This window comes from Musca domestica, unplaced genomic scaffold (assembly GCF_030504385.1).
Source record: "Musca domestica strain aabys unplaced genomic scaffold, Musca_domestica.polishedcontigs.V.1.1 13, whole genome shotgun sequence".
NCBI lineage: Eukaryota > Metazoa > Arthropoda > Insecta > Diptera > Muscidae > Musca > Musca domestica.
The window spans coordinates 978,486-1,122,664 of NW_026712172.1; the positions used below are offsets into that span (position 1 = coordinate 978,486).

A 144,179-nucleotide genomic window follows, 5' to 3' on the forward strand; every position below is an offset into this window, starting at 1 on the left:
TCGCTTTTAACTGCTGAAAAGACCTGGAAAAACTGATTTTTGCTTCAAAATTCCAAAATACGTCTTGTTTTTGAATTTTTTTCTGTAAATTTCACACTTCGGTGAATTATTTTTCCTGTTCTGTTGTATACTTGTGAATTTAGCCGCTAGAGGTCGTATTTTCTATAAGAAAACATCATCAAACCACTCGATTTTCCGAATTTCCGTTCATTTTCGTACTTTTTTTCCCAATATTCTCGAGAATTCCAACAATTTCGCTGTTTCTACTGAGTTTCGACTTAAGAAAAGTTCCAATTTTCGTAAGTTCCTCTTCATAACTCCTTCCAACAATGTCGTTAGACGCTTTCATTCGTAATGCTGACCAGCTGGTTGCATTCAATGCTGGTATCGGCGATGGAACTATCCCGGCGACTTCCGCTCAGTTAGTCAAGGTCCATATTTCCGAGTGCACGGGCTTGTGGGAAAAGGCAAAGTCTTCCTTTGATCTTTTCATGATTGAGCAAGCTAATGAAGAAGGTGATGAGGAAGAGGGTGGTGAGGATGTAGCTTCAAATCGAGACACATTCCAGGCTAAGTACAATAGCACATATGTGACTTATTGTACGTGTTTAGCGCGGTTGACAGAACTTTTGGAAAGTTTTCAGCCTCCACCTGTTTCAAAAGATCCGGTTGCTTCTCCAGCGTCAACCGGCGGCAGTCCCATTTCAGACAACCGTGCAGAGCAAAGCTCTAGTCATTCGTTCCACCTTCCTCCGTGCGACACGGAAATCTTTGATGGCGATTATATGTCATGGCCAACATTCCGAGACATGTTCACGGCTGTGTACATCAAAAATTCCAGGCTCAGTCCAGTTGAGCGTTTATTCCACTTGTCTCAGAAGACCAAAGGTGAAGCACGTGATATAGTCCAAAGGTCTCCATTGACTAACCAGGGATTCCAATTGGCTTGGCAGAACTTGTGTTCGAGGTTCGAAAATAAACGAATTCTGGTAAATGGTCAACTGAAGGTTCTTTTCAATCTTCCTTTCATTAAATCTGAATCTGCTTCTGCGCTAAAGGACCTTCAACGCGATATTAATTCCTGTATATCTGCGCTGGCATTATACGATATCGACGTCACAAGTTGGGATCCAGTTTTCGTCTTCCTTTGTTCCAATCGCCTTCCAGACTCAACTCTGACGTTGTGGGAGCAAGGTCTGACAGACAAAACATCACTTCCTAGGTGGGAAGACCTTGATTCCTTCCTCACAAATCGGTATCGTACCCTTGAGTCCGTTTCAGAAATGCGAAACAATTCAAAATCTGAGGACAACAAAGGTAAATCCAATTCCAAACCAAATCCGAAAGGTTCGAAATTCAGTTCTTTCCAGACTAAGGTTTCTGCTCCGAAGTGTCTATTGTGCACCAATTCTTTGCATATTCTTCGGAAGTGTCCTCGATTCATAGCAATGGACATTAAAAATCGTATGTCCGAGGTGAAAAAGCAGGGGTTATGCCTGAATTGTTTCTCCAAAACACATCATGTCCGGAATTGCACTAGCAAAAACAATTGTTTCGAGTGCCAAAAGAGACACAACACAATGCTTCACGATAGTTCAGTGCATTCACGACCATCCAACCCTTCTTCCAACTCAAATAGTAGCGCCAATCTGAACGCCAGCTCTGTTCCATTCACTCCTAATTCCGTACAGTCCACTAGTTCTGGGAACGGAGTTATCCAATCCTGCTTCACGACGAGTTCTAGGGGAGTATTATTGGGGACCGCGCTTGTAAATGTCATGCACTTAGGAGTTTCATATCAAGCACGGGTTCTTCTTGATTCCGGTTCCCAAGGAACATTTGTATCCGAGAAATTCTTCAACAAATTAAAGCTTCCCTATGAACGAACGAACGTTCAGATTTCCGGCCTCAATAATACCACTGCAGCTTCCGTTCGAAAACTTTGCAGTGTTCTTTTATGCTCCAGATTTGACAATTCCATGCAAGTTTCCGTGCAGGCGTTTGTACTTCCCCATTTGTCGGGAGATCTACCATCACAGACTCTGCCGACGTCCTTATTCGCTCGTCTTCCCAACATCAAGCTAGCAGATCCACATTTCTATAAGAGTTCCATTATTGATCTGCTAATTGGAGGTGATTTTATTCCGGAAATAATGAGATCAGGGGTTATGCACAATGTGTGCGATTCCTTAATGGGCCAAGAGACCATCTTCGGATGGATTCTCACTGGTCCAATTCCTATTTCGAGTCCGACTACTTCCACTGTCGTCTCTAACTTCTGTGAGATTTCTCTTGATAAGGATATTTGCCGTTTCTGGGAGGTAGAGAATTGCCCCAGAAAGAAATTTGTTTCTAATTCCGATAAATTCTGTGAAGAATTATTTGCTTCAACTACCGCGAGGAATAAGGATGGCAGGTATGTCGTTCGTCTTCCCTTTAAGGAAGGTTTTCCGAATAGTAAACTCCTAGGACACTCCCGTCCAAGCTCCGTCTCTCAATTCCTTCGCAACGAGAGCCACCTACTCCGAAATCCAAATTTCAAGATAGAGTATGATCAGGTTGTTAAAGAGTACATACAGCTGAACCATATGATTCCGGTTCAGGCTCCGAGTTCCAATAGCGATACCCTCCACTACTATATGCCTCATCATTCCGTTATTAAACCGGAGAGTTCTACCACAAAGGTTCGTGTGGTATTCAATGCGTCTTCTGCTTCATCCAATGGTCAAAGTCTTAACGACATTTTGCATACAGGTCCAGTGTTGCAGAATGATTTGACCACGCTAATTCTCAAATGGCGCTTATTCCGCTACGTGTTCAATGCTGACATCCAAAAAATGTACCGCCAAATTCTCGTCCATTCCGATCATACTCCGTTCCAAAGAATTGTATTCCGCAACCACCCAGGTGAAAGCATCCAAGATTTCGAGCTACAAACTGTCACATTTGGTGTCAATTGTGCTCCGTACTTGGCTATTCGCACACTTCTTCAACTAGCTGATGATGTCCAAGTTAGCCATCCGAAGGCAAGCTCGATTATCCGTAATTATATGTACGTGGATGACGTACTTTCTGGTGCACATTCAATTTCCGAAGCAGTTCAATCCAGAAACGAGCTTAAATCCGCTCTGGCATCGGCTGGTTTCTCCCTTCGAAAATGGACAGCGAACACAAAGGATATTCTAGCGGGTCTTCCAAATGACCATTTGTTGTGTGAAGATTTCCTAAACTTCGACGATAGTAGCACAGCGAAAACGCTAGGAATTCGTTGGAACGCTCGTTCAGATTCATTTTTCTTTGTCACAACGCCTTTTCCGTCTTCATGTTCCTATACCAAGAGGGAAGTTCTTTCTCAGATCTCCAGACTGTTCGATCCTGCAGGCTGGCTTTCCCCATGCATCGTTGTGGCAAAAATTATAATGCAGAGAATATGGTCCGATGGTACGGATTGGGACGAAGTTATCAGTCCGGCCACATTGTCCCAGTGGAAGATATTTCAATCCGACTACTCGAATCTTGATCAAGTTCGAATTCCAAGATGGCTCCATTATGTTCCTTCCGCTGAAGTTCAATTTCATGGGTTTTGCGATGCCTCTGAAAAGGCATACGCGGCCGCTATATATGTGCGAATAGCTCGAGGTACCTCCGTATCCACACACCTGGTGTATTCCAAAACAAGAGTTGCTCCAGTCAAAACGTTATCCATTCCACGTCTAGAGCTTTGTGGGGCTGTCCTCTTAGCAGAGATGATTGATACGTTACTTCCGACTCTCGATCTTCCTAACTATTCCTTGTTCTGCTGGACAGACTCGACAATCGTTCTCTCCTGGCTTTCCAAACCGCCATGCCATTGGTTAACGTTCGTAGCCAATCGTGTTTCCAATGTTGTTCAAGTGGTGGATCCTTCTAAGTTCCATCATGTTCCTTCCGAATCCAACCCAGCAGACTTAGCAAGCCGCGGTCTCTTCCCATCCGATATCATTGATAATGATCTCTGGTGGCACGGACCGGTTTGGTTACGAGAGTCTCCAGATCAGTGGCCAGACTTTTCTACTGAAGAACTGTCCGTAACCAGCGTCGAACGAAAACCCGTTCGTGTTCATTTTTCCTATTTTAAGGCGACGGACGATATTGTGGGGAAGATTTCATCATATCAACGAGCATTGCGAGTTTTTTCATATGTGTATCGTTTCCTTCATCGTTTCCATCCTCGTTACCGTTCTCCTGGTGCACAACCACTCTGTAATTCCGATATCATTGGAGGTCGGAATATTCTTATCCGATGGTATCAAAAGTTCAGTTTTCCAGAGGAGTACAGATCCCTATCGCTCAGGAAACCGATTTCTACGTCCAGTTCCCTTCTATGCTTGAATCCGTACCTTGACTCTAAGGGGATTATCCGTTCATGCGGACGTTTAGAATCGGCTCCTGGCATTCCTGATGATGAGAAGCGTCCAATCATTCTTCCATACAATTGCAAGCTAGCTCGTTTCTACGTTCAATTCATTCACAATATCACTATTCATGGTGGAAATCAGCTTGTTCTTCGATTAATACGATCCCAGTATTGGATTCCTAAAGTCAAGAACCTGATTAAAACAACGATCAATAAGTGTCGCACTTGTCTTCTGTATAAGAAACGATGTCAAAGACAGATCATGGCTGCGCTCCCTCCTGAGCGCACTGAAATTTCTCGTCCTTTCGCTCGCACGGGCCTCGATTTCGCTGGCCCTTTTGAGATCAAGAGCTATTGCGGTCGCGCATGTCGGATCACGAAAGGGTATGCGTGCGTTTTCGTTTGTTTCTCGACCAAAGCGATTCATCTGGAGGCAACATCCGATCTTTCCACTCCCACGTTCTTGGCGGCTTTCCATAGATTTGTTTCACGGCGCGGATGTCCAGCACATCTGTATTCAGATAACGGTACGACCTTCGTGGGGGCGTCCAAAATACTGGCGAGAGAATTTATCCAAGCCTCTCGCACAGCGCTAATAGAAATTTTTTCCGTCCAAAATCTGAGTTGGCACTTCATTCCACCCGGAGCACCTCATATGGGTGGCCTCTGGGAAGCTGGGGTTAAGAGTTTCAAAACCCATTTCCGAAAGTTCGCCGGCTCCTACAAGTTCACGTTTGAAGAGTTTTCGACACTTCTCTCCAGAATTGAGTCCTGTTTAAACTCTCGTCCATTGTCTCCTATTTCCAGCGATCCAACTGATTTTGCTGCGTTGACGCCAGGTCATTTCCTCATCGGGACTCCCATTTTAGCTCCTATTGATCCAAATATTGATGAGAGTCCAATTTCCTTGATAAATCGTTGGAAACGTTTGAAAGCGATCCATCAGAGTTTCTGTGCTCGGTGGAAAACAGAGTATCTCCGTGAGCTTCAAAAGCGCCACAAGTGGCAGACTCCTGAGAAAGATATTGAAGAGAACACACTGGTCGCCATATATGATGAGAATCTTCCGCCAAATTCATGGCGTCTGGGTAGGGTTTCCAAGACGTATCGCGGCTCTGATGGCCATGTTCGTGTCGCAGATCTTGTGACTCAGAAAGGCGTTATCACTCGTCCAATTACAAAACTTGTTGTCCTTTCCGATAACTAAGTTCCGAATTTCTTTTTATTTCTTTCCGTCCTATGTTGTTCTGTCCTTACCTTGTCCTTAGCAACCATGCCCAAACACGTTTCCAACAACAATAAACGCAGTCATTCCAATCCAGCTCCATATAAACGACAGTTTCTATGCCCTCTCTGCCAGCGTCCTCATGCGTTGCGTCGATGCCACAAGTTCCTGGATATGAACATGTCGGAACGCTTAGATACTGTCCGTCAGCACAAATACTGCGTGAATTGCTTGGCAGTAGATCACTCGAATGGGTCGTGCTTCAGTGACAAGGGGTGTCGCCATTGCAAGAAGTTTCACCACACTCTCCTTCACGTCAATCCCAAAGTCCGCGATCAGATTTTACCACGACATGCGCCCTCGGTTAGTTCCGGAGCCAGTTCTCGGTCCCCTTCACCGCAGCCGTCGACTTCTACGGCGGCTCGTCGCCAACCTGCGTCTGCACCGGCACCAGCGAAAAGGGGGTCCCTAACATCTTTGATCCAGCAGAATCGGACCATTTTGTTGCCTACCGTCCTGGTGAGGATTGATGCGAAGAATGTGGCCAGGTGTCTCTTGGATTCCGCTTCGCCGGTCAGCAGAGTTTCGAGAGCGTTTGTGGAGAAGATAAAGTTAAACACGCTGACCCTGAGAGAGGAGACGGTATGCCAACTGACATTATTTTCGAGGTTTGATTCGAAGGTGAAGATTGAGGGCACATTCCGGGTTGACAATCGGATCACGACAAAGACGCCAGCTGAATCGCTCCCGGAGGAGTTCAAAAGGAACTTCCCTCATTTGTTCTTTGCAGACCCCACGTTTTATAAATCTGCAGGGGTCGACATAGTGATTGGAGTAGACCTATATCCGAAGGTCGTGTCTGAAGGGGTATATGCAAGGAGCGGGTTGCCAACGGCTCAGAGCACGGTGTTTGGCTGGGCGATATATGGGCTATGTTCATAATTGGGACATCCCTATTTTTTTCTATTCTCTTTTCTAAACTCAAATGAATTACTAATAAACATGAACTGAAGAATGCACTATTGTTTTCCTTTTCCCCCAAAGCACAAACTTTATCTTTCCAGATGTCCCTCCTGAAGTTACAGATGCGAGTTCGGATTCCTTTCGGCGCTGATGTTAGATGTAATCCTCCCGCTGTTTCATCATTATATTTCTTACTTACTATAATCTCATATCCATTTCATTCATTACTTTACATCGCTTGTATTGTAAGCAGTGGGGACACACACGGGTTTTCCGTTTCATTCTTTTATTGCAGTGATACTGCAAGGGGGCCGGTAATGTTCATGCGAAAGTTTGATGATCTGGTCACCCTAATTCAAAAGTTAAGTTTCGCGCGCACTCGTAAGTTGTGCTTGTGCTGTAGCGCTCAATCACTCAATATGTCCGTTTGTGTCCTCTCTGTGGTTTTTCGATTTTCCTTTGTTCCAAATAAAATCACTTGTTACCTTAACGTCAACCACAACTGTTTGAATTTGGTAAGCGCTATTCAAATCTTCAAATTTGAATTCTAAATAAAGAACCAGAATTGTTCTTTCAAACAAAACTAATACGCTCGTTTTATTTCCTTTCCTTTTTCCTTATCCACATCTGCAAAACGAGAGTAAAATATTTCGAATTCCACGGAATAGTTTTCTGTCCAAAACAGCAGTATAACCAGATTTCTACTCCACAGAAATACCCATATTTGGTAAAAACACAAGTCATTGTTAAATCTATGTCTGAAAATATGCTCAACCTAATACTTGATTAAATTTTTACAATATAAATAACTGTATTAAATATAACTGCCTGAAATATGCTAAAGAATCTACAACAATTATTATAGACGAGTGAACAGCAAAACAAAAACTAATACGAATTAGATCGACGTGAATCCAATTATACTGATCCACCGATTGATGAGACTATCACGAAAACAAAGCTTCCTTCTATCACCCAGTACGTCTGTTTTAACAATCGCGGTAGGTATTCTGACTGGCCACCATAGTATCAGATTACGGACCTCAAGATGCAACAACAGTGTTTCTGAGTATTATAAACTGTACAAGCGATTGAACAAGAACTATGAAGAAACATAGACTATTGGCAGATGGGAGATGGAAACTCTAACGTTATCCTTACACATATATTCCATTATCAATTACAAGTTTGCCAAGGCATTCCCTGAATAGGAAGACCCCCTGTTTCTTCTATTTTCTCGCTTCTATATCTTTTCTATCCCAACAACTTTCTTCTTACTAGTATAAACCCAATGGATTAAAGATCTCCGAGTAAAGCAGTTGTGGAAATAAAACAAGTAAAAAAGGTATAAGTTCACCCGAACTTTGAATGGCTTTCACCATTTGGAACGAATTTGGCAACATTCAAAAAAAAATTATGTTTAAATCTTAAAATTTTCGAATGTAGCCGTTATATTAGGGTCTATACGACGACGTGGACCTGCACAGGCAACTTTTGTCATAAGCCATCACAATATTCAAATACGAAACATGAAAAGAAATTCGGTTAATAATGTAGCTATACCAAAACGTAAACCCGCAGACAATTTTCTGTCATAGGCTGCAGTATACTGTATACATTACGAACTTCAAGTACCAAATTTGAAACAAATCCAGTGAATAATGTCGCTAAAATCATCAAAATAGCAAATATCGGGAGACACCATTTCATGGGAGCTATCGGAGACTTCGACCTGCACAGACAATTTTCTGTCATAGGTTGTAGTATCCATTACGAACTTCAAGTACCAAATTTGAAACAAATCCAGTGAATAATGTCGCTAAAACCATCAAAATAGCAAATATCGGAACACACCATTTCATGGGGCTATCGGAGACTTCGACATGCACAAACAATTTTCTGTCTTAGGCTGTAGTATCCATTACGAATTTAAATACCCAATTTTGAAAAAAAATCTGAATAATGGCGCTAAAATCGCCAAAATACCGAAAATAGGGAGGTACCATTATATGGGGGCTATATAAAAACGTGGACCTACATGGCCCATTTTCGATACCAAAAGTCCTGCAAACAAAATTTACACTTGAGTAAAATTTTATCAACCAACTTTATTTCGTTCAAAAGCTAGAGTGATTTCCACAGACGGACGGGCATCGCTAAATCGACATAGAATTTTATGCTGATCAAGAATATATATACTTTGTGGGGTCTAAAATGTACATTTCGAGGGGTTACAAACGGAATGGCAAACACAACATACCCTCCATATTATGGTGGAGGGTATAAAAAGTAACATCTCTGGAACCAAAATTAGACAATAGTGTAAACTATTGAAAGAAAATCCTACTTGAAACAAGTTAAAAAGCAGTAAGATCGGCCGGGCCGAACTTCGAATACCCTCCACCATTTGGAATGAATTTTGAAATTTTCGAAGAATAAAATCCTTAAAAAATGCTGTTACAATTTTAAAAATAACGAAGATAGTAGTTATATTGGGGTACATACGACGTGGACCTACATAAGCATTGTTTGTTATAAGCCATTACCATATTCAAATTGTAAACTAGAAATAAACGGTCAATAATATAGCTAAAATCATCAAAATATCGTATATAGGGAGGTACCGTTATATCGGAGCTGTGCGAAGACCTGGACCAGCATTGACAATTTTGTGTCACAGGCTGTAGCATCCGTTACGAACTTCAAATACAACATCTCAAACAATTTCGGTGAGTATTGTACCTAAAATCGTCAAAATACCGAATATAGGGAGGTACTGATATATGGGGTCTATACGAAGACCTGGACCTGCACAGACAATTTTCTGTCATTGACTGTAGTTCCCATTACGAACTCTAAATACGTAGTTTGAAACAATTATGGTGAATAATGACGCTAAAATCATCAAAATACCGAATATTGTGGAGTACCGTTATATGGGGGCTATACGAAGACGTGGACCTGCACAGACAATTTTTTATCATAGACTGTATTATCCATTACGAACTTCAAATGCCAAATTTGAAACAGTTCCGGTTAATAATGTCGCTAAAATCATCAAAATACCGAATATAGGGAGGTACAGCCGTACGAAGACGTTGACCTGCACAGACTATTTTTTATCATAGACTTTAGTATCCATTACGAACTTCAAATACCAAATTTGAAACAGTTCCGGTTAATAATGTCGCTAAAATCATCAAAATACCGAATATCGTGAGGTACTTAACCTGCCTACTGGAAAAATATACATGTGTGCAAAATTTAGCCTTCTATCTCAATTCGTTCGAAAAATAGCGTGATTACAACAGACTGACAGACGGACATGGCTAAATCGACTTAGAATTTTACGCTGAACAAGAATATATATACTTTGTTGGGTGCGCCATGAGTATTTCGAGGAGTTACAAACGGAATGACAAAGTTAATATAACCTCCATAGTTTGGTGGAGGGTATAAAAAGTGAATTCATTAAGATTTTTTGCTTAAATACGGGAATGAAATGAATCCTGAATTAGTTAGATATTGTTCCCAATCGATTGATTGAGAAGTAGTATCTGCACCCTTCTATCGATGCACCCTGCCCACTGCAGTATGTAACTGACCACAAAATTACATAAAAGCATTCATACATAAAACAGTACGTTTGCGTTGATTTATCTTACTCTCGATCTCTTGCGCTTGTTGTCGAGTCCTTGATAATGCGCAAATTACACGATTACAAATTAAACGAATCGTGAACAAACCTTTGTATTAAAAAACTAATGAAACTTACCAAAAACCGGAATTTTGACAAGAATTTTGTGTGCCGTTCCATGAACATATGGAATCAAGCATGTCCCAATTATAAGGTCAACTGGAAGGCGAATTCCCCAAAAAATACAACTCTTCAACTACATATATTTTCACACTTGTTATTGGGGCAAAAAATATATATTCGCCTGGACAGAAAAATAGTTCAGCGAATTCCTTTTTGTCAATAACCAACATACAAAAAAACTCAATACAGCTTGAGAATAATATTATAAAAATAGTTTATCACAACAATTTTATAACAATGCTTGAGAAGCGCTTATGTTGCCCAAACTTTTCTCAAACCTGTTCTTTGTTGACAAACTTGTTTTGATTTTTTTAAGAAAACTGTCGGTTTAAAAATATTAATATATAAAAATCACGCGAATTTAGGACGCATTTCCGGACAGAATTCTTAAGGCAATGATGAATAATAAATCTTGAAATCTTTGGTATATATTATTTCAATCTCATTTCAGACAGGAGGCATCAAAAAAGTTGCAGGAATTCAATAGTTTAGTATTAGTAGTGGAGGTGCAGGAGCTCAAATAAGGGAGAGGAAAGTTTTTAGGTATCAAGACCACAGCTGACAGCTGAGATGGCCATCTATGAATAAAATGTGTGAAATCATTAAAAATTTCGCTCAGGACTCGACTGTTTTTTGTTATGGTTTTTGAGAGAAAATATAGGTATCAACTGGGCTTGCTTGTCGACCATATAATTTTTTGTTTATTGTTTAATTTTTATTTGTTTATTGAATCTTTCATATATTTAATGAAAATAACAATAAGGTTTCATATCATATATACTAATTTTTTTATAGGGAGGTTGTCAATACAATCACCCTATATTTTTTCATGCTTTATTATTAATTATTGTTAGTTTTCTTTTTTATGATGTAGATGTGTGTTTTTTTGTGGGCTTGTGGATACTGTTATATCCGTGAATTAATTGAGTAGGTGATGAAGATTAGTTTAGATACAGTTATATCTAAGTGAATCGCGGACTACAGGAATAGTCTTACAGATATAATGCTTTTTTGTTTAGATACAGTTATATCTAATCATCCCGCGGACTACAGTAATAGTCTTATCGATTTCTTCACTAATCTTCCCGCGGACTACAGTAATAGTCTTTTCGATTTCTTCACAGAAGCAGCTTCCAATTGAGCATACTACTAGCTGTAGAAGTATAACAGTGGGCGATGAAAAAAGACGTACAATTGGCTAGACAAGAGCTAAAAATAATGAGAGAGTGGGACAAAAAATAAACTATATGATAGAAAGAGTGTCACGTCTACGCAGTCTATCGTGTTCTCCGAATAGTAGGAGTTGGCGGGCCAAGTTATTTGGGTGCTCGGATAATTTGTTTCATCTTCAACAGTAAGTATATTAAGGCCCTTGTGAATGTTTGCGTTCCTTATGTACCATGGTGCACTTATAATAGATCGAAGAATATTCGATTGTCTTCTTTGTAGTTTACTTACGTTAGAGGCACTAGCTGTGCCCCAGAGCTGTATGCCATAAGTCCAAATTGGCTTTATTACAGCCTTATATAATAGGATTTTGTATTCTAATTTAATAGAAGAACGTATACCAATTAACCACTCAAGATTGGCCTTTTTTAGTTTAATTTGCGTGATTTTTGCATCGATGTGCTGCTTCCACGTAAGCCTTCGGACCAGGTGCATTCCGAGATGTTTTACGGTATTTTTCTGTCGAACTTGAGTATTAAAAATTTTATCGTGGGCAAAGTTCACGTCTTAGAGCAAGAGTAACGTGTATGCACTTGCTTGCATTTACCGATATCTCCATGGGATATAGACATTTCCCAAGCGTTTGACAGAGTCTGGCATCTTGGAATTCTATACAAAATTTGTGAAACTCTACCTAAAACACTCATAAACTTTTTTGTAACCTTTTTTAATACGCGGAGCAGTATTCCTTCCTTTCGAATGCCATTCTAATGTTTGCGACTATGCGGTGCACTTGCTCAATAGTACTGTGGTTCTTACGGAAGCCGAATTGGTGGTCGGGGGATAATATTGCTACTTGTAATATGGGGAGTTAACTTTCTTAGTAATGTTGTTTCGAACAGCTTTGAGAGTATAGATAGAAGACTGATAGGTCTATACCATTTTACCTGCGTTGGATCTTTTCCAGGTTTCGGAATCATTACTATTTCAGATTATTTCCCTACAGACGGGAAGTACCCTACTCGAAGAATGCTGTTAAATATAAATGACAATAGTTTAACGGCCGGTGTTGGTAATTTCTTGATCATGTTTGGAGTAATTCTATCTTTACCCGGGGATTTTTTTAGTTTCATCGAGGCTATAGAACTTTCGATTTCTTTTAGAGAAAATCGTATTGGATTCGGAAAAATGTCGTCAATTAAAGGTTGAACAACTGTCGATGGTCCGGGATTTGGGGTAAATACAAATTTAAGGTGTTCGGCAAATGTGTTCACTTTTTCTTCTGTAGTTCTTGCCCAACTCCCATTTTCTAGGCGAATTGGAGATTCGTGGGATCCAGGTTATTTAGGAATATTTTTAGGTTTCGCCCTTCATTTAATCTGAGTGCTTGTTTTAAGAGTTTTTCACATTCTTTTAGTTTTTCCTGAAACCTAGGTGAGCGGTGCTTCTGCCATTCTCTTCTGGCCTTCCTTTTATCAGACACGAGTTTTCGAATGGTCGATGGATTGTAGGAATTATTTTCTGGTTTAGAAAATTTAGTGGGAGTGGCAACATTGACAGCGGTGTTTACTATCGAAGTAAATATTTTAACTGCAATTTCATCTCCGGACTTTAGAGAAGTGTTAGAATTCACATGTGTACTGACATATTTTTTGTACTTCATCCAGTTTGTATATTTATTTGGTCGATAATCCGGGGAAGTGCGAGTTGAACATCATTTAATGTCATTATAGTTGGGGAATGGTCTGACGACAAGTCAAACGAGGGTACCACGGACATTTGTTCCCTCTTAATATTCTTTGATACCGCAAAGTCAATTAAGTCAGGACGTTTTTACAGGTCGGAAGGCCAGTAAGTAGGCTGGCCAGTAGATAACACGTCCAGTTTAGCGGACGAAATGGAGTTTAAAAGCTGTCTACCTCTGGGTGTAATAAGTCTAGATCCCCAGAAGTTGTGTTTGCCATTATAATCTCCAGCAGCAATGAATCTACTACCAAGAGATGAGAAAAAGTGTGCGAATTCGTCTTTGCTTATATTTTGTCTCGGAGAACAATATATTGCGGATATAGCTCTATTCGTTGAAGATAGTGTAACTATTGTAGCTTGTAGGTGGTCAAACCTATATTCTGGAATGTGGTAATGCTGAATTTTATTAGAAATTATCACCGCGGTGCCACCGCAAGCCCTCCCACTAGGGTGTTTACTGTCGTATGTACTGTAACCGTTTATTCTAAAACAGTTTCTAGAAGTTAAATGAGTTTCAGATACCAGTAAAATGTGTATGTTGAGTTTTCGACCTCGTGTTTATGTTGGCTTAAGCCGTTTGCGTTTTAAAAACTGATTCGAATTTTATCTATTTCTGTTTTAAAACTATTTGCATAATCATAGAATGATTTCTCACAATTTCTTGCATCATGCTTTGCATACTTGTTTTTCGTTCTTTTTTTATTTTTCGTTCGTTCCCACGCCTCTCACACCCGCCGCTGCCGACCTGGGGGGCCACCTCCCTATACGTAGAGAGCGCGTACACACCAAAGTCCGGACTAAGGCGGGTTAGCAATGGTTTCACACCGGCTATAGAAACTACATCAGCCAGTAAATAAAATAATAAAAATAACAGACACACACAGATTAGTAAACATAATTTAAACAAATTTTTAAAATCGCTGCTCATTGGCTGTGTCTACTGTACCGCAAAGGGAAATGTAGATCAAGTGCCAGATAATCAAGCAGCTTAGTAATTTATAACAGAATTTCAATTTACTATTTACAACTATTACTCAAAGGCGAGTTCTACTACTTCCGCTTGGGGAGATGTAGATAAGATGCCGTAAAATGAGTTTGGAGAGTTAAGAACAAAAACATGAAACAATTAACGAATACTCATTAAACAAACATAAAATTACATATGTAGAATATAGTTCTTTATTGTATTTAATGGATTACTTAAGCAAATAGTGTTAAACAAACTGTTATAAATAACACAAAGTGACCTCATAGGGTTGTTAAGTTCATAGTTAGTTCAAGCAAACGATAATTTTAAGGGTTCGAAATTACGAGTTCTGCGAGAAGGAGCATTATGGTATATTTCACCTATAAGAAATGGAGAATCAATGAGACCGAGTACTAGTTTAATGACAAATAGTGTTCTTAACATAAAACGTCTTCTTTCAAATGATGGAAGGTCAATTAACAATAACAGACTCTGATAAGGAGGAAGAGGTTCGGAAACCTTCCAGTTTAAACCACGTAAAGCGAAAATTAAAAACTGAATTTGTACTGATTCAATTTTATCAGAGTAAAATTTATAAAATGGACTCCACAATATACAGCCATATTCTAATACTGGACGCACCAAGCTAACAAATAATCTTTTAGTTACATAAGGATCATCAAACTCTTTAGACCAGCGCTTGATGAATCCTAATAAAGATTTCGCTTTATTAACGCAAGAATCAATATGCAAATGAAACCGAAGCTTAGGATCTAATATTATATTATTTTGGAAAAACGAACTACGTTTGGAAGGTCATTTAGGTAAAGAACAAACAGTAATGGGCCCAAGTGACTTCCCTGGGGTACACCTGATGAAACAATGATATTCTTCGAAGAGACATCATTAAAAATAACTCTTTGTGTACGATTATATAAGTAGGAGGATGTCCAGTTTAAAAGTGATGCTGGGAAACCCATTAAGTCTAATTTATGAAGCAAGAGCTTATGAACTACGTATCAAAATCTTTGCTAAAATCAGTGTAAATAACATCAGTCTGTTGCTTATTCACTTTTTTGAACATAACAAACAAATTCTAATAGATTTGTAATTGTAGATCTTCCTTTCATGAAACCGTGTTGACAAGGTGAAACTATGCTTTTTATGTAGTGTAATATTCTTCGTGATACCAAAAGTTCGAAGAGTTTAGGAATGGCGCTTAATTTAGCTATACACCTATAATTATTGATGACACTCCTATTTCCTGATTTATGCAGGGGAAAAAAAGCTCGATCGCCAAAATCATGGGAAATATCCTTTAGATAGGGAGAAATTAAAAACTTTAGTGAGAGGTACAGAAATTTCACTAGCGCAGGATTTTAAAATGTACGTTGGAACGCCGTCAGGGCCTGGAGAGAAGGAGCGTAGTGTTCTTAACCCATAGAAAACTTCGTCATCTGTCAGGATAATACGGGGAAAATGATTTTATTTCTCAATATTGTAGCTGTAAGAACCATTAAAAGTATTCTGGGTATAAGAAAATTGAAAAAACTCAGCAAATAAATTAGCAATCACTAAGTTGTCAGAAGATTCACTATTGCCAAGTTTCATACTACTGGGAAGTTTATGTGCCTTCCTTTTGGAATTTACAAATTTAAAAAAGTTTTTGGGTTTATGTAGCAGGTTTTTTTTTCATTTTTATTAAATATTGGGAATAACATTTGCAGTTTTCAGTGCAGTAGGTACAGAACTAGATAATAGTCAGAGGTATGAATCTAGAATATTGTCACCTGAGGTCCAAGATACCCATGGAAGGTTAAAATCCACAAATTAATGCAGAATTATCTGTAATCAACGAAGACACCTTTGCAAATAAATCTGCATGGCTAAGATAAATTTCAAGTTCAGAATTAGGTGAAATATATGAACCAGTTAAGAAAATAGTATTACCAATAATATTTAATTTTGCGCAATTAAATTCGATATTAGGATCCGCTGAGACATCAATCATTTCTGAAGGAATCGAGTTATGAACTGCTATTAGAACTCCGTCACCTTTTTTCGATAATCTATCTTTTCTGTAGACTTGATAATTATCAGAGAATAACTCAGTTTCCAGGACATCAGGTTTTAACCACGTTTCAGTGAAAGCAATTATTTATTATAGAAAAGAAACATCTCTAAGCTTAGGGTTTAATCCTCTTACATTTTGATAAAGAATCGGACAGACGTCATTTAGTTTTTTGGCGCAGTTACGATGTTTACAAACTTATCTACATTTGAGCGTTCTCTAAAAACAAATTCTTTTACCAATATATCATCGGACCAAAACGAACTACTAACAACAGTGTTAGACTTAGACTTTTCTATTAGGAGCTGTTATTTTAAACGACAAAATGTCGCGCTCCTGAGACAAGCTAAATTTAAAGATGTTTAAATCATTATCGCTTACGTCACGTAACTTAGATTTCATATAATTACGGATATTAACGATAAAAGTTTCAGGATGAAGTCTGGATATAAAAACTGTTTTGCGACGTGCGACAACAACAAGCTGATTAGAAGTTGATGGATCATCAACATTTACAGCAGCCGAAGGGTTTGGAGGAGCTTGCACCACAATTGTAGGTGGGTTAGAAAATTCTCTTTTGGAATTCGAGATTGAGGTTGAAGCGTTGGATGTAACATCCGAGTCTTTACGATTATCATGAAAAACTAATTTATTACTATTAGGAGAAGGATTTGGCGAAATCGGAGAATTTAAGGTGATTAAATTATCGAGACCTAAATTTTTTGTTTCGATATTATTAACAACACCTGAAGCTTTTTTCCTCTTTGGAGAACCATCAGATAATTCAAACCTGTTAACCAATTTTTCAATTTTATCAAATTTTTTAAAAGTTAAATGAAAAAATGTTTTTAGCTTATCGATTTCAGCCTTAGTTTCTTTAAAAAGGCAATGATAATCAACTTGAAGATCTCTACAAACAAAACAAAGGGGAATCAGCTACAAACGTCAACACAAACAAAACACGACGAAAATAAAACAAAAATGTAAGTACAAAAAAAAACAACTGATGTTTTACGCGGAAAATATTAAATAAACTTATTAAGCAAGAAAAAAACACTTTATTCACAAAAACTACACACTTTTGGAAAAAAGATAAATGGTGTTAATTTAAATATCACAATTTAACACTTTTATTGACTCTTTAAACACACAAAAAATTAATTTTTATTTCGTTAGACGAAGACTCAGAAAGTAAACACTTTCAATCAAGCAGAGTTGCCAATGAATGTCATAAAAGAATTCATGGGCACGATTAGTTTTTCGATAGATGATTCTATATTTGAATTTTTATGATTGGATGAGTCATTTCTCAAAGTATCCGAATATAAGTATTGCATATTCTGTGAGGGGAGATTGTAATTAGGAGCGGTGGTTTCATTCCTCTTGTTTAGTTCAGGGAACTCAGCTGTTTTGATATTGATTGTGGATTTCCCGTACCCGGTAGCTTGCAGGCTTTTTTGTGGCTAGATTTTGGTGAGTGGATATATACAGGACATCCTCTGTAGTTTGCAGTATGATTTCCGCCGCAATTGCTGCACTTTTTGACGCTTGGGTCAGTTTTGGGATGTGGATATTCTGATGATTTGTGGAGGTCACCACAAGTAACACATACATATAACAATTTGCAATACGTTTTGGTATGCCCATATTCTTGGCAGTTTGTACATTAAGGTTGGCCTTTTCTTTTTTGAGGTTCTTTAATTTTCACACCGCGATTACAAAGAAGCCTAAGGCTATAAATTGGATGAAATTGTCCTTTTTTCTTTAGTTACGAAGATTCGTATGTTAGTTCTACTTTAAACATAGGTTGCGGAACTTTATCTTTATCGAAAATGTTGATGATAGACAACTAGTCCTTTTGAGCTCTTGATCTGATAGCTCTAATAATTCTTCTTTTCAGAATCCAGAGCACGAACTAGGTCCTTATAATGCGACTCAGTATAAGTTTGTATTTTCGTCTCTTGGAGATTTCCTCTCTTTCCTCTTAAGAGATACCACGTGAAAATTAGGTTTACCCAATATTTGGGAGAGTGTATTCACAAGATTGTTTGTAGTTTCTTCGCGAAGATATAGTGGGGGAGGTTTTTGGGATCTAACCAGTTGTATCTTATCATCAGTCTTCTTATTCGAGCCGAGAATTGAGAATATGTTGTTGCGGTCATTATTTATAGACTTTTGGGTTGCTTGGGATATCATGCTTATTTGAAGCGATAGTTTCTTTGGGGTTTAGCTGTAAAATGCCCTGGAGACGTTCAAATTTTTTCATCAAGCCAGTGCGTATGTATTAGTGTGTAACTTCGTGTTTTGCCCGCAAACGTACAAACGAGTTTGTCAAACATTCATTTTGTAATTATTTTCGTTGAATGCAGTCATGTCGTCGTCGGAAGATGAGTGGCTTTTCGTGACAGAGTTGTGTTAAATAAAACCTTTTGAAGGAGCTGCGAATGAGTAGTGTTGATGACTACAGAAATTTTCTAGGATATTTATTTTTAATATATTTATTTTTTTAACATCTTCAACAGTACCATCGGGGTGCTGTTCCTTATAAAAATCAAGGAGTATATTATATTGTTTTTTCTTCTCATCCCTATTACTGTACGCGTCTGTCCGCACATTCCACAACGCATCAAGGCATTGGTACATTTCAATAAATTTTATTGTGATTTTTTTTCGTTCGCGCACTTACTATGCATGTTTACTCCTCAACGTTACAACACAAATGGCATTTTGTTTGACGAACACTAATGGAGACGTTCAAATAGATTTGCGCAAATAAAAATATCTAAATATTTTGATTTTCCATCAAGCAGAGCCGACAACAAATGTGTGTAGGCGACGAAAGCCGATTAGACTCACATGGACACACACATATAAGCTGCTTGACGAAAAAATTTGAACGTCTCCAGGGCACTTAAGATACCAGCTTTCGTGGCGTTTTGGCGCGATTGAGCTGAATCTGTAGACGTCAACTTAAGGTATACGTTTTGTCCGTTCTCACTTACATTTCTATCTTCCGTATGAGAAAGTGACATGCACTTGTTGTTAACACTATAACAAACAGATTTATGTGCTTGGGGGAAAAGAGGATAAAGTAGAAAAAAAAAAAAACTATTTTGCAAGAATTCTTAATAAAAAAAAAATTTTAGCAGGTTTTTCTTTAGATACTATTTCCTGAGTTTTTTGTAATAGCGTCCAGTTTGCTTTTATATTATTTATTTTGCTTTACTTATGAAAAGACACCTTTCATTAGCAACAAAAAATAAACGCGTCCGGGCTAGGCAGAGCATGTCTAAATTATTTTGTGATTGTTTGCGATTTTAAATAAAGAATATTGCATTTTTTCTTTACCTCTCTATAAACACAGAGAAATATTTTGTTAGTTTCTGTCTTAAAATATCTGTTTTCAAAAAAACATTATTGTCTTGTTCCAGTATCTGCAAGAATCTACAAGTTTTGCTTTTTATAAAGGGAAAAGCGGTTACCGCAGTAAAAACATTTACATTCTTGCAGTTATGGAACAGTCCATATAACGGTGTTTGAAAATAAGGATTTATATACATTGATGACCTTCTGCAAAAAAAAAAAAAAAAAACAAAAAAAAAATCATCTTCCAATGTATTATCATGAGGAAATGAAAATTTATGTTTTTTATTGCTCCAAAACAAAATGTAAAGAACGTCTTGAAGGAAACATTTGCGACTTTCTGAGTGTCCCATAATATGCTTATTTTCGAAGTAAGGAATTTTTTACTTAATCAATTAAATGGACGAATGAATTAGTATTGGGGAACAACTTGAGTTAAGCTCCAGCTAGCGGAAAATTCTAAACATTTTGGGGTTCCTAAGGTAGGTTTTTGTACCCCGATTACAACCACAAAATATCTCCGGGAGGTTGGTCCATACTTCCCGAAATATAGGGTTCCAAAGTTCCACAACATAGGGCTTGGGAGTTTCTCGCCTGAGGAATGTTCAACACAGGCTTCGCGAACCAAAGCTTTTTAAAGTAGACGGCTTTCGGCCCTGGCTTAAGATTTTCTACTCAGGTGTATGTCCGGCATCGCGAACCAAAAGTTTTTAAAGTTTTAATAGCTTGTTCACAGAACTTTTGTTTAAGCAGAAAAGCAATTGCTACCCAGACAATCAAGTTTTTATTTCAGTTCATTTACTTTTTTCGTCTGAGAGTAAAAGCATATTTTACCCATTGCATTACTGTCAAAAAATTGTTTATGTTTCCAAAATAAAAGAATGGGTTTATTTCTTTATTTATTTTTTTTTTTTTAATTATTACGTCCGTTGGTTTTAGACGTGTCGGGGCCCGGACATAATCCTCACGGACATAAACCGCATTGCAATTATGGGTATTATGCCCGGTTTGTTTTTGGTCATAATCCCCATAATAATGTGGTCCGATAGTGTTCGCTTCCAACACAGGCACAACCCCCATGGGGAGTATGACCGTTGCTGTGTGGACTACTTACAAAAATAATTCATTTTAGAAATCTTTAATTCGCGGTAGCCGGATTATAAAGTAAAAAATTGTTTTCTACCCTTAATTCCAAACCGGGTTTGGTACCTTACAGACTGTTTTTGTAAGAGTATTTTTTCTTTCGTTTGGAGTTTTGGCAAAGAAAATATATATATAGTATAGTGCATATGTATGTGCATTTTTTCCTGTGAGTGACAAACACAATAAAGCTTTTTTTCCCTTGTATTTTTGGTATTTATAACGAAAAAATACAAACGAAAATTTCAGAAAAAAGGAGACCCAAAGTTTTTACGGAAATATGCTGTTTGTTACAGAATCTCGCCGAAATTGTATGTGTATGACGGAGAATTTATTTATGAACTATTTTTACATACCAACTTTTTGTTAGCGGATCTTGCAGGACCATATTCTTTAGATGTTTTTTTTTAAGTTTAGGGGCTATGCTCGGATTGACCTGAAATTACCACGTGTAGATATTTTTTACCTGATTACGGCAAGGTAATTTGTTTGTGAAGGACCCGGGAGTTCGGACACAAAATCCGGTTTTTATCCAGTTGTACAAAACTGAAATGGGTATGAGTTTTGCCTTATTAAGGCGAAGATCATATGTTTTATGATTTATGAAGCAATGTAGTTGTTGTGGACAAAAAATCCATCACTACGAAAACAAAAAGATCTGCCAATAGAACTTGAGTCGAACATGGAGAGTTTCTAGTGTATAATTCGCATATGCTAATTTGCAATAAGTTCGAAATATATACTACTTTCCAGAGAACGGCCCTTGTAAGCCATCATCCACACCAAATATGCCTGATGAGCCGTTTAACCAACGGCGAAACGCGTCGCATAGGGGTGAGTGTGTGATAGTGTCTAGCAGGCTTTCCTTTTCACTGCAAATTTCAGATCATTAAGCTCGTCTCGAAAGAGAAATCAAACACATGAAATGGGTATCATTTGAAAGCTAATGGAAATACCTTTCTAAAAAGTGGTTATATGGGGATGGTTTCAATCGGTTCCGGAGTAATACAAAAAATTGGTATTTTTGTACCGAAACTTTTTGAAAAACCCATAAAAAATGGGCCCATTATGGGATATTAGAAACTGCATACATTGCATTGTAGCCTACACTCTGCCCTTTCCAAAAAGGTGCCATAGGTATTGATATCTCTGTAGTTCCGAAGATATTAGTGTTGCAAATCATGAATTTGAGATTTGGGAAAGGCAAGAATATAGGCTATAATGTAGATCTTAATGCACCATAATGGATCTATTTTCAAAACGTACTGGTATAAAAATACCAATTTTCTTGCATTACTGCGGAACCGGTTCCAATAAACCTATCATATGACAACTTGTTGGATAGATAATTCCATAAGCTTTCAAATGATATGATTTTGAACATATTCGAACCTTCGTGTTAAATAAACGGGTAACCGGGTATTTCCACCACGAAAAAATTACTTTCCCTTAAACAGGTTAAAAATACCCACCTGCGGAAAATTTTCAAAATGATCCGAGCATAGCCCCTAAAATCAACTTGCTCCTTCAAGTTTGTAGGTGTTTTTCAAAAAGTACTGTAGGTGTTTTTCAGACTGGAAGCATCAAAAAAGTTGCAGGAATTCAATAGTTTAGTATTAGTAGTGGAGATGCCGAAGCTCAAATAAGGGAGAGGAAAGTTTTTATGTATCAAGACCACAGCTGACAGCTGGGATGGCCATCTATGAATAAAATGTGTGAAATCATTATAAATTTTGCTTAGGACTCGACTGTTTTTTGTTATTTTACACATATTTATATATTTTTTTCTTTTGGATTCAAATACTTATGTTTATGGAATAAAATTTTGAAGTCTATTGTAGCTGTCAGGCGCATTCAAAATATGCTGACAGAAAATGTAGGTATCAGCTGGGCTTACTTATCGATGGTATAATTGGGACATGGAATCAAGTCTAATTTTGACAAACAAGAAGACTACCCAATTTTTATTGAATTTACTAGCCGACTTATAGAAGCGCCATGTATTTTTGATATCATAGGGGAAAAGCGTTTACCGCAGTAAAAACTTTTACATTCTTGCAGTTCTGGAACAGTCCATATAACGGTGTTTGAAAATAAGGATTTATATACATTGATGACCTTCTGCAAAAAAAAAATCTATCTTCCAATGTATTATCATGAGGAAATAAAAATTTAAGTTTTTTTTATTGCTCCAAAACAAAATGTAAAGAACGTCTTGAAGGAAACATTTGCGACTATCTGAGTGTCCCATAATATGCATATTTCTAAAAAAAAGGGATTTTTTACTTAATCAATTAAATCGACGAATTAGTATTGGGGAACAAATTGAATTTAGCTCCAGCTAGCGGAAAATTCTGAAAATTTTACCGAAGGTGGGGTTCCAAAGTTCACCAAAATTTCCAAAATATACCAAAAACTGAAATGTCACTGCAGGTAGGTTTTTGTACCCCGATTACAACCACAAAATATCTCCGTGAGGTTGGTCCATACTTCCCGAAATATAGGGTTCCAAAGTTCCCCAACAAAGGGCTTTGGAGTTTCTCCTCTGAGGAATGTTCAACACCGGCTTGGCGAACCAAAGTTTTTTAAAGTAGACGGCTTTCGGACCTGGCTTGAGATTTTCTACTCTAGGGAACGTCCAGCACCGGCTACGCGATCCATTGTTTATCTAAATATAATTTTTTTGAGTAGCCGGAGTTCGACTTTAAAGTCAATATCTTCGGAACTACAAAGCTATAAAGGTAAGACACATATAGTGGAGGAAATTTTAATTTCATGATTTGCAACACTAATATCTTCGGAACTACAGAGATATCAATACCTATGGCACCTTTTTGGAAAGGGCAGAGTGTAGGCTACAATGCAATGTATGCAGTTTCTTATATCCCATAATGGGCCCATTTTCGACTTTTCACGGGTTTTTCAAAAAGTTCCGGTACAAAAATACCAATTTTTTGTATTACTCCGGAACCGATTGAAAAAAACCCCATATAACCACTTTTTAGAAAGGTATTTCTATAAGCTTTCAAATGATACCCATTTCAGTTGTGTACAACTGGATAAAAACCGGATTTTGTGTCCGAACTTCCGGGTCGAATAACCGGATATTTCCCTCACAAAAAAATTACCTTGCCGTAATCAGGTAAAAAAGATTTACACGTGGCAAAAGTTACAAGTCAATCCGAGCATAGCCCCTAAACTCAACTTGCTCCCAAAAACTGGATAATTGGTAATAGATTATTGAATCAGTGAAATCATATCCATAACACTACAAAAAATAGGGTTAATTAATATGAACGAATAAGGTATATATTTATTAGGAAATATATTTAGAGGTTGTACTGAGTTTCCAATATCTATAATTTGCACTTCATTATTCAAAACTCTTTCGTGAAAATTTTCGTGACACTTTCTCCTCTTTCCCTTAATATTTCCTCGATATTTCTCTTTCCATTTAAATCCGAAAACCAGTTCAAGTTGTCGGCTATAATATGATGATTGGAACAGCCATCACACTTCACTAATACAACGCCATTATTGTAAGCAGCTTTGGATATTAACCTAGAATTTCTGACGGAGCATACTTTGCAAGTATATATTAGCTGCAGTTTCGGCTGGCAATTCTTAATGTTATTCAAATTGGCATTTTCTACGGAAATTGCAGTTTCTAACTGCTTAAAATCCTTCAGGAGTATAGCAGCTTTTTGGTAATTTGAAACTTGTTCATGTAATACATTTTTGAATCTTCTAAAATGTCTATAGCATTCCGGCACTCTTCTCAGCAGTGAAATCATATCCGCAAGACTACAAGAAATATATATGGTCGAGTGTGGTTGTCAAATACTACTATTTTAATAGAACTATCGTAGATAGATCCAGTGAACTTGTTCATGTGATTTAATCATGCCTTGTTCTCACAAGCATATGAAAACGTTCGCTTTTATGCTATGTTCTCACTGAATATGTTTATATCTTCTACCATGGCCCAATTATTAGGTCGTCCGATTAGCCCAGCTGATTTCACCCATTCTGTCAAAATATATTTGTTTATATCTGCAATTCGCTGCAAAATATGACAAGCTGTCACCATAGAATTGTTGTATGCTAAGAATATTGGTATACACAATTCAAATTTGATTTTCTAATTCTGCACAATTGCTTTCTCGTGATTGTAAAATAATACAAGTAAAAAATGAAAGTCGGCAAGGTTCGCAAAAAAAATAATTTGAATGGAAATGTAAATTGTTTCTCCGTTCCAAAGGACGTAGACAAAGAGCCAAATAGAGCACGAATTGCTAGGTAAAACTCAAAAACTCACATCGTTCGTGTGTTCACATCACTTTAAAATTAACATTATTAAATCTGGCAAACAATTTAGGCTAATCCCATTGCTCGGCATGAAATTTTATTAAAAAAAATGCACATAATACTCTGTTACACGGAGTGATGTACGTTTTAAATATCTAATAAATAATAAAATAAACTAACAAAAATACAATTATTGCTTTTGGGACAAAAATTGTGCTGTGTTTTTGTTTGTTTGCAATTCGCCACAAAAAGAAGAAAAACGAAGGCGAAATATTCTTCTCTTCAAAATAAATTTTGGCAGTTCGAAGGAGTAAATCAGCTTAGCCAATTCGCCCTTTACACGACCTAATAAATGGGGCTTGCCTTGTCAAACCAATATTTAAATTGAGAATTTTAAATGAAAAGTTATCCAAATTTCCAAAGATTGTTGAAAAATACATATCAACAACGTATAAGAAAATTTATAAAATGTACTTCTGTTTTGAAAAAAAAAAAAAAAAAAATACATATCTACAATGCAGTAGAGCTTTTATACCATGGTAGAAGAATATAGGTAGATGCATCAACTCTTGGGAACATTGATATGTCAATATTGTTAAAACTTTTTTAAATAAGTACATTTTATAAGTTTTCTTATAAGGCACCAATCGAAGGTTGTTATGACATGCATTTTTCGACAATTTTTACAAATATCAAAATTTTTTCATTCAACATTTTTACTTTCAAAGTCAGTTCGTTGTCCCAGCAACTGCGTCAATGCGTCTATCTGTATTTTTCTACCATGTGTTATACATACAAAAAATTGACAGCAAACGAATTCGCCACAAAATTCTTTTTTCAAGGCGAAAATATTTATTTTCGCCTCAAGCATTAATTTTGACATTTCATGTAGTAAAATAAAAGCTGTTTTTAGATTAATTCGCTCGAAGGAAGACCTTATAATTGGGCCATGCCTTCTACCTTGCAGCAATAACAAGTGGTCTGTTCTAGAACTTCAAAAATGTAACTTGCGTGAAGTGAGCAACATTGGAAACTATCGATAACATTGATTTTCCCCAGAAACACAGGGTGACTCAGAACATCAAATTTTACACCATTTTTTCCTCGAACCGATTTAAAACAATTTTATTTTTAAAATTATGAATGAAAATTTCCACGAAATAATAAATGTTGTTTGATAATGAATTATCATACCCCTGTTATTAATTCCATACATAATATCGCAAAAGAAAATTGTTGGACATAAGCAAAACTAAGAATAAAATGTTGATTTCCAAAGAATCATTAAACGGCACCGGGACACATGCATAAATCTTCCTGTCCAAATCAGTTTTTGGTAGAACAAATTTTCCAATTTTCTGATATTCCACTGGTGAGCAGGACGGAAATCTTCCTCATTAAACCTCCATATAAAGACGTCCAAAAACTGTGAATGCCAAATGAAAGTGGAAGCCCTTACGAGTTCTTTCCCTTATAACATGTTCCTCAAATCAGTTTTTGGTAAAACAAATTGTCCAATTTTCTGATATTCCACTGGTGGTCAGGACGCAAATCTGGCTCTGGAAACCTCCGGAAATTGAAGCCGAATAAACACAGCTGCTTGTACCATGAACCATGGCATAATTGCAGAATGTAAAATAAAGGTACCTCCTAAATACAGTTTTTTTCTTTTTGTGCCCCTTTTATGTTAGAACATATATGTGTGTATTGTTTTGAATAAACAAGAAAAAATTGAAATTATTTCGAATTTAGATGCAACAGAAATGCATAAATTCCACGTTAGCGGGAAGCAAAATACATAATTTTGCGATAAACAATATTGTCAATGTATCTTACTTCCAAATTTGAAAAAGTGTTTTGTGGCCGTATTTCCCAAAACGCCAGGTCCATATCTTAAAATCTACCCATGGGAGAATGAAGAAGGCAAAGACATGCAATCAAATGTTCACAATTTTTCAAAATGTTTAATTTGACAACATCTCATTGTCAAAATTTGAACTTTTTAATTCAGGATGCATACACAAATCAGAGATGGGAGCCCGCTCTCTATGCAGTGAAATTTAACAAGGTAAATTACACAAACTGCAGAGATGGATATCAGAGGTGGCCCGTCGAATATTATGCGTATCTGACATACGTTTCTGACGTATATTACACATTCAGAAAAGTCGTAAACCTACCGTATGAAACTAGGTTTTCGACAAAAATAGGAACGAAATGAAAACCCGTTATTCTTTAATTTCAAAGACATAAATAATTCATTTAAAATATATTTTATATCAAAGGTCTATAAACAGGTACATACTGTTATTACAATATATTTTCATTTTCGCTGTAATCAGTATCCTCTGTATACATCGAGACGTCTTTTGTTTCATTAATTCTAAAAGAAAAATAAACTTCTAGTAATTTCTATTGTTGAAGCTGGTATCATCAGTAGTTTTTTGCAAATATCGCTAATTATTTGTTTCTATTTGCAGCTAATACCCGGAATAGCCAAAGTTTAGACGTTTCTTCCGATAGTAAGGCAACAAATTTTGATGCATTTTTGTATTCTGAATATGACTGCAAACTAACTTCATAAAGTTATATTTATTAAAGACATTACTCATTCTACATCTTGCGGGGTGCGTCTTATACAGGGTTAAGCTTAAAATGAATAAATAACAAGTAAAAAAGCTGTAAGTTCGGCCGGGCCGAACTTTGAATACCATCCAACATTTGGTACAAATTTGGCAATCTTCAAAAAAATGAAATCCGTTAAAAATTCTGTTAAAATCTTATGAGAAGCAAGAAAAAATCTTTTTATAATGTAGCTAAAACCATCAAAATGCCGAATATAGGGTGGTACCATGGGGGCTATATAACATGGACCTGCACAGACAATTTTCTGGCATAGGCTGCAGTATCCATTACGAACTTCAAATACCAAATTTGAAATAGTTCCGTTAGATAATGTCTCTAAAATCATCAAAATACCCAATATCTGGAGGTATCGTATAGCCCCCACATACGAAGACATGGACCTACATGGCTCATCTTCTGTCTTGGAATGTAGTATCCATTACGAACTTCAAATGCCTAATTTAAAAAAATTCCGGTAACTAATGTCGCTAAAATCATCAAAATACCGCATATCGGGAGGTAACGTTATATGGGGCCTATACGAAGACGTGGACCTACATCGCCCAAAAGTCCTGCAGACATAATACACATTTCAGTGAAATTTTATCAACATACTTCATTGCGTTCGGAAGGTAGAGTGATTTCCGCAGACGGACGGGCATTGCTAAATCTACATAGAATTTTATGCTGATCAAGAATTTATATACTTTGTAGGGTCTAAAATGTATATTTCGGTGTTACAAACGGAATGGCAAACTTAATATACCCTCCATACTATTGTGGAGGGTATAAAAGAAGAAGAAGAATATTGCCAACCATCCGCAAAACAGCTGTTTTGTTGCAACTGCATGCAAAAATGTCAATATGAAGGAGAAGAAAAAAAACATGAAAATCAAAAATTTCCTGGAAAATTTTCGTAGGAAAATAGATCCGTTTTGATTTTCACTGGTGAGACGATTGGATGTGTGGCTCCCGCCATCCGACAACAGCAAGCAAAACAAAAAAGCCGAATTGTTTTTAAATGTTTTTTAATGCGTTTATTAAATTTTCGTTTTGTTTAAAAATAATTAGTTCAACAATTAAACCTAAACAAAGATTAAAGGAACTCTACTTCATCGAAGACAAATATTGAAACACAAAACTTGTTATGATCCCTGTTAGGCGGCGCTAGAGGGGACCTTTCGGTCAGCTCGTGGTATCGGGTTCTCATCCCGTCCTCTTCTCTAGACCGTCAGGGCAAACATGAGTTGAACTTCACAAGACAAAACAAGCATACATTTACACACAATAAACCTGATTTGACAAGGGAGTATTGGTGTTTTACTCCTACATTTTGCCCTCCCAACCATGGTTTCCACATCTCCCCGCTTCAAATATTATTGGAAACCCCACATTACACACACACTCACCTCATCACCTTTAGGATTCCTCCCTGTTTACCAACAAATTAACACATATTATCTTTTAAATAACAACTGCATTAAAACATTTATTGATACAAGGATTTCTTAATTCTAATTTTGTATCTTGCCTTTACAGGCTATTATCCCTATATGGATTTTCTAACACCAGAACTAAAGTAATCATCTTACACCAGAACTAAAGCAATAATTAGGTATTCCCGTCGAGGCTATAAAGGGGACCTAAATTATATTTAGTCGACCAATTTCTTCTTTACGAAATTCTTACCCTAAGAAGGCTCACTTAAGAAAGAAAGAATATGATATTATTTACTACGTAAAATTCTTTTCTAGCATTCTTCAGGAAATTACACTTAAAAAACAGGTGATCGGCATTAAAAAATCCTAACAATTAAAAACCAAGTACTTATAACTAGAAGAAACACGCAGACAGCACATTAACACACAAAAATTATTTTTTTAACGACACAGCTCTGTCACAAGGATTGGCAACACTAACATTTCTTCTTGAATGAATGAAATAGTCGTCTTAAGCTAGGAACACAATTGGATCGAACGACGAATTTCGCCCTACGCGGCGACAAAATGAGCCGCGAAAATTCGTCGTATGGAACACAATACCGACGAAATTATAAAACAGCTGATGAAGTTGTTTACTTTTTGCTCATTTGTTGACTACAATGAATTATACAAGAACACATAATTCTTTACGTTTTCTATTATAATTTCACTTATGTCCATCTTCTCTATTATAAATTCACTGATATCCATCTTCACTCAGGCGCAAGTACACAAATAAATAAACAAATTAATTATGTTTTTTTTATACGAGTAACAGATAGTAGAGTGACCATAACAAATTTTAAAGTAAAAAGTAACTTTATTTACTAAAACACATAAAATTCGTACAAGTATGGCCACCTTGTACTGTTTTGTTCGCCGGTCGCCGGCGTATGAAATAGAAATAAAGCTAATTGAGTTCGCGGCGACCGACGAAATTTTCGCCGGTGCCGTGATTGTGTGCACTTCCATATACACATATGTGTTTTATTTTTGACGACGAACATACGCCGCGAAAAAATTCGTCGTTCGCTCCAATTGTGTTCCTAGCATTACGCATTTAATGTGCACGGTTGTTACTCCAGTGCCCTAACGTCGAAGTCCAAAGGTCTGGCAACATCAAAATCTCTTGGTGAATGGATGAATGAATGAAATAAGAAGAAATACAATATTTACATCCACCTGAACTCTACTCATATTCGTTATATTCCTTGTTCTTATAATTATGTCTATTTTTTGCTCCATTGTTTTCAGATTTTCCGTGACATCACTGAGGCCTTGACACCAGTAGTTTACATTTGTAAAAAGGGGTTTTGGGCAAAACCAAATTTCTTCGCAAATGTTTAAACAATTTCCAACTTTCTTCACAAAGACAAAGAAATTGCACTGAACTAATAAAATAATTACAAATGATCCCGAATATCTGCCAACAATCTAGTGATGTGGTCATAAACAAATTACTGGTCCATTTCACCAGGCAACACTTAGAAATAAGACTATTCTAAGATGACCTAGTGCAGTTGAAAAAAAAAAAAAACTAAATTAGACCTTATACGGTTGCCCCAACAGTCCAGGGATCCACATCTGCGACCTTGTAATCAACATCGATTTTACCAGATGTTGACACTTGATGCTTTATTGCATTAAGGGTATGGCAATCAAGAGAAATTATTTCTCTTGGCTTATTTAAATCGAGAACAAAACAGTGTTAAGTCATTATTTATACAAATATTTTTATCCATTTGCTTTATAAATTATTTTGGCAAACATTCATGTTTAAAAACAATTAAATGGAATCGTAAAATATAAAGAAAAACAGAATTATAATTTTCTTTAAATTATCTCTTTTTTCCGGCTCATGTTCTAGAACACGGTTTTGAGCAGGGCTGCAACAAAGAGGTAAATGCTCGGGTCCCATCACCGAGAGTCGGGAAAACGTTGTGTTGCGGAATTTGAATTTTTGTGGTTGAGTACTTTTAACTCATTTACTGAACATATATTCACTAACAATTGTGTTTTCTACACACTTCCAGGATTCAATGCAACGCCCACTATCAAACAAAAGGGTTTACTCCATCAGTTCCCGATATGCCAAAATCATGCAGGTAAGTTTGTTTCGATTATCGAAAGATTATTTGGTTATGCTTGGACGGTTGGGAATGACCTAGCCTAGTGGATGGACAGACAGACGGACAAATCCTGTTCAAAAAAAAAAAAAAAAACACTTAAAATCGAATTTGCCGGGACCGCATCACAATATGATTATGTATATTTCAATTAGTTCAATAATCGAATTTGTGGTAAGAAAATAATCTAATTGCATATCTACAATCCATTCATCTCAATATGGCCCACGGTGGTCCACGTAACTAACTTATTGCCTGACTTTCAATCCATTTAAGGACGATACGAGATTTTTTTTCCTTCGAATTCTATCAATATGTTTGCAACAAAATTAGTCGCTTCTTTCGGTGTATCACTACTGGATTAGTATATACATCCCCTCCGTAAAATCGCACTTCCATTTTTACGTTTTAAGTTCTTTCACATGACAGGTCCCCAAAGTCCTGCCTCTTAGGTTTTCAATTTTATACATGTTATTTCCTATAGGTTTGACTATTCGATATTTGAGGTACTTACGGAAGAATTTTGCGTTAATATTGTTCCCAAAATCGCTTAACACATGGTTTCTATGATTTTAAAAAATTTTATTTATAAAATTATGAATGAAAATTTCCATAAAATAATAAATGTCGTTTGATAATGAATTATCATACCCCTGTTATTAATTCCATACATAATATCGCAAAAGAAAATAGTTGGACACAAGCAAAACTAAGAATAAAATGTTGATTTCCAAAGAATCATTAAACGGCACCGGGACACATGCATAAATCTTCCTGTCCAAATCAGTTTTTGGTAGAACAAATTTTCCAATTTTCTGATATTCCACTGGTGAGCAGGACGGAAATCTTCCTCATTAAACCTTCTTATAAAAACGTCCAAAAACTGTGAATGCCAAATGAAAGTGGAAGCCTTTACGAGTTCTTTCCCTTATAACATGTTCCTCAAATCAGTTTTTGGTAAAACAAATTGTCCAATTTCCCGATATTCCACTGGTGGTCAGGACGCAAATCTGGCTCTGGGAACCTCCTGAAAATTGAAGCCGAATTAACACAGCTGCTTGTACAATGAACCATGGCATAATTGCAGAATTTAAAACAAAGGTACCTCCTAAATACAGTTTTTTTTTTCTTTTGGTGTCCCTTTTATGTTAGAACATATATGTGTGTATTGTTTTGAATAAACAAGAAAAAATTGAAATTATTTCGAATTTAGATGCAACAGAAATGTGGAATTTATGCAGACGTTAGCGGGAAACAAAATACCTAATTTTGCGATAAAACGATATTGTCAATGTATCTTACTTCAAATTTGTAGAAAACCCCAAATATTCCATTGATATTTTGTAGATTTTCCCCAATATTTACTATTTTGTGAAATATGTAACATAAACAAAACAAATTGTTGCATGTTTAAAAAGTAAGACTTTTTTGTATTTGATATATTATCGTTCACAAGTGCTGATGCATCTACCTGTATTCAGCTACCATTGTTGCGGTAACAACGTTACCTAAAATTTGACGTAGCGCACACAAATATTCAACCTATCCACTATGGAAAAGTGTTTTGTGGCCGTATTTCCCAAATGCGCCAGGTCCATGGGAGAATGAAGAAGGCAAAGACTGCAATCAAATGTTCACAATTTTTCAAAATATTTAATTTGACAACAGCTCATTGTCAAAATTTGAACTTTTTAATCCAGGATGTATACACAAATCAGAGATGGGAACCCGCTCTCTATGCAGTGAAATTTGACAAAGTAAATTACATAAACTGCAGAGATGGATAACAGAGGTGGCCCGTCGCATATTATGCGTATCTGACATACGTTTCCGAAGTATATTACACATTCAGAAAAGTCGTAAACCTACCGTATAAAACTAGGTTTTCGACAAAATAAGGAACGAAATGAAAACCCGTTATTCTTTAATTTCAAAGACATAAATAATTCTTTTAAAATACATATAAAATCAAAGGTATCTAAACAGGTACATACTGTTATTAAAATTTATTTTCATTTTCGCTGCAATCAGTATCCTCTATTAACATCGAGACGTCTTTTCTTTCATTAATTCTAAAAGAAAAATAAACTTCTAATAATTTCTGTTGTTGAAGCTGGTATCATCAGTAGTTTTTTGCAAGTATCGCTAATTATTTGTGTCTATTTGCAGCCAATTCCTGGAATAGCCAAAGTGTAGACGTTTCATCCGATAGTAAGGCAACAAATCTTGATGCATTTTTGTATTCTGAATATAACTGCAAACCATCTTCATCAAGATTTTCTAGTAAAAAGTCTTCAACTTTTTGCTTTTGCTTGGCTCCAGCCTTTCACCCTTATATAGCGGATGCAAAACATTTGCTGTGAGGTTATATTTATTAAAGACATTACTCATTCTACATCTTGCGGGGTGCGTCTTATACAGTGTTAAGCTTAAAAATGAATAAATTAACAAGTAAAAAAGCTGTAAGTTCGGCCGGGCCGAACTTTGAATACCCTCCACCATTTGGTACAAATTTGGCAATTTTCAAAAAAATTAAATCCGTTAAAAATTCTGTTAAAATCTTATGGCAAGCTATTACAATATTCAAATGCGAAACTTGAAAAATTCTTTATAATGTAGCTAAAATCATCAAAATACCGAATATAGGGTGGTACCATGGGGGCTATATAACATGGACCTGCACAGACAATTTTGTAGCATATTCTGCAGTATCCATTACGAACTTCAAATACCAAATTTGAAATAGTTTCGATAAATAATGTCTCTAAAATCATCAAAATACCCAATATCGGGAGGTTTCATTATGTGGGGGCTATATGAAGACATGGACCTACATGGCTCATCTTCTGTCTTGGGATGTAGTATCCATTACGAACTTCAAATGCCCAATTTAAAAAAATTCTGGTAAATAATGTCGCTAAAATCATCAAAATACTGAATATAAGGAGGTAACGTTATATGGGGGCTATACGAAAACGTAAAAAAAGTCCTGCAGACATAATACACATTTCAGTAAAATTTTATCAACATACTTCATTACGTTCGGAAGGTAGAGTGATTTCCACAGACGGACGGGCATTGCTAAATCGACATAGAATTTTAATGTTAATCCAGAATTTATATACTTTGTAGGGTCTTAAATGTACATTTCGGTGTTACAAACGGAATGGCCAACTTAATATACCCTCCACACTATTGTGGAGGGTACAAAAAGAAGAAGAAGAATATTGCCAACCATCTGCAAAACAGCTGTTTTGTGCAACCGAATGCAAAAATGTCAATAGGAAGGAGAAGAAAAAAAAAAAAACATGAAAATCAAAAACTTCCTGGAAAATTTTCGTATGAAAATAGGACCGTTTAAATTTTCACTGGTGAGAAGATTGGATGTGTGGCTCCCGCCATCCGACAACAGCAAGCAAAACAAAAAAGCCGAATTGTTTTTAAATGTTTTTTAATGCGTTTATTAAATTTTCTTTTTGTTTAAAAATAATTATTTAAACAATTAAACTTAAACAAAGATTAAACGAACCCTACTTCATCGAAGACAAATATTGAGACACAAAACTAGTTATGATCCCTGTTAGGCGGTGCTAAAGGGGACCTTCCGGTTAGCTAGTGGTATCGAGTTCTCAACCCGTCCTCTCCTCTAGACCATCAGGGCAAACATGAGTTGAACTTTACAAGACAAAACAAGCATACTTTTACACACAATAAACCTGCTTTGACAGGGGAGAATTTGTGTTGTACTCCCACATTTTTCCCTCCCAATCATGGTTTCCTCCCCCTTTAAATATTATTGGAAACCCCACATTACACACACACTCACCTCATCACCTTTAGGATTCCTCCCTGTTTACCAACAAATTAACACATATTTTCTTTTAAATAACAACTGCATTAAAACATTTATTAATACAAGGATTTCTTAATTCAAATATGTATCTTGCCTTTACAGGCTATTATGCCAATATGGACTAAAGCAATCATCTAACACCAGAACTAAAGCAACAATTAGGTATTCCCGTCGAAAGAATTTGATATTATTTACTACGTGAAACCCTTTTCTAGCATTCTTCAGGAAAAATAAATTACACTTAAAAAAACAGGTGTTCGGCATTAAAAAATCCTAACAAATTTCTCTCTCCGATCTTAGCAACGATCGATATTACTATAGTGGCTTACCTCTTTTCAATGTTATTCACTTATCCTTTATTCTTTTTAATGGTGTGATTAAGTGGGTGTTCGGGATAATTTCGCCACCAGACTAACCAGAATAGATTAATTGTTGACGTGTTTACTGGTCAACTCGGCACAAAGGCACTTAGTCCTCAATTCCCGACCCAAAAGAAATCACGACATTTTAAAAACAAATATAAATGAATGTACCCATTAAATGTCAGATGTACAGAGCGGCCATTTTAGCTCTCGCTAACCCACTGAACATACCCCACAACTTAGCCAACATAGGGTAACACTCTTTTTGTCTATCGCTTTTTCAGGCAACCCCAGTAACACAACCATCTCTGCGCCAAACAGCTTACAACAACTTCATTGGTAAGTATTCTTATTGAATTAAAATTTAATAAGCGTTCCAGGGTAACGGGATCGTGTAAATTCTTCAGGTGTTAGTGTCAGTCGCACACCTACATAGTCATACTACGCCTTTGATGTACACAGTTGTTACTCTAATGCCCTATCATCGTTGTCACAAGGATTGGCAATACTAACATTTCTCCTTGAATGAATGAAATAGTCGTCTTATGCTAGGAACACAATTGGAGCGAACGACGAATTTCGCCCTACGCGGCGACAAAATGAGCCGCGAAAATTCGTCGACTGATGAAGTTGTTTACTTTTTGCTCATTTGTTGACTACAATGAATTATACAAAAACACATAATTCTTTACGTTCTCTATTATAATTTCACTTATGTCCATCTTCTCTATTATAAATTCACTGATATCCATCTTCACTCAGGCGCAAGTACACAAATAAATAAACAAATTAATTATGTTTTTTTATACGAGTAACAGATAGTAGAGTGACCATAACAAATTTTAAAGTAAAAAGTAACTTTATTTACTAAAACACATAAAATTCGTACAAGTATGGCCACCTTGTACTGTTTTGTTCGCCGGTCGCCGGCGTATGAAATAGAAATAAAGCTAATTGAGTTCGCGGCGACCGACGAAATTTTCGCCGGTGCCGTGATTGTGTGCACTTCCATATACACATATGTGTTTTATTTTTGACGACGAACATACGCCGCGAAAAAATTCGTCGTTCGCTCCAATTGTGTTCCTAGCATTACGCATTTAATGTGCACGGATGTTATTCTAGTGCCCTAACATCGAAGTCCAAAGGTCTGACAACACCAAAACTCTTGGTGAATGGATGAATGAATGAAATAAGAAGAAATACAATGTTTACTTCCACCTGAGTAATATCCTTTGTTCTTATAATTATGTCTATTTCTTCGCTCTCTTTTTTCAGATTTTCCGTGACATCACTGAGGCCTTGACACCACTAGATTCCATTTGTAAAAAGGGGGTGTATAAGTTCGATATGTTCCACCACTTTCCAATACTCGTCAATCACGGATGCTAATTGGCACACTGGCATCTCCTCTACAATTCCCTTGGCGGATCGCCGCTGGGTATTGGTTGTTGGCGGTAGGCTCACCTTGTTCTCATTGGAAGTAGTTGTAGTTGTAATAATATACAGACATGGGACCCTCAGCGGTCACTCAGAACCTCTGCGTTTACTTGTCTGTATTTGCATATGTATTAGAAATAGACAAGGGATCCACTGCGATCACTTAGAACCTCTGCGTTCACTTGTCTCGTAGAAACGGAAGCATAAACACACGGTATGTTCGATATGTTCCACCACTTTCCAATACTCGTCAATCACGGATGCTAATTGGCACACTGGCATCTCCTCTACAATTCCCTTGGCGGATACCGTAGTGAGCGGATCGCCGCTGGGTATTGGTTGTTGGCGGTAGGCTCACCTTGTTCTCATTGGAAGTAGTTGTAGTTGTAATAATATACAGACATGGGACCCTCAGCGGTCACTCAGAACCTCTGCGTTTACTTGTCTGTATTTGCATATGTATTAGAAATAGACAAGGGATCCACTGCGATCACTTAGAACCTCTGCGTTCACTTGTCTCGTAGAAACGGAAGCATAAACACACGGCCTCTGTCGCCACCCCAATTACTAAAGGTAATGCTGTCGTTTGAAAAGAAAGAAACCTAATAAAGCATAAATTATATTAAGTATTAATACTAATTTATCTTTGTTTCATTTCTTGTACATTTTCTTTCCTTTACACACCACACGCGCGAATCACCCGCATCGCACCCACATCTCTCATCTACTCATCATTCACCTCACATCACATAATAACTCTGGGGAGTATCGTTGCCGCTATCGAAGCCTTCTCCCCACTCCCCTGAGTTAATCATTGGTCGCATCGAGCCGGATTGAAGCCATGCCCTTGTCGTTGCTCCCTTTATTGGATGAAGAAGTCCTTCTCTCTCATCATAATCATCAACATATTAGACTAAAAACCAGGTACGTAAATTCAGATCTCTATTTGAAGTGAGCTACCCGTGGTTTAGTGCATATGTCAATTGTTTTTATTCGGAAAAAACATAATATTGGTCGAGCTTCAATCACCCTTCGCGTGTGTTATTGTAATTTGAATACAGTCCACTCTCGTTGCATTAAATTGCATTCGTTGTGCTGATCAACCTACGTTGCGTTCATCATACATGTGCCTTTCGTTTAAAAACAAGTCAGTTGGCCGACTCGTATTAACACTTCTTGTGTTAATTAAGTGCATTCCCCTACAACAAGTAGTTCTGTTGTTATGAAAATAGTTAGCTTTCGTTGTACTGATCATCCGTCGTCGCGTTGATCATACAAAAATATTTGGTGCTCTTGTTCCGCTTCGTTCGTTATTTGTATTTCTAACCCTCATTTCAAATGTTAAACCCTTTGTGAGAATAGAAAGTATCCCCCTCGCTGTTGCTCTACTCCCACGCCTTAGTTGAAGAAAAATTTGTATCACCACAGCATATATGCACATTCTTTTATATTTGGTCGTTTGGTTTATTTGTTGTTCAATTTCTCACCAACCAAACGTTCGCTGTTGTTATCCCCCTTCACGTTTCAAAGGTTGAGCCCTTTAACGAGAATTGTTTGTTTCTAATTAGCAATAACAACACACTTGTAATAACAGTGCATCCATCTGTCGGTTGGTTACTTTGTCGTCGTCACTAACGCGCATTTATTGTTGTTGCAATTATTCTTCGTTTGTTTCTGTCAATTCTTACTTGAGAATTTGCATTGCCAAAATTGCAACAAAAATATTTCATCATTCCACGCGCCCTTTTTAGCGTCGGTTTGATATACTGTAAAAGTAACAACAAATTGTTTTGATCTCCAACTCTCACTGTTGGATCGTTTGTGGCGTCGCTTGTTGTGTGGGTGCTTAGCTGCTTACGCATAGTCATTTCTCTGCCGACGTCGCTTGTGTTTTATTCCTCTTTGTGCGATATCCGTTGATGGTTCGGCACAGTGGGGTAAAACAGTAAAAATTGTGAATTTTTGTCATTTATTTTAGAATCTATTTTTTGATAATCTATTGAAATATTATCAAGTGGTTGTAGGATTTTTGGAATTTTTGGACAAATTCACCCTACAGTCGGCGTTCTTTGCACATATACGAGAAACATTTATATTCGTTTTTGTGGCTATTTTCGTACATTTTGGTCAATTATTTAATTGTTGTTTGTAAAATTGGTGGCTCTTCGTGGGGTTTTGGTATTTTCGGAATAAAACACCCTACTTTTGGCATACACTAAAAATTCTTGTTAAAAAAAAATCTTAGTTTGTTTGCCTATTGGAGCAATTTTAGTCTTTTAAATTTCGTTTTTGTCGCATAGCAAAAACTTTTCTTAAGCTTTCTCTTATTTAACTCTGTTGTAACATTTACAACTATTTGAAGTATTTGGAGGTTTTTATTTGTGGAAATTTCTTATTTCCTTTGGACTTTTTTTTTCTTTTCATTGCATATCAAGTTTTTGTTATAAATTTAGTAATAAAATGTCGATCACTCCGCTCACACGTTTTTCTAGAGCCGCTAACATTGTCCTGAAGAGTGTAGAATATTTCGAACAAATTGATGCCACAAAGTTCACGGTTTACAGCCTCGAAATTCGACTTTCGGAAATTCGAGAATTGTGGGAAAAAGTGCTGAACACATACACTGAGTGTAAGATCTACCTCACGGCATCCGAGACTGCACAGGCTGATCATTTTGATGTCGTTGAGGATAAATACAACAATGCATTTATTGCATACCATTGGTGTTTGACCACCATAAAGAAGCACCTTGCCCGCCTAAAATCTCCAATTAGTAATAATTGTTCGTCTGCTGTGGCTCCTCTGTCCTCATCTCCAGAAGAATCTATTATTTCCCTCAATAATGTAGTTGTGACACCACCTTCAGGCTTGCTTTCGAGCGAACCTCTCTCATCGGTTCCTGTGCAGTCTGCTTCTCCAAACGTCAATACTTGCTCCAAATCTTCTGCCACCAATACTTGCTCCAGTCCTCCTTTCGAGTACAATAATTTCGCCTTACCTCCACTTGACATAGAAGTCTTTGCTGCAGATTTTGTGTCTTGGGCCACCTTTCGTGACCTGTTCACCACACTATTTGTAAATAAGTTTCCCCTTAGCGTGGAAAGCTTTGTCGGATGCGTATGATAATAAGCGCATCGTGGTGAATAGTCACATAAAAAGTTTGTTTGATATTCCAGTTTTAATGTTTGAAACTTGTTCGGGATTGAAAACTATCCAACGTGGAGTAAATAGTTGTCTTGCTGCAATGGCCGTCTATGACGTCGCCACGGATCAGTGGGATCCAATTCAGCAGCGCTTGCCTTTAACAACCTTGACGTTGTGGGAGCAAAGCATCAAAAATAAGTCGTTGTTGCCTTCCTGGCCAGACTTAGATGCTTTCCTCACAAACAGAATACAAACTTTGCAGTGTATTCAGAGCATACATAAAAATCCGCCCACAGAAAGGTCCTTGCCCAAAATAGTCACTTCTCCTATTCCCTCGAATAAGTCATTGTTGTCAAAGAATGTTACTCTTCAAAGACCTGCAAAGAAAACGTTGTCATCAAAGAGTGTTTCACCTCATTGCTCCCTCACTAGATCGTTGGCATCCAAGCATGTTCGTACATCTAGTTCAATCATTAAAAAGTCATTGGTACATGAATCAAAATGTGTTGCTCCTTTTCCTCGGCCAAACACTTATTGCCCAATTTGTCCTAACCAAAGTCATATGCTCCGACTTTGCTCACAGTTCAGAAAACTTTCGTTTGAGGGCAAATTCTTAATTGTGAAAAAGAATGAACGTTGTATCAACTGTCTCTCATGTGGCCATGTAGTGAAAAATTGTCATAGCACAAATAGTTGCAAATCTTGCAATCAAAGGTATCACAGCCTTCTTCACCGGCCACAAATTAGTAGATTTGTTGCAGAATCATCATCAAACCCATCTATGGTATCTACTAACATTAAACAGAGTAAATCTTCACCTTCCTGCATGTCTTTCCAAACACTCGATTTAAAATCCAAGAATTTACCTCCGGTCTTTACCAAAGTCAAAAGTCGAGATTTAAACCCCCCTCTGGCTTTTACGAAGGTCAAAAGTCGAGGACCTAAGTCTTCTAAAACGCACCCACTCTCTGCAAAAAATAATTCGAATGACCAGTCTCCCAACACCATTGAAGATCACGTGCTCTTGAAACTGCAGTAGTAAATATTGTTCACAATGGGAAAAGTTATACTGCTCGTGCTATAATAGACCATTCTTCAAAGGCATCTATTATAAGTAAGAAACTTAAAAATGCACTTGGTATTTCAACTTGTTCTTTGACAAACAAATCTAAATCGGCATCGCCGAGAGAAGTTTGTTCTCTTAAGTTGTCTTCCCCTAGAAACGCATCTAGAATTGTGGAAACAAAAGCGTTAATCTTGGTCAAAGGAAAGTTGTTCTTGTCACCATATACTTGTAATTTAAAGACTCGAATTCCTGATCTGGAATTAGCGGATTCTTTCGATGACAGCCCAATTGATTTGCTACTTGGCGCTGACCTATACCCTAAGATTATTGAAGCTGAACCGTCCAAATTTGTTTTAGATTCGTTGCTAGCCCAAAAGTCTATTTTCGGGTATATCCTCACCGGTTCAGAACCTCCCGCGACTGTAACATAATCTCACACCAAAAATTGAAGTCGACCATTTCTTAAAATGATGTATATCGCTTAAAATTTAAAAGTATCTTATGCACTAAAGACTGAAATTGTAGACCGAATCTATTGATAATTCATATCGCGTTGATAATTTGAAAATCTGCAACTATAGCTCACTTAGGAATCTGAATTTACGTTCTCTCCTAACTTAATATAACACTTTATGATATAGATTGCTAGACTCTTAGTTCTAGCAAGGGGGCCGGAATGTATAAGTTCGATACGTTCCACCACAACTTTCCAATACTCGTCAATCACGGATGCTGATTGGCACACTGGCATCTCCTCTACAATTCCCTTGGCGGATACCGTAGTGAGCGGATCGCCGCTGGGTATTGGTTGTTGGCGGTAAGCTCACCTTGCTCTCATTGGAAGTAGTTGTAATAATATACATACATGGGACCCTCAGTGGTCACTCAGAACCTCTGCGATGACTTGTCTGCATTTGCATATGTATTAGAAATAGACAAGGGATCCTCTGCGATCACTTAGAACCTCTGCGTTCACTTGTCTCGTAGAAACGGAAGCATAAACACACGGCCTCTGTCGCCACCCCAATTACTAAACGTAATTCTGTCGTTTGAAAAGAAAGAAACCTAATAAAGCATAAATTATATTAAGTATTAATACTAATTTATCTTTGTTTCATTTCTTGTATATTCTCTTTCCTTTTCACACCACACGTGCGAATCACCCGCATCGCACCCACATTTCTCATCACATCATCACATCATTCACCTCACATCATAATAACTCTGGGGAGTATCGTTGTCGTTGCCGCTATCGAAGCCTTACTCCCACTCCCCTAAGTTAAACAGGGGTTTTGGGCAAAACACGAATTTCAAATTTCTTTGCAAATGTCTAAACAATTTCCAACTTTCCTCACAAAGACAAAGCCATTGCAGTGAACTAATAAAATAATTACAAATGATCCCGAATATCTGCCAACAATCTAGTGATGTGCTCATAAACAAATTACTGATCCATTTCACCAGGCAACACCTCAGAAATAAGACTATTCTAAGATGATCTAGTGTATTTGAAAAAAAAACTAAATTAGACCTTATACGGTTGCTCCAACAGTCCAGGGATCCACATCTGCGAGCCGGGAAAACGTTGTGTTGTGGAATTTGAATTTTTGTGGTTGAGTACTTTTAACTCATTTACTAAAAATATATTCACTAACAATTGTTTTTTCTACACACTTTCAGGATTCAATGCAACGCCCACTATCAAACACAAGGGTTTACTCCATCAGTTCCCGATATGCCAAAATCATGCAGGTAAGTTTGTTTCGATTATCGATAGATTATTTGGTTATGCTTGGACGGTTGGGAATGACATAGCCTAGTGGATGGACAGACAGACGGACACATCCCGTTCAAAAAAAAAAAAAAAAAAAAAACAATTTTCCTTCATTGCCTATATGAGGTACGCCTTAAGATCGAATTTGCATGGACCGCATCACAATATGATTATATTTATTTCAATTAGTTCAATAATCGAATTTGTGTAAGAAAATAATCTAATTGTATTTCTACAATCCATTCATCTCAATATGGCCAACGGTGGTCCACGCAACTTACTTATTGGCTGACTTTCAATCCATTTAAGGACGATATGAGAATTTTTTTCCTTCTTTTATTTATGGTTTTAAACCATTTGATTTATACTTCGATTTAGTAACTAGTTACCAACAGAACACCGACAACAAATAACCAAACTTGTTATGGCTTTTAATTTCGCCCATTTTTCGAATTCTATCAATATGTTTGCAACAAAATTAGTCGCTTCTTTCGGTATACCACTGCTGGATTAGCTTATACTTCCCCTCCGTAAGATCGCACGTCCATTTTTACATTTTGAGGTCTTTCACATGACAGGTCCCCAAAAGCCTGCCTCGTAGGTCTTCAATTTTATACATGTTATTTCCTATAGGTTTGACTATTCGACATTTGAGGTATTTACGGCAGAATTTTGCGTTAATATTGTTCACAAAATCGCTTAACACATGGTTTCTACAATAGGCTTCTTGACCTGGTGTAAAATTTACTACCCGTGCCCGTTCATTATAGCGTTTTGCACTTTTTCCGTAATCCTCGTGTAAATTTTTGGCAGTATTTTGTCTGATCAGCTTTCCTATTTAATTAATTTATTCTGTGATTACACAGTGATTGCAGCTGTCTAGCTAATCACTACCATTGGTATACATTTCATACCCAAACAGGGCAAAAAATGAATTCACTCCCGAGGCTGAATGTATGGATGACCTTAGTGCGCATTCGATATCTGATAAGTATGTATCCCATTCTCTATGGTCCTCTTCCAAGTAAGCCCGAATGGCAGCTAATACGGATTGGTTCACTCTTTCGGATGCATTTCCTAAAGATTTCTTGTACTAAAAATTGAATAGCATTATTTGTAGGGGACTCATTCATGGCTTTGAGGAAAACAAACTTGGACAAATGATCAACAACAATAAATATATGGGTGTTTCCACTTTTCGACCTTGGGCATTTTCCGAGGAAATCCATACATACTTTTTGAAACGGTCGTTCGGTAACTACTTCATTTCCTATAGTTGACTGCATACTTCTTTTTAAAGACTTCGTTTCTTTACAAATCTTACAATTGCTAACGAATAATTTGACTTGCTGCGCCATTTTGGGAAAATAATAGAATTCCTTAAAGCGATGTAATGTTTTAGCTATCCCACATTGCGCACATGTTACTTCGTTTTGTGCTTTTTCAATGAGAAGATGCCTTAAAGATTCTGACACCCATAATTTCCAAGGCATTTCTTGTTCCAGTTCGGAGTCAATATCTAACTTGGTACGTTTAAATATTAAACCTTTTTCTATTTTTATGTCCGTTAGCATAGCTTCATTTTTTGTACTAGATTTAGCAGGTCTTGGTACTCTTGATTTTGGAATTCAGCGGTTTCAAAATCAAATAGATTATCTAACAATTCTAAATACTCCACTAATTCTAGGCGTGACAACATATCCGCAACGACGTTATCCTTTCCTTTTCTATATTCAATATCGAAATTATATCCTTGAAGCATTAGCGACCATCGAGCGAGTCTACCACTTAAGTCCTTCACTCCCATCAACCATTTCAAATTAGCATGGTTCGTTATGCCGGTGAATTTCATTAGTTACACATAAGCCCTAAATCGCCAAACATTCTTTATAATTAAATACAATTAATTAAACAACTAAACTTAAACAAAGATTAAACGAACCCTACTTCATCGAAGACAAATATTGAAACACAAAACTTGTTATGATATCTTGTTAGGCGGCGCTAGAGGGGACCTTCCGGTTAGCTAGTGGTCTCGGGTCTACGGTTCTCAACCCGTCCTCTTCTCTAGACCATCAGGGCAAACATGAGTTGAACTTTACTAGACAAAACAAGCATACATTTACACACAATAAACCTTTGTTGACAAGGGAGTATTGGTGTAGTACTCCCACATTTTGCCCTCCCAACCATGGTTTCCACATCTCCCCGCTTCAAATATTATTGGAAACCCCACATTACACACACACTTACCTCATCGCCTTTAGGATTCCTCCCTGTTTACCAACAAATTAACACATATTTTCTTCTAAATAACAACTACATTAAAACATTTATTAATACAAGGGTTTCTTAATTCTTATTTTGTATCTTGCCTTTACAGGCTATTATCCCTTTATGGAGTTTCTAACACCAGAACTAAAGTAATCAAAAAACAAGTAAAGAAGCATTAATTTCGGCAGGGCAGAATTTTGAATTCCCTCTACCATTTAGAACGAATTTGGAAATTTTCGAAAAAGATAACACCTACGTGCACCTACATAGGCATTGCGTGTCACATGCCATTACCATATTCAAATGCGAAACTTGAAACGGTGAATAATGTAGCTAAAATCATCAAAATACCGTACATAGGGAGGTACCGTTATATCGGAGCTATACGAATACCTGGACCTGCATAAATAATTTTCTGTCATAGGCTGTAGCTTCCATCACCAACTTCAAATACGACATCTTAAACAATTTCGGTGAGCATTGTACCTAAAATCACCAAAATAGCGAATATAGGGAGGTACTGATATATGGGCCTATACGAAGACGTCGACCTGCATAGAAAATTTTCTGTTACAAACTATAGTTTCCATTATTAACTCTTAGTAGGTAATTTGAAACTACTACGTTGAATAATGATGCTAAAACCATCAAAATACCGAATATTAGGAGGTACCGCTATATGGGAGCTATACGAAGACGTGGTCCTGCATAGACAATTTTCTGCATTTGGTATGAAGTATTTATTACGAAGTTCAAACACCAAATTTGAAACCTGCCTACTGGCAAAATAAACATTTGTGCAAAATATTAGCCTTCTATCTCAATTTGTTCGAAAGATAGCGTGATTACAACAGGCAGACAGACAGACGGACCGACAGACACACAGACAGACGGACGGTCAGGGCTATATCGTCTTAGAATTTTACGCTGATCAAGAAAATATATACTTTGTTGGGTCTGACATGAGTATTTTGAGGAGTTACAAACGGAATGACAAAAGTAATATACCCTCCATAGTATGGTGGAGGGTACAAAAAGCTAATGTCATCAATATTAGGTATTCCCGTAGAGGCTATAAAGGGGACCTAAAACGTATTTAGTCGACCAGCTTTTTCTTTACGAAATTCTTACCCAAAGAGATCTCATTGGAGAAAGATGCTAGTTTAAAAAATCCTAACAATTAAAAATCAAGTACTTATAACTAGAACAAACACACAGACAACACATTAACACACAAAAATTATTTGTTTAACGACACAGTTCTCAGAATTCTTTTATCTTAACACCTCCAATTCTGAGGGTTGGTATAACCGCCACGGAATTTCTCTCTTAGATCTTAGCAACGATCGAGGTTATCATAGTGGGTTACCTCTTTTCAATGTTATTCACTTATCCTTTATTCTTTTTAATGGTGTGATAAAGTGGGTGTTCTGGATAATTTCGCCACCAGACTACCCAAACTAAATGAATTTGTTGGCGTGTTTGCTGGTCAACTCGGCACAAAGGCACTTGGTCCTCAATTCTCGACCCAAAAGGAATCACCCCCCCCCCCCCCCCCCCCCTTTCGCTGTACTTGAGTCCAGTGGAAATCCATCGTTAACTCACAATAAAACCTCTACACGAAATTTAATAACAGTTACTTTAATCTCTTGCACCGTTTTTTTTTTTTTTGGTTTAAAAATTTTAACCACATATGTCCTTTTCTAATTTGTTTGGAATTTGGACGAAGCTTGCCAACAATAAAACAAAATTTATTTGCTACACCACAGGATATTATGAAACAACTACCCTTTAGTTTTCCGCGTTTTGTGTTTTATACCGGTTTCCATTTTCCCCTATTTCTCCTAATTTTCCATGGCATTTTAAAAAAACATATAAATGCCTTCAGCTACATTCATACCCCTCAACACTCTTTTTCTCTATCGCTTTTTCAGGCAACCCCAGTAACACAACGATCTCTGCGCCAAACAGCGTACAACAACTTCATTGGTAAGTATTCTTATTGAAATAAAATTTAATAATACCCAGTGGATTTTATAATTCATTCATTGAATTTTATAAATTATTCATTTCTCTTAGCTCGAGAGCGCCGCCGGCAATTGATTTGACCACGCAACAATACATCGATTATTGATGAGTGCCCCGTTCAAGGACTGATGTGCGTGGTACTACTTTACACACGTGGGGAACTCCCACTCCCTGATGTCTCAAGGCCGGGCTAACATTCCCGTCCCAAAGTGAGCGTCCCATGGTAACGGGAGCGTGTAAATTCTTCAGGTGTTAGTGTCAGTCGCACACCTACCTAGTCATACTACGCCTTTGATGTACACAGTGGTTACTCTAATGCCCTATCATCGTTGTCACAAGGATTGGCAACACTAACATTTCTTCTTGAATGAATGAAATAGTCGTCGTAGGCATTTAATATGCACGGATGTTACTCCAGTGCCCTACCATCGAAGTCCAAAGGTCTGGCAACCAACATCTCTTGGTGAATGAATGAAATAAGAAGAAATAGAAGGGGTTTTGGGCAAAACACGAATTTCAAAATTTCTTCGCAAATGTCTAAACAATTTCCAACTTCCCTCACAACGATAAAGCCATTGCAACGAACTATTAAGATAATTAAAAATAATCCCGAATATCTGCCAACAATCTAGTGATGTGGTCACAAACAAATTACTGGTCCATTTCACCAGGCAACACCTCAGAAATAAGACTATTCTTAGATGACCTAATGTATTTGAAAAAACTTTAAGCCTTATACGGTTGCTGCAACCGTAACCAACACCGATTTTACTATATGTTGACACTTGATGCTTTGTTGCATTAAGGGTATGGCAATAAGGAGGTAAATTCTCGGGACCCATCGCCGAGAGTCGGGAAAACGTTGGGATGTGGAATTTTGAATTTTTGTGGTTGAGTACAATTACTAAAAAAATATTCATTATCAATTGTTTTTTTTTTTCTACACACTTCAAGGATTCAAAGCAACGCCAACTATCAAACACAAGGGTTTACGCCATCAGTTCCCGATATGCCAAAATCATGCAGGTAAGTTTGTTTCGATTATCGATAGATTATTTGGTTATGCTTGGACGGTTGGGAATGACATAGCCTAGTGGATGGACAGACAGACGGACACATCCCGTTCAAAAAAAAAAAAAAAAAAAAAACAATTTTCCTTCATTGCCTATATGAGGTACGCCTTAAGATCGAATTTGCATGGACCGCATCACAATATGATTATATTTATTTCAATTAGTTCAATAATCGAATTTGTGTAAGAAAATAATCTAATTGTATTTCTACAATCCATTCATCTCAATATGGCCAACGGTGGTCCACGCGACTAACTTATTGGCTGACTTTCAATCCATTTAAGGACGATATGAGAATTTTTTTCCTTCTTTTATTTATGGTTTTAAACCATTTGATTTATACTGCGATTTAGTAACTAGTTACCAACAGAACACCGACAACCAACAACCAAACTGGTTATGACTTATATTTTCGCCCATTTTTCGAATTCTATCAATATGTTTGCAACAAAATTAGTCGCTTCTTTCGGTATACCACTACTGGATTAGCTTATACTTCCCCTCCGTAAGATCGCACGTCCATTTTTACATTTTGAGGTCTTTCACATGACAGGTCCCCAAAAGCCTGCCTCGTAGGTCTTCAATTTGATACATGTTATTTCCTATAGGTTTGACTATTCGACATTTGAGGTATTTACGGCAGAATTTTGCGTTAATATTGTTCCCAAAATCGCTTAACACATGGTTTCTACAATAGGCTTCTTGACCTGGTGTAAAATTTACTACCCGTGCCCGTTCATTATAGCGTTTTCCACTTTTTCCGTAAGCCTCGTGTAAATTTTTGGCAGTATTTTGTCTGATCAGCTTTCCTATTTAATTAATTTATTCTGTGATTACATAGTGATTGCAGCTGTCTAGCTAATTTGTAATCACTACCATTGGTATACATTTCATACCCAAACAGGGCAAAAAATGAATTCACTCCCGAGGCTGAATGTATGGATGACCTTAGTGCGAATTCGATATCTGATAAGTATGTATCCCATTCTCTATGGTCCTCTTCCAAGTAAGCCCGAATGGCAGCTAATACGGATTGGTTCACTCTTTCGGATGCATTTCCTAAAGATTTCTTGTACTAAAAATTGAATAGCATTATTTGTAGGGGACTCATTCATGGCTTTGAGGAAAACAAACTTGGACAAATGATCAACAACAATAAATATATGGGTGTTTCCACTTTTCGACCTTGGGCATTTTCCGAGGAAATCCATACATAATTTTTGAAACGGTCGTTCGGTAACTACTTCATTTCCTATAGTTGGCTGCATACTTCTTTTTAAAGACTTCGTTTCTTTACAAATCTTACAATTGCTAACGAATAATTTGACTTGCTGCGCCATTTTGGGAAAATAATAGAATTTCTTAAAGCGATGTAATGTTTTAGCTATCCCACATTGCGCACATGTTACTTCGTTTTGTGCTTTTTCAATGAGAAGATGCCTTAAAGATTCTGACACCCATAATTTCCAAGGCATTTCTTGTTCCAGTTCGGAGTCAATATCTAACTTGGTACGTTTAAATATTAAACCTTTTTCTATTTTTATGTCCGTTAGCATAGCTTCATTTTTTGTACTAGATTTAGCAGGTCTTGGTACTCTTGATTTTGGAATTCAGCGGTTTCAAAATCAAATAGATTATCTAACAATTCTAAATACTCCACTAATTCTAGGCGTGACAACATATCCGCAACGACGTTATCCTTTCCTTTTCTATATTCAATATCGAAATTATATCCTTGAAGCATTAGCGACCATCGAGCGAGTCTACCACTTAAGTCCTTCACTCCCATCAACCATTTCAAATTAGCATGGTTCGTTATGCCGGCGAATTTCATTAGTTACACATAAGCCCTAAATCGCCAAACATTCTTTATAATTAAATACAATTAATTAAACAACTAAACTTAAACAAAGATTAAACGAACCCTACTTCATCGAAGACAAATATTGAAACACAAAACTTGTTATGAGGCTATAAAGGGGATCTAAAACGTTTTTAGTCGAACAGTTTCTTCTTTACGAAATTCCTACCCTAAGAGAGCTCACTTAAGAAAGATTTTAGTCTGATATTATTTACTATGTCAAACCCTTTTCTAGCGTTCTTCAGGAAAAATATATTACACTTAAAAAAAAAAAAAACAGTTGTGCGACATTAAAAAATCCTAACAATTTAACATCAAGTACTTATAACTAGAACAAGCACACAGACAACATATTAACACACAAAATTAATTTCTGAGGGTTAGTATAACTGCCACGGAATTTCTCCCTCAGATCTTAGCAACGATCGAGGTTATTATAGTGGGTTACTTCTTTTCAATGTTATTCTCTTATCCTTTTCCTTTTTAGTGGTGTGATAAAGCTACACCACAGGCGGTTATGGAACAACAACCCTTTAGTTTTCCGCGTTTTGCGTTATATACCGGTTCCCATTTTCCCCTATTTTTCCTAATTTTCCACGACATTTTAAGAAGACATTTAAATGGCTTCAGCTAAATTTAGTTTACCTACAAATCAACGAATATACCCATTAAATATCAGATGTACAGAGCGGCTATTTTAGCTCTCGCTAACCCACTGAACATACCCCACAACTTGGCCAACATACGGTAACACTCTTTTTCCCTATACCTTTTTCAGGTAACCCCAGTAACACAACGATCTCTATGCCAAACAGCGAACAACAACTTCATTGGTAAGTATTTTTATTGAATTAAAATGTAATAATTCCCAATGAGTTTTATAAATTCGTTCGTTTCTCTTAAGTCGAGAGCGTCGCCGGTAATTGAATTAACCACGCAACAATACATCGATAATTGATGAGTGCCCCGTTCAAGGACTGATGTGCGTGGTATTAATTTGCACACGAGGAGAACTCCCACCCCTTATGACTCGAGACCGGGCTCACATTCCCGTCCCAAAGTGAGCGTCCCAGGGGAACGGGAGCGTGTAAATTTCATTTCTTCTTGAATCACGGATGTTACTCCAGTGCCCTAACATCGAAGTCCAAAGATCTTTCAATGAATGAAATAAGAAGAAGAAATACAATGTTTACATCCAACCGAACTATACACATTTTTTGTTTCTTAAAATTTCTTTTTGCTTTTTCTCTTGTTTTCAGATTTTCCGTGACATCACTGAGGCCTTGACCCCAGTAGTTTACATTTGTGAGAAGGGGTTTTGGGCAAAACACGAATTTCAAATTTCTTCGCAAATTTCTAAACAATTTCCAACTTTCCCCACAAATATAAAGCCATTGCAGTGAACTATTAAAATTGTTGAAGCGAGTTCAGTTTCCGCATTTTACAACCTGAGGGGATTGACACCGCAGACATCGTTCTAACCCGCTAATACAGCCCACTACTGGTCATCACCCCCTGACTTGTACATGGTCCTTCAAGAGCCGTGAAAGAAGTGAAGGAAGATTTTTTTTTGAATTAGATCCGCCGCTAAATACATATTACCCTTGGAAACTAATTCTCGTTTGACATGGATGAGAGGTATGTAAGATTTGTTAAACTGTGAGCAAATAGGGTTTTCTGTCCTTTTAATTTGTTGGTGAAGTTCAGTAGTTTGAATTTAAAATCTAAATTCAAACTCTTGTTTCAAATAATCACGAAAGTCCAAGTCGTTAACAAGAACCGCATCACAGATCTCTTCTTAACAAAGAAAAGAAATTTTCTACCCGCATATGTACATTGTACAAAAACAAAAAAAATTATCTGCATTACGACAAAGGTACAAAACAGCCATTAGAAGTTATTGGGTTTGTCTTTTCTTAGCGCCATCGATAATTTCGCTACTCGTCAAATTACGTGGTTTGATCTTTGGTGTCCGTTTTGTAGGTCGTTGCCCTTTTATGCTGCAATTTTCTCTTCACCTACAGCTGTCAACAAAAAGAAATCAAAGAATTACTTTTTGTTTTTTTTTTTATTAAACAACAACATTGACAATACAAAAGCGAAATAAAAAAAAAAAAAAAAAAACAGAGCTGCGATAATTAGCTACCACACTTGGTCAAAAATCTCCGTAAATTTATAAAAACTTATTTATAAAATGTTAAATACTCCATTTTTAACATTTTGCTCGCCATTGGTATTAGGACACTACAAACCGCGCCACATACTTACGTGCATTCTCTTTGTCCTACATACACACCCCACTTAGTCGACGCAACGACTATACTTGATCTCTATGTTATTAACAGAACACTGCAAGCGCTGAGCTGCAGTTACGCACTTACCGCATTAACAGCCAACGACGACGTCGGCTGTTAGGCATCTTACGCTCAATCGTCTCTTGTGTGGTTTGTAAGTGTGTGTACTACAGACACCAACCACCCCACTCCAAACAGAAGGTTGACAAGAGATTTAGAATAATAACAATAGAAGAAATGATCAACAAAAATCATTTCTAATTTACTGTGGTAGAGAACGCATCAAAATAAACAAATTGCGTACCGATAAGGAAATTTGCGGTCGTTAATATTTTGGTTAAAGCTGTTTGGAAATAAATAAAAAGGTATAAAATCATACTGAGGAAAACGTACATAAATAATGGTGCTTTATTGGATGAAACTAACATGAGGAAGATAAACATACAAAAGAAATAAATTTTAAAGGTTTTGGTCAAACTAAAAATATCAAAACAACGAAAACATCAGTGCTAAGAATTGCCGAACAAAAAAAAGGTAAATCGCTGAAAAAATTTTATGTTAAAAAAAATGTCCGAATATTAATATTGCTTTATACACAGAATACCGGTAAATTACAACAAAAATAAAAAGCAAACAAATTTTAATACGAAACAAAGTGGATGAAATTGTAATTTGGAACAAGTAAAAAAGCTGTAAGTTCGGCCGGGCCGAACTTTTAATACCCTCCACCATTTGGTACAAATTTGGCAATTTCCAAAATTAAAACCCGTTAAAAATTCTGTTAAAATCTTAAAAATACCGAATGCTTATACGACGACGTGGGCCTGCATAGGCAACTTTTGTCATAAATTATTACAATATTTAAATGCGAAACTTGAAGAAAAATCTGTTTATAATGTAGCTAAAATCGTCAAAATACCGAATATGGGGGGTACCGTTATATGGGGGCTATACGAAGACGTGGACCTGCACAGACAATTTTCTGGCATGGGCTGAAGTATCCATTACGAACTTCACATACGAAATCTGAAACAATCCCTGTAAATAATGTCGCTAAAATCATTAAAATACCGAATATCGGGGGGTACCGTTATATGGGGGCTATATGAAGACGTGGACCTACATGGCTCATTCTTTGACTTTGGATGAAGTATCCATTACGAACTTCAATTACCAAATTTGAAACGATTTCGGTAAACAATGTCGCTAAAATCATCAAAATACCGAATATCGGGGGTACCGTTATATGGGGGCTATATGAAGACGTGGACCTACATGGCTCATTTTTTGATTTAGGATGTAGTATCCATTACGAACTTCAAATACCAAATTTGAAACGATTTCGGTAAACAATGTCGCTAAAATCATCAAAAAACCGAATATCGGGGGGTACCGTTATATGGGGGCTACAGGAAGACGTGGACCTGCACAGATAATTTTCTGTCTTAGGCTGTAGCATCCATTACAAACTTCAAATGCCAAATTTGAAATAATTCCGGTGAATAATGTCGCTAAAATCATCAAAATACCGAATATCGGGAGGTACCGTTATATGGGGGCTACATGATAACTTGGACCTACATGGCCCATTTACGAACTTAACCTGCCTAAATACATGTGTGCAAAATTTTAGCCTTCTATCTCAATTTGTTCGAAAGATAGCGTGATTACAACAGACAGACAGACAGACAGACAGACTGACAGACGGACAGACAGACAGACAGACAGACACACAGACAGACAGACGGACATGGCTAAATCGTCTTAGAATTTTACGCTGATCAAGAATATATATACTTTGTTGGGTCTGACATGAATATTTCGAGGAGTTACAAACGGAATGACAAAATTAATATACCCTCCATAGTATGGTGGAGGGTATAAAAAGAGGCCAAAAAGAAATATATGGAAAGAAGGAGGGTGTGAAATTGACAGCTAAATTGGAAAAGAAAACAACGCAAAGAATTCAATAACAATAGCAACAATATCAGCAACAGTGTCATACATCGGCCGGCCCGTTTTTTAACACAAAAAAGAATTAAAAATTGCAACATTTTCAACGACACTAAACGCACGTTTACACCTTTCTGGTTTCAACTAATCTGGTAAGTTAAAATTCTCTATTCTATTGTCTATGCAGATAAATACGAATAAAAGTGATTAACCCTGGCAAAAGATCTCATATAAATATCTCTATAAAAAAACAAAAGCCTTTGTTCTTTCCATTCTAACGCGGTCAGCATTGAATTTGTTGCTGCAGTTATAAACAAATATTCAGCTATTGTTTGAAATCTGGAAAAAAAATTATATTCTCGTTTTGCCATTTGTTATGAACTTTTGCCAAAGTTTGAGTTATTGGGAAAGTTTCAGTTGGTTTAGGTACTAATTAACACAAAAATTAATTTTTCTGTTTTACTGCATTTAATTAATTTGACATTGTGCACACTTGAATCCAAATTGGACACTATAAAGTCTTTTCTGGATATTGAAAAACCCGTACAGCCAAATCTATTAAAGCTATTTTCAAATACCATACTTCGGTTTTACAAGGTTCGTTTTTTTAACATGAAGAACAGTCGATCATATTGACCGTTAATCGTTTCCCACCTCACACACTTTGGATATTTCATCTAGTCAATTAAATTGAAGAAATATTTTCAGAAGGATTTAGAGGTATACTTTTTTTGTTACTACTTGAATTTGGATTTCATTCAAACTAAAATATTTGCATTAATATTTGTTTCGAATATTAATAAAGGTCCATTCTGTGAAAATTAAAACAGCTTACTAACGGTTCAAGAAAGTCAAAGTTATTTATTGAAAAAAAAAACCTATAACTAATTAAACAAAATGCCGACTTGTGATGATAATAGTGGCGACAAGGCCCCTCAGAAATTCATTTTCTTTTCCGACCAAGTGGAAACGTTCTGCGCCAATTTTAAACAAAACCCTGTCGAGGAACATACATCCTCTAGCCTGCAGGTCGAATTAGATGACCTTGAAAGGCGGTGGCGCCAACTTGTACAAGTGTACGAATTTGAAATGACTTCTGAGACTTCCACCTTAGCAGAAAATACGAGAGAGTCCATTCATTCAAAGTCTGCCAAGTCCTATAAAGCCTACAAGGAGTGCAAGGCTTCTATTCTGGACCTCCTCCAAATTGAAAACCAAAAACTTGCGTCCGACTCAAGAGTCACTGTTGACAGGGTCGTTTCTAATGATACCAGTTACGCTCTTAAATTACCGCCATGTGATACAGAATTGTTCAGCGGAGGTTACGATAAGTGGCCTAGTTTCCGCGACATGTTTTCAGCTATCTACATTAAACACCCCAAGTTATCTCCCGCTCAAAAACTGTTTCACTTGCGAACCAAAACTCGGGGCGAAGCAAACCTTATTGTTAAACGATTTCCTTTAACTGATGACAATTTTCAATTAGCCTGGGATGCCTTACGCCAGCGCTACGAAAATAAACGCATTTTAATAAACCATCAGTTAAGGAAAAGTTTTGAGATAGATAGTGTTTGCTCTGAAAAAGGTAAAACATTGCGCACTTTACAATACACTGTAAATAATTGCCTCTCTGTCCTAAGAACTTACAATGTCTCTGTTATTTTGTGGGATCCAATATTAGTATATTGGGTTTCCTCCAAATTACCCGAGGAAACGTTGACAGCATGGGAAAATACTTTGTCAAATAATAGGGAGATGCCGTCTTGGCCCCAACTCGATGAATTTATTTCTAAACGTCTCAATATGATGGAATCAATTTCAGATATGAAAAAACCATCCAATACAAAAGTTAATACGTACAGCACAGCTACTGATACTCCGCACAAAGCATGCAAAGCATGTCAAGACGATCACCCTTTAAGATCTTGCCCTAAATTTCGTTCTTGGCCACTTCAAGAAAAACGGAAGTTTGTTTCTGACAATAAAATCTGTTCCAATTGCATGTCATATGGACGTACTTCAAAGAAGTGTAAAAGTAAATACTTATGCCAAACATGCAAGCAGGCTCATCACACCTTGTTACATTCGGACGGAGGTAATTCTCTCAATCGTTTGCAAGGTCCGAAATCTGCTTCCGCTTCTTATCATCTTGAGACTTATTACGATGAGAACCCTTGCTCTTCTAACGTTGCGCTGGCCAATAACTCTTATATTCAGAATCATTTTTCCCAATCTGGCCAAAAAGCTGTTTTGCCAACCGCCTTGGTGGATATAGAACACCAAGGTATCTGTTTCACTATCCGAGCATTTATAGACCAAGGATCTCAAGAATCGTTTGTCGGCAGCCGCATCATAAATCGTTTTGACATCCCGACGAAGAAATCTCACACAATGATTTCGGGTCTGGGTGGAACTCTTCTGGAAAATTCAACCAAGATTTGCGAATTGACATTAAAGTCTACGAAATCCAATTTCAAGGTAACCGCTTCCGCTATTGTGATCTCAAATTTGAATCACCTAATGCCCGCTTCGCCAACCGCAATTTGTGACTTCACAACCTTGAAATCCCTAAAGTTAGCTGACCCTAACTTCTTCAAACCCGCACCCATTGTTCTGCTTATCGGTAGTGACATACTACCAGCAATTATAAAACCTGGACTTGAGAAGAATGTTTCCGGAAATCTATTGGCCCAAAATACGGAATTCGGTTGGATTATTAGTGGCAAGCCCACATCACAATCTGTAGTTTCCTTTGCCTCTTGGACGGCAACTGTTGATCCACTGAACCATGAGTTACAAAAATTTTGGGAGTTAGAGAATGTCTGCAATGAAAAAACCATGTCGGCCGACGACATATGGTGTGAAGAGTTTTACAAAAGAACTGTAAATCGTAGGCCTGATGGTCGTTACGTTGATAAGTACCTTGGGGCTTCAAGACGTGCTGCTATGGGTCAATTCCTACGAATGGAAAAGACCCTAGAACGAAATTCCGACTTAGCAACTGAATATAACAAAGTTTTATTAGAATATGTATCGATAGGTCACATGAAAGAAACTTCAAGTCTAGAAATTGTCGATAACAACCGCTTCCTTTCCTACTACCTGCCACATCATGCTGTGGTCAAACCAGAAAGAACGTCTACAAAAGTCAGAGTAGTTTTCAACGCTTCCAAAAGAATCGAAAGTGGTCTCTCGTTGAACGACATACTCTACACTGGTCCTACTTTACAAAATGATTTAATGAATGTTGTTCTGAAGTGACGATTGTTTAAATATGATATACAGAAAATGTATCGCCCAATATTTGTACATGAGGACGACCAACAGTTCCAACGAATGTTGTTTCGAACTTCTCCAACAGAGAAAGTTTATGATTACTGTTTGCAAACCGTTACCTTTGGGGTAAATTGTGCGCCATATTTGGCCATCAGAACATTACTTCAACTTAGTGAAGATAGTCAATTGTCATATCCAACCGCGTCTGACATACTGAAAAGCCAAATTTACGTTGATGACATCTTATCAGGTGCTTATCTTCACGAATTAATGCACTTGCTTCATTCCGCGGGTTTTCCTTTAAAGAAAATAACATCTAATCATCAGCAAATTTTGCAAAACTTGCCCCCCGAGGATCTTCTAAACGAAGAATTTCTGCACATTGAGGATGTTAGTGAGGCAAATACATTAGACATTCAATCGAATGCAATGAAAGACTATTTCTTCTACAAAGTAACTCATATAGATGTACCAAATGTTTCCATAACAAAACGGAAAGTTTTGTCAATAGTTGCGAAGTTATTCGATCCTGCATGGTGGTTAACTCCAATTATTGTAGTTGCTAAAGTCTTGATGCAACAATTGTGGATGGATGGAACTAATTGGGATGAGGAAATTAAACCGCATTCCTTTGAAATTTGGAACTCTTTTTTACTGAATTTTTCTGATATACAAAATATAAAGATTCCTCGTTGGATTTACTATTCTCCCGAAAGTACTACTCAAATACATGGATTCTGTGATGCTTCGGAGAAAGCATATTGCGCATGTCTGTACATCCGTCCCACTAATACACAAAATGTTACACATACAAACCTGCTTGTTTCCAAGAGCAAAGTAGCTCCTCTCAAAACTGTTAGCCTGCCCAGACTTGAATTGTGTGGAGCAGCAATGTTGTCAAAAATGATCAAAAATATTTGCGAAAATCTAAATATTGCGAATCATGAAATATATTTATGGACTGATTCCACTATTACATTGGCATGGATCAGTAAACCTCCATATCACTGGAAGACATTTGTCGCCAATAAAGTTTCGGAAATTCTAGACAACGTCGGCAATGCTAACTGGGGACACGTCTCATCTGCTAATAATCCAGCGGATCTGGGTACTCGCGGACCAAAATGGTTGTCCAAAACTTCTAACCATTGGCCAAAGCCAGCAGTTTCAAGAGAAGTTACACCTGAGAAAAAAGTAATTGCTCTTCATGCAGTTGTTGTCGGAGACAGTCTCCTAGAAAATCTCTCTTCCTGGAATCGAGCCTTACGAGTATTCGCGCATGCATTCCGATTCATAAATGGGTGTAGAAAACAAAGAGTACCTGGCCTGCGAAAAAAGGTTTTACTTGCCCACGAAATATCATTTGTAAAATACAAATTCATAAGGTTGGCACAAATGTCTCATTATGCTTGGGAATATCAAGCCTTGGAATCACATCAACCGATTCCAACCAAGAGTCGACTGCTCATATTGAACCCATTTCTAGATGAAAACAAAATCATCCGCGCAGACGCAGTTACAATGAACGTCATCCCATAATTTTACCGGAAAGATCACTATTTTGCAAACTCTTCATTGACTTTATACACCAACTACTTTTACACGCAGAGCATCAAGATATGCTAAGAGCAATACGTCAAGAATTTTTCGTAATACGACTAAAAAGTGCCGTTCGTCTTTGTATCCGCAAATGCCATAAATGTACCATTTATAAACACCGCACGCAACATCAAATAATGTCTACATTACTGCCTGAACGATGCACATTCTCTTTACCCTTTACGAATACTGGTCTTGACTTCGCTGGTCCCTTTGACCTTAAAACTTCTCGCCTTCGCAATGCCAAGCTTCATAAAGGCTACGCAGCAATTTTTGTTTGCCTTTCTACTCGTGCTATCCACTTGGAAGTTTACTCTGAATTGACATCTGAAGCATTTCTCGCAACATTCAGTAGATTTGTTGGACGAAGAGGCCTTCCAAACCAAGTCTTTTCAGACAATGGCACCAATTTTGTTGGAGCCAGCCACATTCTGTCTCAGGACTACAAAAAGTTCCTACAATCTGCTACGCAAAGCATAGTATCCAAGTACAATTTACACGGTTTCACTTGGCATTTCAGAACACACCATTACAAATAAAGAATTCCCTTGTGCTCAGCCGCATTACATTAGAAGAAATCTACCGTTTTATCATTTTCCACATTTTACAACCAGAGGGGATTGACACCGCAGACATCGTTCTAACCCGCTAATACAGTCCACTACTGGTCATCACCCCCTGACTTGTACAAAAATAACTACAAATAATCACGAATATCTGCCAACAATCCAATGATGTGGTCATAAACAAATTACTGGTCCATTTTACCAGGCAACACCTCAGAAATAAAACTATTCTTAGATGACCTAGTGTATTTGAAAAAACTAAATTAGACCTTATATGGTTGCTTCAACAGTCCCGGGATCTTCATCTGCGACCTTGTAATCAACACCGATTTTACCACATGTTGACACTTGATGCTTTGTTGCATTTAGGGTATGGCAATAAGGAGGTAAATGCTCGGGACCCATAGCCGAGAGTCGGGAAAAAGTTGGGCTGTGGAATTTTTATTTTTTGTGGTTGAACACTTTTAACTCATTTACTAAAAATATATTCACTAACAATTGTTTTTTTTTTCTACACACTTCCAGGATTCAACGCAATGCCCACTATCAAACAAAAGGGTTTACTCCATCAGTTCCCGATATGCCAAAACCATGCAGGTAAGTTTCTTTCGATTATCGATAGATTATTTGGTTATGTTTGGACTGTTGGGAATGACCTAGCCTTGTGGATGGATAGGGGGACAGACACGTCATATTATGAGATACGCCTTAGGATTGAATTTGCCGGGACCGCATCACAATATGATTATATATATTTCAATTAGTTCAATAATCGAATTTGTGGTGAGAAAATAATCTAATTGTATCTCTACAATCCATTCATCTCAATATGGCCAACGGTAGTCCACGCTACTAACTTTTTCGCTGACTTTCAATCAATTTCAATTACTTCTTTTTTTATGGATTTAAACCATTTGATTTATACTGCGATTTAGTAACTAGTTACCAACAGAACACCGACAACCAACAACCAAACTGGTTATGACTTATATTTTTGCCCAATTTTCGAATTCTATCAATATGTTTACAACCAAATTAAACGCTTCTTTCGGTATACCACTGCTGGATTAGCTTATACTTCCACTCCGTAAGATCAGACGTCCATTTTTACATTTTAAGGACTTTAATTTCATACATGTTTTTCATATGGGTTTGACTATTTGAGGTATTTATGGCAGAATTTTGCGTTAATAGTGTTCCCAAAATCGCTTAACACATGGTGATTGCAGCTGTCTAGTAATTTGTAATCACTATCATGGTATAAATTTCATACCCAAACAGGCAAAAAATGGATCACATATTACTTCATTGTGTGCTTTTTCAATGAGAAGATGCGTACGGTGGTACGTTTAAATATTAAACATTTTTCTATTTTTATGTCCATTAGCTTAATTAGCGAAATTATATCCTTGAAGCATTAGCGACCATCGAGCGAGTCCACCACTTAAGTCCTTCACTCCCATCAACCATTTTAAACTAGCATGGTCCGTTATGACGGTTAATTTTATTAGTTCCACATAAGCCCTAAAGTGCCAACTCTAGAATTTTTTTGATTTCTTCATACATTATATGTTGCATTGCTGGCGATGTAGGATAATGCTTGTCCTTAATCGGATTTGTGCCTTCTACAAGCTTTATTGAGTGTTTTCTAGGGTAGTGCGACCAAGTCCTAATTTTTCAAATGATGGGAATGCATCAATCACTGCTGTGACTTTCTTTCTGATCCGGGGTTAAAGTGTGCATATCTCAATCAAATCAAATATCGATTTCATTTACCTTGAATACATCTGTTGCTAATTGAAATGCCTTCCAAAAGTCAATACCTAATAAAATGCTTGCTCTAATTCTGGGCATAAATTAAAATATATTTCTCCTTCGAGCTCTGTATATTTCGTTTTTAGTCTCGCTTTGCCTGACGTAGTTCTCAGGATTCTGTTCTTTGATTTGTGTTGTACGATTCAGATCCAATCTCTAGTTCCTCTAATAATTCCCTACACCATTTTCCTAGAAATGATACGGTTGCTCCAGAATCCAACAGTCCTCTGATGTCTTTTCCCTCTAATTAATGATTTCATAGGGCATAGGATCGGACGTTTCATCATATTTTTAACTGATTGCATTAACTCACTTTTCATTTTTTTGTTTTCCTTCCTTCTTTCCCGTAATTTTAATATTCTGGCATATTGTTTCTCCTTTCTATATTTTTTTGACGCTTGGCAATTCATCGTAGTGCTCTGGGAATTTTCATCTTAATTTAAGCCTGACTGATTTTTTTCCTCGTCAAATATCCTCTTCCTAATTATTTCGTAATTCGTTATCCTAACTTCTATGGGAAGATAATGACGTATTGAAGTGTAATTTAACGAATTTATTTTTGTGAATTGGATTCCGCAGGTGGGGTTACCGAACATGGCCTTCCCGCTGGCATCATGTTCTTCTTCGGGTTTTTCGAGTGACATTTTGGACACCTTGGTGCCACTGTGTTTGGTTGGCCACATCGATAATAGAACAAGGATCTTTGTGAGGACAGACAGTCCATGAATCGGTGACCAAGCATGCAGAAATTCCAGAAAACTGGTATTTAATTCCTGAATTGGTTCTCCGAAACTTCCTGAATTGGTTCTTGTTCATAGTATTTACACCCGTATGTTTCATTATCTAACTCATTGACCCTTAAATTTCGGTTCTGATGTGCGGAAACAGATCTTTTACCAGGCCTCACACACGTTTTCTCTGCCCGGACACATTCCATGCGCAATTGTTCCATAGATGACACATTCATGGGGTATATCATTCTGAAAATGCCACCCTTCAAATTCCTTTTGACTATTTGTATTAGCTCCCCTTCAGATATTGGTTGCACTAATTTTGCTCTTAGCATATTTATGGTTTAAAAAAAAACTGTCAATGTCTTCCCCTGGTTTGAGTTTCCTATCGACAACTTCACTCATAACTTCAAAGTTGGAATATCTCCTAAATTATCCATCTTTCAATGTAGACCAATCTCTTACCACACCCGTTTTAATTTGAAGTTAATACCACTCGTAAGCTCCCCCATTTAACAATGTTTGGAATTCAGCGAATATTTCCTCCCATGTCATTCTATATTGGCTTTATAAATACTCCAACGGAAACATAAAGTCTTCAAGAGATATACCATTTTGATTCCCATCAAACTTCAATTTGAATTTTACCACTTTACTAGCGCGATGTAGACTTGGACCAGGGACCCTGAACATCATATTGGATGATTACATAGCTGGTTGTCTATAGGCATCTATTGCCGGTGGTGGAGTTGTATAAGGGAATGGTATTGTATTAGGTATATTGTATTAGCTCCCCTTTGGGTTCACATGGGCCCCATTGGGTTCACATTTGAATTTGAGGCATTGTAATTTGCTGGTTGGATAGATTTAGCGCTAATAGTTTTGGACATATCTATTATTGCCGAATCTAATGTTGGTGTTGGAACCCATTGGGTTCACATTTGAATTTGAGGCATTGTAATTTTCTGGTTGGTTAGAATTAGCGCAAATATTTTTGGACATATCTATTATTGCAGAATCTGATCCAGAATTTTCGAATTTTGGGTAAGGTTTGGACCGAAATTCTGCTCACATCAAAGTATGATTCGACAGCGTTTACTTACGTCATTCGCAAAACCAATATATATATAACAAAGAAACATATATTTCCCACAGATAAAATTATATGTTAGAGATATCAAAGAAATGTTAAGCAACAAGAATAAAAAGAAATTAATTAATAATCAGATAACAAAAAAAAAAACAAAAATAAAAAAACTGAGGACAATATGAAATAAAAAAATTAAATGAAAATTCATGGAATACAAAAACAAAAATAGCACGACAAAATAATATCAATACGGAATTAGGGTTCTTCCTAATGATGTGTTTTTGTGTGTGTGTATTTTTTATGTCCTTGAGGTCAGAGGTCAAAGCAAGCAGTTATATTAAATTAACCAACAATTGTTGCATAAAGTCATATTTTCAAGCTGGTCTCCACGGCAATTTCCTAATATTTAAAGAAACAGATCTCGCAGATAGAGAGTCCAACTAGCATCTGATCTATCATAACTCGGATGAATATTGCACTAACTGTTTTTTTAATTGGGCGCCATCTGTTATGATCCCTGTTAGGCGGCGCTAGAGGGGACCTTCCGGTTAGCTAGTGGTCTCGGCTCTACGGTTCTCAACCCGTCTTCTTCTCTAGACCATCAGGGCAAACATGAGTTGAACTCTACAAGACAAAAAAAAATACATTTAAACACAATAAACCTGATTTGACAAGGGAGTATTGGTGTTGTATTTCACATTTTGCCCTCCCAATCATGGTATCCACATCTACCCGCTTCAAATATTATTGGAACCACCACATCACACACATACACTCACCTCATAACCTTTAGAATTCCTCCCTGTTTACCAACAAAATCACACATATTTTTTATTAAATAACAACTACATTCATTAAAATATGGATTTCTTGGTTCTAATTTTGTATCTTGCCTTTGCAGGCTATTATCCCTACATGGACTTTCTAATACCAGACCTAAGGCAATTAATAAAAATCTAATATGATCTATATTAGGTATTCCAGTCGAGACTATAAAGGGGACCTAAAACGTATTTAGTTGAACAGCTTCTTCTTTACTAAATTCTTAACCTAAGGAAGCTCACTTAAGAAAGATTTTATGATATTATTTACTATGTCAAAGCCTTTTCTAGCGTTCTTCAGGAAAAATATATTACACTTAAAAAAAACCAGGTGTCCGGCATTAAAAAATCCTAACAATTAGAAATCAAGTACTTATAACTAGAACAAACACACAGACAACACATTAACACACAAAGATAATTTTTTTTAACGAGACAGTTCTGAGGATTCTGAGGGTTGGTATAACCGCCACGGAATTTCTCTCTCAGATCTTTGCAACGATCAATGTTATTATAGTGGGTTACCTCTTTTCAATGTCATTCCTTTATTTTATCCTTTACCCTTTTTAATGGTGCGATATAGTGGGTGTTCGGGATAATTTCGCCACCAGACTAACCAGAATAAATTAATTGTTTGCGTGTTTGCTGGCCAACTCGGCACAAAGGCACTTGGTCCTCAATTCCCGACCCAAAAGAAATCACTGACCCCCCTTTCTCTGTACTTGAGGCCAGTGGAAATTGTGGTTTGATGATGACCCTACAGCGAAATCCATCGCTAACTCACAATAAAATCTCTACACGAACTTTAATAACACTTACTTTAATCTCTTGCACCGTTTTTTGTTTTAAAATTTTGACCACATATGTCCTTTTTTAATTTGTTTGGAATTTGGACAGACTTATTTTAAAATTCACCAACGAAACTTGCCAACAATAAAACAAAATTAATTTAATAATTTATTTAGTTTTCCGCGTTTTGATTTATATAAGGGTTCCCATTTTCCTCTATTTTTCCTAATTTTTCACGACATTTTAAAGCACATATAAATGGCTTCAGTTACATTTAGTTTACTACATATCAAAGAATATAGCCATTAAAATTCAGATGTACAGAGCGGCTACTTTAGCTCTCGCTAACCCACTGAACATACCCCACAACTTATCCAACATACGGTAACGCTCTTTCTTTTATTTCGCAACAAACTTGGTAACAATCTTAAAGTTTAATATAATAATTTATAATAATTTTTAAATAAATAATTTATTTAGTTTTCCGCGTTTTGATTTATATAAGGGTTCCCATTTTCCTCTATTTTTCCTAATTTTTCACGACATTTTAAAGCACATATAAATGGCTTCAGTTACATTTAGTTTACTACATATCAAAGAATATAGCCATTAAAATTCAGATGTACAGAGCGGCTACTTTAGCTCTCGCTAACCCACTGAACATACCCCACAACTTATCCAACATACGGTAACGCTCTTTCTTTTATTTCGCAACAAACTTGGTAACAATCTTAAAGTTTACATCGGGAGCCACGCCAACACCGTCTAGTCCAACGTTAGAGGCGCAGAATTGCGGCTTTGTCAGTCTGGCAAGCCCCTGGTATAATTCCCATAGACATTGTACTTTTAATTTGGACGGACGACAGCTAGTCAGTTAAATTCCGTGGACATTGCATAGAAAAAAAGAGTCAAAGTTAGTAAAAGGGGAAACAAGCAGTTTAAGTTTAGTGTCTACTTACCACATTGGGTACAGGATTCCACTCAGGGTTCGGCCATGATCTGCATTGTTTGACCTTTTCTGAAAATACAAGAAAAGAAACGTTATAAAAAGGTTCTGCAGTGTGTTCGGAATGTAATTACAACATTACCACCACAAACTTGAACATTTTACTTACACATTGAGAAGAGCCGCCTCCAGATCCAAATAAAAAAATCTTCATTAGCCGCCAGCCTGAATAGAAACTATATGAAAAGAAAGAGGTTGCCTGAAATGAAGTTACCTGAAAAGAAAGAGGTGGCCTGAAAAGAAGAGAGAAGAAAGAATATTAATATTTTAATGAAATCAATGTTTTTTACAATGTATTATGTTTTTTTTTTGTTCATACCTTGCTTTTTATGTTCATATAATTTTCACTAAGATTTATTTGTTAAACAAAAGCATGGATAAATTTGTAGAATTCAAATTGAAAGCGATGTGTTCGGCTTAAAGCTCTTTAAAGAGGTGGTAGCGATGAGATAGAGAGGTATGTGAAGGGGTCGAATATGGGGCACCCTGTAAATAGGGGTGTCATGGCGAGAGGTAATCTCGGTGGGTGGGCAGTTTGCCTAGACGGATAGCCGCTAGGGGAAACCTGATTCGAATAAGGGAGATATTTGTCCTAATCAAAATGTTAAAGGTGAGTTCGGTATAAATGTTAGGGTTATATAGCCCTTTTTCTTGTTATAGACATATTTCAGGTTCCTCACAACACAAATAAACCCATTCAGTTGGGATAAGACAGGTATGACTTCTTTTCTTCTGTCAACCAAAATGTACTAGAGTGGTAAGCCATGCCGCGGTTTGTGGTTTCCCAATAAAACACTGGTTGGTACAAAATGGCGCCCAACATGGGCCAGAAATATGTATTTTTAGTTTCAAGAGTATTTATGGAATCGATTAGTTTTCTTTTCGTAATAAGTTCAGTTCAGGTAACTCAAGAGTGTCTTAGTAGTTGGTGACTACTTATCGTACTAGGTGACTACTAATCGTATTAGTCGTTAGAAATCGTTTCATATTCCATTTTGATAGATCATATCTAGTTAGTTAGATTAGTTTATAAATAGGCCTTACCAATATTTTTCAATTTCTCAAGGTTAAACGGCCTCTTTCGTGGAGACCCATCTAACAGAGCCATGGCGGGCTCAGAGATGCGCCGCTAGACGAATGGGAATGGCAAAGCTTTGGAGAATTTGGGGTTTGTTGGCATTTCCTCCTTAGGGTTTTTTTTTTAAATTTAGTTTTTAGCCAAAATTAGAGTAGATTTAAAGTACGGACATTCAAGTGAGTTACATTGGTCTGCGACGTTTTTGGCTCCAGACCAGGGTCGTATTACAATGGCACACCTCCAGGGATGTCTGTTTCCGCTTATTAATCCATTTTATCATTAATTTTTGTTTTGACAGTAACCCGAACTCGCCAAAACCTTGTATTGAAAATGTTGAACACTTTAATTGAAATACTTCTAATGCAACAGGAATTTGACTTTCACTTACCGTTGTTTTTATTTATTGTCCCACCACCCAACTACGAGAATATCAGTTTAATTACTCCAAGGTAAAATGTTTATGATAATTTGATTTCGACATCATTGCTAGTCATCATTATTATTGTTTTTAGATTATTTTCGAAGTAGTAGCTGAATGCATTTAAAATACTTTGAAATTTCCCTTAGTATTTTTTCAAAGACATACATCTTTTCTAATTGCTTTGAAAATAATTTATAGTAATTATTTTTATGGAATCAGTTAACAGAAATAGCAATATGAATACCAGATCGGCCAGTGCACCAGGTAGTCCTATCATAGGGCACCTCAGCTGTAACTGTTAGCAATGCCACTAATGCAGCCCACAGCATTCTAACTTCCACATCAAATGTTATGACAACAGCTCATAATGTACCCCTTACCATCCATAGTGTCTTTACGGGGGCTACAATCCCTCCTACGTCGAACCAGAATAAACCAGCAACTTCCGCCTTATCATCAGCTGCGCCACAAATTCCCTCCGCCATACAAGAAGCCTCAAACTCTTTCAATACCTCATTTTGGTCGCATGGAAGCGTTGCATTGCCAAGTTACAGTGTCTTGACAGGACTGCAACAACTGCAGATCAGGCCTGGGGTTCCGCCAGCAGATCTAGTAGTCAGTGCAGGGGTCAAAGAGATCATTAACTCGGCCATCGCCTTGTCACAACCGTCAGCAAGAAGAAGAGAGGTTGAGAGCTTTATACCACGTATTGCCGAAGCCAACGCGTTCTTTGTTGGTGGGTAACGATTCAGGAAAAAATTTTTTAATCATCTCACTTGACGATGCCAGCAGCGACACATGCACAGGACCACTTCTCGTTGGAGTCAGCCATCGTCAATTCAGCAGCGTTGGCATCAGGCTTAAGAGCGAACAATCGCATGTAACCATGGGACATCCACCACCATTGTCACAACAATCGAATTTTGGTTATCATCCAGTTCCGAAGGCAAACCCACAACAACCAAAAACTACATTTAACCTGCCACCACCAAATCTTGCAGTACCTCCGCCAAATTTCGCATTGCCTTCGGCACGGAGTATGGAGCCTTCAGAAATTTTACCGAACAGCTATCATCTTCGGTAGCCAGGAAATTTCCGTTCAGAGCCTTCGGGACGGTTCAATCTGGAGAAGTGGGGTGTGCATATTGACGGTACGGCAAGACTATGAATGTCCGGGAATTCATTTTCCGAGTAGGAGAACTTATTAAAGACTATAATTGTCCCGAGGAGGAGTTTGTAACGAATTTTCACAAGCTGTTAAGCCAACTAGCATTATATTAGTACTCTTGATCCAACAACAGAGATTTGAAAACGAGTTTCAAATTCAAATGCAGATCCTTAACCGGCGACAGTTACCGGAAAATACCTTTGATGAGTACTATAATGCCGTTCTTAAACTCGTACCCAGCCAGAGACGAAAGAGATGTTTGAAATCATAATAGAAAATCTTGAGTCAGCCCTTGCCCAAATGATATTTTCGGCGCACACTCAAGATTTGGGAGAGCTCTATAGACAGGCGAAACGAGGTGAGAGCTTAATTGCGATCCATAGGCAGCAGAGTTATGCCATGTCCCAAAGGGTACATGAGCTTGATTGGCAACAAAATGAAGAATTTTCAGAGGAAATGGACGTAGATGCAATAGTCGTTACATCTAGATATAAATACTAGACTGTGGAGCGATGGGACACAGCTAGATGGAGTGTATAGTAGATTTTTTGTTGCAAATGTGGCCAAGGGGGATGTTACTGTTCCAGATAGTACTAGTACTACAAGAACCAACCTCATTCTGGGCAGGTGCGGTCAACACCAATCTAAGCAAAGAAAATACAAATAGGTTAACTTTTAGCGATAAGATAAAATCTTTAAAAAAATGAATGTTAGCAATTTGATGCCAGGGTCAGATTCAAAAGTAAAGTTGAGGGAGCTTAAACCGCTCCATATCAGAATCAAAGAATACAACGAAGCCAGGGCAAGAATCTTCGGAGAAGTTTCGAATAAATTAAATAAGGCTCGGGAGAGGTATAAGAGGAGAAAACGTATACGGAGAGGGATCTCCTCAGCAAACCTGTATGAAGGTGATGATACCCGGTTATATACGAAATTGTTTATTAATGGGCAGGAAGTAGAGGTTTTATTGGATAGCGGAGCAACAGTTTCTTGCTTGGGAAAGAACTGCCTCGTGAATTGTTTTTAGGCGTAGATTTCATGAGAAGTTTACATTTGTTTGCTCAGGTTGACGGTTTGTCCTTCCATCAAAAGAGCCTCGGTGATGCCGCGGAGATCAATGATGTAGAAACATCATGCATTGTCCGATGAGCAACGCATTCGTTTGCAATTGGTGAAGGACAATTTCATATGCTCCATTCAATCGACATCCGCGATGCAACTCCAGTGAAAGATAGACATTATCCCGTTTCCCCGGATGTGCAAAAGCTTATGTATGCGGAATTGGATAGAATGCTAGACCTAGACGTGATTGAGGAGAGCGAGAGTCCATGGAGTCATCCGGTTACTCTAGTTCGCAAGGGGGACAAGAACTGTTTGTGTCTGGACGCTCGAAAACTCAACGCACTGAAGGTCAAGGATGCCTACCCATTGCCACGTATAGAGGGTCTCTCAGTCGGCTGGGTAATACCTACTTCACATCCAGTGTCGTCCTGAAGGATGTCTTCTGACAAATTCCATTGGATCTTTCAAGTAGAGAGAAAACTGCCATCACGGTACCCGGACAACCACTTTACCATTTCAAGGTCATTCCCTTTGGTCTGTGCAATGCAGCCCAAAGGTTATGCCCATTAATGGGTAAGGTGATCCCTGGTGCACTACGTGACAGAGTTTTCGTCTACTTGGATGATCTTTTGGTAGTTTCGCCAGACGTCAACACTCACCTGAGGTTGTTATAGCGGGTGGCAGATTGCTTGGGTAGAGGTGGGCTCACTATAAATTTGACTACGTCGAAGTTCTGCTTCAAGGAACTTAAGTAACTTAAGGCTTAGGTGGAGGTGGAAAATTAAAACCTGATACGACATAGAAGAGGTATTAATAGAAATAAAGTCTTTAATCGATTTAGATTCGTCCGCTTTCAAATCGGACGAATACGCCGAGCTTATACAACGGAATTCATCACAGCTTCCCGACTTTAAAGTGATAGACGCTTTGTGTGCGTGTATTTTTTTAATGTCCTTGAGGTTGTCAAAGCAGGCAGTTATATTAAATTAACCAACAATTGTTTCATAGAGTCATATTTTCAAGCTGGTCTCCACGACAGTTTCCTAATATTTAAAGAAAAAGATCCCGCAGATAGATAGTCCAACTAGCATCTGATCTATCATAACTGGGATGAATATTGCACTATCCCTTACTTGAAAATTTATCTTTTTCAATCAGACAAAACAACAAACTGGCCATTCACAATACATACATTGTTACACACTAGATGTACGAGTTATTGCACTGACCAAAGGTAAATAGAAGTGGTTATGCTAAATATTCAATATTATTCAGGCTGATGGGTATTGCCATAACCCTTATGACTATGGATTCCATTTAAGCTATTTGTTAAAACATACATAAATATTTTTTTTATTGTTCTATAAACATACTTTAGATTTAATTACCAAAAACAAACAATAAATACAAAATCAAACACACCTACATATTTAAAAGTTTTAAAACTGCTTATACAGCATTATTATATCACATATTTGGACTATTTTATTGTTACAGTTAATTTTCTTTATTTTAGTTCATTGGCCATTGGTTCATTCACTTTTGCAATGTTTTTAAGTTTCTTTAACACATTTATTTATTTTGCTTACATAGCATTTAATGTCTACTAGTAACCGACCTACATTACAATTAATTTATATCAGCATTTATCAATAGCATTTTTTAATTAATTATGTTAAGAAATTATGTATATAAAGACAGCCAGAAATAAAGAAAATTCAGTCGTCTTTTGTAGTGACTAAACTAAGAGTTTTAATTACTATCTAGGCGGCTTCCTTCAAGTTCATGTGCTTGGAAGGAAATTAATTTGGATACTAAGTGTCAGTTCAAATTTATGTGTTTGGATTGAATCGCACTAGATCCTACTATCAAAACATTTTTTGGTGACCCCGATCAAAACATTTTTTTTTTGGAGGCCCCGGCGAGATCGTTTACACACATCCTTTTGCCCCACAAGTGGTAAAGGATTTGAATCGTAAGACGTGATCGTTTACACACATCCTTTTGCCCCACAAGTGGTAAAGGATTTGAATCGTAAGACGTGATCGTTTACACACATCCTTTTGCCCCACAAGTGGTAAAGGATTTGAATCGTAAGACGTGATCCTGACGATAACTAAACCGAAACATTTTTTGGTGACGTTATCCACAAGGTGTGAGGACGTAACGCACGCGTACCAATTTCAAAAACCCCCTTTTGGAGCTCTGGAGGAAAACCAGGAGGAAATTGCCGGTAACTAATCATCATACAACAACTGCTGCTACTCGCTGATAAATCAACAAACAATAATGGCAAACGTTCAAGAGCTTATTTCTCAGCAAGAAGAAAGAGGCAGCAATTTCGAAAAATTCGTCTCTACTATAAAGAAGGCACCTCTTGAAAGGAGAACGGAAGAGTTCTACAAGAGCAAACTTGATGAACTAAGGCTGTTATGGCAGAATTTTGAGAAGGCAGAAAACAGAATTCGCGATGATCCATCATTGTCAGAGGATGATCCGTATATTGCTCGGAATCTATATAGAACGATTGGAGAGAAGTTCAGCTTAACAATGGAATATATAGACGCAGAAATAAAGAAACTGAGGTCAGCCAAAAGTAAGCCAGTTCCCACCTTGAGAGAGAAATCGACTGAAGTTGTCGCAGGAGACAAAATACCTTCCCGTGTTGATGGGCTTGTCAGAATGATAAATGCTCGAATGAGTGCCCTTAGTCGTCACTTGCAAGGCTTGGGCACAATCGAAGCGGAACAGCCGAAGCAATTTTATAGCATCAAAGAAGATACTATAAAAAAGCTATGGAATCAAATAACGGAGCTCTACGATGAAATATTGCAGCAGATTGAAGATCCATCGAAAATTGGATTAAGTCAAGAAAACTACGATATGCTGGAAGATTCGGTACAAGACAACTTAATAAAACTTGCAGTCTTGAAAGACAAATGCAGCGAAACCGTGACCATTGCACCTCAATTAGGGAGTGACATTATAGCACACAGTTCACTCCCACTACCAAAGGTAACAATTCCTCAATTCAATGGGGATTGTTTGAAGTGGCGTCAGTTCTATGAACTTTTCTTGGAGATGGTAGACAAACAGTCTCTTCCAAGTGTTCAAAAAATGTGGTATCTCAAAACCAATTTGTCTGGCGAGGCTGGCAAACTATTCAGTCATCTATCCTTGACAGAGGATAATTACAAAACGGCATGGATGTTGCTGCAAGAACGTTATAACAATAAGCGGGTTCTTGTTTCCACTCTAGTAGAACGGATTTTGAGTCAACCAAATGGAACTTCATCAACGGCCTCCATCAAGGCTCTGCATGACACTACAAAGGAATGCATGCTAGCCCTCAACAATCTTCAAATCGACACAACGTCTTGGGATGCTCTATTGATTCAATTGATCACAAAGAAATTGGATCACGCTCTGTACATACGATTCATGCAATCACTGGCGAATCCGAAGGAAGTTCCTACTATGAAAGGGCTGTTTTCATTTTTGGAACTTCAATTCGAATCAATGGAATCGATTGGAAAAGCGGCATCTACGCACAAGGGTTCAACCAAAACTGTTTCGTCCGTAACATCAGTGGAGGATCACAGGAGTTGTAAACTATGCAAGAACGACTCCCATCCAATTTATCATTGTAAGAAGTTCTTGGCAATGACAGAAGGTGAGCGATTGAAATGGATACAGCAACATAAATTGTGTGTAAATTGTTTCAAATCGGACCATGCAGCAAAAACTTGTTTTTCTGGCAACTGCAAAATATGTAGTAATAAGCACAATACACTGCTACATTTGCCAAAAAAGTCTCAACCGTCGCCGAAGGCCTCAAATCAATCACCACCAACAAAAATCGATATCGCACCAGTTAACGTTACTGCAGTTTCTTCGGCATCAGCAGAAGATCAGAAAAATGTAATTCTAGCAACGGCTAGAGTCATCATCAAAGCGACTAACGGTATGTCAGGCGAATTTAGAGCGGTGTTAGACTCGGGTTCGCAAGTGAACATTGTGACGGAAAGACTCATACAAAAATTGTCACTTAGAACAGCAGATGCCTCTTTATCTATTTCCGGAGTCGGAAGGATTCAGAAGAAGGCTTATCATCGGGTAAACATACAAATGTTATCAAGCAATTCTGAATTTTCCACAAATTTGGAAGCATTTGTTTTGCCCACAATTATACCTCCGCAACCAAATCATGATTTGGATATACAAAACTGGCAAATTCCCAAGAATATTAGATTAGCAGACCCTAATTTTAACGTTCAAGGAAAAATTGACATTTTACTCGGAGCTGAGTTTTACTTCAGTTTAATGCAACCAGGCACAATAAAACTAAATGGTCATCAACCCATACTCCAAAATACTGCGCTTGGCTGGATTGTAGGTGGTTTAATTCAACAATCGTCAACGGACGACACATCAGCAGCGCTAACATGCGCAATTTTTAGTGAAACATCACTGGAACAAGCTATCGAAAAATTATGGAAACTTGAGGAAGTGGAATCAACTGAGAAGGTCATGTCTCCATTAGAAACCCTTTGCGAATCTCACTTCAATCAACATGTTAAGACGGATCAGAATGGTCGTTTCATCGTCAGCTTTCCGTTTCAAGAATCTCCAACAGCATTGGGGAAATCACATGCAATGGCTTATAACCGATTTATGAGCCTTGAACGCCGACTTCTACAGAAGGAAGATATCCGAAGTCAGTACGTTAAATTTATGCGAGAATATGAACAATTAGGACACATGCAAAAGATTGACGTGTGTACCGTATCAAATCCTAAATATTTTATTCCACATCATTGTGTTCTTAAGCCCGATAGTACAACAACAAAACTTAGGGTTGTATTTGACGCATCAGCGAAAACTTCATCAGGTCAATCGTTAAATGATCTAATGTATACAGGACCAATCGTACAAAGTGAATTGTTTTCTATTTTGCTGAGGTTTCGATTGCCAAAATTCGTCTTCACAACCGATATTGAAAAGATGTACAGGCAGATTTTAATGCATCCCGATGATCAAAGGTATCAGCTAATTATCTGGAGAGAGGATCCATCTCATCCAGTCAGTTATAACAAACTTAATACGGTCACATATGGGACACGTTCAGCACCGTATCTGGCTACAAAATGCTTACAAAAGATTGCAAACGAGAACATGAAGCATTATCCATTAGGCTCACAAATGCTGAAAGATAATTTTTATATGGATGACGGTCTCGGCGGTGCAGATAGCCTAAGTACAGCTATTGAAATACAAAAGGAGTTAATAACAATCTTGAAACAACACGGCTTCATTCTAAGGAAATGGTCGTCCAATACACCAAGATTGCTGAAGGACATACCACATAGCGATCGAGAAGTGAACCTGGATCTCAACGAATCTCAAACAATAAAGACGTTGGGATTATATTGGATGCCGCAAGCAGATCAATTTTGTGTAAAAACGAACATTGATCATAATGAAATCATATCAAAACGAGTAGTTACGTCTGAACTAGCAAAATTATTTGATCCGCTTGGCCTACTTGCACCGATTGTGGTGAAGGCAAAAATATTTATTCAGCAGCTGTGGCAACATACATTAGATTGGGACGAAGCATTACCCGAAAAACTTTGTGCCACTTGGAAAACATTTCGAAGGGAATTGGAAGGTCTCAACAACTTTAAGATACCGCGACATGTATTCTGTGGGGAGATCCCGACGAAAATCCAGTTGCATGTGTTTGCCGATGTATCGGAAAGAGCTTTTGGCTCGGCTATTTATATTCGTTTTATTGGAAAAGATGGACGAGTCGTTGTACGTCTGATCTGTGCTAAATCCAGGGTAGCTCCTTTGAAAAAACAAACTCTACCACGATTAGAGCTATGTGCCGCAGTGGTAGCAGCTCAACTGGCTACCAGGGTGAAAAATGAGCTAAGGCTTCAGTATAATCCGATGTTTTTATGGACTGATTCTGAAATAGTACTCGCCTGGATAAAATCAAGGTCCAACGTATATAAGACTTTTGTGGCTAATAGGGTATCCACCATACAAAACTTAACATTGCCAGAACAATGGAACCACGTTAAGTCAAAAGAAAATCCTGCCGACATTTTATCCCGAGGACTCTCGCCAGCTGATCTTTCTAAATGCCGATTATGGTTTCATGGTCCAGTTTTTCTTCATGGAAAGGAAGAACTATGGCCGACCAAATTCTCTCCGCAAGAGGATATAACAAATAGCATGGAGTTAAAGACTGCAGCTACGACGTCAATAGTAACTTCTGACATGCATCTAATACATATGATCGAGCACAAAAATTCATTCAGGAAGTTACAAAGAATTTTAGCATACGTGCTTAGATTCACCAGCAATGAACGTATGCAAAAGGCACACCGGCCTCAACATATAACACTGTCTTCCAACGAATTAGACGACTCCCTTCGTCGAATAATTCAAGCCGTACAATCATCCGAATTTGCAGCTGATATCAACGCGTTGAAGGCTGAAAAGCAGATTAATAAGCATAGCTCGCTATGCAGTTTATCACCGTTTTTGGATGATGAAGGCATTCTTCGCGTTGGAGGAAGATTGGAACATGCTATGCTACAAATGGATGCGAAACACCAAATGATATTGCCTTATAATGATCCTTTGGTGAAATTGCTATTTAAGACAGTTCATGAAGAAAATAAACATCAAGCCTTGTTAAACGCAATAAGACAGCGATTCTGGCCAATAAAAGGCAAGATAACAGCAAGGTCTACCGTTCAAAGATGCATAAAATGTAATAGAGCGCGACCACAACTGTATCCACAAATAATGGGTCCAGAAGATCATGATAATGCTATAATTGACAAAGATATAACTCAAGAAAGCACGATTTCCCACAAGAAAAAATCGGTAACAGATGAACATGGAAGAGATGTCATTCCGGCAAAAAGAGTGAGAATTGCAAACAGTCCTATAATACTATCAGTATTATTAACATTGTTCCTAATACCTATGGTCCTGTGCAACAATTTGAAAGTTACACAATTTCACAATGATCCAGTATTTTGAAGGGTTAGGAACAATGAAATTGAATACAGCAGAATGGAAGATGTTAGTATATTATGACTTAAAGCCCTTTGTTTCGGAAATAGAGTCATTGGCATCCGGCTTACAAACGTTGCAGCAAATGTGCCATGTAATGCATCAGCATGAGATGTGCAACATTTTTGTAAACAACCTGAAGCAGACGAAAAATGAATTACTACAAGACAAAGAATTATTCATCAACAAACGTGTAAAAAGATCTCCATTCAACATAATTGGGAATATTGCGCACTCACTTTTTGGCGTTCTCGATACGGACTATGCGGAAGAAATGTCAAAGACTATCAACCAGGCAAAAGGCGAACAGGACCACATAATCAGTCTATTGAAAAATCAGACTTCAATAATTGATTCAACTATTAATGTTATAAAAAGAGATGAGATTAACACTCATCAAAAAATACGGGAGATTTTGAAAATGATTGACAAACACAATAACTATATAGCTGAAGAATCCGCCCAATTCAACAATTCTCAACTGTTTGGACTTCTATCAACGCATTTGATGTTATCCGCAATAAAGCTACAGAGAACACAGGCCGAAATCATTAATGTACTTACGGATACTCATCATGGAAAAATAAGTCCCCTGTTATTGGCTCCTCAACAATTGAAAGAAGAAATTAGTGTCATTAAGGCTAATCTTCCAATTTCACATGCGTTGCCAACATCAGGTGACAATTTGATTCAACTTTATAAGCTTATGAGTGTCAAAGGGGCAGTTACAAAATATGAAATCATTTTTGAAGTGAAGATGCCCTTAGTTAACCAACAGTTTTTTGAGTTGTTCAAAATAGTTGCAGTTCCAACAATACAAAATGACACCTTAATCGCCATTCAACCAGAAACGGAATACATATCTACCGATGCACATAGAGAAGAATATATTCTTGTCAAATCAGAGGATATTTCAAGCTGCCTCAAACCAAACGATGATGAATATATTTGCAGAAATCAGCAGTCAAAGCTCAAGAAAAATGCACTTGTTAACCCTTGCGAGATCAATATCTTCAATAACCAATCAACTAGCAATTGCCGTCTTCACAAAATTACTGGAACAGCAGTTTGGAGTCAATTACATCATCAAAATAAATGGATCTTTGCTACTACAGCCGATATTGAATCTTCAATGGTATGCGGATCTGAAACCAACCTCATCATCATTAAAAATTCCGGAATAATGGAAATTGGTCCTACCTGCGTAATAAAAAACAAATTTGTTACGATACATGGACATTTTGCAGCTTCCAGTAGTTTACATACATCCTATGTAAGATTGAAAGGCATTCAATATATAAGTCGACAAGAGGAAATTGAAAAGGTTTCAACAAATACCAATACCACCTCTTACAAGATTCATCAAGAAGAATTGGATAATATACAAAAACAGTTGCATGAATCAACTCTAAAAACACCTACCACAATTAATTCACTCATCAAATCAACATCATCAAGCAGTTAGCTACGCATCTTTAGCTTGCTGCATTCTTATTTTACTTGGCCTGCTGAGTTGGAGGATCCACACAAAATTTAAGAAGCCATCTCAATTCATACCTACACCAGCTATAAGATCTCATCAATCAACAATCGATTTACAATGGAGTCATTCCCATCGATGTTACAATGGAGTCATTCCCACATTCCCACATCCAACCCAGGCGCAATCATTGAACAATGTCAACGCGGCGGAGAATGTTAAAACATACATAAATATTTTTTTTATTGTTCTATAAACATACTTTAGATTTAATTACCAAAACCAAACAATAAATACAAAATCAAACACACCTACATATTTTTAAGTTTTAAAACTGCTTATACAGCATTATTATATCACATATTTGGACTATTTTATTGTTACAGTTAATTTTCTTTATTTTAGTTCATTGGCCATTGGTTCATTCACTTTTGCAATGTTTTTAAGTTTCTTTAACACATTTATTTATTTTGCTTACATAGCATTTAATGTCTACTAGTAACCGACCTACATTACAATTAATTTATATCAGCATTTATCAATAGCATTTTTTAATTAATTATGTTAAGAAATTATGTATATAAAGACAGCCAGAAATAAAGAAATTCAGTCGTCTTTTGTAGTGACTAAACTAAGAGTTTTAATTACTATCTAGGCGGCTTCCTTCAAGTTCATGTGCTTGGAAGGAAATTAATTTGGATACTAAGTGTCAGTTCAAATTTATGTGTTTGGATTGAATCGCACTAGATCCTACTATCATAACACTATTTTTATGGCACTTAGATGTTATTGCACAATGTCACTAACTTTTTCTTCCATTGGAATTTTAATTTGGTGGCCATCTGTTATGATCCCTGTTAGGCGGCGCTAGAGGGGACCTTCCGGTTAGCTAGTGGTCTCGGGTCTACGGTTCTCAACCCTTCCTCTTTTCTAGACCATCAGGGCAAATATGAGTTGAACTTTACAAGACAAAAAAACATACATTTACACACAATAAACCTGCTTTGACATGGGAGTATTGTTGCTCTACTCCCACATTTTGCCCTCCCAATCATGGTTTCCACATCTACCCGCTTCAAATATTATTTGAAGCCCCACATCACACACATACACTCACCTTATAACCTTTAGGATTCCTCCCTGTTTACCAACAAATTCACACATATTTTCTTTTAAATAACAACTACATTAAAACATTTTTTTCGATCGTTCCCAACACCTCACTTTCCCGCCCCTGCCGACCGAGAGGGCCACCTACCCATAACGTAGGGAGCACGTACACCCCATAGTCCGGATTATAGGGGGTTAGTAGACTTGGGAAACCGGCTACATTAGAACATCAGCCGGTTTAACAGTTAAAAGCAATTAAAGTATCTAACTTAACTACAGTAAAACTAAACAATACAAATACTAAATCACAGAAACTAAGTCTGGCAACTATTTTATAAACTAAGAACGTAGGATAGAGTTTCTTATGACATGCAAGGGTTCACACAAAGAAATCGTGTTGTATAATTTATTATAATCAGCACATAAACTTCGGAGAGGATTATTTATTTCATAGTTCGTTTTTGCTAATGTTAGTTTAAGTGGTATATAATAACGCGTATTTTGCGAGGGGACATTGAATTTTATTTCACCAGTTAAAAACTCAGAATCAATTTGACCACGCAAAAGTTTCATGAAAAAAATTTATCTTAGCATTAATCTCCTTTTCTCTAGTGTAGGAAGATCGATAAGTTGAAGCCTATTCTCATAAGGTGGGAGAAGTTCATTTGAATTCCATCCTAAACCTCTCATAGCAAACAAAAGAAATTGAACCTGTACAGACTCTATATTTTTTGAACATATTTTATAAAAAGGACTCCAAAGTACGCAGCCATATTCTAAAGTAGGTCGAACAAGGCGGATAAATAAGCGTTTGGTCACATAAGGATTGTCGAATTCCTTTGACCAACGTTTTATAAATCCTAGTAAAGATTTTGCTTTATTAATACAAGACTCAATATGTAAATTAAAACGTAATTTATTATCTAATATGACACCAAGATCAAGAAACGAGTCAACATTATCCAATTTGTAAGAACCAATGAAATATTTGTAACATTTAGAATTTTTAGTGTTGTATAAACTTCTAGCTTTTGTATAATTAGTAAGGTTTATGGTAGAAGTGATTTTTTTAAATTTTTTTAAATAACCTTCTTTTTATGTTACGTAAGCGCCTAAGTCCAAACTACCTTCAAAACACCAATTTATATTGGACAATGTAGAACGCAACAGATCAACGTTGCCAAAGTTTAACTTACGCGACTTATTTTGAGATGAAGTATGTACTGTTTGAATGTTACTAAGTTCAATGGTTACCATAAGAGTAGGATGATACATATCCTCTGGCTTTGAGAAAGGAGGGCATCTGCACACAGAAGAAGTTAACGATGAAGAAAAAATTAAATCTAATAATTTACCTTTCGCATTATAGATAGAATTTATTTGATAAAGACATTGCTCAAATATGATTTCCCAAAAAGATGACATCTCAGTAGAAAGTTCTGTAGAAGATACTGGTACATAATCTACAGTATCAAGACATGGATTTCTTTATTCTAATTTTGTATCTTGCCTTTGTAGGCTATTATCCCTACATGGACTTTCTAACACCAGACCTAAGGCAATCAAAAAAGCTAATGTCATCAATATTATTCCCGTCGAGGCTATAAAGGGGACCTAAAACGTATTTAGTCGAATAGCTTCTTCTTTACAAAATTCTTACCCTAAGAGAGCTCACTTAAGAAAGATTTTAGTCTGATATTATTTACTACGTCAAAGCCTTTTCTAGCGTTCTTCAGGAAAAATAAGTTACACCTAAAAAACCAGGTGTCCGGCATTAAAAAATTCTAACAATAAAAAATCAAATACTTATAACTAGAACAAACACACAGACAACACATTAACACAGAAAAAATATTTTTTTTATAACCGCCACGGAATTTCTCTCTCAGATCTTAGCAACGATCGATGTTATTATAGTGGGTTACATCTTTCCAATGTCATTCTCTTATCCTTTACCCTTTTTAATGGTGTGATAAAGTGGGTGTTCAGGATGATTTCGTCAACAGAATAAATTAATAATAACAGAATAAATTAATTGTTGGCGGTTTGCTGGTCAACTTGGCACAAAGGCACTTGGTCCTCAATTCCCGACCCAAAAGAAATCACTGACCCCCCTTTCGCTGTACTTGAGGCCAGTGGAAATTGTGGTTTGATGATGAACCTACAGCGAATTCCATCGCTGACTCACAATAAAACCTCTACACGAACTTAAATAACACTTACTTTAATCTCTTGCCCCGTTTTTTTTTTGTTTTAAAATTTTAACCACATATGTCCTTTTTAATTTGTTTGGAATTTGAACAGACTTATTTTAAAATTCACCAACGAAACTTGCCAACAATAAAACAAATTGTATTTACTTAGTTTTCCGCGTTTTGCTTTATATACCGGTTTCCACTTTCCTCTATTTTTCCTAATTTTTCACGACATTTTAAAACTCATATAAATGGCTTCAGCTACATTTAGTTTACTACATATCAAGGAATATAGCCATTAAAATGCAGATGTACAGGGCGGCCATTTTAGCTCTCGCTAACCCACTGAACATACCCCAGAGAGAGGTTGCCTGAAATGAAATTACCTGAAAAGAAAGAGGTTGCCTGGAAAGAATGAGGTTGCATGAAAAGAAGAGAGAAGAAAGAATATTAATATTTTAATGAAATCAACATTTTTACAATGTATTTTGTTTTGTTTTTTTTTTGTTAATACCTTGCTTTTATGTTCATCTAATTTTCACTAAAGGGGAAAACAAGCAGTTTAAGTTTAGTGTCTACTTACTACATTGGGTACAGGATTCCACTCAGAGTTCGGCCACGATCTGCATTGTTTGACCTTTTCTGAAAATACAAGAAAAGAAACGTTATAAAAAGGTTCTGCAGTGTGTTCGGAATGTAATTACAACGCTACCCCCACGAACTTGAACATTTTACTTACACATTAAAAAGAGCCGCCTCCAGATCCAGATAAAAAATCTTCATCAGCCGCCAGATATTGCCCACATAAAAACTGTATGAAAAGAAAGAGGTTGCCTGAAATGAAATTACCTGAAAAGGAAGAGGTTGCCTGAAAAGTAGAGAGAAGAAAGAATATTTAATAATTTAATGAAATCAAAATTTTTACAATGTATATATTGTTTTGTTTTTTTTGTTAACACCTTGCATAAAGGCACTTGGTCCTCAATTCCCGACCCAAAAGAAATCACTGACCCCCCTTTCGCTGTACTTGAGGCCAGTGGAAATTGTGGTTTGATGATGAACCTACAGCGAATTCCATCGCTGACTCACAATAAAACCTCTACACGAACTTAAATAACACTTACTTTAATCTCTTGCCCCGTTTTTTTTGTTTTAAAATTTTAACCACATATGTCCTTTTTTAATTTGTTTGGAATTTGGACAGACTTATTTTAAAATTCACCAACGAAACTTGCCAACAATAAAACAAATTGTATTTACTTAGTTTTCCGCGTTTTGCTTTATATACCGGTTTCCACTTTCCTCTATTTTTCCTAATTTTTCACGACATTTTAAAACACATATAAATGGCTTCAGCTACATTTAGTTTACTACATATCAAGGAATATAGCCATTAAAATGCAGATGTACAGGGCGGCCATTTTAGCTCTCGCTAACCCACTGAACATACCCCAGAGAGAGGTTGCCTGAAATGAAATTACCTGTAAAAAAAGAGGTTGCCTGGAAAGAATGAGGTTGCATGAAAAGAAGAGAGAAGAAATAATATTAATATTTTAATGAAATCAACATTTTTACAATGTATTTTGTTTTGTTTTGTTCATCTAATTTTCACTAAAGGGGAAAACAAGCAGTTTAAGTTTAGTGTCTACTTACTACATTGGGTACAGGATTCCACTCAGAGTTCGGCCACGATCTGCATTGTTTGACCTTTTCTGAAAATACAAGAAAAGAAACGTTATGAAAAGGTTCTGCAGTGTGTTCGGAATGTAATTACAACGCTACCCCCACGAACTTGAACATTTTACTTACACATTAAAAAGAGCCGCCTCCAGATCCAGATAAAAAATCTTCATCAGCCGCCAGATATTGTCCAAATAAAAACTGTATGAAAAGAAAGAGGTTGCCTGAAATGAAATTACCTGAAAAGGAAAGGTTGCCTGAAAAGTAGAGAGAAGAAAGAATATTTAATAATTTAATTAAATCAAAATTTTTTACAATGTATTTTGTTTTTTTTTTTTTTTTTGTTAACACCTTGCTTTTTATGTTCACTAAGATTCATTTGTTAAACAAAAGCATGAATAAACTTGTAGAATTGAAATTGAAAGCGATGAGATAGAGAGGTAAGTGAAGGGGTCGAATATGGGGCACCCTGTAAATAGGGATGTCATGGCGGGAGGTGAGTTCGATATAAATGTTAGGGCTATATAGCCCTTTTTCTTGTGTGTTTGACATATTTCAGGTTCTTCACAACACAAATAAACCTATTCAGTTGGAATAAGACAGGTATGATTTCTTTTCTTTCGTCAACCGAAATGTCCTAGAGTGGTAAGAAGCACACCTCATCCGACGAGCCATAGCCGTCGGTTTGGTTTCTTAATAAAAACCTGGTTGGTACAAAATGGCGCCCAACGTTTCAATAGTATTTATGGAATAGATTAGATTATCTAGTTATTTAGATTAGTTTATAATTACCAATATTTTTCGATTTCTCAAGATTAACCGGCCTCTTTCGTGGAGACCCATCTAACAGAGCCATGGCGGGCTCGGAGATGCGCCGCTAGACGAATGGGAATGGCAAAGCTTTGGAGAATTTGGGGTTTGTTGGCATTTCCTCCTTAGGGTTTTTTTTTCAAATTTAGTTTTTACCCAAAATTAGAGTAGATTTAAAGATCGGACATTCAAGTGAGTTACATTGGTCTGCGACGTTTTTGGCTCCAGACCAGGGTCGTATTACAATGGCACATCTCCAGGGATGTCTGTTTCCGCTTATTAATCCATTTTTCATTAATTTTTGTTTTGACAGTAACCCGAACTCGCCAAAACCTTGTATTGAAAATGTTGAACACTTTAATTGAAATACTTCTAATGCAACAGGAATTTGACTTTCACTTACCGTTGTTTTTATCTATTGTCCCACCACCCAACTACGAGAATATCAGTTTTATTACCGTGAATAATTTTACTCCAAGGTAGAATTTTTATGATAATTTGATTTCGAAAGTGTCTGGAAAGAGAAGAAGGGTGAAAAAATTTAATTACATTGCATTACATTGCATTACATTGCATTACATTGAATTTGATTCGTTTTTTAGTTAATAATCGACATCATTGCTAGTCATCATTATTATTGTTTTTAGATTATTCTCGAAGTAGCACCTGAATGATTTTAAAATACTTTGAAATTTCACTTTGTATTTTTTCAAATACACATATTGACTTACTTCTTTTCTAATTGCCTTGCAATTAATTTTTAGTAATTATTTTTATGGAATCTGTTAAAAGAAATCGTATTATTATTACCAGATCGGCCAGTGCAGTAGGTAGTCCTATCATAGGGCAAAGTGGGACAGTACTCACCACCTCAGCTGTTACTGTTAGCAATGTCACTAATTCAGCCCACAGCATTCTAACTTCCACATCTAATGTTATGACAGCCGCTCATAATGTACCCCTTACCGTCCATAGAATAAACCAGCAGCTTCCGCCTTATCATCAGCTGCGCCACAAATTCCCTCCGCCATACAAGAAGCCTCAAACTCTTTCAATACCTCATTTTGGTCGCATGGAAGCGTTGCATTGCCAAGATACAGTGTCTTGACAGGGCTGCAACAACTGCAGATAAAGCCTTGGGTTCCGCCAGCAGATCTAGTAGCCATTGCAAGTGTCAAAGAGATCATTAACTCGGTCATCGCCTTGTCACAACCGTCAGAAAGAAGAAGAGAGGTTGAGAGCTTTATACCACGTATTGCCGAAGCCAACAGGCGTTCTTTGTCTTCTTCTTTGTTTGGTGGGTAACGATCCAGGAAACAATTTATTTCCACCATCCCACTTGACGGTGCCAGCAGCGACACATGCACAGGACCACTTCTCGTTGGAGTCAGCCATCGTCAATTCAGCAGCGTTGGCATCAGGCGAACAATCGCATGTAACCATGGGACATCCACCACCATTGACACAACAATCGAATTTTGGTTATCCTCCAGTTCCGAAGGCAAACCCACAACAACCAATAACTACATTTAACCAGCCACCACCAAATCTTGCAGTACCTCCGCCAAATTTCGCATTGCCTTCGGCACGGAGTATGGAGTCTTCAGAAAGTTTACCGAACAACTATAATCTTCGGTAGCCAGGAAATTTCCGTTCAGAGCCTTCGGGACGGTTCAATCTGGAGAAGTGGGGAGTGCATATTGACGGTACGGCAAGACTATGAATGGCCGGAAATTCATTTTCCGTGTAGGAGAGCTTATGAGAGACTATAATTGTCCCGAGGGGGAGTTTGTAACCAATTTTCACAAGCTGTTAAGCCAACTATCATTATATTGGTACTCTTGATCCAATAACACAGATTTGAAAACGAGTTTCAAATTCAAATGCAGATCCTTAACCGGCGACAGTTACCGGAAAATACCTTTGATGAGTACTATAATGCCGTTCTTAAACTCGTACCCAGCCAGAGACGAATTATAAATAGAAAGAGATGTTTGAAACCATGATAGAAAATCTTGAGCCAGCCCTTGCCCAAATGATATTTTCGGCGCATATTCCAGAGAGCTTATTTCCGATCCATAGGCAGCAGAGTTATGCCATGCCCCAGCGGGTACATGAGATTAATTGGCAACAAAATGAAGAATTTTCAGAGGAAGTGGAAGTAGATGCAATAGTCGTTACATCTAGATATAAATACTAGACTGTGGAGCGTTGGGACATAGCTGGATGGAGTGTAGAGTAGATTTTTTGTAGCAAATGTGGCCAAGAGGGATGTTACTGTTCCAAATAGAACTAGTACTACAAGAACCAACCTCATTCTGTGCAGGTAAGGTAAACCCCAATCTAAGCAAAGAAAATACAAATAGGTTAACTTTTAGCGATAAGATAAAAACTTAAAAAAATGAATGTTAGCAATTTGATGGCAGGGTCAGATTCAAAAGTAAAGTTGAGGGAGCTTAAACTGCTCCATATCAGAATCAAAGAATACAATGAAGCCAGGGCAAGAATCTTCGGAGAAGTTTCGAATAAATTAAATAAGGTTCGGGAGAGGTATAAGAGGAGAAAACGTATACGGAGAGAGATCTCCTCAGCAACCCTGTATGAAGGTGATGATACCCGGTTATATACGAAATTGTTTATTAATGGGGAGGAAGTAGAGGATTTATTGGATAGCGGAGCAATAGTTTCTTGCTTGGGAAAGAACTGCCTCAACTTTGTTAAAAGAGCAGGACTAACAATCGGTCAGATCCATTTATCAAAACGGCTGATGACAGTCCTCACAAGATAGTGGGAAGGGTGACAATTTATGTCCTTTTTAACAGGCAAAACCCATTCGGTGACTATCTACCTGCTGCCATCGCTGAGTCGTGAATTGCTTTTAGGCGTAGATTTCATGGGAAGTTTCCATTTGTTTGCTCAGGTTGACGGTTTGTCCTTCCATCAAAAGAGCCTCGGTGATGCCGCGGAGATCAATGATGTAAAAACATCATGTATTGTCCGATGAGCAACGCATTCGTTTGCAATTGGTGAAGTACAATTTCCTATGCGGAAGGAGTCATCCGGTTACTCTAGTTCGCAAGGGGGACAGGAACCGTTCGTGCCTGGACGCTCGAAAACTCAACGCACTGACGGTCAAGGCTGAGCAATACCTACTTTATATCCAGTGTCGTCCTGAAGGGTGCTTTTTGACAAATTCCATTGGGTCTTTCAAGTAGAGAAAAAACTGCCATCACGGTGCCCGGACGACCACTTTTTGCACTACGTGACAGAGTTTTCATCTACTTGTATGATCTTTTGGTAATTTCGCCAGAAGTCAACACTCACACTATAAATTTGACTAAGTCGAAATTCTGCTTCAAGGAACTTAAGTACTTAGGTTACATACGTGGAGGTGGAAAATTAAAACCTGATCCGGCAGATTAGCTAGGTGGAGTTTACAGCTGCAAACTTTCACCTTTGATATAGAGCACCGAAAAGGAGCCCAAAGCCTCATCCCAGATACGCTGTCAAGGTATGACATAGAAGAGGTATTAATAGAAATAAAGTCTTTAATTGATTTAGATTCGTCCGCCTTCAAATCGGACGAATACGCCGAGCTTATAGCAAACACTGAACGGAATTCATCGCAGCTTCCTGACTTTAAAGTGATATCCTTGAGGTTTTCAAAGCAGGCAGTTATATTAAATTAACCAACAATTGTTTCATAGAGTCATATTTTCAAGCTAGTCTCCACGGCAGTTTCGTAATATTTAAAGAAAAAGATCTCACAGATAGATAGTCCAACTAGCATCTGATCTATCATATCTGGGATGAATATTGCACTATCCCTTACTTGAAAATCTATCAATCTATCAACGATCGACGTTATTATAGTGGGTTACCTCTTTTCAATGTTATTCTCTTATCCTTTACCCTTTTTAATGGTGTGATAAAGTGGGTGTTCGGGAGGATTTCGCCACCAGACTAACCAGAATAAATTAATTGTTGGCGGTTTGCTGGTCAACTCGGCACAAAGGCACTTGGTCCATAATTTGGACAGACTTATTTTTAAATTCACGAACGAAACTTGCCAACAATAGAACAAAATTTATTTATTTAGGTTTCCGGTTTTTGCGTTATATACCGGTTCCCATTTTCCTCTATTTTGCCTAATTTTTCACTACATTTTAAAACACATATAAATAGCTTCAGCTACATTTAGTTTACTACATATCAAGGAATATAGCCATTAAAATTCAGATGTACTGAGCGGTCATTTTAGCTCTCGCTAACCCACTGAACATACCCCACAACTTAGCAACAAACTTGGTAAAAATCTTAAAGTTTATATCGGGAGCCACACCAACACCGCCCAGTCCAACGTTGGAGGAGCAGATTTGCGGCATTGTCAGTCTGGCAAGCCCCTGATATAATTCCAATAGACATTGAACTTTTAATTTGGACGGACGACAGTTAGTCAGATAAATTCCATGGACATTGCATAGAAAAAAGTTAAAGTTAGTAAAAGGGGAAACAAGGAGTTTAGTGTCTACTTACCACATTGGGTACAGAATTCCACTCAGGGTTCGTCGACGATCTGCATTGTTTGACTTTTTCTGAAAATACAAGAAAAGAAACGTTATAAAAAGGTTCTGCAGTGTGTTCGGAATGTAATTACAACGCTACTACCACAAACTTAAACATTTTACTTTCACATTGAGATAAAGATGCATATAAAGAATCTTCATCACTTTTATATTGGTTTCGATATTTGCAATATTTTCCTTCTTTTCTTTTTCTTTCGTTTTTCTTTCCATTTGCATGTACTCACCGACAACGCTTGTTGCCATTCACAAAAGATTATAGATTTGCCATTGATTGATTGATAAATTTGTTTGCGTATTTGAGCTTTGGAAGGTAGAACATGTAGTACAGGGCATGTCATCTGTCGTGACATGACTTAGTTGAATCTTTGCCTCTGAAGCTCTATGTGATATAATTGATGTCGTATGACTTCTTGGTAGAGTGTCTGCGTTTCCAATGTGCAACTTTGTGTGAGGTTTTTTCTTACAATATAAACATCAGTGCGCACTGAAACATTGCCTTTTGTTATGTCCACTCTTTAAGCAGTTATTACATAACCTCTTTTCTCTTGCGAACTCTTTTCTCTGACTAACAGTCATATTATTAAATCTCATACAATTTTTCAAAATATGGTTTTTATAACACATGACACATCTATTTGATTGTGTCGAATGAGCATTTTGATGCGATATATGATCACTTCTAAATTAAGTTTAAGCTGTTTGACTTCTGAGACCATCTATTCGCTCTAGATCCCGATGTATGTTCTTAAGAAAATCTTCCATTTGCGAACATTTGGCTAGCTCTGAATGCGATTCGAGCGATTGTTCCCATAGTGTCAGTGTATCAACCGGAAGCTTAGTTGAACATAAGTATATTAAAATTGGATCCCATCGATCCACTTTTATACTATGAGCTCTCAATATAGCCAAGCAGTCACTTACTGTCGATTGTATTCTTTTAATATCTTTGCTAGATTCAACCGTTGCTGCAGAAAGATTGAATAATATCTTCAGTTGGTTATCAACTAGTACCCTAACATTTTCGTATCGCACCAATAATGCTTTCCATGCTAACGAAAAATTTTGATCAGATAAAGGGTACCGATCTACAATTCTACCAGCCTCACCCTTTGGTTTGTTACGCAAATGATAGAGTTTTTGCGCAGGTGTGAGTCTGGGATGACTTCCATAAATAGCCGTAAACACAAGGTGGCACTTTAATACAAATCTCAGACATATCAAACGTTGTACCCGGAGAATAAATAGCTGAGCTGTGAAACAACGATGGATTTGTAACTTCGCCTCTAGCGGTATTACTTTTGCTCTGCGCCTTTCGATTTTTTAACATTTCCAATATAGTAGCTTTAGTCACTTGGTAATTATCTCTGGCGAAAGCAAACATATCTCTAGGCCTCAATTTGTAATCTTCATCTCCCTCATTAAAATAGACACTTTCAAATTCACTGCGTACATTGTGCCAATCTTCATCCATTGATTCTAATTTTGTTTCTATTAAAGAATCAGACAGCTCGTTCTCTGCTGTGCTTCCTATTTTAATGCAAGTTTGCATTAGGTTTTCGGTCTCGTATTCAAATCTAGCATACAATTTAGAAACCATTTTGTAATATTAATTTAAATTAGTTATTTAGTTTATTTTATTAGTTTTTATTTGTTGATATTTAGTTTTTGATATTTATTGATATTTTTAAAATTATTTTTATTATTCATAAATTTTATTATTTTTGAATATACAAACACTTCAGCTATCAATTTATTTATAAATTTAGAAATAAATGAAGTTATATAAAATTTCAAATGTGTTTGTTGCGTATATCCTTCTTTTCTCAATAAACGTTTATTTTTTAAACCTTAAGAGAACTATTAACAATGTTGTTAATTTTTAGATATATGTATGTTGTTGATTTATGTGCTTTTTTAATTAAGATTTATTTTTGTTTATTTGTTCCTATTAATTTTATTTTTTGTTACATTCGATTGTTTGTTTATTATTGTGGTATTCAATATATGTACTAGCTTTATACGTTACGTTACTCGTCGCAGTAACTGCACAACTCTTTTTCACCACACCAGCTGATCGATAGTCGAACAATGGTAAATGACAGATCGATCAAAGAAGCAATGAAACAGATGACAAAGCTTGTTATATTTGTTGTTCACGAATGTAAGCAAAACAAATGTAACAAAAAATTTGTGTTAAGCAACAACAAACATACATATAAAAGAGTTTTTCTCTTTAAAATGACTCTGTTGATTATTTGGCAACAGAACAAAAGCGAAGACGACAAATAAAAATTGTAAAAAAGAATTGTTTTATTTTGTAGGGGTTTTAAATCTACAGAGTAGATTTAGATCCGAAAGTATATTATTTGTTGCACAAAGACGAACAACAAAACTATGAATATTAGACAACACAACAAGTATACAGGCGATACTTACGTGTTGCTAACAAGGCACTGGTGGTTAAGGCTTCAATAAAACACTTGTTATGTATTTATTTGTTAAAACAATTCTTTTTGTTGTGGCAAAGTTTAGCTTCTTGCTTCTTCTAGCTTAGCGATCAATCTCTCTTGATGACAGCAGGTAATTGTTGAGGTATCGATTGTTGGCCTATCGGTGTAATAAACCAGGAACCTCTACACCTGGTATAATTTCCAAAGACATTGTACTCTTAACTTGGACGGCAGAACGGATGACGACAAATCAGTTAAATTCGGTGAATATTGCATAGAAAGAAAAGAGAAAACGAGTAAAAGTTAGTAGAAGGGAAACAAGCAGTTAAGTGTTTACTTACTACATTGGGCACAAGATTCCTCTCGCGGTTGAGCTCAAGTGTTACGAATTTGTACGGCCCCGATCTGCATTGTTTGACCTTTCGTTAATATACAAAAATAAAAAAGAAACGTTATAAAAAGGTTCTACAGTGTGTTCGGAACGTAATTACAACGCTACCACCAAAAACTTGAATATTTTACTTACACATTGGGAAGAGCCGCCTCCAGATCAAGCCTAAATAATCTTTATCAGCCGCCAGATATAACCTGAAAATAAAGAGGTTGCCTGGAAAGAAGAGAGAATAAAGAATATTAATGGTTTAATGAAACCAAGAAAACCATTTTTTACAATGTATTTTGTTTTGATCTCTTGTTAATAACTTGTTTTTGATGTGTATCTAATTTTCACTAAGACTCATTTTTTAAATTGATAGCGATGTATTCGGCTTAAAACTTTTTAAAAGGGTGGTAGGAATGAGTTAGAGGGGTAAGTGAAGGGATCGAATATGGGGCACCCTGTGAATAGGGGTGTCATGGCGAGAGGTAATCTCGGTGGGTGGACAGTTTCCCTAACCGGATAGCCGCTAGAGGAAACCTGATTCGAATTAGGAGATATTTGTCTAAATCAAAATGTTAAAGGTGAGTTCGTTGCTTCAAGTAAATCACTTTCGTTGCCTTCATCAATCTGTTCAATATTGCATTTTTCCTTAAACCCCAAAGAACACATTTATAAATAATCTTAATGTTTATTAATATAAAGTATCGGTAAGTACTTAATACTAAAGAACAAACGTTTTTATAAAAACAACAATAAAGGGACCATTTTGCAACAGCAATATACTATGTTATCCCGAACAAATAAGCCAACACTGTTCTATTAATAGACAAGGCATGGTCGACGAAGGGGTTTTTGTTGTAACAGACAAAACCAACTTACATGGTTATGCCACTTCGTTCATGTAAAACGAAAGTATAACAAGTGGAGAAAGATGAAAATGTTTATAAGTGCGATTGTAAGATTTGGAAGGCTTTTCAAAAGAATTTTAGTTTTATATCATCATTGGAAATAACTTTATTTGGTTTTATCATAGTAAGTAGTTTTATATCTTTACTTGCAATCTATTGAATTTTAAAATATCATATTTATCATCATACTATTTCTAAATGTGTTGCTTAAGTAAGAATTGTATCCACTTATTTGGAATGGGATCATGTGCAGTTTGTTGCACCACTTATCGTACTGTACATTCGTTGAAAGCCGTTCACTACTTCGTATTGCAACATTGAATTGGCGCCTTGCCTGTCGTTTGAGTGTTCGTGCCCAACATTTTAAATATTACAAGATCGTGTGTTATTAGTAATAGAAAAAAGTTAAAGTTAGTAAAAGGGGAAACAAGGAGTTTAGTGTCTACATACCACATTGGGTACAGAATTCCACTCAGGTTTCGTCGACGATCTGCATTGTTTGACTTTTTCTGAAAATACAAGAAAAGAAACGTTACAAAAAGGTTCTGCAGTGTGTTCGGAATGTAATTACAACGCTACTACCACAAACTTAAACATTTTACTTTCACATTGAGATAAAGATGCATATAAAGAATCTTCATCACTTTTATATTGGTTTCGATATTTGCAATATTTTCCTTCTTTTCTTTTTCTTCCGTTTTTCTTTCCATTTGCATGTACTCACCGACAACGCTTGTTGCCATTCACAAAAGATTATAGATTTGCCATTGATTGATTGATAAATTTGTTTGCGTATTTGAGCTTTGGAAGGTAGAACTTGTAGTACAGGGCATGTCATCTGTCGTGACATGACTTAGTTGAATCTTTGCCTCTGAAGCTCTATGTGATATAATTTTTGTCGTATGACTTCTTGGTAGAGTGTCTGCGTTTCCAATGTGCAACTTTGTGTGAGGTTTTTTCTTACAATATAAACATCAGTGCGCACTGAAACATTCCCTTTTGTTATGTCCACTCTTTAAGCAGTTATTACATAACCTCTTTTCTCTTGCGAACTCTTTTCTCTGACTAACAGTCATATTATTAAATCTCATACAATTTTTCAAAATATGGTTTTTATAACACATGACACATCTATTTGATTGTGTCGAATGAGCATTTTGATGCGATATATGATCACTTCTAAATTAAGTTTAAGCTGTTTGACTTCTGAGACCATCTATTCGCTCTAGATCCCGATGTATGTTCTTAAGAAAATCTTCCATTTGCGAACATTTGGCTAGCTCTGAATGCGATTCGAGCGATTGTTCCCATAGTGTCAGTGTATCAACCGGAAGCTTAGTTGAACATAAGTATATTAAAATTGGATCCCATCGATCCACTTTTATACTATGAGCTCTCAATATAGCCAAGCAGTCACTTACTGTCGATTGTATTCTTTTAATATCTTTGCTAGATTCAACCGTTGCTGCAGAAAGATTGAATAATATCTTCAGTTGGTTATCAACTAGTACCCTAACATTTTCGTATCGCACCAATAATGCTTTCCATGCTAACGAAAAATTTTGATCAGATAAAGGGTACCGATCTACAATTCTACCAGCCTCACCCTTTGGTTTGTTACGCAAATGATAGAGTTTTTGCGCAGGTGTGAGTCTGGGATGATTTCCATAAATAGCCGTAAACACAAGGTGGCACTTTAATACAAATCTCAGACATATCAAACGTTGTACCCGGAGAATAAATAGCTGAGCTGTGAAACAACGATGGATTTGTAACTTCGCCTCTAGCGGTATTACTTTTGCTCTGCGCCTTTCGATTTTTTAATATTTCCAATATAGTAGCTTTAGTCACTTGGTAATTATCTCTGGCGAAAGCAAACATATCTCTAGGCCTCAATTTGTAATCTTCATCTCCCTCATTAAAATAGACACTTTCAAATTCACTGCGTACATTGTGCCAATCTTCATCCATTGATTCTAATTTTGTTTCTATTAAAGAATCAGACAGCTCGTTCTCTGCTGTGCTTCCTATTTTAATGCAAGTTTGCATTAGGTTTTCGGTCTCGTATTCAAATCTAGCATACAATTTAGAAACCATTTTGTAATATTAATTTAAATTAGTTATTTAGTTTATTTTACTAGTTTTTATTTGTTGATATTTAGTTTTTGATATTTATTGATATTTTTAAAATTATTTTTATTATTCATAAATTTTATTATTTTTGAATATACAAACACTTCAACTATCAATTTATTTATAAATTTAGAAATAAATGAAGTTATATAAAATTTCAAATGTGTTTGTTGCGTATATCCTTCTTTTCTCAATAAACGTTTATTTTTTAAACCTTAAGAGAACTATTAACAATGTTGTTAATTTTTAGATATATGTATGTTGTTGATTTATGTGCTTTTTTAATTAAGATTTATTTTTATTTATTTGTTCCTATTAATTTTATTTTTTGTTACATTCGATTGTTTGTTTATTATTGTGGTATTCAATATATGTACTAGCTTTATACGTTACGTTACTCGTCGCAGTAACTGCACAACTCTTTTTCACCACACCAGCTGATCGATGGTCGAACAATGGTAAATGACAGATCGATCAAAGAAGCAATGAAACAGATGACAAAGCTTGTTATATTTGTTGTTCACGAATGTAAGCAAAACAAATGTAACAAAAAATGATGCAGCAAAGTTATTATGGTGTTAGTGTATATTAATTTGTGTTAAGCAACAACAAACATACATATAAAAGACTTTTTCTCTTTAAAATGACTCTGTTGATTATTTGGCAACAGAACAAAAGCGAAGACGACAAATAAAAATTGTAAAAATGAATTGTTTTATTTTGTAGGGGTTCTAAATCTACAGAGTAGATTTAGATCCGAAAGTATATTATTTGTTGCACAAAGACGAACAACAAAACTATGAATATTAGACAACACAACAAGTATACAGGCGATACTTACGTGTTGCTAACAAGGCACTGGTGGTTAAGGCTTCAATAAAACACTTGTTATGTATTTATTTGTTAAAACAATTCTTTTTGTTGTGGCAAAGTTTAGCTTCTTGCTTCTTCTAGCTTAGCGATCAATCTCTCTTGATGACAGCAGGTAATTGTTGAGGTATCGATTGTTGGCCTATCGGTGTAATAAACCAGGAACCTCTACACCTGGTATAATTCCCAAAGACATTGTACTCTTAACTTGGACGGCAGAACGGATGACGACAAATCAGTTAAATTCGGTGAATATTGCATAGAAAGAAAAGAGAAAACGAGTAAAAGTTAGTAGAAGGGAAACAAGCAGTTAAGTGTTTACTTACTACATTGGGCACAAGATTCCTCTCGCGGTTGAGCTCAAGTGTTACGAATTTGTACGGCCCCGATCTGCATTGTTTGACCTTTCGTTAATATACAAAAATAAAAAAGAAACGTTATAAAAAGGTTCTACAGTGTGTTCGGAATGTAATTACAACGCTACCACCAAAAACTTGAATATTTTACTTACACATTGGGAAGAGCCGCCTCCAGATCAAGCCTAAATAATCTTTATCAGCCGCCAGATATAACCTGAAAATAAAGAGGTTGCCTGGAAAGAAGAGAGAATAAAGAATATTAATGGTTTAATGAAACCAAGAAAACCATTTTTTACAATGTATTTTGTTTTGATCTCTTGTTAATAACTTGTTTTTGATGTGTATCTAATTTTCACTAAGACTCATTTTTTAAATTGATAGCGATGTATTCGGCTTAAAACTCTTTAAAAGGGTGGTAGGAATGAGTTAGAGGGGTAAGTGAAGGGATCGAATATGGGGCACCCTGTGAATAGGGGTGTCATGGCGAGAGGTAATCTCGGTGGGTGGACAGTTTCCCTAACCGGATAGCCGCTAGAGGAAACCTGATTCGAATTAAGAGATATTTGTCTAAATCAAAATGTTAAAGGTGAGTTCGTTGCTTCAAGTAAATCACTTTCGTTGCCTTCATCAATCTGTTCAATATTGCATTTTTCCTTAAACCCCAAAGAACACATTTATAAATAATCTTAATGTTTATTAATATAAAGTATCGGTAAGTACTTAATACTAAAGAACAAACGTATTTATAAAAACAACAATAAAGGGACCATTTTGCAACAGCAATATACTATGTTATCCCGAACAAATAAGCCAACACTGTTCTATTAATAGACAAGGCATGGTCGACGAAGGGGTTTTTGTTGTAACAGACAAAACCAACTTACATGGTTATGCCACTTCGTTCATGTAAAACGAAAGTATAACAAGTGGAGAAACATGAAAATGTTTATAAGTGCGATAGTAAGATTTGGAAGGCTTTTCAAAAGAATTTTAGTTTTATATCATCATTGGAAATAACTTTATTTGGTTTTATCATAGTAAGTAGTTTTATATCTTTACTTGCAATCTATTGAATTTTAAAATATCATATTTATCATCATACTATTTCTAAATGTGTTGCTTAAGTAAGAATTGTATCCACTTATTTGGAATGGGATCATGTGCAGTTTGTTGCACCACTTATCGTACTGTACATTCGTTGAAAGCCGTTCACTACTTCGTATTGCAACATTGAATTGGCGCCTTGCCTGTCGTTTGAGTGTTCGTGCCCAACATTTTAAATATTACAAGATCGTGTGTTATTAGTAATAGAAAAAAGTTAAAGTTAGTAAAAGGGGAAACAAGGAGTTTAGTGTCTACTTACCACATTGGGTACAGAATTCCACTCAGGGTTCGTCGACGATCTGCATTGTTTGACTTTTTCTGAAAATACAAGAAAAGAAACGTTACAAAAAGGTTCTGCAGTGTGTTCGGAATGTAATTACAACGCTACCACCACAAACTTAAACATTTTACTTTCACATTGAGATAAAGATGCATATAAAGAATCTTCATCACTTTTATATTGGTTTCGATATTTCCAATATTTTCCTTCTTTTCTTTTTCTTCCGTTTTTCTTTCCATTTGCATGTACTCACCGACAACGCTTGTTGCCATTCACAAAATATTATAGATTTGCCATTGATTGATTGATAAATTTGTTTGCGTATTTGAGCTTTGGAAGGTAGAACTTGTAGTACAAGGCATGTCATCTGTCGTGACATGACTTAGTTGAATCTTTGCCTCTGAAGCTCTATGTGATATAATTGATGTCGTATGACTTCTTGGTAGAGTGTCTGCGTTTCCAATGTGCAACTTTGTGTGAGGTTTTTTCTTACAATATAAACATCAGTGCGCACTGAAACATTGCCTTTTGTTATGTCCACTCTTTAAGCAGTTATTACATAACCTCTTTTCTCTTGCGAACTCTTTTCTCTGACTAACAGTCATATTATTAAATCTCATACAATTTTTCAAAATATGGTTTTTATAACACATGATACATCTATTTGATTGTGTCGAATGAGCATTTTGATGCGATATATGATCACTTCTAAATTAAGTTTAAGCTGTTTGACTTCTGAGACCATCTATTCGCTCTAGATCCCGATGTATGTTCTTAAGAAAATCTTCCATTTGCGAACATTTGGCTAGCTCTGAATGCGATTCGAGCGATTGTTCCCATAGTGTCAGTGTATCAACCGGAAGCTTAGTTGAACATAAGTATATTAAAATTGGATCCCATCGATCCACTTTTATACTATGAGCTCTCAATATAGCCAAGCAGTCACTTACTGTCGATTGTATTCTTTTAATATCTTTGCTAGATTCAACCGTTGCTGCAGAAAGATTGAATAATATCTTCAGTTGGTTATCAACTAGTACCCTAACATTTTCGTATCGCACCAATAATGCTTTCCATGCTAACGAAAAATTTTGATCAGATAAAGGGTACCGATCTACAATTCTACCAGCCTCACCCTTTGGTTTGTTACGCAAATGATAGAGTTTTTGCGCAGGTGTGAGTCTGGGATGATTTCCATAAATAGCCGTAAACACAAGGTGGCACTTTAATACAAATCTCAGACATATCAAACGTTGTACCCGGAGAATAAATAGCTGAGCTGTGAAACAACGATGGATTTGTAACTTCGCCTCTAGCGGTATTACTTTTGCTCTGCGCCTTTCGATTTTTTAATATTTCCAATATAGTAGCTTTAGTCACTTGGTAATTATCTCTGGCGAAAGCAAACATATCTCTAGGCCTCAATTTGTAATCTTCATCTCCCTCATTAAAATAGACACTTTCAAATTCACTGCGTACATTGTGCCAATCTTCATCCATTGATTCTAATTTTGTTTCTATTAAAGAATCAGACAGCTCGTTCTCTGCTGTGCTTCCTATTTTAATGCAAGTTTGCATTAGGTTTTCGGTCTCGTATTCAAATCTAGCATACAATTTAGAAACCATTTTGTAATATTAATTTAAATTAGTTATTTAGTTTATTTTATTAGTTTTTATTTGTTGATATTTAGTTTTTGATATTTATTGATATTTTTAAAATTATTTTTATTATTCATAAATTTTATTATTTTTGAATATACAAACACTTCAACTATCAATTTATTTATAAATTTAGAAATAAATGAAGTTATATAAAATTTCAAATGTGTTTGTTGCGTATATCCTTCTTTTCTCAATAAACGTTTATTTTTTAAACCTTAAGAGAACTATTAACAATGTTGTTAATTTTTAGATATATGTATGTTGTTGATTTATGTGCTTTTTTAATTAAGATTTATTTTTATTTATTTGTTCCTATTAATTTTATTTTTTGTTACATTCGATTGTTTGTTTATTATTGTGGTATTCAATATATGTACTAGCTTTATACGTTACGTTACTCGTCGCAGTAACTGCACAACTCTTTTTCACCACACCAGCTGATCGATAGTCGAACAATGGTAAATGACAGATCGATCAAAGAAGCAATGAAACAGATGACAAAGCTTGTTATATTTGTTGTTCACGAATGTAAGCAAAACAAATGTAACAAAAAATGATGCAGCAAAGTTATTATGGTGTTAGTGTATATTAATTTGTGTTAAGCAACAACAAACATACATATAAAAGAGTTTTTCTCTTTAAAATGACTCTGTTGATTATTTGGCAACAGAACAAAAGCGAAGACGACAAATAAAAATTGTAAAAAAGAATTGTTTTATTTTGTAGGGGTTCTAAATCTACAGAGTAGATTTAGATCCGAAAGTATATTATTTGTTGCACAAAGACGAACAACAAAACTATGAATATTAGACAACACAACAAGTATACAGGCGATACTTACGTGTTGCTAACAAGGCACTGGTGGTTAAGGCTTCAATAAAACACTTGTTATGTATTTATTTGTTAAAACAATTCTTTTTGTTGTGGCAAAGTTTAGCTTCTTGCTTCTTCTAGCTTAGCGATCAATCTCTCTTGATGACAGCAGGTAATTGTTGAGGTATCGATTGTTGGCCTATCGGTGTAATAAACCAGGAACCTCTACACCTGGTATAATTCCCAAAGACATTGTACTCTTAACTTGGACGGCAGAACGGATGACGACAAATCAGTTAAATTCGGTGAATATTGCATAGAAAGAAAAGAGAAAACGACTAAAAGTTAGTAGAAGGGAAACAAGCAGTTAAGTGTCTACTTACTACATTGGGCACAAGATTCCTCTCGCGGTTGAGCTCAAGTGTTACGAATTTGTACGGCCCCGATCTGCATTGTTTGACCTTTCGTTAATATACAAAAATAAAAAGAAACGTTATAAAAAGGTTCTACAGTGTGTTCGGAATGTAATTACAACACTACCACCAAAAACTTGAATATTTTACTTACACATTGGGAAGAGCCGCCTCCAGATCAAGCCTAAATAATCTTTATCAGCCGCCAGATATAACCTGAAAATAAAGAGGTTGCCTGGAAAGAAGAGAGAATAAAGAATATTAATGGTTTAATGGAACCAAGCCATTTTTTACAATGTATTTTGTTTTGATCTCTTGTTAATAACTTGTTTTTGATGTGCATCTAATTTTCACTAAGACTCATTTTTTAAATTGATAGCGATGTATTCGGCTTAAAACTCTTTAAAAGGGTGGTAGGAATGAGTTAGAGGGGTAAGTGAAGGGATCGAATATGGGGCACCCTGTGAATAGGGGTGTCATGGCGAGAAGTAATCTCGGTGGGTGGACAGTTTCCCTAACCGGATAGCCGCTAGAGATGTTAAAGGTGAGTTCGTTGCTTCAAGTAAATCACTTTCGTTGCCTTCATCAATCTGTTCAATATTGCATTTTTCCTTAAACCCCAAAGAACACATTTATAAATAATCTTAATGTTTATTAATATAAAGTATCGGTAAGTACTTAATACTAAAGAACAAACGTTTTTATAAAAACAACAATAAAGGGACCATTTGGCAACAGCAATATACTATGTTATCCCGAACAAATAAGCCAACACTGTTCTATTAATAGACAAGGCATGGTCGACGAAGGGGTTTTTGTTGTAACAGACAAAACCAACTTACATGGTTATGCCACTTCGTTCATGTAAAACGAAAGTATAACAAGTGGAGAAAGATGAAAATGTTTATAAGTGCGATTGTAAGATTTGGAAGGCTTTTCAAAAGAATTTTAGTTTTATATCATCATTGGAAATAACTTTATTTGGTTTTATCATAGTAAGTAGTTTTATATCTTTACTTGCAATCTATTGAATTTTATAATATCATATTTATCATCATACTATTTCTAAATGTGTTGCTTAAGTAAGAATTGTATCCACTTATTTGGAATGGGATCATGTGCAGTTTGTTGCACCACTTATCGTACTGTACATTCGTTGAAAGCCGTTCACTACTTCGTATTGCAACATTGAATTGGCGCCTTGCCTGTCGTTTGAGTGTTCGTGCCCAACATTTTAAATATTACAAGATCGTGTGTTATTAGTAATAGAAAAAAGTTAAAGTTAGTAAAAGGGGAAACAAGGAGTTTAGTGTCTACTTACCACATTGGGTACAGAATTCCACTCAGGGTTCGTCGACGATCTGCATTGTTTGACTTTTTCTGAAAATACAAGAAAAGAAACGTTACAAAAAGGTTCTGCAGTGTGTTCGGAATGTAATTACAACGCTACCACCACAAACTTAAACATTTTACTTTCACATTGAGATAAAGATGCATATAAAGAATCTTCATCACTTTTATATTGGTTTCGATATTTCCAATATTTTCCTTCTTTTCTTTTTCTTCCGTTTTTCTTTCCATTTGCATGTACTCACCGACAACGCTTGTTGCCATTCACAAAAGATTATAGATTTGCCATTGATTGATTGATAAATTTGTTTGCGTATTTGAGCTTTGGAAGGTAGAACTTGTAGTACAGGGCATGTCATCTGTCGTGACATGACTTAGTTGAATCTTTGCCTCTGAAGCTCTATGTGATATAATTGATGTCGTATGACTTCTTGGTAGAGTGTCTGCGTTTCCAATGTGCAACTTTGTGTGAGGTTTTTTCTTACAATATAAACATCAGTGCGCACTGAAACATTCCCTTTTGTTATGTCCACTCTTTAAGCAGTTATTACATAACCTCTTTTCTCTTGCGAACTCTTTTCTCTGACTAACAGTCATATTATTAAATCTCATACAATTTTTCAAAATATGGTTTTTATAACACATGACACATCTATTTGATTGTGTCGAATGAGCATTTTGATGCGATATATGATCACTTCTAAATTAAGTTTAAGCTGTTTGACTTCTGAGACCATCTATTCGCTCTAGATCCCGATGTATGTTCTTAAGAAAATCCTCCATTTGCGAACATTTGGCTAGCTCTGAATGCGATTCGAGCGATTGTTCCCATAGGGTCAGTGTATCAACCGGAAGCTTAGTTGAACATAAGTATATTAAAATTGGATCCCATCGATCCACTTTTATACTATGAGCTCTCAATATAGCCAAGCAGTCACTTACTGTCGATTGTATTCTTTTAATATCTTTGCTAGATTCAACCGTTGCTGCAGAAAGATTGAATAATATCTTCAGTTGGTTATCAACTAGTACCCTAACATTTTCGTATCGCACCAATAATGCTTTCCATGCTAATGAAAAATTTTGATCAGATAAAGGGTACCGATCTACAATTCTACCAGCCTCACCCTTTGATTTGTTACGCAAATGATAGAGTTTCTGCGCAGGTGTGAGTCTGGGATGATTTCCATAAATAGCCGTAAAAATATCTCTAAATGTTGGCCATTCTTCATAACTTCCGTAGAAGTCTTGAGTGTCACAAGGTGGCACTTTAATACAAATCTCAGACATATCAAACGTTGTACCCGGAGAATAAATAGCTGAGCTGTGAAACAACGATGGATTTGAAACTTCGCCTCTAGCGGTATTACTTTTGCTCTGCGCCTTTCGATTTTTTAATATTTCCAATATAGTAGCTTTAGTCACTTGGTAATTATCTCTGGCGAAAGCAAACATATCTCTAGGCCTCAATTTGTAATCTTCATCTCCCTCATTAAAATAGACACTTTCAAATTCACTGCGTACATTGTGCCAATCTTCATCCATTGATTCTAATTTTGTTTCTATTAAAGAATCAGACAGCTCGTTCTCTGCTGTGCTTCCTATTTTAATGCAAGTTTGCATTAGGTTTTCGGTCTCGTATTCAAATCTAGCATACAATTTAGAAACCATTTTGTAATATTAATTTAAATTAGTTATTTAGTTTATTTTATTAGTTTTTATTTGTTGATATTTAGTTTTTGATATTTATTGATATTTTTAAAATCATTTTTATTATTCATAAATTTTATTATTTTTGAATATACAAACACTTCAACTATCAATTTATTTATAAATTTAGAAATAAATGAAGTTATATAAAATTTCAAATGTGTTTGTTGCGTATATCCTTCTTTTCTCAATAAACGTTTATTTTTTAAACCTTAAGAGAACTATTAACAATGTTGTTAATTTTTAGATATATGTATGTTGTTGATTTATGTGCTTTTTTAATTAAGATTTATTTTTATTTATTTGTTCCTATTAATTTTATTTTTTGTTACATTCGATTGTTTGTTTATTATTGTGGTATTCAATATATGTACTAGCTTTATACGTTACGTTACTCGTCGCAGTAACTGCACAACTCTTTTTCACCACACCAGCTGATCGATAGTCGAACAATGGTAAATGACAGATCGATCAAAGAAGCAATGAAACAGATGACAAAGCTTGTTATATTTGTTGTTCACGAATGTAAGCAAAACAAATGTAACAAAAAATGATGCAGCAAAGTTATTATGGTGTTAGTGTATATTAATTTGTGTTAAGCAACAACAAACATACATATAAAAGAGTTTTTCTCTTTAAAATGACTCTGTTGATTATTTGGCAACAGAACAAAAGCGAAGACGACAAATAAAAATTGTAAAAAAGAATTGTTTTATTTTGTAGGGGTTCTAAATCTACAGAGTAGATTTAGATCCGAAAGTATATTATTTGTTGCACAAAGACGAACAACAAAACTATGAATATTAGACAACACAACAAGTATACAGGCGATACTTACGTGTTGCTAACAAGGCACTGGTGGTTAAGGCTTCAATAAAACACTTGTTATGTATTTATTTGTTAAAACAATTCTTTTTGTTGTGGCAAAGTTTAGCTTCTTGCTTCTTCTAGCTTAGCGATCAATCTCTCTTGATGACAGCAGGTAATTGTTGAGGTATCGATTGTTGGCCTATCGGTGTAATAAACCAGGAACCTCTACACCTGGTATAATTCCCAAAGACATTGTACTCTTAACTTGGACGGCAGAACGGATGACGACAAATCAGTTAAATTCGGTGAATATTGCATAGAAAGAAAAGAGGAAAACGACTAAAAGTTAGTAGAAGGGAAACAAGCAGTTAAGTGTCTACTTACTACATTGGGCACAAGATTCCTCTCGCGGTTGAGCTCAAGTGTTACGAATTTGTACGGCCCCGATCTGCATTGTTTGACCTTTCGTTAATATACAAAAATAAAAAAGAAACGTTATAAAAAGGTTCTACAGTGTGTTCGGAATGTAATTACAACGCTACCACCAAAAACTTGAATATTTTACTTACACATTGGGAAGAGCCGCCTCCAGATCAAGCCTAAATAATCTTTATCAGCCGCCAGATATAACCTGAAAATAAAGAGGTTGCCTGGAAAGAAGAGAGAATAAAAATTATTAATGGTTTAATGAAACCAAGAAAACCATTTTTTACAATGTATTTTGTTTTGATCTCTTGTTAATAACTTGTTTTTGATGTGTATCTAATTTTCACTAAGACTCATTTTTTAAATTGATAGCGATGTATTCGGCTTAAAACTCTTTAAAAGGGTGGTAGGAATGAGTTAGAGGGGTAAGTGAAGGGATCGAATATGGGGCACCCTGTGAATAGGGGTGTCATGGCGAGAGGTAATCTCGGTGGGTGGACAGTTTCCCTAACCGGATAGCCGCTAGAGGAAACCTGATTCGAATTAGGAGATATTTGTCTAAATCAAAATGTTAAAGGTGAGTTCGTTGCTTCAAGTAAATCACTTTCGTTGCCTTCATCAATCTGTTCAATATTGCATTTTTCCTTAAACCCCAAAGAACACATTTATAAATAATCTTAATGTTTATTAATATAAAGTATCGGTAAGTACTTAATACTAAAGAACAAACGTTTTTATAAAAACAACAATAAAGGGATCATTTTGCAACAGCAATATACTATGTTATCCCGAACAAATAAGCCAACACTGTTCTATTAATAGACAAGGCATGGTCGACGAAGGGGTTTTTGTTGTAACAGACAAAACCAACTTACATGGTTATGCCACTTCGTTCATGTAAAACGAAAGTATAACAAGTGGAGAAAGATGAAAATGTTTATAAGTGCGATTGTAAGATTTGGAAGGCTTTTCAAAAGAATTTTAGTTTTATATCATCATTGGAAATAACTTTATTTGGTTTTATCATAGTAAGTAGTTTTATATCTTTACTTGCAATCTATTGAATTTTAAAATATCATATTTATCATCATACTATTTCTAAATGTGTTGCTTAAGTAAGAATTGTATCCACTTATTTGGAATGGGATCATGTGCAGTTTGTTGCACCACTTATCGTACTGTACATTCGTTGAAAACCGTTCACTACTTCGTATTGCAACATTGAATTGGCGCCTTGCCTGTCGTTTGAGTGTTCGTGCCCAACATTTTAAATATTACAAGATCGTGTGTTATTAGTAATGTAAAACGCATTTCCTCTTTATTATAATATCAATAAAAAATAATAATTTGATTTTTTTCTATTTTTCTCCCTCTTTTATCTGAGTTCAATTTGAGCGCATCAACATTTGATCCTGTCAAGCTACGATTGAAATAAGAGTCAAATAAAAAAAGGACAGTCTTATCGATGAATTTTAGATTGTCTTCTAAGTTCGTGTGGGAGAAGTAATCAACATCAACAAAATCATCATCTCCATCATATTCATTTCTATACAAACGCTAGGTGTCGTGCATTTTTATTGCAGTGAGCCTGTGAAAACAAATAAAAAAAATACTACAATAACAAAACGTTCACTTTACATCGCGTCGCAGAGTTTCTTTTTTCGTTTGTGGTTAACATCGAACAGTGCAAATGAGAAAGAAACTAATTCGAAAGAATAACAACCAAAAAACATTAAGTTTGCCGGGCCGAACTTTTAATACCATAGGGTAAAGGAAGCATTTTTATATAAAAGTATCTGAATTCAAAATACCAAATATGGATGGGTATAGGATGTGCGCTTTAGGAAAACATGGAACTAAATATTCAATGTTCTGCCAGCGGGCTAGAACCCATTATGAACTGCAAATACCAATTTTTATCAAAATATCGAATATCGGGAGGTACAGTTATATGGCGGTTATACCAATTTCTGTACCATCCTATACACAATACAAATTGTTTAACTCAGAGGGGCTCCGTAATACGCAGAATGCGTCGAGCAGTAGATCGTAGGCTGAAATGTAAAAGATAAATAAAAACACAATGGTTTTTCTTAAAATATATGCAACTATTTATTGCTAGTTTGGTTGGTGGAAACGATATTACCTGTGGCAACATATGCCTTTCTATGCACAACGATACGTGCTTTGCAAACGATATTGTGGGTGTTGTCTGTCCGAATGACAGCGAAATACTACCTGATGTCTAAAGGAGGCGGATAAAAAGTGACAATAATTACTATGCAAGGGAATTGGTTTGTCTGTATAACTTTCCAAACACACGACCGTGTTTATACATTCTAAAAGAAAGGTGACTAAATCTTTCCACGAAGTAAGAGCCGCTTTGTTTTTAATACATTGTTCCCTTAGCATTGTCGTTTCTTCCGATAAGCGTTGCAGGCAAAGAAAGACAAGTATCGGATCCCATTGATCTGTGGGAACGTCGTAAGTCGACATGAAGGAGATACAACGATTAATTCCAAATCGAATCTCTTTCAAACCAGAGATTGTTTCCTTATCTGGAATTGGAAGTCTAAATAACGAAGACAACTGTCGATGTACCAATATACGAGTATTGTCATACTCATCATGTAATGCTTTCCAAGCCAAAGCAAAACCACGAAACTGCGAAACTATTTCCCTTGCATCAACTACAGTTTTTTGCAGCAAGTAATACAGGCGCTGCACATCACTAAAGCGCACATCACTAAATTACTTATAAAAATAGCACTAAACGAATCTTGAAAGGAAGGCCTAGAAGAAAAATTTCCGTTGAAAATATCACTATCATATCATCATTGCCATATTGTGAACAATATCTCAACCAAATGAAATATTTGCGGCAATCTTTTCCTGCGATTCAGGAACCAAAAGAGATTAAGCCGAGTGCTCATGAGTTTTGTCCGCAATTTTAATCGGACTTTTTAATACACAACGATCTTTTATATTTTTTTATTATTGCGGCCATAGTGCTGGAGTAAATGTTTAAAGAAACATTATATTTACTTTCTGCCAAATGCAGATATTCTTTTGTAATATTTTTCGAATTTTCTGAGCTTTGTAATGACTTATAGACCGATTGCCATAGTTTTTCTAACTTGCTCTTCCTTTCACCTAGCATACTAATATCTAAATCGTCATCTTTATTGCACCAAGTTGTGCACCAAATTCTATCAGGCCAAACGAAGACGTGGACCATTTAGAACGAATTTGGAAATTTTCGAAATAATAACATTCGCCAAAAATTCTGCTAACATCTTAAAAATACGTCATATAGCCGTAATATTACGGCTGTACGACGTGCACCTACATGAATAATGACGCTAAAATCATCAAAGTACCGAATATTGGGATGTACAGTTATATGGGGGCTATACGAAGACGTGGACCTGCATATAAAATTATCTGCCTTAGGCTGTAGTATTTATAACGAACTTCAAACACCAAGTTTGAAACAATTCCGGTGAATAATGTCGCTAAAATCAAAATACCGAATATAGGTACCGTTATATGGGGCTATACGAAGACGTGGACCTGCATAAAAAATTTTCTGCCTAAGGCAGAAATTTGAAACAATTCCGGTGAATAATGTCGCTAAAATCATCAAAATACAGAATATCAGGAGATGCTTATATATATCGGGGCTATACGAAAACGTGGACCTACATGGCCTATTTACGAACTTAACCTGCTTACTAGTAAAATTAACATGTGTGCAAAATTTTAGCCTTTTATCTCAATTCGTTCGAAAGATAGCGTGATTACAACAGACCGACGGACAGACAGACATGGCTTAATCGTCTTAGAATTTTACGCTGATAAAGAATTTATATACTTTGTTGGGTGTGACATGAGTATTTCGAGGAGTTACAAACTATATATAACTTATATACAAACTATATATAACTTATATACTTATATACAACTTTAATTTTACACGCAATACCAACTAATATAACAAGCAACGGTGGCCGACCAATGTAGGGTAGCTACTCAATCTAAACGGACGCGACGGAAAGAGGAGCAAACAAAAATATTCTTCCTTTGTTTGTTATGTTCGTTCACTTATCTAACAAAGCACAAACAACAAGTGCTGATCAGAGAACAACGACAAAGCATGCAGTGATGTTGGTGGATGATCAAGCAAATGAATTTGACTGTTGTTACAACGAGAAAAGGAGAATAAATGTAACAACAACAATTTGCTATATTAAAGCGAACAGACCAAACAAAGAGAATAATATTGCGAAATGTGCTTTAGGCAGTAAAGCACACCAAACTATGAACTAGGAACAACAATGCCTGAAGGTGATTATGTTGGAATAAACGAAACGAAATAATTTGTTATTTTACATGAAACAAAACAAAATGAAAATTAGCAAACGGGTTTTGCAACAAATTTATTTTCGGTTTTTGTTTTGATTGTGATGCTGCCGAATGCAAGCAAATGGTGGATGTCCCACAGAGTTCTGAACAGCAGGTTAGCTAGGTGGAGTTTACAGCTGCAAACTTTCACCTTTGATATAGAGCACCGAAAAGGAGCCCAAAGCGTCATCCCAGATACGCTGTCAAGGTATGACATAGAAGAGGTATTAATAGAAATAAAGTCTTTAATTGATTTAGATTCGTCCGCCTTCAAATCGGACGAATACGCCGAGCTTATAGCAAACACTGAACGGAATTCATCACAGCTTCCTGACTTTAAAGTGATAGACGCTATGTGTGCGTGTATTTCTTTAATATCCTTGAGGTTTTCAATGGTGGCAGTTATATTAAATTAACCAACAATTGTTTCATAGAGTCATATTTTCAAGCTAGTCTCCACGGCAGTTTCCTAATATTTAAAGAAAAAGATCTCGCAGATAGATAGTCCAACTAGCATCTGATCTATCATAACTGGGATGAATATTGCACTATCCCTTACTTGAAAATCTATCTTTTTCAATTATACAAGTTATTGCACTGACTAAAGGTAAATAGAAGTCATTATGCTAAATATTCTATGCTATCCTTATCTAATATTGCACATAACGTGTTTGCTATAGAAAACGCAGCTCAATATTAGCCAGGCTGATGGACATTGCCATAACCCTTATGACTATGGATTCCATTTAAGCTATTTTTATGGCACTTATATGTTATTGCACAATGTCACTAACTTTTTGTTCCATTGGAACTGTTTTTTTTTTTAATTTGGGCGCCATCTGTTATGATCCCTGTTAAGCGGCGCTAGAGGGGACCTTTCGGTTAGCTAGTGGTCTTGGGTCTACGGTTCTCAACCCGTCCTCTTCTATAGACCATCAGGGCAAACATGAGTTAAACTTTACTAGACAAAACAAACATACATTTACAAACAATAAACCTGCTTTGACAAGGCAGTATTGGTGTTGTACTCCCACATTTTGCCATCCCAATTATGGTTTCCTCCCCGCTTCAAATATTATTGGAACCACCACAGCACACACATACACTCACCTCATAACCTTTTGGATTCCTCCCTGTTTACCAAAAAATTCACACATATTTTCTTTTACATAAAAACTACAATAAAACATTTATTAAAACATAGATATCTTAATTCTAATTTTGTATCTTACCTTTGTAGGCTATTATCCATACATGGACTTTCTAACACCATACCTAAGGCAATCAAAAAAGGCTAATGTCATCAATATTAGGTATTCCCGTCGAGGCAATAAAGGGGACCTAAAACGTATTTAGTCGAACAGTTTCTTCTTTACGAAATTCTTACCCTAAGATAGCTCACTTAAGAAAGATTTTAGTCTGATATTATTTACTACGTCAAAGTCTTTTCTAGCGTTCTTCAGGAAAAAAAGTTACACTAAAAAAACCAGGTGTCCGGCATTAAAATATTCTAAAAATTAGAAATCAAATACTTATAACTAGAACAAACACACAGACAACACATTCACACACAAAAATTAATTTTGTTAGAAACGTTACAGTTCTCAGTATTCTGAGGGTTGGTATAACCGCCACGGAATTTCTCTCTCAGATCTTAGCAACGATCGACGTTATTATAGTGGGTTACCTCTTTTCAATGTTATTCTCTTATCCTTTACCCTTTTTAATGGTGTGATAAAGTGGGTGTTCGGGAGGATTTCGCCACCAGACTAACCAGAATAAATTAATTGTTGGCGGTTTGCTGGACAACTCGGCACAAAGGCACTTGGTCCACAATTTGGACAGACTTATTTTTAAATTCACCAACGAAACTTGCCAACAATAGAACAAAATTTATTTATCTAGGTTTCCGGTTTTTGCGTTATATACCGGTTCCCATTTTCCTCTATTTTGCCTAATTTTTCACTACATTTTAAAACACATATAAATAGCTTCAGCTACATTTAGTTTACTACATATCAAGGAATATAGCCATTAAAATTCAGATGTACTGAGCGGCCATTTTAGCTCTCGCTAACCCACTGAACATACCCCACAACTTAGCAACAAACTTGGTAAAAATCTTAAAGTTTATATCGGGAGCCACACCAACACCGCCCAGTCCAACGTTGGAGGAGCAGATTTGCGGCATTGTCAGTCTGGCAAGCTCCTGATATAATTCCAATAGACATTGAACTTTTAATTTGGACGGACGACAGTTAGTCAGATAAATTCCATGGACATTGCATAGAAAAAAGTTAAAGTTAGTAAAAGGGGAAACAAGGAGTTTAGTGTCTACTTACCACATTGGGTACAGAATTCCACTCAGGGTTCGTCGACGATCTGCATTGTTTGACTTTTTCTGAAAATACAAGAAAAGAAACGTTATAAAAAGGTTCTGCAGTGTGTTCGGAATGTAATTACAATGCTACTACCACAAACTTAAACATTTTACTTTCACATTGAGATAAAGATGCATATTAAGAATCTTCATCACTTTTATATTGGTTTCGATATTTGCAATATTTTCCTTCTTTTCTTTTTCTTCCGTTTTTCTTTCCATTTGCATGTACTCACCGACAACGCTTGTTGCCATTCACAAAAGATTATAGATTTGCCATTGATTGATTGATAAATTTGTTTGCGTATTTGAGCTTTGGAAGGTAGAACTTGTAGTACAGGGCATGTCATCTGTCGTGACATGACTTAGTTGAATCTTTGCCTCTGAAGCTCTATGTGATATAATTGATGTCGTATGACTTCTTGGTAGAGTGTCTGCGTTTCCAATGTGCAACTTTGTGTGAGGTTTTTTCTTACAATATAAACATCAGTGCGCACTGAAACATTCCCTTTTGTTATGTCCACTCTTTAAGCAGTTATTACATAACCTCTTTTCTCTTGCGAACTCTTTTCTCTGACTAACAGTCATATTATTAAATCTCATACAATTTTTCAAAATATGGTTTTTATAACACATGACATATCTCTTTGATTGTGTCGAATGAGCATTTTGATGCGATATATGATCACTTCTAAATTAAGTTTAAGCTGTTTGACTTCTGAGACCATCTATTCGCTCTAGATCCCGATGTATGTTCTTAAGAAAATCTTCCATTTGCGAACATTTGGCTAGCTCTGAATGCGATTCGAGCGATTGTTCCCATAGGGTCAGTGTATCAACCGGAAGCTTAGTTGAACATAAGTATATTAAAATTGGATCCCATCGATCCACTTTTATACTATGTCGATTGTATTCTTTTAATATCTTTGCTAGATTCAACCGTTGCTGCAGAAAGATTGAATAATATCTTCAGTTGGTTATCAACTAGTACCCTAACATTTTCGTATCGCACCAATAATGCTTTCCATGCTAACGAAAAATTTTGATCAGATAAAGGGTACCGATCTACAATTCTACCAGCCTCACCCTTTGGTTTGTTACGCAAATGATAGAGTTTTTGCGCAGGTGTGAGTCTGGGATGATTTCCATAAATAGCCGTAAACATATCTCTAAATGTTGGCCATTCTTCATAACTTCCGTAGAAGTCTTGAGTGTCACAAGGTGGCACCTTAATACAAATCTCAGACATATCAAACGTTGTACCCGGAGAATAAATAGCTGAGCTGTGAAACAACGCCTCTAGCGGTATTACTTTTGCTCTGCGCCTTTCGATTTTTTAATATTTCCAATATAGTAGCTTTAGTCACTTGGTAATTATCTCTGGCGAAAGCAAACATATCTCTAGGCCTCAATTTGTAATCTTCATCTCCCTCATTAAAATAGACACTTTCAAATTCACTGCGTACATTGTGCCAATCTTCATCCATTGATTCTAATTTTGTTTCTATTAAAGAATCAGACAGCTCGTTCTCTGCTGTGCTTCCTATTTTAATGCAAGTTTGCATTAGGTTTTCGGTCTCGTATTCAAATCTAGCATACAATTTAGAAACCATTTTGCAATATTAATTTAAATTAGTTATTTAGTTTATTTTATTAGTTTTTATTTTTTGATATTTATTGATATTTTTAAAATTATTTTTATTATTCATAAATTGTATTATTTTTGAATATACAAACACTTCAACTATCAATTTATTTATAAATTTAGAAATAAATGAAGTTATATAAAATTTCAATTGTGTTTGTTGCGTATATCCTTCTTTTCTCAATAAACGTTTATTTTTTAAACCTTAAGAGAACTATTAACAATGTTGTTAATTTTTAGATATATGTATGTTGTTGATTTATGTGATTTTTTAATTAAGATTTATTTTTATTTATTTGTTCCTATTAATTTTATTTTTTGTTATATTCGATTGTTTGTTTATTATTGTGGTATTCAATATATGTACTAGCTTTATACGTTACGTTACTCGTCGCAGTAACTGCACAACTCTTTTTCACCACACCAGCTGATCGATAGTCGAACAATGGCAAATGACAGATCGATCAAAGAAGCAATGAAACAGATGACAAAGCTTGTTATATTTGTTGTTCACGAATGTAAGCAAAACAAATGTAACAAAAAATGATGCAGCAAAGTTATTATGGTGTTAGTGTATATTAATTTGTGTTAAGCAACAACAAACATACATATAAAAGAGTTTTTCTCTTTAAAATGACTCTGTTGATTATTTGGCAACAGAACAAAAGCGAAGATGACAAATAATAATTGTAAAAAAGAATTGTTTTATTTTGTAGGGGTTCTAAATCTACAGAGTAGATTTAGATCCGAAAGTATATTATTTGTTGCACAAAGACGAACAACAAAACTATGAATATTAGACAACACAACAAGTATACAGGCGATACTTACGTGTTGCTAACAAGGCACTGGTGGTTAAGGCTTCAATAAAACACTTGTTATGTATTTATTTGTTAAAACAATTCTTTTTGTTGTGGCAAAGTTTAGCTTCTTGCTTCTTCTAGCTTAGCGATCAATCTCTCTTGATGACAGCAGGTAATTGTTGAGGTATCGATTGTTGGCCTATAGGTGTAATAAACCAGGAACCTCTACACCTGGTATAATTCCCAAAGACATTGTACTCTTAACTTGGACGGCAGAACGGATGACGACAAATCAGTTAAATTCGGTGAATATTGCATAGAAAGAAAAGAGAAAACGAGTAAAAGTTAGTAGAAGGGAAAACAAGCAGTTAAGTGTCTACTTACTACATTGGGCACAAGATTCCTCTCGCGGTTGAGCTCAAGTGTTACGAATTTGTACGGCCCCGATCTGCATTGTTTGACCTTTCGTTAATATACAAAAATAAAAAAGAAACGTTATAAAAAGGTTCTACAGTGTGTCCGGAATGTAATTACAACGCTACCACCAAAAACTTGAATATTTTACTTACACATTGGGAAGAGCCGCCTCCAGATCAAGCCTAAATAATCTTTATCAGCCGCCAGATATAACCTGAAAATAAAGAGGTTGCCTGGAAAGAAGAGAGAATAAAGAATATTAATGGTTTAATGAAACCAAGAAAACCATTTTTTACAATGTATTTTGTTTTGATCTCTTGTTAATAACTTGTTTTTGATGTGTATCTAATTTTCACTAAGACTCATTTTTTAAATTGATAGCGATGTATTCGGCTTAAAACTCTTTAAAAGGGTGGTAGGAATGACTTAGAGGGGTAAGTGAAGGGATCGAATATGGGGCACCCTGTGAATAGGGGTGTCATGGCGAGAGGTAATCTCGGTGGGTGGACAGTTTCCCTAACCGGATAGCCGCTAGAGGAAACCTGATTCGAATTAGGAGATACTTGTCTAAATCAAAATGTTAAAGGTGAGTTCGTTGCTTCAAGTAAATCACTTTCGTTGCCTTCATCAATCTGTTCAATATTGCATTTTTCCTTAAACCCCAAAGAACACATTTATAAATAATCTTAATGTTTATTAATATAAAGTATCGGTAAGTACTTAATACTAAAGAACAAACGTTTTATAAAAACAACAATAAAGGGACCATTTGGCAACAGCAATATACTATGTTATCCCGAACAAATAAGCCAACACTGTTCTATTAATAGACAAGGCATGGTCGACGAAGGGGTTTTTGTTGTAACAGACAAAACCAACTTACATGGTTATGCCACTTCGTTCATGTAAAACGAAAGTATAACAAGTGGAGAAAGATGAAAATGTTTATAAGTGCGATTATAAGATTTGGAAGGCTTTTCAAAAGAATTTTAGTTTTATATCATCATTGGAAATAACTTTATTTGGTTTTATCATAGTAAGTAGTTTTATATCTTTACTTGCAATCTATTGAATTTTAAAATATCATATTTATCATCATACTATTTCTAAATGTGTTGCTTAAGTAAGAATTGTATCCACTTATTTGGAATGGGATCATGTGCAGTTTGTTGCACCACTTATCGTACTGTACATTCGTTGAAAGCCGTTCACTACTTCGTATTGCAACATTGAATTGGCGCCTTGCCAGTCGTTTGAGTGTTCGTGCCCAACATTTTAAATATTACAAGATCGTGTGTTATTAGTAATGTAAAACGCATTTACTCTTTATTATAATATCAATAAAAAATAATAATTTGATTTTTTTCTATTTTTCTCCCTCTTTTATCTGAGTTCAATTTGAGCGCATCAACATTTGATCCTGTCGAGCTACGATTGAAATAAGAGTCAAATAAAAAAAGGACAGTCTTATCGATGAATTTTAGATTGTCTTCTAAGTTTGTGTGGGAGAAGTAATCAACATCAACAAAATCATCATCTCCATCATATTCATTTCTATACAAACGCTAGGTGTCGTGCATTTTTATTGCAGTGAGCCTGTGAAAACAAATAAAAAAAATACTACAATAACAAAACGTTCACTTTACATCGCGTCGCAGAGTTTCTTTTTTCGTTTGTGGTTAACATCGAACAGTGCAAATGAGAAAGAAACTAATTCGAAAGAATAACAACTAAAAAACATTAAGTTTGCCGGGCCGAACTTTCAATACCTTAGGGTAAAGGAAGCATTTTTATATAAAAGTATCTGAATTCAAAATACCAAATATGGATGGGTATAGGATGTGCCCCTTAGGAAAACATGGAACTAAATATTCAATGTTCTGCCAGCGGGCTAGAACCCATTATGAACTGCAAATACCAATTTTTATCAAAATATCGAATATCGGGAGGTACAGTTATATGGCGGTTATACCAATTTCTGTACCATCATATACACAATACAAATTGTTTAACTCAGAGGGGCTCCGTAATACGCAGAATGCGTCGAGCAGTAGATCGTAGGCTGAAATGTAAAAGACAAATAAAAAAACAATGGTTTTTCTTAATATATATGCAACTATTTATTGCTAGTTTGGTTGGTGGAAACGATATTACCTGTGGCAACATATGCCTTTCTATGCACAACGATACGTGCTTTGCAAACGATATTGTGGGTGTTGTCTGTCCGAATGACAGCGAAATACTACCTGATGTCTAAAGGAGGCGGATAAAAAGTGACAATAATTACTATGCAAGGGAATTGGTTTGTCTGTATAACTTTCCAAACACACGACCGTGTTTATACATTCTAAAAGAAAGGTGACTAAATCTTTCCACGAAGTAAGAACCGCTTTGTTTTTAATACATTGTTCCCTTAGCATTGTCGTTTCTTCCGATAAGCGTTGCAGGCAAAGAAAGACAAGTATCGGATCCCATTGATCTGTGGGAACGTCGTAAGTCGACATGAAGGAGATACAACGATTAATTCCAAATCGAATCTCTTTCAAACCAGAGATTGTTTCCTTATCTGGAATTGGAAGTCTAAATAACGAAGACAACTGTCGATGTACCAATATACGAGTATTGTCATACTCATCATGTAATGCTTTCCAAGCCAAAGCAAAACCACGAAACTGCGAAACTATTTCCCTTGCATCAACTACAGTTTTTTGCAGCAAGTAATACAGGCGCTGCACATCACTAAAGCGCACATCACTAAATTACTTATAAAAATAGCACTAAACGAATCTTGAAAGGAAGGCCTGGAAGAAAAATTTCCGTTGAAAATATCACTATCATATCATCATTGCCATATTGTGAACAATATCTCAACCAAATGAAATATTTGCGGCAATCTTTTCCTGCGATTCAGGAACCAAAAGAGATTAAGCCGATTGCTCATGAGTTTTGTCCGCAATTTTAATCGGACTTTTTAATACACAACGATCTTTTATATTTTTTATTATTGCGGCCATAGTGCTGGAGTAAATGTTTAAAGAAACATTATATTTACTTTCTGCCAAATGCAGATATTCTTTTGTAATATTTTTCGAATTTTCTGAGCTTTGTAATGACTTATAGACCGATTGCAATAGTTTTTCTAACTTGCTCTTCTTTTCACCTAGCATACTAATATCTAAATCGTCATCTTTATTGCACCAAGTTGTGCACCAAATTCTATCAGGCCAAACGAAGACGTGGACCATTTAGAACGAATTTGGAAATTTTCGAAAAAATAACATTCGCCAAAAATTCTGCTAACATCTTAAAAATACGTCATATAGCCATAATATTACGGCTGTACGATGTGCACCTACATGAATAATGACGCTAAAATCATCAAAATACCGAATATTGGGATGTACAGTTATATGGGGGCTATACGAAGACGTGGACCTGCATATAAAATGATCTGCCTTAGGCTGTAGTATTTATAACGAACTTCAAACACCAAGTTTGAAACAATTCCGGTGAATAATGTCGCTAAAATCAAAATACCGAATATAGGTACCGTTATATGGGGCTATACGAAGACGTGGACCTGCATAAAAAATTTTCTGCCTTAGGCAGAAATTTGAAACAATTCCGGTGAATAATGTCGCTAAAATCATCAAAATACAGAATATCAGGAGATGCTTATATATGGGGGCTATACGAAAACGTGGACCTACATGGCCCATTTACGAACTTAACCTGCTTACTAGTAAAATTAACATGTGTGCAAAATTTTAGCCTTCTATCCAAATCGTTCGAAAGATAGCGTGATTACAACAGACCGACGGACAGACAGACATGGCTTAATCGTCTTAGAATTTTACGCTGATAAAGAATTTATATACATTGTTGGGTGTGACATGAGTATTTCGAGGAGTTACAAACTATATATAACTTTAATTTTACACGCAATACCAACTAATATAACAAGCAAAGGTGACCGACCAATGTAGGGTAGCTACTCAATCTAAACGGACGCGACGGAAAGAGGAGCAAACAAAAATATTCTTCCTTTGTTTGTTATGTTCGTTCACTTATCTAACAAAGCACAAACAAGAAGTGCTGATCAGAGAACAACGACAAAGCATGCAGTGATGTTGGTGGATGATAAAGCAGTATTGTTGTTGTTTGTGACAAACAAAACAGAAAATGAATTTGACTGTTGTTACAACGAGAAAAGGAGAATAAATGTAACAACAACAATTTGCTATATTAAAGCGAACAGACCAAACAAAGAGAATAATATTGCGAAATGTGCTTTAGGCAGTAAAGCACACCAAACTATGAACTAGGAACAACAATGCCTGAAGGTGATTTTGTTGGAATAAACGAAACGAAATGATTTGTTATTTTACATGAAACAAAACAAAATGAAAATTAGCAAACGGGTTTTGCAACAAATTTATTTTCGGTTTTTGTTTTGATTGTGATGCTGCCGAATGCAAGCAAATGGTGGATGTCCCACAGAGTTCTGAACAGCAGGTTAGCTAGGTGGAGTTTACAGCTGCAAACTTTCACCTTTGATATAGAGCACCGAAAAGGAGCCCAAAGCGTCATCCCAGATTCGCTGTCAAGGTATGACATAGAAGAGGTGTTGTGTCTTGTTGAGACTGATGAATAAATAATGCACGATCTTTACGTTATAATGATAATGATACTTTATTATAAATAACTTAATCTACGATAATGCAAAAAGGATCGAATTGAAAATGGTGACCGGTTGCTTTGATTGAAATGTACGAATGAATACAAAACAAAGATGCTGTAGTGACAAGTGCCATATGTTGCCACATCGTCACGAGCAGAAAGTATCACAATACAATTACATGGAGTGTAACAATGACAAGTGGTTACGGATCTCACTTAAGTCACCACAATTCTCCCCCACTAAAACAAGGACATATATGATTACTACGATTAATGCTAATGGCGAACATAATCGCTTAAATACTGGGGTTGTCTCCGTTGCCTTGCAGAGGTACGACGACTTGGTGTGGACTCAGCATCAGCGTTTTGGGTAGAGGCTGATGGCGTTCCAACTGGTGCTTCGGTTCCGACTGCAGTTGGTGTTGTGGAAGTACCGGGAACTTCTGGATCATTAGCATGTGTACTCAGTGGAATGTAGGGTGCCATAATTAGAGGCTGATGAGACTGTTCGCCATTCCCTGAACTAAAATCTGGGACCGACTCAGTCTGCTCAGTATCTGGAGAATAAGGCAGTTTTACATTTGTGAAACGGAGTTGGTCTATGTGGCGCTTGAAGACATAACCATTGTCGAGTTTTACCAGATAATGAAGGTTACCAAGCTTTTTAGAAATAATTCCGAATTTCCATACAGGTTTGTTTGGCGTATAGTATCGGACTTGAACTCGGTCTCCCTCACTCAGTTTCCTAACTGGACATTGTGGCGTAGATGACTGAGTTAATTTTGATGGCTTCAAGGCATCCAATCGGATTCGGATTTGTCTACCCAGGTACATTTCTGATGGGGATTTACCATTTCGAAGAGGTGTAGCTCGATATTTAAATAAAATTTCTCTTACTTTTTTAGATATCGGAGAAGGATCCTCTGCCATGGCTGCTAGACGCTGCTTGAGTGTTTGAACATTTCGTTCAGCTAGACCATTTGTGGCAGGGTGGCCAGGTGCAATGTATTTCTGGAAGATACCGGAATTAGTGCAGAAATTTTGAAACTCTTCACTTTTAAAAATCGTTGCATTGTCAGAGACAAGAACATCAGGGTATCCATTGCGTGCAAAAATGTTGTTTAACATTTCGATTGTTGACGTTGATGTTGGCGCAGAGGAGCACACCCCCACTTCTGCCCACTTTGATTTTGCGTCGACGACAACAAGAAATTGATATCCCTGATATAGCCCCGCGTAATCAATATGAATACGTTGCCAATTTCCATCCGGCTCCTCCCAAGGATGGAGAACTGCTTTCGGAGGATTTTTCTTTACCAAGGCACACGCAGAACAGGAACGTACAAATTGTTCAATATCTTTATCAATTGATGACCAAAACACATAACGTCTCGCCAATTGCTTCATCTTGGTTATACCTATATGAGTATAGTGTAACTCTTCTAAGACTGCCTCTTGAAGTGAAGTTGGTACAATGACCCTTTTCCCTTTGAACAATATGCCGGCATCGATGGTGTACTCCGAATCGACCACATTTGAGTTACGTAAATCGAACAAAATTTTGGAAAGCATTGCGTCATTCTTTGTTGCGTCTCGAAGTGATTTGAAATTTAATTTTATTGAAGCAATTTGATGTATTCTTGACCCGCAAATTGAATGTACTTCTTGATCAATTAAATTTGTAGTGCCAATCCCTGATTTAATTGGGGCCCTGGAGAGACAATCGGCATTGACATTTTCCTCGCCCTTTTTCGTACTGACTTCGTAATTATATCCAGTGAGGAAAGCGGCGTATCGTTGAAGTCGAGATGACGTCATTAGGGGCAATTTCGAATTTTGGTGAAAAATTCTTGATAACGGCTTATTATCCGTTATAAGCTTAAAAATTCGGCCAAATATGTACTCGTGAAAATGTTGAACCGCATACACAATTGCTAGGGCTTCCCTATCTAATTGCGAATAATTTTGCTCTGCTGGAGTAAGAGACCTTGAGGCAAACGCTATCGGTCTTTCTTGGCCGTCAATAATGTGCGACAAAACACCAGCTATCCCGGTGGGACTAGCGTCGCACGCAAGCTGTACCGGCAAATCGGGATTATACGGCATCAATACGCGATCGCTGGAAATTTCTCTTTTCAAAGCATCGAAAGACTTTTGGCATTCCGATGTCCATTTAAAAATAGCGTTTTTGAGCAGTAAATTGCGCAACGGGGTGGTAATTGTAGACGAATTCGGTATGAATCTTGCGTAATATGTTACCATACCCAAAAAACGGCGAACATCTTCTACACTTTCTGGTTGGGGCATTTGTAATATGGCTTGTACTTTTGAAGGTGACTTTTGGACCTTGTTGTGCCGTATTACGTGACCCAAAAACTCCATTTGATTGTCAAAAAATTTGCATTTTGCCATATTAAGGTGCAGATCGTACTTCTGCAACTGGGCTAAACATAATTTTAAGTTTGCTTTGCACTCACTCAAAGTCTCGCCATGTACCACGATGTCGTCAAAATAGGATTCTGTTTTGGGCACTTCCCGTAAAATTTGATCTATAATCCTATTAAATTCCGCCGGGGCAGTTTTAATGCCGAAGGACAGACGATTCATTCGAAAAGTCCCTTTGTGGGTCGAAATGGTTTGAATTTCGCTTGACTTTTGGTCCACTTGCACATGTAAATAGGCTTTGTATAAATCAAGCCGACAAAAATGTTTAGAGTCCCTGAGACTATTGAAAATTGCATCTATTTTCCGAATGGGGTAATGAGCATTCACAAGTCGCTGGTTGACTCCCACCTTGTAGTCAACGCAAAGGCGCACTCCACCGTCAGCTTTAGGGATGACCACCAGTGGTGACCCCCAGTCACTATTGGCAACCTTGGTGATTATGCCAGCCTTCTCCAACTCTTCCAGCTCCTTGTTAACACGCTCGGTTAAGGCGTATGGAATTTGACGCTCTTTTGTATAGGTTGGTGTGGCATCTTCACGCAATTGAAGTGAAACTTTATGGCTAGGGATGCAGCCAATCTTTTGTTGAAATACAGCTGAAAATTCGGAAATGTATTCTTGAATGTCGCTCGACTCACCGATAGAATTGGTAACCATGTTGTTCGACTTATGTTCGTCTAGCTCGTTTAGATTAATTCCTAGACGACGTATCCATGTACGACCAATTAACGCCGAACACCCGTCTGGGACAACGTAGAGATCATCGATGAATGAAACGTTTTTGTATTTTATATTTACTCGGACTTTCCCATCTGGTACGAATTTATCTTGGGTGTATGATCGGAAAACGATGTTTGTGGCGGTTAATTGGTTAGACAATTTTAATTTCCCAAATTCACTCCTAGGCAAAAATGAGTATCCAGAGCCAGAATCTACTTCAAAAGATACCACTCTACCTTCTATGAAGATATTCGCATAGTAACGCTCAGCATTGGCATTTGCGTAATCGTTACGGTACACATCCACGATTTTATAAATACCGTACGAATCATCACGTACTTGATTCGTGGACGCCTCCCTCGTACTGGGTTTACCCCGTCGTCCGGCATTAGGACCATCCGCCAAAAGTGAAGCAATGCAGACTTTTGCTACATGCCCTTGCTTGGCACACAAGTTACATTTAAGATTTTTGTTAGAGCGACACTCCTTCGCAAAATGATTGTTTTTGCCGCAGCGTAAACATAGACCGGCAATACCTAATTGCTCGTAATTGACTTTACGCTTCTGTTGCCCCTGACGAGATTTGAAATTTTTCGATGGGCTTTTATTAAAAATTTTATTTATATCCGTCGAATTTGAAGAATTTGCCGTTGCTTGGGACAATTCTCTGGCGTCCATCTTCGCAGCCTCTAGAGCCAATGCCTTCCCAACAATTTCATCAATTTTCGCCGTACTGGATTGAAGAAGTTGTTCGCGTACAGTATTGTCACAAAGGCCTCGAATAAATTGTGCCCTCAAAAACACATCGGCTATGGACGCTCCACATTTGCACGGTGAAACAAATTCGCACGAATTAATATCAGTACGGAGTGCAGCCACAAAATCTGCCACTGATTGCCCTTGCATCTGATATTTTGATAAAAATTTGTGTTGTGCCACCAACACATTCTTTTTCGGTGCTAAATGATTTTGCAAAATGGTTAGCAATTCATCGTATTGCAGATCTGCCGCTGCTCTGGGCGCTGCCAACGCCGTCACCATGTTAAAGTACTTCGCACCAATAGAGTTAAGAAGCAACTTTGTACAGTACTCCTTATTAGCACTGACGCCCTTCATTGCAATGTAGTTGTTAAACCTCTCTATATAATTGGTATACATTTCCTTTGCCAGATCAAAATGATCGAAGTTTGGTACCAATGTCGTGTTGATGCTGGTGTTGCTGCTGCCTTGCGCTGCACTTGAAGTAGGAGCACCCACAGTCATCTTCGATATTTGGCTAAACAACGCCTTTTGCATATCCATAAACGCGGCAAATTGAGATGCATCCATTTTGTTATATTTGTGTTGTTGTTAAAAGCTTGCACTTGCTTTAATAGAAAAAAAATATGCAGAATATTAGTTTTCCAAAATAATATTCCACTTTTTACGCTCGTCGCCAAACTGTTGTGTCTTGTTGAGACTGATGAATAAATAATGCACGATCTTTACGTTATAATGATAATGATACTTTATTATAAATAACTTAATCTACGATAATGCAAAAAGGATCGAATTGAAAATGGTGACCGGTTGCTTTGATTGAAATGTACGAATGAATACAAAACAAAGATGCTGTAGTGACAAGTGCCATATGTTGCCACATCGTCACGAGCAGAAAGTATCACAATACAATTACATGGAGTGTAACAATGACAAGTGGTTACGGATCTCACTTAAGTCACCACAAGAGGTATTAATAGAAATAAAGTCTTTTATTGATTTAGATTCGTCCGCCTTCAAATCGGACGAATACGCCGAGCTTATAGCAAACACTGAACGGAATTCCTCACAGCTTCCTGACTTTAAAGTGATAGACGCTATGTGTGCGTGTATTTCTTTAATATCCTTGAGGTTTTCAATGCAGGCAGTTATATTAAATTAACCAACAATTGTTTCATAGAGTCATATTTTCAAGCTAGTCTCCACGGCAGTTTCCTAATATTTAAAGAAAAGATCTCGCAGATAGATAGTCCAACTAGCATCTGATCTATCATAACTGGGATGAATATTGCACTATCCCTTACTTGAAAATCTATCTTTTTCAATTATACAAGTTATTGCACTGACTAAAGGTAAATAGAAGTCATTATGCTAAATATTCTATGCTATCCTTATCTAATATTGCACATAACGTGTTTGCTATAGAAAACGCAGCTCAATATTAGCCAGGCTGATGGACATTGACATAACCCTTATGACTATGGATTCCATTTAAGCTATTTTTATGGCACTTATATGTTATTGCACAATGTCACTAACTTTTTGTTCCATTGGAACTGTTTTTTTTTAATTTGGGCGCCATCTGTTATGATCCCTGTTAAGCGGCGCTAGAGGGGACCTTTCGGTTAGCTAGTGGTCTTGGGTCTACGGTTCTCAACCCGTCCTCTTCTCTAGACCATCAGGGCAAACATGAGTTAAACTTTACTAGACAAAACAAACATACATTTACAAACAATAAACCTGCTTTGACAAGGCAGTATTGGTGTTGTACTCCCACATTTTGCCATCCCAATTATGGTTTCCTCCCCGCTTCAAATATTATTGGAACCACCACAGCACACACATACATTCACCTCATAACCTTTTGGATTCCTCCCTGTTTACCAAAAAATTCACACATATTTTCTTTTACATAAAAGCTACATTAAAACATTTATTAAAACATAGATATCTTAATTCTAATTTTGTATCTTACCTTTGTAGGCTATTATCCATACATGGACTTTCTAACACCATACCTAAGGCAATCAAAAAAGGCTAATGTCATCAATATTAGGTATTCCCGTCGAAGCAATAAAGGGAACCTAAAACGTATTTAGTCGAACAGTTTCTTCTTTACGAAATTCTTACCCTAAGATAGCTCACTTAAGAAAGATTTTAGTCTGATATTATTTACTACGTCAAAGTCTTTTCTAGCGTTCTTCAGGAAAAATAAGTTACACTTAAAAAAACCAGGTGTCCGGCATTAAAAAATTCTAAAAATTAGAAATCAAATACTTATAACTAGAACAAACACACAGACAACACATTCACACACACAAATTAATTTTTTAGAAACGTTACAGTTCTCAGTATTCTGAGGGTTGGTATAACCGCCACGGAATTTCTCTCTCAGATCTTAGCAACGATCGACGTTATTATAGTGGGTTACCTCTTTTCAATGTTATTCTCTTATCCTTTACCCTTTTTAATGGTGTGATAAAGTGGGTGTTCGGGAGGATTTCGCCACCAGACTAACCAGAATAAATTAATTGTTGGCGGTTTGCTGGTCAACTCGGCACAAAGGCACTTGGTCCACAATTTGGACAGACTTATTTTTAAATTCACCAACGAAACTTGCCAACAATAAAAAAAAAATTTATTTATTTAGGTTTCCGGTTTTTGCGTTATATACCGGTTCCCATTTTCCTCTATTTTGCCTAATTTTTCACTACATTTTAAAACACATATAAATGGCTTCAGCTACATTTAGTTTACTACATATCAAGGAATATAGCCATTAAAATTCAGATGTACTGAGCGGCCATTTGATCTGCATTGTTTGACTTTTTCTGAAAATACAAGAAAAGAAACGTTATAAAAAGGTTCTGCAGTGTGTTCGGAATGTAATTACAACGCTACTACCACAAACTTAAACATTTTACTTACACATTGAGATAAAGATGCAGATAAAGAATCTTCATCACTTTTATATTGGTTTCGATATTTGCAGTATTTTCGTTCTTTTCTTTTTCTTCCGTTTTTCTTTCCATTTGCATGTACTCACCGACAACGCTTGTTGCCATTCACAAAAGATTATAGATTTGCCAGATCGAGAAAGTTTAGAGTTGCCAAATAAAGTTTCTTGTTATAGGTAACACATACAAAGCAGGTTTGCATCAAAATTAATTTATTGAATTTTGTACTTTTTCCCTCCTATACCTTGATAAGGATGTCGGCAGGATAGTTGGCTTTGTGGGTGCGTCTTATAGAGGGTTAAGCTTAAAAGGAATAAATAAAAAAGAAGAAGAATATTGCCAAACATCTGCAAAAACATCTGTTTTGTTGCAACCGCATGCAAAAATGTCAAGATAAAGGAGAAGAAAAACAAAAATGTCAAGATGAAGGAGAAGAAAACCAAAAGAAAATAAGTCTGACAATCAAAAATTTCCCCTTTTGATTTTCAATGGTGAAAAAATTGGTTGTGTGGCTCCCGCTAACCGACAACAGCAAGAACAACAAAAAAACCCGAATTCTTTTTAAATTGTATTTTTTGGCGTTTATTAAATTTTCTTTTTGTTTTTAAACTTAAAAAAGAAAAAATATTAAAGAAAGATTAAATGTAATTAATTAAACAACTAAAGACAAATATTGAAACACAAAACTTGGAAACAATCTTAGAATTTACATCAGGAGCCACACCAACACCGTCCAGTCCAACGTGGGTAGCGCAGATTAGCGGCTTTGTTAGTCTGGCAAGCCCCTGGTGTAGAAGTTCCGTTACAGGCGTGTGGACTTGTAGGGGTTCTAAATCTACAGAGTAGATTTAGATCCGAAAGTGTATTATTTGTTGCACAAAGACGAACAACAAAACTATGAATATTAGACAACACAACAAGTATACAGGCGATACTTACGTGTTGCTAACAAGGCACTGATGGTTAAGGCTTCAATAAAACACTTGTTTTAATTACAAGATTCTGACGGTCTGAATTTATGTATTTATTTGTTAAAACAATTCCTTTTGTTGTGGCAAAGTTTAGCTTCTTGCTTCTTCTAGCTTAGCGATCAATCTCTCTTGATGATAGCAGGTAATTGTTGAGGTATCGATTGTTGGCCTATCGGTGAAATGAACCAGGAACCTCAACATGCCGGGCCCCTTGCACTGGTGCAACCTCTTGAAGTGTACTCGGTTTGCTTTTTCATGGTAATCATCTTCAGCAACTTAAATTTGTTTGGGCCAAACTTTTTCGATTGAAAAGGGCAAACCCGCCAATTCTCCTTTTGAATTTGATCAACTTGTTCTAGAAAGAAATACTCAAAAGCAAGAAATGTGTACCATACCCAATATGGCATTGGAACAATTATTATCTTCATTTTTATCTTCAAATTCATTTCATAATTTCTTTATGTCACCTCTAGTGACAAATAACCATCCCTAGTGAAACATTTCCACTTTTCTTAATGTTTTCTTTTTTGGAGAGATCAATTTTGAAAATTGACCACCTTTGTAACCACCTCTAGTAACATTATCATCATAATTTCTTTCATTCATATTTGACATCAGCAATATTATTTTGCTTTTTAGAAAGTCATTTTTTCTTCATGCACCTCTAGTGACCCATTCATATGTCGTAACAAATCATCTACTGTAATTTGTTATGAATTATCCGCTTCTAGTGAACAATTTTAGTACAAATCATTATATTCATTTCAAATTTTAGTTGTCACCTCCAGTGACTTTGATTTAAAAAGTACAAAAGATCTTCAGCGGTTGATTTGCAATTACCTAACCACCATTTACTGTGCCTGAGACACAAGATTTGTTTTTAATAAATGTTTCACCTCTGTCAATAGTACTAAGTAATTTCGGACTCGATCAATAAATTTATCATATTTTACAACAAGGTACATTTTCTTAATGTCGCCAATTTTGTGTTTCTGTTAATATTTAATAATGTTATAAATACATTTTCAAGTACCAATTCAGACGAATAGTCTCGTAATCCACATCCCTGATTTGCATTAAATGGATGTATGTATAACTTTAGTGTTGGTGCGCCGCTACTTTTTTATATTTTTATACCCTCCACCATACTATGGAGGGTATATTAACTTTGTCATTCCGTTTGTAACTCCTCGAAATACTCATGTCAGACCCAACAAAGTATATATATTCTTGATCAGCGTAAAATTCTAAGTCGATTTAGCGATGTCCGTCTGTCTGTTGTAATCACGCTATCTTTCGAATGAATTGAGATAGATGGCTAAAATTTTGCACACATGTTTTTTTTTTTCCAGTAGGCAGGTTAAGTTCGTAAATGGGCCATGTAGGTCCACGTTTTCATATAGCCCCCATATAACGGTACCTCCCTATATTCGGTATTTTGATGATTTTAACGACATTATTCACGGGAATTGTTTCAAAATTTGGTATTTGAAGTTCGTTATAGGAACTACAGTCTGTGACAGAAAATTGTCTGTGCGGGTCCAGGTCTTCGTATAGGCCCCGTATATCAGTACCTCCCTATATTCGGTATTTTGATGATTTTAGCGATATTATTCACCGGAATTGTTTCAAAATTGGTATTTGAAGTTCGTAATGAATACTACAGTCTAAGACAGAAAATTGTATGTGCAAGTCCATGTCTTCGTATAGCCCCCTTACAACGGTACCTCCCGATATTCGGTATTTTGATGATTTTAACGACATTATTCACGGGAATTGTTTCAAATTTGGTATTTGAAGTTCGTTATAGGAACTACAGTCTGTGACAGAAAATTTTCTGTGCGGGTCCAGGTCTTCGTATAGGCCCCATATATCAGTACCTCCCTATATTCGGTATTTTCATGATTTTAGCGACATTATTCACCGGAATTGTTTGAAGATTGGTATTTGAAGTTCGTAATGTATACTAAATTCTAAGATAGAAAATTGTCTGTGCAAGTCCATTTCTTCGTATAGCCCCCATATAACGGTACCTCCTGATATTCGGTATTTTGGTGATTTTAACGACATTATTCACGGGAATTGTTTCAAATTTGGTACTTGAAGTTCGTAATGTATACTACACCCTAAGACAGAAATTGTCTGTGCAGGTCTACGTCTTCGTATAGGCCCCATATATCAGTACCTCCCCATATTCGGTATTTTGACGATTTTAGGTACAATACCCACCGAAATTGTTTGTGGTATGTGGTACATGAAGTTCGTAATGGATGCTACAGCCTGTGACAGAAAACTGTCTATGCTGGTCCAGGTCTTTGCACAGCTCCAATTTAACGGCACCTCCTTATATAAGATATTTTGATGATTTTAGCTACATTATTTACCGTTTATTTCAAGTTTCCAATTTGAATATGGTAATGGCGTATGACAAACAATGCCTATGTATGTCCACGGTATTTTTGAAATTTTAACAGAATTTTTTAAGGATTTTATTTTTTAAAAATTTCCAAATTCGTTGCAAATGGTGGAGGGTATTAAAAGTTCGGCCCGGCCGAACTTAGTGCTTTTTAACTTGTTCTTTCTTCAATATTTCCTTGTTGCATATATTTCTTTCTTATTAATTATAGGACCATTTATATACCATCCAAAGATGGAATTTTGAGCTATCATACTCCCAAACACATTTGTTCTAGTTCCATTCAATATTATGGATGGTAATATATCACTACCAATTAATATATCAACCTCATTTGATTGTAAGAAAAGAGGATCTGCAAGTTTTAGTTCACGGATTTCATTCGGCGTAGACATTGGAATAAATTCAGTGGAATTGTTTTTCGTTATGTTTTCGATAACTAAAGCGTTTACTTCTACTGTTTTGTTTGCATTTCCACACAAAGATATGTTGCACATTTTATTTGTATACCACTTATCCCGCTAATATGGAAATTAGACTTAGTTGTTGCACTCCCTATTCTTTCTACCGCTTTAGTTGTTATAAATGATCGTTTCGATCCAGTGTCTAATAAAGCTCTAGCTGTAAAAGTTTTCCCACAGTGCTTGATTTTTACAATCGCAGTTGGTAACAAAACATCACCATCACTGATTGATAAATTTGTTTGCGTATTTGAGCTTTGGAAGGTAGAACTTGTAGTACAGGGCATGTCATCTGTCGTGACATGATTTAGTTGAATATTTGCCTCTGAAGCTCTATGTGATATAATTGATGTCGTATGACTTCTTGGTAGAGTGTCTGCGTTTCCAATGTGCAACTTTGTGTGATGTTTTTTCTTACAATATAAACATCGGTGCGCACTGAAACATTCCCTTTTGTTATGTCCACACTTTAAGCATCCCTAGTGAAACATTTCCACTTTTCTTAATGTTTTCTTTTTTTGGAGAGATCAATTTTGAAAATTGACCACCTTTGTAACCACCTCTAGTAACATTATCATCATAATTTCTTTCATTCATATTTGACATCAGCAATATTATTTTGCTTTTTAGAAAGTCATTTTTTCTTCATGCACCTCTAGTGACCCATTCATATGTCGTAACAAATCATCTACTGTAATTTGTTATGAATTATCCGCTTCTAGTGAACAATTTTAGTACAAATCATTATATTCATTCAAATTTTAGTTGTCACCTCCAGTGACTTTGATTTAAAAAGTACAAAAGATCTTCAGCGGTTGATTTGCAATTACCTAACCACCATTTACTGTGCCTGAGACACAAGATTTGTTTTTAATAAATGTTTCACCTCTGTCAATAGTACTAAGTAATTTCGGACTCGATCAATAAATTTATCATATTTTACAACAAGGTACATTTTCTTAATGTCGCCAATTTTGTGTTTCTGTTAATATTTAATAATGTTATAAATACATTTTCAAGTACCAATTCAGACGAATAGTCTCGTAATCCACATCCCTGATTTGCATTAAATGGATGTATGTATAACTTTAGTGTTGGTGCGCCGCTACTTTTTATATTTTTATACCCTCCACCATACTATGGAGGGTATATTAACTTTGTCATTCCGTTTGTAACTCCTCGAAATACTCATGTCAGACCCAACAAAGTATATATATTCTTGATCAGCGTAAAATTCTAAGTCGATTTAGCGATGTCCGTCTGTCTGTCCGTCTGTCTGTTGTAATCACGCTATCTTTCGAATGAATTGAGATAGATGGCTAAAATTTTGCACACATGTTTTTTTTTTTCCAGTAGGCAGGTTAAGTTCGTAAATGGGCCATGTAGGTCCACGTTTTCATATAGCCCCCATATAACGGTACCTCCCTATATTCGGTATTTTGATGATTTTAACGACATTATTCACGGGAATTGTTTCAAATTTGGTATTTGAAGTTCGTTATAGGAACTACAGTCTGTGACAGAAAATTGTCTGTGCGGGTCCAGGTCTTCGTATAGGCCCCGTATATCAGTACCTCCCTATATTCGGTATTTTGATGATTTTAGCGATATTATTCACCGGAATTGTTTCAAAATTGGTATTTGAAGTTCGTAATGAATACTACAGTCTAAGACAGAAAATTGTATGTGCAAGTCCATGTCTTCGTATAGCCCCCTTACAACGGTACCTCCCGATATTCGGTATTTTGATGATTTTAACGACATTATTCACGGGAATTGTTTCAAATTTGGTATTTGAAGTTCGTTATAGGAACTACAGTCTGTGACAGAAAATTTTCTGTGCGGGTCCAGGTCTTCGTATAGGCCCCATATATCAGTACCTCCCTATATTCGGTATTTTCATGATTTTAGCGACATTATTCACCGGAATTGTTTGAAGATTGGTATTTGAAGTTCGTAATGTATACTAAATTCTAAGATAGAAAATTGTCTGTGCAAGTCCATTTCTTCGTATAGCCCCCATATAACGGTACCTCCTGATATTCGGTATTTTGGTGATTTTAACGACATTATTCACGGGAATTGTTTCAAATTTGGTACTTGAAGTTCGTAATGTATACTACACCCTAAGACAGAAAATTGTCTGTGCAGGTCTACGTCTTCGTATAGGCCCCATATATCAGTACCTCCCCATATTCGGTATTTTGACGATTTAGGTACAATACCCACCGAAATTGTTTGTGGTATGTGGTACATGAAGTTCGTAATGGATGCTACAGCCTGTGACAGAAAACTGTCTATGCTGGTCCAGGTCTTTGCACAGCTCCAATTTAACGGCACCCTCCTTATATAAGATATTTTGATGATTTTAGCTACATTATTTACCGTTTATTTCAAGTTTCCAATTTGAATATGGTAATGGCGTATGACAAACAATGCCTATGTATGTCCACGGTATTTTGAAATTTAACAGAATTTTTAAGGATTTTATTTTTAAAATTTCCAAATTCGTTGCAAATGGTGGAGGGTATTAAAAGTTCGGCCCGGCCGAACTTAGTGCTTTTTAACTTGTTCTTTCTTCAATATTTCCTTGTTGCATATATTTCTTTTCTTATTAATTATAGGACCATTTATATACCATCCAAAGATGGAATTTTGAGCTATCATACTCCCAAACACATTTGTTCTAGTTCCATTCAATATTATGGATGGTAATATATCACTACCAATTAATATATCAACCTCATTTGATTGTAAGAAAAGAGGATCTGCAAGTTTTAGTTCACGGATTTCATTCGGCGTAGACATTGGAATAAATTCAGTGGAATTGTTTTTCGTTATGTTTTCGATAACTAAAGCGTTTACTTCTACTGTTTTGTTTGCATTTCCACACAAAGATATGTTGCACATTTTATTTGTATACCACTTATCCCGCTAATATGGAAATTAGACTTAGTTGTTGCACTCCCTATTCTTTCTACCGCTTTAGTTGTTATAAATGATCGTTCGATCCAGTGTCTAATAAAGCTCTAGCTGTAAAAGTTTTCCCACAGTGCTTGATTTTTACAATCGCAGTTGGTAACAAAACATCACCATCACTGATTGATAAATTTGTTTGCGTATTTGAGCTTTGGAAGGTAGAACTTGTAGTACAGGGCATGTCATCTGTCGTGACATGATTTAGTTGAATATTGCCTCTGAAGCTCTATGTGATATAATTGATGTCGTATGACTTCTTGGTAGAGTGTCTGCGTTTCCAATGTGCAACTTTGTGTGATGTTTTTTCTTACAATATAAACATCGGTGCGCACTGAAACATTCCCTTTTGTTATGTCCACACTTTAAGCAGTTATTACATAACCTCTTTTCTCTTGCGAACTCTTTTCTCTGATTAACAGTCATATTATTAAATCTCATACAATTTTTCAAAATATGGTTTTTATAACACATGACACATCTATTTGATTGTGTCGAATGAGCATTTTGATGCGATATATGATCATTGCTAAAGGAAGTTTAAGCTGTTTGACTTCTGAGACCATCTATTTGCTCTAGAACCCGATGTCTGTTCTTAAGAAAATCTCCCATTTGCGACCATTTGGCTAGCTCTGAATGTGATTCGAGCGATTGTTCCATTAGGGTCAGTGTATCAACCGGAAGCTTAGTTGAACATAAGTGTATTAAAATTGGATCCCATTGGTCCACTTTTATACTATGAGCTCTCAATATAGCCAAGCAGTCACTTACTGTCATTTGTATTCTTTTAATATCTTTGCTAGATTCAACCGTTGCTGCAGAAAGATTGAATAATATCTTCAGTTGGTTATCAACTAGTACCCTAACATTTTCGTATCGCACCAATAATGCTTTCCATGCTAACGAAAAATTTTGATCAGATAAAGGGTACCGATCTACAATTCTACCAGCCTCACCCTTTGGTTTGTTACGCAAATGATAGAGTTCTGCGCAGGTGTGAGTCTGGGATGATTTCCATAAATAGCCGTAAACATATCTCTAAATGTTGGCCATTCTTCATAACTTCCGTAGAAGTCTTGAGTGTCACAAGGTGGCACTTTAATACAATCTCAGACATATCAAACGTTGTACCCGGAGAATAAATAGCTGAGCTGTGAACAACGATGGATTTGTAACTTCGCCTCTAGCGGTATTACTTTTGCTCTGCGCCTTTCGATTTTTAATATTTCCAATATAGTAGCTTTTGTCACTTGGTAATTATCTCTGGCGAAAGCAAACATATCTCTAGGCCTCAATTTGTAATCTTCATCTCCCTCATTAAAATAGACACTTTCAATTCACTGCGTACATTGTGCCAATCTTCATCCATTGATTCTAATTTTGTTTCTATTAAAGAATCAGACAGCTCGTTCTCTGCTGTGCTTCCTATTTTAATGCAAGTTTGCATTAGGTTTTCGGTCTCGTATTCGAATCTAGCATACATTTAAGAAACCATTTTGTAATATTAATTTAAATTAGTAATTTAGTTTATTTTATTAGTTTTTATTTTTGATATTTAGTTTTGATATTTATTGATATTTTAAAATTATTTTTATTATTTATAAATTTATTATTTTGAATATACAAACACTTCAACTATCAATTATTTATAATTTAGAAATAAATGAAGTTATATAAAATTTCAAATGTGTTTGTTGCGTATATCCTTCTTTTCTCAATAAACGTTTATTTTTTAAACCTTAAGAGAACTATTAACAATGTTGTTAATTTTTGGATATATGTATGTTGTTGATTTATGTGCTTTTTTAATTAAGATTTATTTTTATTTATTTGTTCCTATTAATTTATTTTTTGTTATATTCGATTGTTTGTTTATTATTGTGGTATTCAATATATGTACTAGCTTTATACGTTACGTTACTCGTCGCAGTAACTGCACAACTCTTTTTCACCACACCAGCTGATCGATAGTCGAACAATGGTAAATGACAGATCGATCAAAGAAGCAATGAAACAGATGACAAAGCTTGTTATATTTGTTGTTCACGAATGTAAGCAAAACAAATGTAACAAAAAATGATGCAGCAAAGTTATTATGGTGTTAGTGTATATTAATTTGTGTTAAGCAACAACAAACATACATATAAAAGAGTTTTTCTCTTTAAAATGACTCTGTTGATTATTTGGCAACAGAACAAAAGCGAAGACGACAAATAAAAATTGTAAAAAAGAATTGTTTTATTTTGTAGGGGTTCTAAATCTACAGAGTAGATTTAGATCCGAAAGTATATTATTTGTTGCACAAAGACGAACAACAAAACTATGAATATTAGACAACACAACAAGTATACAGGCGATACTTACGTGTTGCTAACAAGGCACTGGTGGTTAAGGCACTTGTAAAACACTTGTTATGTATTTATTTGTTAAAACAATTCTTTTTGTTGTGGCAAAGTTTAGCTTCTTGCTTCTTCTAGCTTAGCGATCAATCTCTCTTGATGACAGCAGTAATTGTTGAGGTATCGATTGTTGGCCTATCGGTGTAATAACCCGGAAACTTACACCTGGTATAATTCCCAAAGACATTGTACTCTTAACTTGGACGGCAGAACGGATGACGACAAATCAGTTAAATTCGGTGAATATTGCATAGAAAGAAAAGAGAAAACGAGTAAAAGTAGTAGAAGGGAAAACAAGCAGTTAAGTGTCTACTTACTTCATTGGGCACAAGATTCCTCTCGCGGTTGAGCTCAAGTGTTACGAATTTGTACGGCCCGATCTGCATTGTTTGACCTTTCGTAATATACAAAAATAAAAAGAAACGTTATAAAAGGTTCTACAGTGTGTCCGGAATATAATTACAACGCTACCACCAAAACTTGAATATTTTACTTACACATTGGGAAGAGCCGCCTCCAGATCAAGCCTAATAATCTTTATCAGCCGCCAGATATAACCTGAAAATAAAGAGGTTGCCTGGAAAGAAGAGAGAATAAAGAATATTAATGGTTTAATGAAACCAAGAAAACCATTTTTTACAATGTATTTTGTTTTGATCTCTTGTTAATAACTTGTTTTTGATGTGCATCTAATTTTCACTAAGACTCATTTTTTAAATTGATAGCGATGTATTCGGCTTAAAACTCTTTAAAAGGGTGGTAGGAAATGAGTTAGAGGGGTAAGTGAAGGGATCGAATATGGGCACCCTGTGAATAGGGGTGTCATGGCGAGAGGTAATCTCGGTGGGGTGGACAGTTTCCCTAACCGGATAGCCGCTAGAGGAAACCTGATTCGAATTAGGAGATACTTGTTTAAATCAAATGTTAAAGGTGAGTTCGTTGCTTCAAGTAAATCACTTTCGTTGCCTTCATCAATCTGTTCAATATTGCATTTTCCTTAAACCCCAAAGAACACATTTATAAATAATCTTAATGTTTATTAATATAAAGTATCGGTAAGTACTTAATACTAAAGAACAAACGTTTTTATAAAAACAACAATAAAGGGACCATTTTGCAACAGCAATATACTATGTTATCCCGAACAAATAAGCCAACACTGTTCTATTAATAGACAAGGCATGGTCGACGAAGGGGTTTTTGTTGTAACAGACAAAACCAACTTACATGGTTATGCCACTCGTTCATGTAAACGAAAGTATAACAAGTGGAGAAAGATGAAAATGTTTATAAGTGCGATTGCAAGATTGGAAGGCTTTTCAAAAGAATTTTAGTTTTATTTAATTCTTGGTTCCTTTTCTATTGAGCTTACGATCTCGTAACTTGGGTAAAAAAATGTTTTTTTTTGTCATAGAAGTTATTTTTAAAATATCTTCTGGGGAGAATATCCCAGATAAAAAACAAGGGAAATGATGATGTTTTTATAAAACAACAATAAAGGGATTAAGCCTGACCATTTTACAACAACAAACACTATGGTATCCAAAACAAACAAGCCAACACAGTTCTATTTTTAAAAAAACGTATATTATTTTTCTAATTGTTGAAAAATAGTTTTATCTTCCTCTAAAACTATTTTGTTTTGTACGCAATTCTTGTAAAATTTAAATTAATTACTTCCGACCAAATTACCTATTAAAAAATCTTTTGCAAGTTTAAGTCAATTATAATTAAATTAAATACAACTTTGTGTTATATACATTTTATAAAAGTTATATTTATTAAAAGAAATAACAATTCAGTCATTTATTTTGTATTTGTTATGGACTTGGACTTGGCACATAGTGAGGATTGCTATTTATAGTCAGATCTTTACATAGCATTGTATTCGTTTCTAATTTCTTTCTATGCTTCCCTTTATTAACGAAAACGAATCTGCTGCGGCGGAACAATGTTTCAAAGAAAGCAAGCGAGAGCACGTAAACCGTTGTGCAGTAATAAATTCCACTGGTCTATTTTATTGAATCAAGATCTTATTCTATAAGCTTTGGAAATTTGAAATTAGGGAAAATGGATATATCATCATTGGATATAACTTTATTTGGTTTTATCATAGTAAGTAGTTTTATATCTTTACTTGCAATCTATTGAATTTTAAAATATCATATTTATCATCATACTATTTCCAAATGTGTTGCTTAAGTAAGAATTGTATCCACTTATTTGGAATGGGATCATGTGCAGTTTGTTGCACCACTTATCGTACTGTACATTCGTTGAAAGCCGTTCACTACTTCGTATTGCAACATTGAATTGGCGCCTTGCCTGTCGGTTGAGTGTTCGTGCCCAACATTTTAAATATTACAAGATCGTGTGTATACTATGCTTCCTTTATTAACGAAAACGAATCTGCTGCGGCGGAACAATGTTTCAAAGAAAGCAAGCGAGAGCACGTAAACCGTTGTGCAGTAATAAATTCCACTGGTCTATTTTATTGAATCAAGATCTTATTCTATAAGCTTTGGAAATTTTGAAATTAGGGAAAATGGATATATCATCATTGGATATAACTTTATTTGGTTTTATCATAGTAAGTAGTTTTATATCTTTACTTGCAATCTATTGAATTTTAAAATATCATATTTATCATCATACTATTTCTAAATGTGTTGCTTAAGTAAGAATTGTATCCACTATTTGGAATGGGATCATGTGCAGTTTGTTGCACCACTTATCGTACTGTACATTCGTTGAAAGCCGTTCACTACTTCGTATTGCAACATTGAATGGCGCCTTGCCTGTCGGTTGAGTGTTCGTGCCCAACATTTTAAATATTACAAGATCGTGTGTTATTAGTAATGTAAAACGCATTTCCTCTTTATTATAATATCAATAAAAATATAATAATTGATTTTTTTCTATTTTTCTCCCTCTTTTATCTGAGTTCAATTTGAGCGCATCAACATTTGATCCTGTCGAGCTACGATTGAAATAAGAGTCAAATAAAAAAAGTACAGTCTTATCGATGAATTTTAGATTGTCTTCTAAGTTCATGTGGGAGAAGTAATCAACATCAACAAAATCATCATCTCCATCATATTCATTTCTATACAAACGCTAGGTGTCGTGCATTTTTATTGCAGTGAGCCTGTGAAAACAAATAAAAAAAATACTACAATAACAAAATGTTCACTTTAAATCGCGTCGCAGAGTTTCTTTTTCGTTTGTGGTTAACATCGAACAGTGCAAATGAGAAAGAAACTAATTCGAAAGAATAACAACTAAAAAACATTAAGTTTGCCGGGCCGAACTTTCAATACCTTAGGGTAAAGGAAGCATTTTTATATAAAAGTATCTGAATTCAAAATACCAAATATGGATGAGTATAGGATGTGCGCTTTAAGAAAACATGGAACTAAATATTCAATGTTCTGCCAGCGGGCTAGAACCCATTATGAACTGCAAATACCAATTTTTATCAAAATATCGAATATCGGGAGGTACAGTTATATGGCGGTTATACCAATTTCTGTACCATCCTATACACAATACAAATTGTTTAACTCAGAAGGGCTCCGTAATACGCAGAATGCGTCGAGCAGTAGATCGTAGGCTGAAATGTAAAAGATAAATAAAACACAATGGTTTTTTCTAATATATATGCAACTATTTATTGCTAGTTTGGTTGGTTGATATTACCTGTGGCTACATATGCCTTTCTATGCACAACGATACGTGCTTTGCAAACGATATTGCGGGTGTTGTCTGTCCGAATGACAGCGAAATACTACCTGATGTTTAAAGGAGGCGGATAAAAAGTGACAATAATTACTATGCAAGGGAATTGGTTTGTCTGTATAACTTTCCAAACACACGAGCGTGTTTATCCATTCTAAAAGAAAGGTGACTAAATCTTTCCACTAAATCTTTCCGATAAGCGTTGCAGGCAAAGAAAGACAAGTATCGGATCCCATTGATCTGTGGGATCGTCGTAAGTCGACATGAAGGAGATACAACGATTAATTCCAAATCGAATCTCTTTCAAACCAGAGATTGTTTCCTTATCTGGAATTGGAAGTCTAAATAACGAAGACAACTGTCGATGTACCAATATACGAGTATTGTCATACTCATCATGTAATGCTTTCTAAGCCAAAGCAAAACCACGAAACTGCGAAACTATTTCCCTTGCATCAACTACAGTTTTTTGCAGCAAGTAATACAGGCGCTGCACATCACTAAAGCGCACATCACTAAATTACTTATAAAAATAGCACTAAACGAATCTTGAAAGGAAGGCCTGGAAGAAAAATTTCCGTTGAAAATATCACTATCAATAGGGGGCATTGCAATATTGTGAACGATATCTCAACCAAATGAAATATTTGCGGCAATCTTTTCCTGCGATTCAGGAACCAAAAGAGATTAAGCCGATTGCTCATGAGTTTTGTCCGCGATTTTAATCGGACTTTTTAATACACAACGATCTTTTATATTTTTTATTATTGCGGCCATAGTGCTGGAGTAAATGTTTAAAGAAACATTATATTTACTTTCTGCCAAATGCAGATATTCTTTTGTAATATTTTTCGAATTTTCTGAGCTTTGTAATGACTTATAGACCGATTGCCATAGTTTTTCTAACTTGCTCTTCCTTTCACCTAGCATACTAATATCTAAATCGTCATCTTTATTGCACCAAGTTGTGCACCAAATTCTATCAGAGCGTCTGAGTCTCTTAAGAAATTTTGAAGAGGAGCGAAGGCCACAATTATAGCAAGAAACGCCGTAGTAAATTGGGGAAAAATGGAAAAATAAATAAAATAAAAATTTTAATTTTATTTATTCAACTTGTCAAAATGACCGCCTATATTTTGTATTAATTTTTAAAAGATCAAAGACAACAACAAGTAAAAAAGCAGTAAGTTCGGCCAGGCCAAACGAAGTCGTGGACCATTTAGAACGAATTTGGAAATTTTCGAAAAAAATAACATTCGCCAAAAATTCTGCTAACATCTTAAAAATACGTCATATAGCCGTAATATTACGGCTGTACGACGTGCACCTACATGAATAATGACGCTAAAATCACCAAAATACCGATATTGGGATGTACAGTTATATGGGGGCTATACGAAGACGTGGACCTGCATATAAAATTATCTGCCTTAGGCTGTAGTATTTATAACGAACTTCAAACACCAAGTTTGAAACAATTCCGGTGAATAATGTCGCTAAAATCAAAATACGAATATAGGGAGGTACCGTTATATGGGGCTATACGAAGACGTGGACCTGCATAAAAAATTTTCTGCCTTAGGCAGAAATTTGAAACAATTCCGGTGAATACTGTCGTTAAAATCATATAAATACAGAATATCAGGAGATGCTTATATATGGGGGCTATACGAAACCTGGACCTACATGGCCATTTACGAACTTAACCTGTTTACTGGTAAATTTAACATGTGTGCAAAATTTAGCCTTTTATCTCAATTCGTTCGAAAGATAGCGTGATTACAACAGACCGACGGACAGACAGACATCGCTTAATCGTCTTAGAATTTTACGCTGATAAAGAATTTATATACTTTGTTGGGTGTGACATGAGTATTTCGAGGAGTTACAAACTATATATAACTTATATACAAACTATATAAAATTATATACTTATATATAACTTTAATTTTACACGCAATACCAACTAATATAACAAGCAACGGTGGCCGACCAATGTAGGGTAGCTACTCAATCTAAACGGACGCGACGGAAAGAGGAGCAAACAAAAATATTCTTCCTTTGTTTGTTATGTTCGTTCACTTATCTAACAAAGCACAAACAACAAGTGCTGATCAGAGAACAACGACAAAGCATGCAGTGATGTTGGTGGATGATCAAGCAAATGAATTTGACTGTTGTTACAACGAGAAAAGGAGAATAAATGTAACAACAACAATTTGCTATATTAAAGCGAACAGACCAAACAAAGAGAATAATATTGCGAAATGTGCTTTAGGCAGTAAAGCACACCAAACTATGAACTAGGAACAACAATGCCTGAAGGTGATTTTGTTGGAATAAACGAAACGAAATGATTTGTAGTTTTACATGAAACAAAACAAAATGAAAATTAGCAAACGGGTTTTGCAACAAATTTATTTTCGATTTTGTTTTGATTGTGATGCTGCCGAATGCAAGCATCTAATTAGAAGCCGACGCTTAACGGGAAACGAAACACAAAAGGGAAAGAGGTGACGTTTAAAACGACGTTTGTACATCAACAAACTCGATTGTTTTGTTGGCGTCGCGGTAATTTATTTACGCGAGCTCGCTTGAATACACTGCACTATACGTACCTTGTAATGCGTGAGTAATGGACTGTTTATTTTGGATTCCAAACAAAAAGCAATATTTAATTCAAATCTAAATTAAACACAATTTGTTCTGCCAAATTTTGAACGTCTACGTCAAATAATGTGGATTGTATCGTGATTTCAACAAACAGACGGACATCGTTAAATCGACTTAGAAATTTATATATACTTTATGCGGTCTACGATGAATATTTATGGATGTTACAAACGGAATGACAAAGTTAATATACCCTCCTTTCAAAGGTGGAGAGTATAAATCACAGTGAATTTGGCGCATTCTATTTGGTATGAATGTGATCACTTTTTGTTTTGTCACATTTGTGCTGTGATCTCATGTTTGTATAAGATAAATAAAATAAAATGTAACAATAATATAAGCATCAATTCTTTTAGTATAAATTGCATTGTTCGTTATTTATACATTATTATATGCACATATGCTATTGAGATATTTACATTCCAATAGTTCTCGTTGTTTGTCGTTCGATCATACACACACGCTGTATACATACATACCCTTGTTACTGGCAGCCGTCGCTTTACCGTCACATATCTTGATTGATTGTTCTTCTTTGTTACTTGTACTCTACGTGTGCATGTATTCTTATAAGCATTTTGGACAATTTTAGTAAAGTGCACCCTATATTCGGAACATTTGACCTCTCGTGTTGATTAATTAAACGAATATAATTTTGTTGGTTTTAAATCAATTGTCATTCTAAAACTGAATATCATAATCGATAACTTCTTTTCTTTTTTTTTTTTTTTGTGGAAATTATTGATTCATTTCGCTTTTTGTGATTTTTGAATAAAACAAACAGTTGTTGATAAATATTTTGGTATAGTCCCGATAAATTTCCCCTTTTCTAGATTCTCTTTAACTCTTTGAACACATTTGTCGGTTCTTTCACAACCTCGCCTTGCCTCCATGTTACGTAGACGGTAAGAGGTAGATGGTAATTTTCAGAATTGGCTTGTGTTTAGATATTTATTTAGAGCGTTCTACATAAATAAAATGCAACAAATTTATTTTCGATTTTTGTTTTGATTGTGATGCTGCCGAATGCAAGCATCTAATTAGATGCCGATGCTTAACGAGAAACGAAACACAAAAGGGAAAGAGGTGACGTTTAAAACGACGTTTGTACATAAAAAACCCGATTGTTTGTTGGTGTCGCGGTAATTTATTTACGCGAGCTCACTTGAATACACTGCACTATACGTACCTTGTAATGCGTGAGTAATGGACTGTTTATTTTGGATTCCAAACAAAAAGCATATTTAATTCAAATCTAAATAAACACAATTTGTTCTGCCAAATTTTGAACGTCTACGTCAAATAATGTGGACTGTATCGTGATTTCAACAAACAGACGGACATCGTTAAATCGACTTAGAAATTTATATATACTTTATGTGGTCTGCGATGAATATTTAGGGATGTTACAAACGGAATGACAAAGTTAATTTACCCTCCTTTCCAAGGTGGAGAGTATAAATCACAGTGAATTTGGCGCATTCTATTTGGTATGAATGTGATCACTTTTTGTTTTGTCACATTTGTGCTGTGATCTCATGTTTGTATGAGATAAATAAAATAAAATGTAACAATAAATATAAGCATCAATTCTTTTAGTATAAATTGCATTGTTCGTTGTTATACATAATTATATGCACATATGCTATTGACATATTACATTCCAATAGTTCTCGTTGTTTGTCGTTCGATCATACACACACGCTGTATACATACATACCCTTGTTACTGGCAGCCGTCGCTTTACCGTCACATACCTTGATTGATTGTTCTTCTTTGTTACTTGTACGCTACGTGTGCATGTATTCTTATAAGCATTTTTGGACAATTTTAGTAAAGTGCACCCTATATTCGGAACATTTGACCTCTCGTGTTGATTAATTAAACGAATATAATTTTGTTGGTTTTAAATCAATTGTCATTCTAAAACTGAATATCATAATCGATAACTTCTTTTCTTTCTTTTCTTTTTCTTGTGGAAATTATTGATTCATTTCGCTTTTTGTGATTTTTTGAATAAAACAAACAGTTGTTGATAAATATTTGGTATAGTCCCGATAAATTCCCCTTTTCTAGATTCTCTTTAACTCTTTGAACACATTTGTTGGTTCTTTCTGTATTTTCGGTAGAAACATAATTTTTTGGAATCAAATTTCTTCTTTTGACTTAGAATCATTTCGCAAACTCCACTTTTTTCAATTTTAAACTAAAGATCCTATATAAAATTCTAGAATTTATTAGAAATTTAAAACTTGAAAATCTCGATCTGAAGTTAGTCGGTTGAGAAAATCGTCTTTGAACTCTTCTTGTAGCAGTTCATTAGAATCGTTATCCTCCAGAAGCACAGTCTCGCGATGTTGCTTTAATAAGCTTGAACTTTTTCACCACACTTCTCCTGAGATGGGGAGGGTTCATGCTAGTTTCCCAATATCGGCTACTCAGATTCCTAGTGTTGTCCTGAGTTTTATCGATCCGCCTCAAAAATAGATAGTGTTCACAACCTCGCCTTGCCTCCATGTTACGTAGACGGTAAGACGGTAGATGGTAATTTTCAGAATTGGCTTGTGTTTAGATATTTATTTAGAGCGTTCTACATAAATAATTCGCGTTTGAGCGATATTGAGCGCCTTTGTTACATAGCGCGCAAAATCTCTCTCTCAAAAATGTAGTTCACAGACATTTCACGCTGCGCAGTCATGGTGTCCTGAGTCCTCTTTCGTCACAGGGTGAATTCAACAAAAACTGAAGCTTACAGTTCGTCCAATGCCAC

The 144,179-nt window shown here is 36.2% G+C and overlaps 1 protein-coding gene and 4 long non-coding RNA genes across 22 annotated transcripts in view; 1 reads left to right on the plus strand and 4 right to left on the minus strand.

The window, feature by feature from the left end:
* The first annotated feature begins 30,330 nt into the window (after positions 1–30,330).
* Positions 30,331–90,630, plus strand: LOC109613991 (uncharacterized). Of its 16 annotated transcripts, none has more exons than XM_059118481.1 (13): positions 30,331–31,237; positions 31,306–31,377; positions 35,898–35,952; positions 36,021–36,761; positions 36,892–37,626; positions 42,728–42,875; positions 42,944–43,015; positions 47,246–47,300; positions 47,391–48,365; positions 51,052–51,106; positions 51,533–51,911; positions 60,487–60,558; positions 67,932–82,697. In XM_059118481.1, exon 13 carries the CDS (start codon positions 72,232–72,234, stop codon positions 77,002–77,004), a length of 4,773 nt encoding a protein of 1,590 aa, XP_058974464.1. In that variant the 5' UTR covers positions 30,331–31,237; positions 31,306–31,377; positions 35,898–35,952; positions 36,021–36,761; positions 36,892–37,626; positions 42,728–42,875; positions 42,944–43,015; positions 47,246–47,300; positions 47,391–48,365; positions 51,052–51,106; positions 51,533–51,911; positions 60,487–60,558; positions 67,932–72,231; the 3' UTR covers positions 77,005–82,697. The 16 variants fall into 16 exon arrangements, 12 of the variants coding, with proteins under 12 accessions (XP_058974464.1, XP_058974458.1, XP_058974461.1 ...); XM_059118475.1 differs by lacking the exon at positions 36,021–36,761 and adding an exon at positions 51,178–51,333; XM_059118478.1 differs by lacking the exon at positions 36,021–36,761 and having other exon boundaries at positions 47,391–48,229; positions 48,294–48,365.
* Positions 65,696–67,925, minus strand: LOC109613992 (uncharacterized). Its single transcript, XR_009341557.1, has 3 exons — positions 66,323–67,925; positions 66,167–66,225; positions 65,696–66,073 (listed from the first exon to the last, which is right to left on the minus strand). It is a non-coding gene; the product is annotated as an uncharacterized LOC109613992 (long non-coding RNA).
* Positions 86,664–114,861, minus strand: LOC131800785 (uncharacterized). 3 transcript variants are annotated; one of them, XR_009341554.1, is made up of 21 exons: positions 114,367–114,861; positions 114,182–114,259; positions 113,826–114,061; positions 111,312–111,370; positions 104,709–104,789; positions 104,524–104,601; positions 104,168–104,403; positions 101,591–101,649; positions 100,424–100,504; positions 100,240–100,317; positions 99,885–100,120; positions 97,361–97,419; positions 96,150–96,230; positions 95,965–96,042; positions 95,610–95,845; positions 93,086–93,144; positions 91,875–91,955; positions 91,690–91,767; positions 91,335–91,570; positions 88,849–88,907; positions 86,664–88,741 (listed from the first exon to the last, which is right to left on the minus strand). It is a non-coding gene; the product is annotated as an uncharacterized LOC131800785 (long non-coding RNA). The 3 variants fall into 3 exon arrangements; XR_009341556.1 differs by lacking the exons at positions 86,664–88,741; positions 88,849–88,907; positions 91,335–91,570; positions 91,690–91,767; positions 91,875–91,955 and adding an exon at positions 92,765–92,969 and having other exon boundaries at positions 114,367–114,859; XR_009341555.1 differs by lacking the exons at positions 86,664–88,741; positions 88,849–88,907; positions 91,335–91,570; ... (4 more) ...; positions 95,965–96,042; positions 96,150–96,230 and adding an exon at positions 97,040–97,244 and having other exon boundaries at positions 114,367–114,605.
* A 9,901-nt stretch (positions 114,862–124,762) lies between these two features.
* On the minus strand, positions 124,763–135,101 carry LOC131800787 (uncharacterized). Its single transcript, XR_009341561.1, has 3 exons — positions 134,964–135,101; positions 125,747–126,078; positions 124,763–125,649 (listed from the first exon to the last, which is right to left on the minus strand). It is a non-coding gene; the product is annotated as an uncharacterized LOC131800787 (long non-coding RNA).
* A 2,092-nt stretch (positions 135,102–137,193) lies between these two features.
* Positions 137,194–144,179, minus strand: part of LOC131800786 (uncharacterized) — an 18,679-nt gene continuing 11,693 nt past the window's right edge. The window contains exon 5 of the long non-coding RNA XR_009341559.1: positions 137,194–137,323. This is a non-coding gene — a long non-coding RNA (uncharacterized LOC131800786). The remainder of the gene's footprint in view (positions 137,324–144,179) is intronic.

Excerpts from the sequence above, each read along its gene's own strand:
- LOC109613991 (XM_059118481.1), top strand. The coding sequence starts at position 72,232 with ATGGCAAACGTTCAAGAGCTTATTTCTCAGCAAGAAGAAAGAGGCAGC.